General features: G+C 47.5%; 1 protein-coding gene and 1 non-coding gene across 2 annotated transcripts; one reads left to right on the top strand and one right to left on the bottom strand.

The window, feature by feature from the left end:
• Positions 1–29,832: 29,832 nt before the first annotated feature.
• LOC119432059 (U11 spliceosomal RNA) lies at positions 29,833–29,959 on the bottom strand. The gene has a single exon (XR_005188130.1). It is a non-coding gene; the product is annotated as a U11 spliceosomal RNA (small nuclear RNA).
• A 692-nt stretch (positions 29,960–30,651) lies between these two features.
• LOC119431152 (uncharacterized) lies at positions 30,652–82,656 on the top strand. Its single transcript, XM_049657426.1, has 9 exons — positions 30,652–30,774; positions 39,918–40,122; positions 40,701–40,806; positions 56,824–57,033; positions 57,400–57,558; positions 60,445–60,580; positions 68,562–68,676; positions 70,702–70,984; positions 80,182–82,656. Exons 2-9 carry the CDS (start codon positions 39,959–39,961, stop codon positions 80,962–80,964), a joined length of 1,956 nt encoding a protein of 651 aa, XP_049513383.1. The 5' UTR covers positions 30,652–30,774; positions 39,918–39,958; the 3' UTR covers positions 80,965–82,656.
• The last annotated feature ends 46,950 nt before the right edge of the window (positions 82,657–129,606 follow it).

Here is a 129,606-nt window from a genome sequence, read left to right as displayed (position 1 = left end):
CCACCTTGCGAATTCCACGACTAGAATTTGTAAATTGCAAAATCGCATTGTAAAAAATCACCAATTAGGTTTTTAACATATTAACTTATGGCCCATAAGTTAATATGTTAAAAACCTAATTGGTGATTTTTAATTAGTCTATTATGCATTTCAATTTATTTGTGCAAGTAATGTCCACCTCTTCGAGTAGACCAGCTCATGAACTAGAATTGTGCTATCTACCACAGGCAACCTTTAAACTTTTTTTGGAAAGTGTTTGCTGAAACACCCCGTATTTATGGCCTCTGCATGCAAGATGCGACGTTTCCATCAGTAATGCGTAAATAATTAGAAGAGCTTCTTTTTTCTTTTATTTTGTAGCCAGTCATTAGCATTGCCTACTGGAAAGAGAATCAATATTGGGACACATATCACTCACGTGCTTTTCACGCGCCGTTGACAGAAGACTCTGCCGAAGGGGTCACTGAAGTCTGCAGGTTTTTTTTTTTTTAGGGTCAAAAAAGCATGCAAAGTAATTTGAAGTGAGGTGAACATACATCGACATATTCATTCTCTAGGTATAGACTATCCATTTAGTTGGATAAACTTTGTCCTTTGTATATATTTAAATATATTGTGTCTGTGCGTGGTGTTCTCAGCGGAAATTTCAAAAAATGGTAAAGTGAGGAAACACGGATGAAGTAGCCGCCGCTGGTGCTTCTAATGCGCTTGTCCTCCTACGGTCAGGATTTGCCGAAGCGAAAGTATAATTAAAAGCCGTGCACGTCCGCGCCAACGATGGTGCCGTAAGCTTTTAGCCACAACAAAAGTGAAAATGTGGAGGCAACGCAAGAGAATCCCCAAATTATGTGGGTAACAGAACTCCAAGTGATGACATTTTAGTGGCGGGGTAGGCTACGAATATTCGGGGGGGGGGGGGGGGGGGGGGGAGGCTCAGCTCCTCGGGAAAATTCCGGAGGGCTCTCGAGCCCCGAAGCCCCCCCCCCCCCCCCCCCCCCCCCCCCCCCCCTTGTAGTCGGCGCTCCTGGATGCAGGCTACTTTCCTGTCTAAACACGATGGCGACTGAGCAGGGCGCTTAGAAACTCGACGGGAAGGTTGTCTGCGCACACTAAAACGTAGACACGCTTTTTGATACCCTTAATGTAAGTCACATCATGCTTTTCATAGGTTCGCCGGCGAAAATACTTAAAATACAGAACTAATGTGTGCTTTTCTCAACTTTGTTTATGTCACCGCGAGGTGGCGTCACGTCGCAGAAGCGTCTTCCAGACGGCTCGAAACGCTTTCCATTACTTGTCCTCGAAGCTGTCTTGGCTGTCTTCGTAGACGTCAAAGTAGACTGCCTACGATGATGGAAAGAATTGGAACACAGCCAGAGATGCGCATTGCATTCCTTCTACATTAACTGCGTGATACCACTGAAGCCAGGGATATTGCATCGGTCTTGTTGTTGCTTGCATGGCTCCTAGTAGTAGTAGTAGTGATTTTATTGAAGAAGAAAATGACGCTTATTTCTTTTTTTTTCTGCTTCAATAATATCACTACTACTACTACTAGGAGCCACGCAACAACAACAACAGAGATGCGGTTCTTATAGAAATGGTACACGTGCGCCGTCTGCTGTATGTGCGAGTGAAAGCGCGCAAAGGACGCGCACTTTTACGGGAAGCGAACGCATGGCGGAGAGCAAACGCGACTTCTTCCGTCGCGCTAAAGGCCGTGGGGGGACGGGACGGAGGGAGGGGAGGCGACGTTTAGCTGCGGCACCAAATGCGTATTTATATAAAAATGTCGCAGTTTCACCCGAAAGGCGAAGCATCAATTGCGATAGCAAATTAGTAGAGAGCTATATACGGAGTAAGGATAGTATTTTTATCAGCTGTATAAACTTGGACATGCAGCAGCACCAGCAGCGCGCAGAACTGTTGTCGACGCCGTCGGCGTTTTGCCCGCGTTCGCACCGAACGCGCGCGGCGTTGGTGACTGTTGCCGGTGCCTCTGGGGGCGGCTCGGAGGTTTTCGACGAGATTATAACGGGACACTCGTCGAGCAGTGTCGGAAGTCTTTACCACCTTCTCGCTTCCCAACGTTTTATTGCGACAGCAATTATAGCAACGCGGGCAAAACGCCGACGGCGTCGACAACAGTTCTACGCGTTGCTGGTGCATGCTGCTGCATGACCACGTTTATACAGCTGATAAAACTACTATCGTTACTCTGTATAGCTCTCTACTAATTTGCTATCGCAATTGATGCTTCGCCTTTCGGGTGAAACTGCGACATTTTTTTTTTTCAGCAGGGAGAAATCTGCTGTGCAGCATATGATTCTAGAAGCGACGGCGACAGGATAATGGCAGCACAATTGTTTTCAAGTGCCTTCATTATATGCTTTCAGTTCTGTTTTGAAGACGTAGCGTAGCTTTCAAACGCAGCGGAATACAGGACGCCCTCTGGTCCAGGACTGGCGTATGCGACTTGGCGAAGCACGTCAAACCGTGAACCTTGCTGGCGAGGCTTTTGCGCTAATCAGCCGCTGACACCTATAGCTTCTAGGCTGCTGCATGCATATGCTTTCGCCATCCACCATTTGTGTATGAAACTGGTCTTTGTTTAAAGTGTTCATAACAAGCTTCGCAACAGATTTACAAGTAAACATGTTCCACAACTCGTCTAGGTACGATCAAATTTGAATGTGGAAGCAGCTGCGATCGATTCTAATGCGAGCGTGTTCAGCGAGAGTGACTCGCACAATGAGTGACCTTTTTCTCAGTTATCAGATTATGAATTTTTCGTAAAAGAGGACAAGGCGTTTATTCCATTGTCATAGCGTTACGTGCTCAATTATTGCACGTATTTAAGGATAATTATTTCTTATTGCTGAAATAACAAATATAGGCTTTTTTTAAGAGTTTCAATTTTGATGAAAATTTCCAAAATTTCACGAAAATAAAAACAGCAAACTAATTTTTCTTTTTTCCTCTCCCGCTCGAAATTTCCGCAAATCTTGCGTCCCTATGCTCGACTATGGGGGATTGGCCAAGAAATGGGTGAATTCTTCCAAGAGATCTCCTCTGACTGTGTTCACCCAAAGCCACCTAAAGACTCACGGTGCTTTCTTTTTTGTTGTTGTTGTTGCTCTGTGCAAGTTCAAATGAAAGCGAGTCCCTTGCTAAACTTCTTTCTTTTTTTTTTCCTGCTCTAATCAAACAAACAACGTTTGCTGCCCATTATTCTTTGTGGGCAGAATATCCGTATTCTCAACCAAACCTCAGCAAGAAAAAAAAAATATTTTGTTGTCGACTCAAAAATGGTGGACAGTCTTTGAGCCGACCTCCTTCCTTCTGCCGTCCTTGTAGATCCACTTCCTGGGAACTTTACTATTTGATTTGAGTAAAAGTTTCAACAACAACTCACATCACGTCACGGGAGCTGGTGCGGAAAGTTCAAGGCGGCGATGCGACCTGCTTTTTGTTATCGAGTCTTCTTTTGTTGCTTAACAACCTCGGTTTATCAATGCGACCTCTATCGGTTTTGCAGAAATGCAATTCACCAATATGGCTTTCAAATATTTTGCTTTAGTGACCCTTAACACGCCGCTCGAACCCCCTGCGTAGCACCATTTTACCGTTTTGATGCTTTCAAGTGCACCGCTATGTCGTCTGTATTGGTCGTTACAGTTAGCTAATTGCCTAGTACTACATCTTGCGGTGGCAACGTACAACTACTTCGTTTCTCTGTTCACGAAGTCAAAGTAGAGGGAGAAAGTTCTTGCGATAGCGACAGACGTACATACTTTGCATTTTATGCATTCGAATACTTTTTTTTTCTGTATTTCAGCGCATTTCGAAAACTCTTGCGCACTGCTTTATCTATTCAGATACTGAAGAGCAAAATGCCATGAATTTACTTTTCGTTTTAAAAGACTCCGTAAAGATATCTCCAAGTACCGGACGTACTTCTAAAAGTGGTTCTAACTATTGGTGGAACACAGAGTGCTCACATGATTACAATGTAAAATAACTCGCACCCTTACACCTTTTTATGTTTTGGCTGCAACAGTGCGAGTTATAAATCAGTTTACACTGTAATTCGCCTTTTAAGTTTGCGGCTGCGACGTTTCAAAGAACAGTTGCAAATGCGAAGGACAGCTATGGTTGCCAGCACTTGGATATTCTTTCTGAGGTCACCAACAGGTCATCCTAAGGTCACCAACAGAAACACTAAAAATATACAATTCCGGCACTAATAAACGTCGTATCTGTGGTTCCAACACCCTGAGAATTGGCTGAATTACTGGAAGATATTGCAAAAGGCCTATACGTTCAGTCTATTTTGCCCTATCACTTGGTGAAGACTTTGAAGGGCTCACAGTTTCGGAGCTGGCACAAGTACAGTAAGCCAACTCAACGCCAGGTTTTGGCGGCCTTCCTATATGCGAATAGTAAATAAATTAAATATATCGCACCACACCCTGTTTACCATCGTAGAGCATTCTATCGAAAATCGTGGATTAAATGGGGACTCGATCGCAACAGCATATAAAATAATTGCACTATTAAAGAAGCAAGGGGCTGGCGAGGCCTTACACAACGTTATATCTATTACATCTAACCTATAGTAAACTTGTCGGAAGAGTCGCGGGATCGAATCCCAGCCACGGCGGCCGCATTTCGATGGGGGTGAAATGCGAAAACACCCGTGTACTTAGGTTTAGGTGCTCGTTAAAGAACCCCAGGTTGTAGGAATTATTCCGGAGTCCCCCACTACGGCGTGCCTCATAATCACATCGTGGTTTTGGCACGTAAAGCCCCATTATTTTTTAAAAACTACTCGTCGAAAGAATCTAACACGGCTGCATAGATATAATTGGTTTATAGACAACATGATTTTGAGCCCATCCCAAATTGGACGTTTGGGATTTGGTGCGCCCATGTTGACCTAGAAAGTTGACCTAGAAGCGCTTCTGCCTTCTCATTTCATGCGGTTTCATACCTTAACCGTAAAAAACTTTCCTAAACATATATGCATCCCCATAGATGAGGTCAAAATATGTTTTCATTATTGAGTTGGCCTCATTTTTTAACCACGAGTGGTCTCGCTTACGTTGCCCTCAAGTCGTGTTCATATAAAATCTCTTGGATCCATTAAAAGTTCACCTACGCGAGATAGTCTTATTAAGCAACTTCGTTCCAGTCGCTAAAATTGAATTTGATGACATCTTTCCAGAAAATGCTAAACATTTGCTTTATAAATGCCTAAATGGTATTTTGGAAGTCCACTTTGCACACCTAGAAACAAAGACGTGGTAGCAACTGATGCTTTTGTGTGTGAAAAGAAGACAGGTGCGGCCATTTTATCGTATTTTCTGAATTGGACTTCTTCCATTCGACTCACGCCTATCTTTTAGGCTGAAATACTGGCAATTATTTTAGCTTTAAATAAATTACCATCAGCTCTGTCATCAGTCGTAATTTTAACCGATTGTCTGTTTGTCTTTTTTTCGCTAACCACTCCTAATTTGTCAAATGCCTTAGGAGTATAGTTCTCGTCCCAAGGCACTTAAGCGCCATTCGTTTAGTGTGAGCGTCAGGCCACAGAAGCTTAGCCCTCGCATCTCGATGATCCTGTAATTTCTATTTTACTAACGTCGGCGATCGTCACTGTCGCGCGATTAAGAAAATTTGCTAGTACAAATAACATATCGCAACTCTCCATTGTCCACATTTGATTTCCCGCAGCTCAATTTTCCCTAGAAGAAGAAATGGTGCTCCATTAGAAAACTTGTATCGATTACGAGGCTACGTTGCTGAGTCTCCCCACCGAAATTTTACCGACTCAGGTCTGCTCTGGCTCTTTCACCTTTGTGTCCTGTGGGCAATGGCAGTAAATATCTTCAACATTTCTTTTTACCATGTTGCCGGTTAAATTTCAAAATTATTTTTTTAGAAGAAACCTTCAGAGAACTTGGCTTGAACTTGACATTTCCGGTAATTCTTTTCTTTTGTGCTACCGTACTGGGTTATATAAAGCCACAGGAACATTTGTGATATCCTCCGGAATTTTGTGCACGAGAGAAAGAGGATTGCATGCTAAGATTGTTTTTGCTTCCTTTTTATGCTTACATACTTACTTACTGCAATATGTAGTTACTTTAGCCTTCATATCTGTATCAGCTGAAATTTCATTTCACAATTAGAAGGTACTAATCTAATTTCAACTTATTTTCATGCAAGAAAAATTATAATAATCCTTGTACCGCCCGATTCATGGCCGATCTTCCAGAATGGCTGCACCATTTCACTAAGTGTAACACCACCACCACCATCACCACCACCAACAACAACAACAACGACGACGACGACGACGACAACAACAAAATTCTTTGTTGTATTTTCAAATGCACAATCACGTAAGAATTCTCTATAGCGCAACCTGACGTCTCGCCGTCGTGCATGGTAAAGACCATATGTGATTACAGTGAAACAATGTCTTTACTTTGACGACGGTGTTTTACTGAAATGACATCATCTTCCTCTCGTACAGGCCTGACGGCGATGCGGTAGCGACCACGTACGCGCGGCCACCCGGCACGCGAGGAGCAGCGGGGGCCAGCCTCGAATTAGACAAGTGCCACCGCGTCCGTATTTGGTTGCCGTGGATGGTACTGGCGGTGGTCCGTAATCGGAGACGCCCTGGTCCCGTGTGCTTGCACCCCCCGCAGTGCGCACGCGCGTTCCAACACCCCCCGCAGCGGGAACAGCCGACCGTGCGAGACCCCCTGCGAGGGAGGACGGAGCACCATGTTGTAAATACACCTCTGTAGCGATACGCAACTATACATAAGAACAAGGCTTAAGTTATGGTACGCATAAGCACATTCGTAAATTGTTTACGCTGGAAGTCTAAAATGAATATGCATGGGCAGGTGACGGCAACGACTTCAGAGGGAAGACCGTTCCACTAACGTGGCTGCTGTATAAAAGAAGGTTAATTAAGGCAAAAATGTGCAAATAAAAATCGGCAGATGTCACGCATATGTCGGCTGAAGAGCTCTCGAAACTTATCTAATATTTTGTTCCTTTGGAACGCGATGTTGTCCTTCTCCAAAGATAGACAGTTTACCACGCTGGAGCTATCTGAGTGCACTTCGATCGGGGCAGCCTCGCCACCCGTCTTTTGTCTTTGCTGACGTATAGGCCTCCACTCAAGGTACAAGAGTGACCTGTCGGTCAGCATATGCTGACTCATACTGGCTCCGCAATCATTTCAGATGCATGATGTGCGTGGCTTTCACCCGCCGCTACGCACACCTCGTCGCCCAGTCGAACAGCCCTGATTGCGAACACTGTCAGCCGCATGAAACGCTGGAACACATATTGTGCGATTGCCCAGCATACACGATGGAGAGAAGGACATTGGATAATTCCCTAGCCAGCGTTGGCAGGTAACCATTGTCGGAGGAAGCTATTCTCGGCCCATGGCCTGACATTGCAACTTCAATGCCGACAACTCAAGCGCTGTTGAAGTTTCCGCAGGACAGGAAACTAGATGAGCGGCAATAGTAGGGCCGCTCATCTAGTAAGCCCGCAGAACATATGCACCCCCACACAAGTCACTACTTAGAGAGCAGGAGCGATTCCTCCGAGCTCTACAGGTTAATACATTCCCCCACCCAACCAGAAATCACCTCATAGCCCCTACACAATTCTCTCCGCAATGCCGCTTCCGCGCAGAGCCCGGGTCCCTCAGGCACATAGTAGGGGGTTGCAGAGAGGCACCACTCAATCCTCCGAACCCTTACCAGTGCACCAACGAGATTTGGGAGAGAGCCTTGGCCAGCTCCGACTTCGAAGATCAGCAATCGCTGATTGCGAGGGCCCAGGACGCGGCCCGAGCTCAAGGCATTCTGGAATGAGGACGCATCTCCAAAGCTGCATTTACATAATAAAGATGTTTATTCTCTCTCTCTCTCTAGTAGGGCCACCGTCTAATGTACATAAGCACTCACCACTCTTTTCCTCATCATCATCATTATCCATCTCAGTACTTTCACTCCCCTTCCCTCTTCCCCAGTGCAGAGTGGCAGACTAGAGCGCACTAGCTCAGGTCGACCTCTCCGTCTCTGATACTATCTATCTATCTATCTATCTATCTATCTATCTATCTATCTATCTATCTATCTATCTATCTATCTATCTATCTATCTATCTATCTATCTATCTATCTATCTATCTATCTATCTATCTATCTATCTATCTATCTATCTATCTATCTATCTATCTATCTATCTATCTATCTATCTATCTATCTATCTATCTATCTATCTATCTATCTATTATCTATCTATCTATCTATCTATCTATCTATCTATCTATCTGTACATATATCAGATGCATGATATATTGGTTGATGTATGGGATTTAATGGCGCAAGAGTCAAAGAGTACCAGAAATGTTTTCAAGAGGAAGAGCCCAATTATGTTACGAACATAACATTTTGCGATGGTGACATGTAAATATTAAGGGCCGCACGCCTGTAAAGTGGCTTAAAATTATTGGCTACATTAACGCCCAAAACACATATTCTGTTAAAAATATGGACATTGACGAACTGTTACATTAAATGAGCTCTCCAAACGTCGTCCTTACTAAAAAGGGGATGTAGGCGAGCACTACTGTAATGTGTAAGCCGTATAGCTGCAGTCTCCTGAGGAGGTGGTGCTACGAATAATTTGAACATATCAGTTGCAGGGTGCCGTCTTCAATTGGAAAACCTAGGACTGCTCTGATGTCCAATAACATGCAGATACACCGCACATGTTGGAAAGCGAAGCTTTAGTAAAGCGGCTAACTAAATGCTTTACAACTAACGGATATGCGTCCAATTTCGTCTACTTTCATCCTATGCAACGTGTGATCTCATAGAATGGTTTGCTTATCCATCGCAAAAATCGCAACTTTATTGTACTGCTATGTTTATGTTTATGCACAGCATCGCTCACAGGCGATGCCGAAATGCAAACTCCAAATGAGGTGGATGCAGTGTGCGACGCGGACGCAGCAATGTCGCAAGGGCGAAGGCGATGTACTACCGAAGTCAACACAACTCCCGAGGGTCAAAGCAGCTACCAAAGCTTAAGTCGCCCACCAGGTCGAGAGAAATCAATGGAAACTGTAAATGTAGTCACGCAACCTCACATACAGTCGATTTTGTGGTGCAACATATGTCATCTCCAGACATCGCCAGCGCAGTCCTGAGAACGTGGTTTGCGCGTTCTAGAGAACTGTGTTGGCCTCTGTACGAGGCTTGTCGAGGGAAGAGTATTCAGTGGTACGCACTAGAGCACTGCATGGGCCTGATTTTTGGCCCGGGCCCGCTTTATGAAGCCCGAGCCCAGCCCAGGCCCGGGTCCGCGTGTGCATGATCAGGCCCGGCCCGATCACGCTGGAGGAAACTAGTTGACGATGATTATTATTATTGGTGCCTTGCCCTTTGTAGCGATGGGTTATGCTTTATTATGATAACGTGAGCTAATAACGTGAGTGGACCGTCGCCCTGACCACTGACCAAGCGCGAAAAGCGCGAAAAGGCATTAGCATTGGAAAGGCATCGCTCCAAAATACCGGCCCAGACGTGCGTACGTGCAATGAAATGTTGCTTTACCCGCGGTAGTAGCTTATTAGCGGTTAAGCTATGGCGCTGCTTAGCTCTAGGACGCGGGTTTGATTCCCGGCCACGGCCGCCGCATTTCGAAGTGAGCGAAATGGATGTGTGCTTAGATTTAGGTGCACGTTAAAGAACTCCAGGTGGTCGAAATGAATCCGGTCCCCACTACGGCAAGCCTCGTAATCATAGCGTGGTTTTTGCACGTAATACCCCGGAATATAAACGAAATATCGCTTACGCGGTACACGAAAAGTCATTACAATAAAAGTATAGTGACAATAAAAAAATGTGTGTTTTCTCTTTAAACAAAGTGTACAACTAACATAAAAAAGGAGATAGAAGCAAAGCCAGGGCATTCTCTTTAATGCTCTTGTCTACACTTAACGTTGGAAACATTAATGATTAAGAGGTTCTTGATTAATTATTTGTGTTGGCATGATAAAAATGCTTAAGGTTATATATGGTGAACAGCAAGCAAAAGCAGATGAAATGTAAATCGTTCAAATCCCAACTTCGACACGAAAAAGCAATCACGACGTACAACGTACATTATATAATCAAGAGGTGGTCCAAATTATCTTGGAGTTCCCCAATACGGCGTGCCTCATAATCAGGTCGTGGTTCTGGCACGTAAAACCACATAATTTAAATTATATAACCAAGCTGTCACACACCATGCTTCCGGCTATCCCAGATAGAAGGTTCCTCCCTTTTTTTTAATGAAATAAGGATAGAAATTAGGACGGGAACAAGCAGCGCTTGGATCGGAGTGCGTAGACCTTGTGCTATACCTAGGTGGTGTTGGCTGAACTAAGAACCGCTGGTTTATTGCGGGGATTGCAATATATACAATACACAAGTTCAGTGCAGAAGACCAACAAAAACGCGGTATATACGCCGGGATAGGAATGAAATCATCACATCACGTGCGTTGTCATAGCAGGCTGGGGGACAAGCTTTTTTACCAATAAATAATCTCACAGCTATGCAGGGAAACATGGTACACTGACGCAGGAGTTTCCGTGTGATTGGATACAAAACGCTTCGCAAGTCTCACGTGCTCTTTGCTCTTTATATCGACCTAATATTGTGCATTTATCAAAGATAGGCTGGCAGCCGCAGTCTTTGCAGTGCTGGGCTAAACGACTGGGTACAGTTGCCTTCACTGAGTACATGTGCACATGCTCTCTCTGCCAGTCCTTCAACCATCGGCCTGTTTGGCCAAAAAACAGCGTTCGCACGTGAACGGAATCGTATAAACAACGGTGTAGGCGCATTCAACAAAAAAGTTTTCTCTGCTTTTTCTCTCAGATTACTTTTCCGGGGCCTTCCTTGTTAATTTTGCGGCACCACGCCGAGAGCCTGTCCCTTTCGCTGAACAAAACGCGTACGCCTATTTTACCTGGGACATTTTTTTTTTCTTTTTAAGTTTGTGCGAGACCTCATGGACCTAGGGTATGACGGCTGTGCTCAAATGAGGCCCTTTATCCTGTGCATCGCGTGCTGCCCTCCCCCTAGCTGCAGGTTCACCAAAAAACCTTTCTGGAACAGCCGTCAGCAGACTGAGTGAGCCGGTGCACTTGGTGCTTGAAGCTATATACTAGCCACCCGGTGGTGGCACGAGCGGGTCAGAGCAGCTCTGAGACAGCAATGCTCCTTTTAACTGTTTTTGAGTGCGTAGACGTGAAGGGGAGAATACTTTTTTTTCGAGCGGGGATTGTATGTCCGACATACTTGATCAATTTCAGACGATATCTCGAGCTCTAAAAACCTTATCTTATTGTCTGAGGGATGCTCGATCGTTAGTACCAAAGGTTTCATTACCGATTGAAAGATGTCAAAAATTTCTTTTGCACGCGGAAGATAGCCTCTTTTGTGTTCTGTGAAGCACAAGGAAATCATCTACAAAGCGGAAAACTTTAGTAACGCTGGTCGGAAGGAGGCTACGCATGAGGCTTCTTTTTGTTAAAACGTGCTAGTAAAAGGTTGCTAAGAACGGGAGCGATACAGGAACCGATGCACACGCTATCCCCCTGCATGAAAATGGCATCATTTTAGCTTATGAAGGTCGATTGGAGGTGAATACTAAGGAGCTCTAAAAACTTGTCAACGTGTATTCCACATGCATTCTGAAACTTAGTGGTCCCATAGCTATCAATGCAATGACTAACTCAACCACACACGAGGTCGTGGGGCGAAGAATAAAATAAGTCTTTCACGTCAACCGAGGAGGCACCTACTTGCTCCGGGGCACTCAGTCTGAACGTATTCATAAACACTGTTCGGGCTCATGATGATGCACGGATCATCGATGGGGAGGACATCTAGGGACGACTGCAGATAAGAAGCCACGCACCGTTGCCAAGTACTGTGGCACGGAAGACAACCCTTTCCGAGTCCTTTGACAGGCGTCGGCGGAGAAACTTGACGTGGGCTTAGCTCGCAGGTTGCGTTTCCCAGCTGTATCTTGGCTACACTGAGCAACTTGTCCACCCGTTCTTCGAGGGCCGTGCTAGCAATGACGAGATTTTGAATCCATTGCCGTCTGCATTATGACGCGCGCATAAAATTCCGCGATAGAGATTCCGCTCGCATTCGCAATGCTCTGAGTGATGACTTTGCTGGTACACTTAGATGTTTATTCCCGTTCGTGGTCTGAATACGACTTTATATTCGTCTTCTGGTAGCAGTTTCTTCATCGGCAGTCTGCTGCCGCGTGCGCCGACGCGTTTCTCGCGTTGCTGCCTTCCTGTCGGTTCCGTTTGCGCATTTTCGTGGTCACTGTTAATATTGTTGCCTGGCTTCTCGTTTCCTTTTATTTGGTTCTCGTTTGTTGTTTTCTTGTGGGGTTTCTTCTTGGTTTCTTGCTTCCACGGGTATTCTGGGGTCAGCGTCTTGCCGCTGTATTCGTCCAAGTCCATGCTCGGTCCGTTCGGCGCGCCCTCCACACTCATTCCGCTCGCTCCCCGACTAATTTCCATATCGCTTTGCTGAGCGTTCGCTTTTCCATTCGCGTTCCTTCGGGAGTTCTTGGTTAGGCCTAACCTGACCGAAAGCCCGTCGGACGATTACGGCCATATAGGCGACGGTCCGTATTCGTCGGTAGGCTTAGCTCTCCGCACGCTGGCAGCAACCACCGAGCGTCCACTCAACAGTTCAAGAAAAAGAACGCTAATAAGCAGGTTCGTGTGCATGCCGTTGACGACTCGTAGCACAGCACAACAAAGTCCAGCTCAGAAGTTACTGTGGCGACCTCAAGCCTCTGACTGGTAAGGTGACTGTGTCAGCGAAGTACAACAATCACGTTCGAGTGCTTCCACTGCTTATTGCTGAAGGTGATGCCCCATCACTTCTAGGAAGGAATTGTATTGAGGCACTGAACATACCCGTTTTCAATGTCGCTGATGTCTCTGCTTTGAGTGATGTCCAGCAAGCAGTGGCGCACCGACGGGGGGGGGGATTCGGGGGTTGTAACCCCCCCCCCCCCCTGAGGCCGACTTAACCCCCCCTTTTGTTTAACCCCTTTTCTTTCCTTACGCGTTTGAGTACTGTAATTAAAATGTAAGACACGCAATCGTCTGCACACTCGCAAAAAGCGCATTTTTGGACAATTTCCCGTGAAGAAATCGAAATTAGTGCTGTTTAGATGGTATTGGCAAACTGTCAACCCCCCCCCCCCCCCCCCCCCCTGGCAGAGATCCTGGGTGCGCTACTGCCAGCAAGTAATTAACCAACACTCCATGTCGTTTTCCGATGTCCAGGAACATTTCAGGGCATGTCAGTTAAGCTGTCAGTCCAAGAGGGAGCAAAGCCACGCTTCTTCAAGGCTCGTACAGTTCCTTTTGCACTAGTAGACAAGGTGTTTGAAGAGCTGTTGAGACTCCAGCGAGAAGACATACTGGAGGCAGTTGCCTCATCTGAATGAGCGGCACCAATTGCGCCAGTGTTCCAATCCCTAAAGTAGAAGAGCTGTGGGCTAGGCTCTCGGGTGGAGTCAAGTTCACCAAACTTGATCTCAAGGATGCTTACCAGCAATTAGTTTTGGAGCCCACTTCAAGGAAGCTCACTACCATCAACACACCAAAGGGGCTGTTCCAATACAAGAGGCTACCTTTCGAAGTCTCAACAGCGTCATCCATTTTTCAACGAGAGATTGAGACTCTCATGCAGGGCCTATACATTACGTCGTGGTATATTTTGATGATTGCCTGGTGACTGGCACAGATGAAAAAGATCACCTCAACAACTTTGGCAAGGTTTTCCAAAAATGGAAGAAAGAAGACTCAAGCTGAAATACAACAAGTGTAAGTTTATGACGGATTGTGTGGAGTACCTCGGTCATATCATTGACGCTGATGGACTACACACGGCACCACACAAGGTTGAAGCAGTCATTAATGCTCCTGTGCCAAGAAATGTAAAGGAGCTACGAAGTTTCCTAGGGCTGGTAAACTATTACAGGAGGTTTATGCCCAACCTTTCTGCTGTATTTCATCCATTGCATCAGCTGCTGTCAGCTGCAACCTCGTGGTGCTGGAAGAACAAGAGGACGCAGTAGCTGAAGTCAAACGGCTTCTCACGTCAGCCCCAGTCCTAGCGCATTATAATCCCAAGCAAAAACTTGTACTCGCATGCGATGCTTCCCCTTTTGGGCTCGGAGCTGTGCTGTCCCAGCATGATGCTCATGGTACGGAGAGTCCCATTGCGTTTGGATCCAGGAGCCTACAGCCAGTCGAAAAAAACTAGTGTCAACTGAACAGAGAAGCACTGGCACTCATCTTTGGTGTCACAAGGTTCCGGCAGTACCTTTGGGGAAGACATTTTTAAGCTGTCACTGACCATAAGCCGTTACTCGGACTGTTCGGCCATGACAAGGTTATTCCAGATCGCAGCTCCCCGATAATTATACGGTGGACCTTCATGTTGTCTCCCTATGACTACACCTTGGTCTATCACCCAGGACAGACCATAGGTCATGCGGACGGACTGAGCCGGTTGCCCTTGGAAACTAAGAACTTTCCCGTGGAAGCTCCTGCGGATGTATTTATGTTGGAAGGCAAATATCCACGCGTTTTGTCGTCCACAGCCATTGCCCAGGCATCAAGCAAAGATCCCTTTGTCACGGATTCCTGATAATTTGCTGTATGGTGGCCAGCTGCACCATGAGCCGGAATGGAGTCATTACAAGACTCGTGAAAATGAGCTCAGCCTGCAGGACGGTTCCCTACTTTGGGGAATGAGAGTGGTCATTCCCCCTTCACTTAGACGAGAAGTACTAGAATTTCTTCATGAGGGTCACCCAGGCATCGAAAAAATGAAAGCTCTTGCTGGAAGCCATGTGTGGTGGCCTGGTGTCGACGATGACATCACACACAAAGTGAAATCCTGTGTGGTGTGCCAGGAATATCATCATGTGCGCCGACCAGTGCAGTCGACACCCTGGCCGTTTCCTGAAAGACCATGGTCACGTCTACATGTCGATTTCGGAGGCCCATTCAAGGGACGTTACTTTTTAGTCATTGTAGACGCCTACCCAAAATGGGTTGAGGTAATTCCAGTGACATCACCATCTTCTGATGCCACAATCAGTTAGTTGTCTACGAGCAGTTTTTGACACTCATGGCATCCGTGACATTATTGTGTCAGACAATGGCACAGCGTTCACTAGTGTCAAATTCCAGCACTTTTTACAGAGAAACCAAATCAGAGGAATCAGAGCGCCGCCTTACCATCCTGCATCAAACGGTGCTGACGAGCGTGTTGTTCAATTGGTCAAGCACAAGCTGCACGAAGAAGTCGGCATCTCGCGACTTCCAGACCCAGATTTACTAAATGCTATTTCAGTACAGGACACCACCTCACAGCCTCACTGGCAAAACCCCAGCAGAACTACTTATGGGCAGGACACTAAGAACACCACTCAAACCCTTGTACCCATGATCATCGAGGTGGTGTCATGTTGAAGCAGCTGAAGCAGAAATTACATCAGGACAAAGGAGCACGTCACGCTCAGTTGCCACAGCCTGGTTCGCACGTCCTCGTCAAGAATTTCAGACCAGGCCCTTCATGGTAGCCAGCCACTGTTATTAGGCCAACAAGTTCGTCTTCCGTTCAGGTGGAACACGCAGACGGGTCAAGCAGCAATCGGCATGGTGATCACCTCCGACCGGATGACCGTTCTCATTCACCTTACTCTAGCCCACCAAGCAGTATGCTACCAACGCAGCTATCGCCTGATACACAGACTGAACAAGTGAGCAATGAGGGATCACCAACGGATCTTGAAGCGGCGCTGGCACCCAATGCACAAAGTTCACCCGAGACCCCTGAAACCACTGCTTATTCGCCATTGCTACGCAGATCCCAACTTGTGAGGAAGCCAGGGTCTCGTTACTCGCCCTAGAGACTGTCTGAGGTAGGGAAGTGTTACATATATGACGCCGATTAGTGGCGCCCCCATAGCGCGAGCCTTGTGCACGCAATAAAGACATATAGGGCTGAGGCGGCCCTCAGAGCTTCACCGCCAGCAAGTATGGTCGTGCGTCTCAATTCTGCATCTTGAGATTGCAACACTTGGATGGCGAGAGAGTAAAAAAATCCACCTACCGGTGAGAGCATGGCATCCTTGTGTTTCCGCTTGTCTTTCTGAGTTCAACATCACTCTCGTGAAGATGAGACGTAATTATCCGTACTAAATTGCGAAAGATGCAGGAGCCCATGCAAGGCACATCCGTACCCCTTGGCCCCCTAGTGGCGAGTCTCCCTTGGGGGTACTCCTAATTTAGTAAATGAAATGACATAAAACACTGGGAAACAGCAGATGAAGGCCGCAAAACGTTTTCGAGCACTTGCTAAGGAATCTTTAGCAAAAGCTGTTGTTAGGCGATCCTCTTGAAACTTTGCCCCCGCATATCAGATTCCCTTTATTCTCTCAAAATGACAAATTGGCAAGATGAGTTTTTAGAACATTATGCAAACTTCCTTAGATGTTCTTAATATTAGGCTTGTAAAAATAACACAGGTAATCTTGTATAAGTAAATTTCTAGAAATGCTGCATTTAATCTACACCGTACACGTCACCCATAACATGGTCCACCACCTCTGGAAATATAGAACTGTCGTCGGTTCTCTCGCGGCAGCAGGCAAAATTCGTGAGGGTTTCATGCCGTGCCTTTAAATAGGCGGGAAATGAGGGTTTAATAATTTTCATTCAGCCCTTAATTAGCTCATGTAGTTTCTTATCCCCCCTAATTCCCTCTAAATATAAACTCCGTGAATTTTGTATAGTTTTCCCAGGACACCGTGACAATACGCATATGACGTTTGCGAGCGCTCCTACAGTCGCACTCGCACCTTCGCTGTGAAAGAAAACGACGACGGGCCGGAGCGTCGCCGCGTGCTCTCGTGCTCTCGTGCATTCATCGCCGCGGTTAGGACTGCGACCCGTGCGTTCCATTTGCACCGGCCATACTTGTGCTACGAACAGGTCAGTCTCGACGCAGCAAGATCATGAGCGAGCAGCCTACCAACCCCCCTGCGGGCGGCAGCTCGGCGTCATCTGGCCTTGGGCGATGCGCGGACCTTCCGCTGGACCTCGGCGTCGCCCAGCCCGTCGTCGGGATGGGTCGAGGAAACCCCGAGGCTGGGGTGCGCTTGCTGCTGCTGCTGCGCCGCCGCGAGCAACGCAGCCTTCCCGGTGCTCCTCCTCCGCGTCCCATCGCCCACCTGTGCGGCCGTCCAAAAGCAGCGAGGCCAGGCGCCGACAGTGCGACCTTGCAAGGCCAGCAGCCACGGGTTGAGCGGCCGAACTCCCCAGGTACCGCGCCGAAACATGACGACTGCACGCCTCAGGGCCTGCAGCCACCGGTCCCAGGTCGATGCCCAGGCCGCGGCCTGGACCGTGGCCCCGATCGAGGCTATGGCTTGGGCCGTGGGCTGCAGTGTGAACCGGTCATCGGGATGGGCCGAGGAAACCCCGCGGCCGGCCTGCGCCTGCTGCGGTTTCTTCGCCGCGAGCAGCGTGGCTTCGGCTAGACAGCCCGCACCATCACCGCCGCCGCCGCCGTAGTCCTGCCGTTCTCGTTTGCCGTCCGCGCGGATATCGTCGCGGCTTTTCCAGCAACCGCTGCCTCACGCGCCCCTGCGCCAACGCGGGTGCGTGCACTTCTGGCACCTCCAACACCGGATGCCTCACGATACAGACTCCGTGACGTGTTTTTCGAGAACGTGTTTTTGAAGCATTAAATGTTTGCTAGCGGCGTGTCAACGCTTGTGTCTCTCTCTCATGTATGTGTACGCGGTTGAGCAGTTACTGCGACTGTGGGGTTAGCTATATAGGCGTGTATAGCGTTGCAGTCCTGTAGGTACGTCACCAGGCAGCGCTTAGGAGAGAACGTCCAGCTGCGCGGGAAGAGTACCCAGAAGGCCGACATGATCCACGTTATGCAGACAATGCTCACTGGCCTCGAATGAGTTGCTTTTGAAGGACGAATGTCTTTCGGCACACAAAGAAACATGGGTCGGAAGACATCAGCGATCCCTCGTTTGTTGTGATAGCAGCAGGGTCTCGTAGCTGGCACCGTTATGTCCTGAATTTGTTGCCGCCTCAACACAGATGTAGAACCTAGATGTTAGTGGCACATGCCCCCTCTATGTGATTGGCCATGAACAGGGTAGTTCAATATAACAATAGAGACAGAGAGAAGTTAACTTTATTGTTAGACCAGGCTTCCTCGACTTGAGCCCAAAGGTGGGTGGCCTCCTCAGTCCAGGTAGCCATGGCTCGCTGCCGCCGCCCGAGCCCTGTTCACCAACTGTAGCTGGTTTTCAGGGTCTTGCGTCACCAGCAGAACCTCCCACTGGTCTTCCGATTTTTCCTCTGGTTCCTCTTCTTTCTGCTTGTTACCGCCTGGTGGTGGTGATGACGGCGGTACGTCTGGGTTATTCCTGCACCCCAGCGCCATGTGGCGCAAGGTGTTGGGCGTGTCCGGCGGGCAGAACTTGCACTCCCGCCCATAGGTCCCCGGATACATGGCGTGCAACAGTGTTCCATGCGGGTAGGTTCCAGCCTGGAGTCTTTTTCGGGTCACCGCTTGTTCCCTACTCATCATCTTATGTGCGGGTGGGTAGCGACTCCTCTGCTTGTTGTAGTGCGCCAAGATCTCCGAGTACTTCTTGGATATCCGTTCATACTCTTCGTGACAGCCGTTGGTCCGTGTCCTCTGTATGTCGGAGCTAGATGGCTCGGCGTGCATGATCTCGAGCCGGGGCGTGCGCCGCCTGGCTCCCCGCGAGAGACTCATGTCCGGCGTCCAGAGGATGCTTGCTTCTTCTATCTCGGTGTTTCTCAAGAGCTGAAGTGCTGCATTTCCGATCCTTCCATTCACATGCCTTCTGCATGCTTCGTGCGAGTCCGTCACCACGGCAACCAGGGTCTTCTTGCATGTTGCGATGGCCAGTGCAATGCCTATCTCTACCGCTGTACTCGCGTCCTTGGCACGTATGGACGTGGCTGTATGTTCTCCGCCCTTCTTGTCGACCACGCTGATTGCAAATCGGTTGTTTGTTCAGTTGGTGTTGTTGTTGACCTGAGTGGTTGTGGCGCATACCCACCGTGGGGGATTGGCCATGAATGGGGTGGTTATATTCGGTTATAAAAACAAGGGAATTAACGATTAGAACGCTGGCGCTTAGATTGTTCTGTATGCTTACTTGCTTGCTTGCTTGCTTGCTTGCCTTTAAAAGTGGCTCGTACCCACTATGGGGGATTGGCCAAGAATCGGGTGATTGAAGGAAAACAATTATCGGAGTCTAATCAGGATCACTTTTGAAAACTTTTGAATGACGAAAGGAAATTATTCATATAAAATTTAAGAATTTAGCAAGGAAATTGTCCTGATTTAATTATGTACCCCACAGCAGCTGCACCAACATCCCTATGACAGTGTCCGAGAGAAGAGGCACCAAAAGATAGAATATTGGGTATGTTCTGTATGCCGCTGCGTCCGTGTATCTCCAGTTTTCTTCTTTGTTGTTGGTGTGTTCGAATATTTGCTTAAGAATAAGAAAAAAAGAATTATAAAATAATGTAAACAAATTTGTCAATAGGTATATAACAATTAATAGATAGATTATATAGCTTATGATTTTAATAGAATGAAGGAATAAATGAAAACAAAAATAAAGCTAACCTCATAGGCGCCGACTACGGGGGGCACCGGTGGGGGGGGGGGGGGGGGGGAAGGCCCACCTCCCCTCCCCGACGATGCCGAAGCCTACCCTCCCCACCCCCCTAAGGTGTCAATACCAGAGTTCTGTTACCCCCATCATTGGATGTTTCTTTTGAGTTGCTTCCTAGAAGCTTACTGCATTATTGTTTGCGCGGACGTGCACGGCTTTTAATTCACACTTTTCTGCAAATCCTGATACTAGGAGGACAAGCGCATTAGAAGCACCAGCGGCGGCTACTTCATCCATATTTTTTCACTTCAACATTTTTTAAATTTCCGCTATGAAAACTATGCACAGACACAATCAATTTAAATATATACACAGAACAACGTTTATTATATTTTTTAAATGAGCAAGGTAGCCAAATAACAATTATTTCTAACGGTATCGATAGCCTATGCCTAGAGAATGAATATGTTGCTGTATGTTTACCTCTCTTCACATTGCTTTGCGCTCTTTTTGACCTTGAAAAAGGCCTGCAGACGTCAGTGATCCCTTCGGCAGAATCTTTTATCAACGGCGTGTGAAATGCACGTCAATGATATGTGTGGTGGTGGTGGTGGTGGTGAATTGTAGCAACAGGCGGGTTTAGCCTGGCGATCAAGGCCGGCAATTGCTCCGCCTGAGCGTCTCTTACAATATCGCTGAATGGGTTCACCATATGTCCATCAAACCAGTCTCTCTTAAGAATTCCATAAGGAGACGTGAAGTTTCTGTGCGGGCTATAACTTATCCCTCGGGAAATACAAGGTGTTGCAGGCACGCATGCGGAAGGTCCTTTTTTTGTAGATTCTCCAGGAGAGCGTCCCTTTCAACTTGGAATTGCTGGCACGACCACAGAAAGTGTTCAATATCTCCTGTCTCGTCACATGCCGTACAGTTCGGAGAATTGATTCGTCCCGTCTTAAATAACCAGGCCGGTGTACTAGCAGATCCTGTCCTGATTCGATATAAAAGTGATGCTTCCTCTCGATGAAATCTCTTGGTTACGCAGGGCATATGTGGTGGAACCCAAAGCGACCCAAAGTGATTTCGAATGTCCGATTTTTTCACTTGATTACTCTTTGGAGCCTTGATTTTGGGAGGATGATAGAGCGCTGCGTATGCACGCGCATCAGCTTTTTCGTTGCCAGTAATACCAATGTGGGAGGGAATCCACTGAAACTTTACCGTGAAGCCTTTGTTCTTGAGTTCTTTCACAAGGGCTAGTGATTTGCGTGGGAACTTGGTGGATGGCAGACCGCGGTATAGTTGTTGTAACGCGGCCTTTGAGTCCGTAAGGACAACCACATTCTGAGGAGGCAGAGTCTTTAGTTTGCGCAGAGCAGAAGCTATTGCTGCGCCTTCCACAACTGTCGACGAGGCCATACAGTCCAGACGGCCAGACCATGTATATCTCAGAGAAGGAATACAGAATGCAGCTGCACAGCGGTCTTCGTCTACTTTGACAGAGCCATCTGTGTATACTTGTAGGTGGTTCTGGTAAGTCGTCTGCAAATGTTACAGGACTAATGACTTGGCTTCTGCAGATGGAATGCAGCTCTTTGACTGCAATTGCGGTATACTTAAGTCGCATGTGATGTCCTCGAATGTCCAGGGTGGTTTTATCTTTTCCCTCTGTCTCGAGCAGCGCAATCCTAAGACGCGAAGCGTGTTCAGTGCTGCATAAAAATGTGACCGCGGCCTGTTACTTTTACGTCTTAACAGGGCTTTGCCGGGCGTAGACTCACGTAGTAACTGGATCATGAGACTCTGGGAAGCCTGAAGTCGCAGAGGGCGTGACTCAGCTTCGTAGAGCACTTTCTTGTTCGACACTGACTGAGGGACTCCAAGGCAAAGTCGAATACCTTTTCTGTGGATGGCTTCTAAGCGCTCGTATTGGCTATCTGAGGGTGACATCAGGGGTAGCTGGTATAGGATCCGACTGGTAACCAACGCTGTATGTAGCCGTAGCATCGACGTCGGGTGGTTGCCCCAGCATATGCCAGCGACTCGCTTGAGCACATGTAGCCTCTGTGACGATGACGCCACAACGTGGTCAACAGCGCGGCGCCAGAGTAGCCTGTGGTCCAAGGTAACCTCCAAGAAATCAGACGTTGGTGACTTGTCGAATGTGGTATCCGTCCATATTTAGCTTCAAGCGTGTAGATTTTCTTTTAACTCCAGGAAATAGTACGAATGATGATTTCTCTGCTGATAGTGATAGTCCAAGCGTTGCCAAATGGCCCTGAATGGCATATACTGCTCCCTGGGCTCAGTATATGATATGTGGGCTCAGTAATGATATGTGTCTCAGTATTGCTCCTCTTTCCAGTAGGCAATGCTAACCACTCCTGAAAAAACAATTCTAGTAATTTAAAACATTTTCTTAGGAATGGAAACATCGGCACTTGCGTGCAGAGGTCATATCCATATATATATATATATATATATATATATATATATATATATATATATATATATATATATATATAGCACCATATACGCTGCTTGCGCCGTTTGGACATAGCTTAATCAGCTCCGAAAGCGCTTTTGCATGTTCTCTGAAGCTGGGATCAAAGCTCCGTGTCGTCCACCTATAGTCACCGTCTACGATATCTCCGAAAACAGAGGTTTTCTAAGCCGCGCCGGCGTCATACATATCCATTGTAAACAAGGAGGCAACGGAGGCAGTTGAGGCAAGCAATGGACGCGTCACCACGTGATCAAACATGGCAGCGCCCACGGGATCGCCGCGAAAAGGGTCAATACCTTGCGCGTGCTGCGTTCTCGTCGCTCAGTTTGCGTAGAAGAGGCAGCGCGAAGGTCACTTCGCTCGCTGGTGCGGCCGTGCTTCCTCACGCCAGCGTTCTGACAGTGTGTTCGCGCGCATCGCGTGTGATGTGTTCATGGTTGTCTGTGCGCGCTGATACTATGCTTGTTAATTTAGTTTGTAAGCGACCGTTTGCAAGTATATACGGCCGATAAAACTATATCATCACTTTGCATAGATTTCTATTAATTTGTTATCGCAATCGATGCTTCGCCTTTCGGGCGAAACGGCGACATTTTTTTGTAGAATTCACTTCGTCCGTAGAAGATGATTGTGTAAACGGCTCTCGCTTAGTATTATGCCGCTTCCGTTCTACGACAGAGTATTATGGATAACATTACGGAGTTTGCGAGATCGCTTCTCGTTTCAAACACGTCCAAGCCCAACGGGAGACATTGATGGATGAGGCTGAACCCCTTAAATCGGGCGGCGGCACGCGCCACCTAGCCGTGACTATACATATTTTGTACTTTGTGGAGGGTGAAATTTCACCGGTAATTTAAAACCTGGCCTTGATCTTAGCCGCCAATCAGATAACCTCCGTTCGGTTATTTCTACCCGCTTAAAGTCTATTTTGCCTCCACGGTCCCTAAACCCCAATGCTTTGAGACATGATGATGATGGTTGTGGCCTTTCCCTTTGTATCGGGTGGGGACATCATGGTGCCCTCACCGAAACGATAAAGAAAAAGAAAAGCTGCATCAGTTCTATGAACAATGCGCATGCGCCTTGTTCACACCACTTCAGAAGCCTGGCCTTCGTGATGGAAGTCGCCGACAGGAGGTGCACGTTTGTGTTGTGGCCATTTCGCGCTTCCACAAAACCAAGTGCCTCGGGAAGTGTTGTGCCTTCTGGTTGACGAGGGCACAAGCGACCACATCGGAGTACAATGTGTTGAATGTTCTCCTCGTCATCCCCGCATGCCCTGCACTGCACAGTACTGTCGTCCACCGACTGTTCGAAGCGGCGTCTATACACCTTAGTGCGCAGTACTCCCGCACGGGTCTCGAATAAAATTTGAGGGAGCCTAATAAAATAAATATGCTCCCTACGGGAGCAAAGTTGGGGATAAATACGCCATCTTGCAATCCAAATTTGTGCAGTGAAGCCACCTCTCGTTCGCGCAGGGGCTGCGTTCAGGAGCGAACGCGGAGCCGGATTGAAAGACGCGACCCGCGAACAGCGGAGGCCAATGAGAGCACTCGCTTCAGTGACGTGCGCGCGGGAATGCGGACCCGCCCGACCGCTCGATGCGTACTCGTATGTGGTGTCAGCCGGAACACTAGTTTCGTTCTGTCGTCTGCCTCTCACTCGCTCTTTTTTGGTCTCCTTCGCGCTTGTTTCGGTTGTCGTGGTACAGTGCCTAGAATGTACTTACTCTAGGCACTGTAGTCATGGTTCGATTGCGGCGTTGCACCGCAAACAACGCAATAAAATGCAGAGCTGCTGCGAACGTTTTCTTAACACAGTAAAGTCGTAGGCGCGAAATGCACACTAGCAGGTCGCTTGCGTTATTTTACGCGTTTTTACCAGTACCTTTAAAAAAAAATGGAGGATGCTTATGCTTCGCCTTTAAGAGTAGAACGCGATAGCGTTATCGGGACCCGTTCGCATCGCAACGCGTGGCTGTAGGTCTGGTAGAAATGCTGGAAAAGGGGGTTTGTGTTTGAGTTTCCTCGTAGCAAAGTTAGGTTTTCTCGTATATTCAAATTACAATCGTATATTACAATTACAATTTGAATTACAATATTCAAATTACAAATACAATTGGTAAACAGTCCGATGGCGAATCTGACGCCGAATGGCAAAGTCGTACTTTACCATTTTCCTGACGGATTTCACTGCGAGAAATTAAATTTTTGTTCACCAAAACCTTGCATCACGTGGAGGGCCTGCGCGGTCGGGGTGGCTGGGGATGATTTTCTCCGCCTCCCGCATCGCACGCCGGTTGCCGACGCCGGATTTTCTGCGACACGGGGCCCTTGACACTGTCGCGTTATTAGAACCAAATGGCATACTCCAACAACCAGAAATAAAGTCGCTATTCTTCTGGCGTAAGCTAACCTCGCAAATTCTTGGATTTCTGGAAGCTGGCTTGCCGCGTCCCAATCCCACTGCAGTCGGCGTCGGATGGCTGACCGGGCACACTGTATGTAAAAAAAAAAAAAAAAAAAAAAAGAAAGAAAAAAAAAACACCTTTCCAGACTCACTGCTGGGTGCACTGCAACCTGTCATGCCGATAACGCGAGTGACGGGCACAGAACAGGCACTCGCGCGAAAGCTGCCGCGTCCGTCAGACAAAATCAAACGCGCCGCGCAGGTGGCGCTGGAATTCACGAGGCCACACCCTACGAGGCCAAAAGGAGGAACGGCGTTGCTGTAGGTCGGCTTCTCTGCAGCAATTCGGAGTTCCACGTGACCGCGCTTGGCGAATGCCATATATAGCAACACTAAAATTTAAAGTCCTTTACTAAAATTTAGGGAGCCTACATGCAAGCCCTGTTTGCATGTAGGCTCCCTACTAAAATTCACATGCCAACACCACCTATCGGTGGAGTAAGGAGGTGAACTCTGACAGCGGCGGGTTTGCCGACGCCGGCCACGCCAAATGCGCTAGCCTCTGCCAGCTACGTGTGACAGGTGGGATCTAGAGTGGCCAGGGCGATGGCCACTTCTTCAGCCGTTTCGGCAGAAACCTTATATTCCCTGAAGTTTACAATACCCCCAACTGCCGGTGCTGTGGCACTCACCCGGCTACGCTTCCGCATATGCTGTGGGAGTGCCCAGCACAGTACACACACATTAACACCACAACCCTCTCGTCGAGGTTGCGTGAGGCTCTGCGGAGCTCCGCCCTCGACGACCAAACCTGGGCGACCCAGCGACCCAGCACGCCCGTGAGGCGGCGGCGAGGCAAGCCCTCGACGTCCCCTCATGGGAGGCTTAGGCCCGGCCATCTTAAAGTGCTGGTTCCGCAATAAATGTTTATTCCTCCTCCTCCTGCCAGCTACAGCTGATCGCGACCGATCAAGCGGCAACGCGGTTCTTTCTGTGGCAATGAAGGGAAAGCTACGGGCGCGTGGCTGCTGCACATGTGTTACCGCGCCAAGTAGTCCGGCAGCGTTTGACAGTGCTTTTGGTTGCTCGGAGCAGACGCTGAACCGACGCAGCTTCCACGTGCGACGGTTTCGCGTTTGCCCAGAAGCGGAAGGGAAAAGCTGCAAAATAAGTAAATTTTTACACTCGGTGGTGCATTCTGTCATGTTTAACTGTTGCCAATAAGGTGTTTATGTTTTCTCTTCCCCAGCCTAAACTAACGTGGATTAAAATGCGGGACTCTTTTCAGAAGCGCTCTCACTTGGGCGCGCTTTGGCTCTGTGGCTTTCCCTTCATTGCCACAGAAAGTTGTACTTTGGTGACAGTACGGCTTTGGTGATATCCGAGACGACTGGTGAACAGTGAACCGGACCAACCAGACGGCCTCAAAGACTGTGACGAACTGTGTTTGATTTTTGTTTTTTCTCTCTTTGCTTTATACGCCTCACTTTCTTTCCTTTCTTGTTCTTTACATCTCCTGTGGCGTTGACAAACACCTGCCCTGCGTCAAAAGGGATCAGCAGGACCACTCACTCACTCACTTACTTACTTACTTACTTACTTACTTACTTACTTAATTACTTACTAGGTAGACGGCATATGGCCTCTGAGATCAGTAAATTTCGAAACCCTGTCAGGCCTCGGAAACTCCGCTGGTTTTTTTTTTTTTTTTTTTTTTTTTTTTGTCCACGAGAATTGCAGCGCCATCCATGAGATGGATGCGAAGCCAAAATCGCTTTTCCTTTTTTTTTTCTTGTCAACCCTCTGTCAACTTTGTCGTTTCTCCCTCGCCTTCAACTATCGGCGGCGTGGCTGGCGCGGCCCGCGCTCGTCGTCGGCCGTGCTGATAACGCCCAAAACGGCAGCAATTTTTTTTTCTGGCATTATATATTATCAGTTTTGCGGTTTTCACCTTCCATGCTAGCAGTGTGCACGTGGTCCGTGTGGTACCCAACCGTTGCATGTTTGTCGGCTTTTCCCCGCAATGGCTCGTAGCTGTTGCTGTTCGTGTGTGGTTCAATGGTGTGCGAACACATCAAAACGAAGTGAGCCATGCGACGTGAAATTCTACCGCATCCCTAAAGACAACAGGTGAGCACTGTGCAATTTACTTCCCGGTTTTTATTTGTGATAGTAATTGTGCGCAGTCGTACATGGCTGTCCGGTGGTGAGGCAGCAGCTAGCTGATTTGAAAACACCACAACGATGCAGTAAATCGTTATGTCAACAAGCAGCGAACATAAAGATCCTTATAAATATAGCACCACCTGTGCGTATCGCAAGGCACACGTGTGTAGGCGTGCACTTTGCACTTATTTCTAGCTAATTGGTCGCCTTCGTTTAAAAATGCGTTTCTGACAATTAAGGTTGACATATCACAACTAGTACTCTGCCGTGACGCGAAACGAGCTCAGTTTTGTATGTTCCAACTGCGATGTTATAATTTATGGTCTTCACTGTTCTTCGGGATGGAAGCGTTTTTAACGTACGCTGGAAGGATGGACCTAATGGGTTTGCCCAGAGACAAGGTCAACAACCGCAGAATATGCTCGGCGCACTTCACGGAGGTGGATTTTATGGACAGAGGGAGAAGCAGGCCGTGAGAAGCTATTCTGCGTATTGGCCATAGAGCAATTACAATAAATGTTTTTTTACATGTGCGTACATGAAACACCATCCGCGTTGGGTTTTCGCAAACGAACACAATAAAGTGAGTCCAAAGAACTGTTGTGTTGTATGCGGAATTATTTTTAATACAATTTTGGCGCATGCTTGCTTGATATTTAATAATGAACGGGACTGCGTGCATGAAAACGCAAAAAAAATCCACTGTGCACAAGCACGAATGGCACGGCCGGGCAGGAGAGGAGCGCGGAGCGCGCGCTTCGGTCCGGCGCTGCGTCTAACGCTCGCGACAAAAAAAAAAAAAAAAAAAAAGAGAGAGAGAGAGAGCGCCGCGGACAGTAGTTAAAGAAAAGAGAGAGAGAGAGAGCATTGCGCGAGGCATGAGGGGAGGGTGAGTCGAGGCATGCGAGAGGGATGGCAAAGTCGAGATTTCTCGACGCTAGCGCCAAGGCGCACTTCAGTTAGGCCCTAGCGGATGGATGATGGTACTACGTACGGTGGCGAAAGAAAGTAAAAAATAAAGAAAAGCGGCGAAATTTTGTTTACCCTCCCCCTTTCGCTATAGCACTTTTTTCTTCCTTTTTTTGTGATAACGTTGTTCCGCTCGTTTCTCCAAAGAGATGATGATGATGATGATAAGTGGTTCTTGAGGGAAAGGGAAAGGTTGGCGCTATCTTCTCAAGGGCTGCAGAAGATAGCACCAACCTTTCCCTTTCCCTCAAGAACCACTTATCATCATCATCATCTCTTTGGAGAAACGAGCGGAACAACGTTATCACAAAAAAGGAAGAAAAAAGTGCTATAGCGAAAGGGGGAGGGTAAACAAAATTTCGCCGCTTTTCTTTATTTTTTACTTTCTTTCGCCACCGTACGTAGTACCATCATCCATCCGCTAGGGCCTAACTGAAGTGCGCCTTGGCGCTAGCGTCGACTGAACGTCTGCTATAGGAGAACCAAGGGGAGGTATAGGAAGGTTCACCCCCCTGACCCTGCTGCGGAGGTTTATGCTACGGTAGACAGCTTGTAATGTTTCACCGCAGATCGGCGGACACGGAAAGTACACACACAACGCGCGCCTAGCTTCCATTACGCCGCCTCTTCCACTTTCCGGAGGCACATACAGACAGAATCACTCAGGTACGCTATGTATGCGAAATTCCCAGCGCAATAGAATAGCGTCCCGTGCGTAAACTACACTGTATACTAAAACTCGCTTACTGCAAAGTTTGTTTGCGGTAGTAGTAGTAGTAGTAGTAGTAGTAGAAGTAGAAAACTTTATTTGGTGTTTTGTAACAAAGTCCCAGAGGGTGGAGCCCTCAGTCCAGGGCCCCTAGGGAGCCTACATGCAAGCGCTACATGCAAGCCTACAAATAGCGCTTGCATGTAGGCTCCCTAAGGGCCCCCATTTGCTGCTGCTGCTATCCGGCTGGCCTGGTCGATCAGATATCGCTGGTCGTCGAAGGCTGTGCTGGAAAGAGCGGCTTCCCACTGCGATGGGGAGGCGTTGGGTATTCTAGGTAGGCCGGGTGGTTTGGAGCATTCCTACGTAGAATGGTAGAGATTTGGGTGTCCACCACAGAAAACACATTTGTCGGGGTACTGGCTAGGGTAAAAAGTGTGGCGGAGAGCAAGGCTGGGGAACGTATTAGTAATTGGAGCTGGCGCCAAGCGGCTGCATCTGCACGGTTTAGTTTCACGTGTGGTGGAGGGAATGTTATACGGGATAGTCTGTGGTGTTGTAGTATATGCGTGTATGTAAGCGGTATCGTTTCCACCTTGTCTGGGTTGGACTAGCCTTCCACCGGCGCCTGGAGGGTGAGGCCTCGGGCTGTCGCATGAACGCGCTCATTGCCAGGGAGGGACGCATGCCCAGGTGTCCAGACTAGGTACGGTAACACTATTTCCTTAACCCCGCTATTACGCTAACGTTAAACTAAAGCTCTCTAAATCACGCGCTACCTGCGATCGAGCCTGGTGGCACGCGTAAGATCCCGATATCTTGGCAGCTGAACACTTCGTGGTGGTTGAATCCGTTCAAACAGCGACTGAGAACCAAATAAGCGCGTTCCTTGCCCGCGCAAGCTCTCGCCTGCGTTCTTAACAGAGAAGTTGCGTCGTCATCCCGCCGATATAAGGTATCCCCGCTTAAAATTAATTAAGCGCGTTAACGTTAAACTGTCTTCATCACGCGCTACCAGCGCTCGAGCCTGGTGGCACGTGTAAGAAGATCCCAATATCTTGGCAGAACACTTGATCGAGAAGCAAATAGCGTTATCCGCGCAAACTCTTGCCTGCGTTATAACCGGAGTCGTCGCGCCAGTATGAGTTAATCGCGGACTTTCAATCTGTTCAACGCACACACACTACCAGACACATTCCTGTTTTTAGATTATGCATTATCGGGGCGCCGGTGCGGACGGCAACCAACAGCCCCTTTCCTAAAAATTATGCATTCAGAATCTCTTGATGGCGATTCTGTACACCACGCATAGCGCGGCGCACGGCATTTACGCCGAATGCCCTTTTTAAACTTGAAGCTACCGGACGCCAGACCATAAATAAAGCGACCTTCAATGTTGTACTGGCGGGACGACTTTGTTTAATCGCTTATAAATGAGTATTACTGTCGTGTGCTAGCTTGCATTTGAGGGACCATATTTACAAAAAACAACAAAACGAACTGTTAATTTAAAACACAAACGTATCATTTTAGTCAAATGAACAAGCTAATGTATGCCACTAAGTTTGCACAGTACTTCTTTCCTCTCGTGTGTGTTGATATCGTGGTTCAGACGGGGGCAAACGCTGGTCGATCCTCCATATTTCTCTATGGATCCTCGGTAAGGTTACGGCACCCGAGTGTTTAAAAGAGGGGCACATTCCACATCAACTCATGTTGTTACTTGAGTCGCCAGGTGTGCGAAATGCTGAAATGAGAGCGAATACCTGCGAAAATCGCCAACACCGGCTTTACGGCAATCATTGACGTAGTGGAAAGTGCTGCCATCTGCCGTGGCAAGAGAGATTTTTGTCGCCAATTTTTTGTGGCTCGGAGCATATCAGAGATCAGAGGCATGCTCGGAGGTGATGGAGATGTCGCATATCGACAAGTTTACCCTGTGCTAGAGCCTAAGAGAACAAATATTATATATATATATATATATATATATATATATATATTACCAAGGTAAATGAACGCGTAAATATGCTGCAATGCTGCGATGAAGTGAATGGGTGTTGGAGGCACAACCTGCCGGTAGCCGCCGGTTCTCAGCTGATCGCGTATCTCACAAAGTTGGTCCTTAGATAGCCGCCTGCGACGCTGGCACCTACTATACGAAGGTAAGGGTCGGTATGTACTGTATAATGCTGTGATAAATCGATAAGTGAGGATTTTGCGGGCTGCACATGGTTCCGGATTGAACTTCGGTGAGCACTCTTCGCATTCATTCAAATGGGTCGGTGACGCGAGCGAGAGCGATACAGCTCAGGAAAGCCCAGTCTCTACTACGGCCCCTACTGCTCACTCGGGAAAAAACAGCGATGTTGAAGGTAGAGCGCCGCAAGGCACGAGAAAGGTATAATCCGGCATGACTGACTCGGCACGAGCGCCGAAGGCGCGATAAAGTTTGTCCAACGTACACCCGGCAAAGAAAAAAAGCGCCCCGCAACACCAGTCAGAACTTTGCCCACACGCACACGTTCGTTCGTTTGTCTGCGAATTCGCAGCTGCGGAAAATAGGCCGCTGGACCCTGCGTGCGTTTTTTCGATGTTCGGCGTGCTGAACTTCTCTGCGAAAAACGCAGATGCGGTTACAGGCCGTTTTACAGTTATTAACGAGTCCCATGTCTCGTGGAAGCAGACTGAATTTATACGAACACGTCATTCACGCGAGTTCCGATAAAAAGCGCGAACTGAAACACAATTTGCATAGATCGCAAGAAAATTATTCACCCGTAGGCACTCGTGCAACTTTGGTATGAAGATTGAGTACAATATTTCATATCGATGCGCCAGCCAATTGCTTCGCTTAGTACCCTGACGTGAAGCGGTTTGGCGTGTTTAGAAAGGCTATATGAACGTCTGGGCAAATTTTATGGGTGATCCTTACATCATTGCCTAGCCAAAAATAATATTTCTGCTTGGAACAACAAGGTGTTATTTTCCAATTAGCTAGCATTTACATTAGGAGATCAATTAAGTCATTAAGCCGTGAGCAGACTCCTGTTGGCTCGGCTCTCACTCGGAGGTGAAGTGCACGTGCGTTGCGTTTTTGTGGGTGGAGCTTGTATTTAATTCGAAAGTTGTCACCCGACTATTGCTTATTCAGCAAAAAATGCATCATAATGAAGTAAAAAAAAAAGCTTGATACAGTGAGATGATTTCGTGAGTGTACGCAATGTAATGTAGAACAGGAAAAGCTAATATAAAAGGAATCTTATGAAACAGGGACGAAAAAATTGACATCCACCTGAATTTTAGCAGGAAGCTACAAAGGAAACCCCTACGTGTCTTTGTTTCTGAGAAAACTGTGTGGGTTTCCTTTGTAGCTTCGTGCTACAATTCGGGTGGACGTCAATTTTTCCCTTCCATTTACTTTCCTGCACCTTGCGGGCTTCCGCAGAACTGATTTGCCATATTAAGACGAATGTTAGTGGATTAACTTACAACGTTCTATATGCGTAGTCACTGCCTATAGAGACTCCACTGATGGCTACCTAGCAGGGGCTTTGAAAAGTACGCTTGGGATGCAGTAGGAGACAACGCTTTCTAAATGCCATCTGTCTTCAGCCATCCAAAGCAAGGATGGCCGCTATTTCCCCTTCGTTCGGATGCCAGACCGCTACTTCAGTGATGGCAGATGCAGAGAAGTTGTGGGCCTATGTGAGAGCGCACATGTACACAATGTTACTCTACTATGGGATAACCCAGTCGGCATACGTGCCAGGTGTGTCCCGCAGATGAGCGCAACGAAGTCCAATTATCCTAAGTAGAGCTCGTGTTAAGTAGCTGCTTCGTTTTGTTGGCTAATGCAATGTCTCGATCATATTTAAAAAAATTCTATCCTTGCCGTAATACTGTTTCTGAACGTCAATAATTGGCACACATCATTGGTGAAGACTACCGTATACACTCGTGTAAGGGCCGCACATTTTTTCTGCGATTTTGGTGGGATGCGGCCCTTCCACGGAAGTGTGAAATGTTTGTTCAATTTTCGATCCACGTATGGGAAAACCTATTTAATCGTGCCATATATACCTAACGATGGGATATGTGGCGTCTAACTGTGGACATCCTCGCTAGATGTCTTCATCAGTATCGCTGCTCGGGCTCGGCTCGTCGTAGCTGCTCGGGTCAACCGCACGTTCATGTATCCAATCGTCCTCAGTGCCGTCCATGGCATTGGAAATCTTGGTGACCTTAAAACTCTTTACAATTATGTCCGTGGACACCGCACGCCATGCATTTAAATAAATCCAAGAGCAGACCAGCTGAAGTGATGCCCTCCTTAGTCGTCCGGTCGGCATTTTCTCGTGGTGGCCCGCTGCCATCCATTCAGAGTACTGGTGTCTGAATTCTCCCTTAAACGGCCTATTAATATACACATCCAGTGGTTGCAGCATGCTTGTTAAACCGCCGGGGATGACCGCCAGATGCGTACGAACTTCTGCAAGACGAGCCTTCACGCGCTCTGTGAGGCTCGTCAGATGAAAACGGCACACGAGTGTGCCGTTTGCTGGCGAGATTTTGTTTTTTTTAGAAATTTGGACTGCCAAGTTGGGGAAGTGGCCTTACACGAGCGCGGCCCTTAGTCGAGTGTATACGGTATCTAAAAGGACTCGTCAAGGCACGATGCCTGCACTCATTGCAGTGTTCTTGCTACTGATGAGTACACGTGACATCGTCAAATAAGTGCCGTCAAAGTCACTTCAAGAAGATTCATTGCAAATTGGTAATGCGCACGCTAGTTAAGGAAGTCGTCAAATGCACGGGTAAATAAAAGTGCGAGTTAACGCTGCACCGCTGATACAGTTCCGCTGCGTGTGTTGATGAGCTGCCCTTCCTGCTGCCGATTTCACAATTCAGAATTCCGTTAGTGTCCTGCTTGGAAATGTACAAAGCTATAGAGTCTTTCCAACTTTCGAGTATTTTTTTAAAATGTTACAGAAGAGAGAAACCACACAATATTTTTAAACGCAGAGCAATGCGAGCCGAAGTTAATGAGCACTGGGGGCAAGACCGGGTTTGCTTCTTTGCAGCGTGGGAATTGCACTTCTACGTCGCAAAATATAAGAAAGAATTCAATTGAGTACAAAATGCACACGCAAAAAGGCACTCAACTGTGAAGCAAACAATCTGCGGGGTAAGTCTGCTCAGACAGCATCAAGGTGTAAAAACTTCACTAACATGGCGTGAATTTTTCAGCGAAAATCGAACAGCAGCCATATGCAGCAGCTAACAGCAAATCTTCCCTAGTGGTGGTGGTGGTGGTGGTGGTGGTGGTGGTGGTGGTGGTGATGATGATGATGATGATGTTGCAGCAGGCGGGGTTAGCCTGGCATACATAGCTGGCAATTGTTCTGCCCGAGCCTCCTATGAGTTGAGATCAGGGGTGTGTCAGCAGGTGTCGATGAGCTACGTCTTTTCTAACACATTTCCCGAGCAACCACAATATCGAAGACGTCCTCGGGTGAAAGGTATTAAGCTGTTAATGAATCACTTGCCTGTAATCATTGCGATAAAACACAGTGTGATTTAAGTCCCTTACATACATTGCGAGATGAAAACCTCAGTTCTGCATGATCAAAAAAACAACAGTTCTGCATGAAGCAACTAAGAGCAGTTCAACAAGCATAGAGGCATGCATAAAATAGAACCAAAAACACGATCTGCATGACAGTTGGTGCAACAATTTAACAGGCCGCGTAAAACAGACGAAATCAACCTTGCAAGTCTGCACAGCTTTAACACGCAACACGATGTACTCGAACAGTCGTGCACATTAGCTAGAGCAATACGGTAAAGAACCGGCTAACGGCATTCAGAACCTAAGCGAAATGCCTTTAACCCGCATGCTGCACTGTGGATAAACCGAACCAAAACGTGGGTAGGCCACGATAAACTTCCTCGCTTCGCTGTGTAAACATGATCGAGTGCAACAAACACTGAGAAGACGCAAAATACCGTGAGAACAAGAAATACCTCGCCCAATGGTGGCGATCCATTGCTGCTGTTGCTGCCGTTCATGCGGCCTCGCGTTGAATGATTAGAACCGTGTCACCAGCAAGTATTTCTAACTATTTCAGCCTTCCACAGCGCAACAATTCTTCTTCGACATGCTTTTAAGATTTGGCCACACATACACGTGAAAGGTATTGCTTATTTTGCTCCGGAAACATGAATCGAACAGAGCAGCACGAGCAATGACTCGGACAACTACATCGGGTGGCTGCCTCCTTTCCTGAGTGCACTTAGCTGGGCAGCCACTTGTGGCACATCCATCAGCGCGTACTACGCATATAGGGAGCATCCAACGAGACGGGGGCACAGCCCTGGTGGCGCACTATGAAAGTTACTCACGTGCTAGCTGCAGCTGATTACGGCAAGCGACAGCAGCGTGCACGCTGTAAACAAGGCTCCCTTTGTAAGTTCTTGCACAAAATATGCAAATGACTTGCTCAGTTGCGTCCTAAAATCACAACGGTGACTCAAAAACGACTGATTGTTGGCGCTGTGCTTTATTTTAAGTGTGATGCATCTCTGCCGTGTCCAATTGCTTGCTACCTAATGTTTTATTGGAATGATTAAAGATGGGTCTAGACATAGCAATTTGGCATAGGCTAATTAACATTTAAAACACTTTGTTGTAAACATAAACAAAAAAATTGGTATCTCAATTATATTTTTCTGCACCCACGTGCTAAGGATAGAAACATATAAAGCTGCAGTATTCAGATTAAGGACGGAAATATTCATTACTTGAACTGTCCCGAAGATCTTTGAGAAAGTCCAGAACACAAAGGTGGTGAATAAATAAGCTTAGAATTTGACCTTCCTCATACTTTACGTTGTCTGCTGCAGCTGTCGCAGACGACGGGTACCTCGACTAGAGAATATTACAGCGCCATCATTGACGGTCATTAGATATTCTTTGAAAAAATTTGGCATCGTAAGTTATCGTTCATATTGCACAGGTATTGCACTCGCATGTCGTCGTCTGCCACAGCTCCATCTTTGCAGTATACTATCATATATGGCTAGATGATTCCATTATATACTGGGGTATTTGGTCTGCACGCAGACAAAATGCTAGTTATAGTTTACAGTAAGATTGGAAACATTGCAATAGAGGTTTACTCATTCATGTGTTGTGTGGTACGGTCCATGTAGCCAAGCAGGCGCGCAATAAGCGATCACAGGGGGGTAAAACTGCAGTGGCAGCACCAACACTCATTAATTTACTTATTTAGTAGCTACGGCTGCATTAACGTCGGTGCTATGTACTGTCCGTCCCACAAGCATTGAAATGTGCTCACTTGATTTCTAAGTCTCTTTCAGTGTTGCCCCATTTTGAACTGGTATAGCTTTGCACCAGCCGAAATTTAGTGTTCATGTGTTGAATATATACCAGCTCTGATTTGCCTAAGACTGCCAATGTTTCTATATAATCACAACCTTTTACTGCCTTCTTTAAAAAACAGGCATTAAAGGGACCCTGAAACACTTTTTGAACATGTTAACAAAATGTTGCTGATCTGTCTGAGAGGCTGCTGTGAACATGTGAGCTAAATAATACTGCGCTGCATGCAGCAGAGAATTTACAATTTACTATCAAATACAGCGAAAATGCAATGCTTCCACAATGCAGTCATGCAGTGGGATCAAAAGCAGCTGGCCCAACAGTGCTGCTGGCTGATTTTGTGATCGCGAGAGCATTCTCAGTAATACATAATTGATAATTTCGGGGCTGCAGTTGCATCTCTGCTATGAAACAGTTATTTTCTATTGTGCACATAAGCAAAAAACCACATCCACAGGAAATAAAGAGATGTAAGTACAGTGGCTATGTGCTTCTGTGGTGTGCAGGTAATGGTGGGCATCTTTACGTTTTCTTGCTAGATTTAATCCTAGCGCCAAAGAATTTATTTCAGAGTACCAAATAAACGAATACCACTGTCACTCATTTCAACCCAAGCACTACTTACTGCTATCCCATGCCAGTTGATTTAATCACACACAGCATCTGAACACAGCATACCTCAAAAGCCATGAAAATTATACCAAAGTCAATTTTCATGAAAATATCAAGGGGCTGATACCTTTTCTTTAAAAGGGTAAGATTTATTTATTTGTGAATACTCTAGGCCTATGCAGGAAAAGGAGCGTGCACAAGATACAGAGGATTTCTAGCAAGGCAAAAAAAAAAAAAAAACGCCACCGTGCAAAGTGGTCAAGGCAACAGAGAATGAAAAAGAGTCGGGAACTGTACATTCACACATATCAATTTGAAAATATTTAAACACAGTAAGTAAAAAGTTTAAATAAATATACGAATAGAGTAACAGAGGAATTTGCACATTGATGAGACTGAACACATCAAGTACCACAGTGCCGTCATGTGCACAATGTGCAGAAAGCACAATGACAAAAATAACCTATCTCTAAATAGATTAAATGAGCAGCAATAAAAAAACAAGGAATTTGTGTTGAAACAGAAGAGTGTGTACGTGCATGATGCAACTGTTTCTTTTTCTTTACACACCAAACACCTTACAGCATTAGTAGCCTAGTCACCCAGTAACTCAAAATAGAATTCTAGAAGTAACAAAAATGAATAGGCTGATTTAGGCACTGACCATGTCATTTAGAAGGCAATTTCACGTTTCGATGACTTACTTAAACATGTTATAGTGTGGAAGGGGTGAATGCATTTTCCACGATTAGTTGTACTAGAGTGCTGGGGCAAAGGTTTCAGGCATTCGTCCTTACTCATATTTATGAAGTTATAGAAAGAAGAAAAAGAAACTTTAGCCAGTTACCTTTAGCTGGCTAGCCAGAGTTGCCGTACATTCGCTTGCATAGGGGGTGCTGTAACAATGTCCTGCCTGGTATGCATTGAATACACATATTTGAGTGCTCTATTTCAAAATTTTTTCTTAAGTATTGGCCATGTCCTTTTGTGTGGGTTCCAAGCTCTTGCTGCTTACTTTGAGACGGGCTGAATTAGTGTTTTGTACGCTGTTAATCTCACCCGAGGAGGAAGCAATAGCAAACTTTCTCCTTAACAAACCAAGTTACTTGAATACAGTTGTGTACAAATTTGATTAATCTGGACATACCACTTTTAAAAGCTGTGTCAGTGTGACCTCCCAGATATTTTACTGTGTTCACATGTTTGATGTGGGTACCAAATAGCTTACACTTAAAATGAAGTGGTGTCTTTCTATGAGCTATCGTAATTCACATTGTCTTATCAGTATTAATTTACATGCTATATTTATTACACCAGTTGACACTATTCTTTTGGGATTTGTTAAGCTTCTAGATTTTATACAGTTCTAAATTTTCTACACAGTTCTAGACTTCTAGATTTTACACAGTTGACCTTTCATAAACTCTGACAGAGTGTTTGAGAGAAAGTTCTCTCTTGCAGTCTTTAGTTGTGATTTTTACTGACGTGAAAGCTTGGAAGTGCAGATTTCTTTTTATTTTTGCATATTTTTTTTTCACTTTTCTTCTAAAGGCAACTCCAGCGTTTTTTAACCATGTTAGGATATTGCCATTTTCAAATGGCCTTGACAGTCCTTTCACCGGTACGATAGTTACATTTGTTTAGAAACTCAATAACATTAAATAACCAATAAATGAGGAACTGAATCCGAAACAGGTGGCTGCTTCGTGTGACGGTCTACAATGAGTCGATGACGTCAGATCCTACACTACCGTAATGTAAACCACACAGAATGTGTGCTAAACACGCAGTACACGTGGTGCTAACTGCAAGAAAGCGAAGCTGACGATCTGACGACACGAAGAGCCTTTCCAGCTCTGTCGAACTAGAAAGTGGCGATATTAGTGGCGATTTCAGTGACGAGTTCAGCCACTACATGAGCGGTGAAGGATCGCTGTTCGCTTTTGACCAGCGGCCTCGTGAGGCAGCTGACATGCCCCAAGCTCAACGCATTGTGCTGCGGCAAGATGAAGAGAAGCACCGATTATGGCGTCTGGCAAAACGATGATTGTCGTCTCATAGAAAAAGGGGCCAGCTTCGTCATTTCTGGGCGAAGTGGCGGTGTAGACTTTGACGTCGCAAACACAAAGTGGCCAGTAAAAAGTCGTAAATTCGTGGGCATGATTCAGGAACATGCAACCAATCTTTAAAGTTCATTTTCAGGAAAACTAAACGACTTGCAGTCATATCGTTTGGCGCACATAAAAAGAGAACATATTTTCACATTTTTATCAAGGGCAGTGGACATAGAAAAATCGCCGGAGTTGTCCTTTAAGGTCACTACTGCTTCTCATAATCTATGGCATTTTTCAATATTTTTATTGCCTTTTTATTTCGTGGGAATTTAGTTTTGCTCACTATGTTCGATTCTATTTTTCAACCTTTGTTGCATTAAAGAAGTTATCCTGCAGTATTTCAAGGAAATCTATTACACTCTCTTCGTTTGTCTTGCTGTAATTTTTAACTGCTGTGTCAGTCCCAGTGCCACCATGCAATATGTGGCTGCCTAGGCCATAGAACTCTAAACGTAGAAGCTTGTGATCAGATATCCTGTCTTCTATGCTGATTTCGGGAGCTTAAAAGCTAGACTTGAAGGCAAGGTCCTGTTACTGTTGAGGGCCTCTCCTGTTGCTTTATATCCTTTTGTATTCTTTTCTCTTTTCCAGTAAGTTAACTGGAAATTTCTTAATGATACCCTCTATTCAAACACCACTAATATAGAAAATGTTGGTGTGTAAACATGCCATCTTCCTGCTTCTTAATGTTACGCACTTAAATTTTTATTCTGTTACCCACTGTACGGTCTCGTGAATCTTTTTTTTTTTTTTCTTACCTCCTAATCTCTGCATTATACCGGTGTCACACTGTCACTTTTGATCGTGGTCGAGCTCAATCCGGATATAAATTCTCAACCATAATTGGCTCTCTCCTGCAGCTTGCGCAAAGAAGCCAACCGCAACCAAGAAAGTCAGTCCCGATTGATCGAGATTTAATGTGCGATGTGTGACACCGGTATTATAGATTAATGCCCTCATGAAGCACTACAGGAGATTAGTCAGCCTCTTGAAACCGTGAAGTACGTTTGTTGAGACCAAGTATGCACAGGGAACTTGGATTGTGAGAAGGAAATTTTTCGCAAGTAAAAGTTGGTTGGTGTGCTTGAGGTGTAGTAAGCAGTAAAACTCCCTGAAAGCCCTGCCTGTCTGTATGATGCCATGCTGTTGGTTTAAAGCGTGTACACATTCACTGCAGTTTCATCTGTGGCCCTGTGGTTGCTGCACTGAACGCAAGCCATGGTAACAGACGGGAAACCGGAACGCTACCTGGACCTTGTGCACAAGGCTTTGTCCAAGGACAGTGACATCACGGAGAGGAACAAGTCAATCCTTAAAGATCTGTTGGAGGGCCTCTGTAAAGAGATGACCAACGACCGCTTATTTGCTCTGATATTTAATAGGTAGTGCAAGGGTACACTTTATTTCCTGTGTGAAACTGTTGAACTGTGAGCATTAGTGCTTAATTTATGCAAGGGAAAATTGGCATCCGTCTGAATGAAACATGGGAGTAGAAGGACATATGCATACAGGATTTTAAGAAATAAAGCTTTACATTTGAAAAGAATTATTTCTGGTCTGGGGATCGAATTTGGCACCAGTGCCTTTCTGGAACAGTTTCTCTGCCAGCTGAGCTAACCATGAGGCTAGCGTGAAAGTGAATTGACTTCTGGAAGGGTGCAGGAACATAGAACATTGAATGAGCAATTAAGGTCTTGAGAGGTTCACTAGGTGGAGGAAGTGTAACGCAAAGAAAAGTTCAAATTTATTTGCAGATAACATGGTGTTGCAAATTAGCTTCATGCTACAGTTAGGTGAATGCCAGCTTTCCCTTTGCTGAACCAGCTTTCCCTTGCTTTGTATTAGGGTTTGCTCACATTATTACATGTCTTACATTGTTGCTGGCCAAAAAATTATGCAGAATTTGAAAACAGCGGCACAAGTGTGCACCATTTGTGTTTGTGAATGTTCAACATTTCAGACTGTACTACACTGGAAGCAGCTACGAAGGGCTGCGCATCCGGCAAGCTGATGAGTTCGACATCAATCTTGTCATGAAACTGCCTGTTCAGGAAGACGATTTTAAGGTAACAGACATTTGCTCTCTTTTGCCACCAGCTAGCTTTTGTGGAGATGGGTTTGCACAAGGCTTACCCTACGAGCGACGGTCAGGAAAGGGCACGACGCTCCTCCACTCCGCAACGCACAAAGGCGCTACGGCAGGGTTCGTCGACTCTCCGACACGGCGCAGAGAAGGCTCCGGAGTCAGATCGCCAACAAACACGGGTTTATTCACCCAAGGTACAGCTCAGTGCTACAGTCACGGCGCTTACGGGCCAAGGCTCGCCGCAAGACCGATCGAGTACGCGCGCCCGCTGCGCTAGGGCTAACCGGGTAGCGGTCCGCCAAGCGCGATAACGAGGAGTCGCGAGAACAAAGGTCTCATGCAACCACCTCGTTGCGAGCCTGTGAGCCTCTGCCACGGCGAGGAAGCGCTCAGCGGACGAGAGCTCGGGTGGAGAGGGTGCCCGGGGGCCGCCGCGCGGGAGGCCAATCAGGGCGCGTCCCGGTGACGTGCCTCGCGGGGCAAGTCCAATCCCGGGGGGGGAGAAGCACGGTTTGCGCGGGAAAGTAAGTCCGGCGCGCTCGCCATGTCCGCCATGTTGCCGTTACGGCGGCGGTTCCCGGGGATCGAGCTAAGCGCCACGCGCGAGCTGGGGGACGAGGCGCGGGAAGGCACCTCGATCCCCACATTCCCCCCTCCTAAAGACCGAGGCCAGCCTCCAAAGTGGCTGACCGAGGCCAAGTGGCAAGGTTGACTCAGCCAAAGAGGGCTAAGCCAACGGGGCAAAGTCCAAGAGGGTGTCGTCGTCTTCCTCAGGACCAGGACAGGGAGAAGGGGCCACAGCAGTCCAAAAAGGTGAAGACGTCGCTTCTCTCGACACAGAGCCAGGGGTTTGCCTTGACCACCAAAGTTCCGCACACTGGAAGGACCCCCTGCCAGGTAGAAGAGTCGGCAGCCCAGGAAGGACGGGGCAGGGCAGCACCATGGTTCAGCCAGCAACACTGGAGGTCCGCCGGACTGGAGCAGCCAGGAACGCGCGAGGCATGACTGCCATTTTGGCGCAGCAGCCACCACAGAAGTCACTGGGCTCCCCGGATTGCGCAGGAACAGCAGGCCGGGATAACCGGCAGCCAGGTCAGCAGCGGCAGCCGGAGTGACCCTCCTCGGCCAGGGGTCAGCGCCTGATTGGGGACCAGCCACAATTAGCGGCAGCCTAGGCAGCAGGAGGCAAGGCTGGCACGGGTTCGTGGCCCCCAGAGGCAGGAGTCATTCATGGCGGAAGGACCAGGAGCAGCAGGCCTTGAGGTCAGCAACAGGCTGGCATGGTAAGACCAGGGACAGCCGGCTTCGTGGTCAGCAAGACTGGTGGCACAGTGGAGCCAGGCGCAGGGAGCAGACTGGACGACGCAAGGTGAAGGACAGGAACGCCCCCCGGCATAGCCGGCGTGCCAAGGAAGTTGCCCGCTTGGCTGACAGCCCAAAAAGGGACGTTTGCCAGGCTGAGGCTTGGGCAACACATAAGAGGGTATATTAGGCCACATGGGCCTGTCACCGCTTCGATGTGCGCCCTTGCACCGTAGCTACATTTCTCCATTCACCGGCATGGTAGGGAATGAAGTCCAGCTACCTGCTAGTGGGAGAAAGCTGACTAGGCGCTTCAGAAGGCGGGTGAGCACGAGAGGGTATATTAGGCCAAAAGGGCCTGTCACCACTTCAACGTGCGCCTTCGCACCGTAGCTGTGTCTCTCCGTTCATCGGCATGGTAGGGAATAAAGTCCGGCTACCAGCTGGTGGGAGAAAACCTGCCTAGGTGCGTTTTCGTAGGTTGTACCGGTGGCGTGGCCTGGGGCCAGCCGTATCACGGTTTGCCTGCGGTTCGTTGACCACCTCCCCCTCTCCCCAGTCGTTGCTACGGGCAACGAAAGGTTTGAGGTCCGAGACGTGAACTGGACCGCCGACTGGTCTCCCTTGGGAGTCAGCCAGCTTGTATACCAGAGGGGACATTTTGGTCTCCACTCGGTACGGGCCCAACCATTTGGCCGACAGGGAGGCAGAGATGCATTTGGCGGCGTCACTCAAGACATGGTTGCGTCTGAGGACGAGATCGCCAACACCATAGTGCACGTCCCTATGTGACCGGTCGTACTGGGCTTTTTGTCCAGCTCGCGCTTTTGCCAGGTTGGAACGGGCCAGGTCAAGGGCCGCGTCCATCCGTGAGCGCAGTTCCGCCGCGTAGCCGGAAAGGCCGGCTTTCGTGGCGCACGCCCCGCTGCCGGTCCGCAGAACGCGGTCCATGGGGTTTGGCAGCTCTCTCCCGAAGTTGAGGAAAGCGGGCGTGTACCCAGTCGAACGGTCCACCGTGGACCGCAAGGAGAAGCCTATCTCGTTAAGACAGACATCCCAATCCCTATGTTGCTGGGCAAAGGCCGCGAGCAAGGGCTTGAGGTTCCGGTTAATCCGTTCTGTCGGGTTGGCCTGTGGGTGATACGTGGTTGTCTTGCGGTGCTTAATGCCAAAGGCAGCACACGCATCCACGAACATCTTGGCCGTGAAGTAGGACGCGTTGTCCGTTATCAGCTCCGCCGGAAAGCCAAAGCGGGTAAAGACCTCGGTCAACTTGTCCCAGATTGCGCGTGCCGTTAACTTCCGAAGGGGAAAAAGTTCAACCCATTTCGTGAAGTGATCTGTGACAGCCAGGAGAAAAACGTAGCCTCGCCGGCTTCTGGGAAAGGGTCCCATAATGTCACAGGCCGCGACTTGCCAGGGTAGCTGGCTGTCGATTGGCTGCATGAGCCCGGGGGGTTTGCCCGCGCGAGGCTTCATACATTGGCACACGCGGCATGAGCGGGCGTAGTGAAGAGCGTCACGCTTCATGCCTGGCCAGGTATAGCGGAGCGGCACAACTTTTGGAAAGTCTTAAGGCCACTCGCATGTCCGGCCACCCGCGAGTCGTGGAAATAGCTCAGGGTGGCTTTCCTTAGACTGCGGGGTATCACCACCTTGAAAAACTCCTGAGGAGCCTCTTCAGATGGGATATAGCGCAGGAGAGCTTTATCGGCGTCAAGCAGATACGTATCCAACGTGCCCGCAGCAATACTAGCTGTCCGGGTACGCCCGGCGGCTTTGCCGCCCCACTCCTCTTGGGAGCTCGGCTCTTGGAGCCTGTCAACGATTTCTATTTACAAAACGGGTCGTTCTGCTTAAGCAGATACGGATCCCACGTGCCCGCAACAATACAAGCTGCGTGGCACTCGGCGCCAACAGCAATACCAGCTGTCCGGGTGCGCCCGGCGGCTTTGCCGCCCCGCTCCTCTTGGGAGCTCGGCTCTTGGAGCCCGTCAACGATTGCTATTTACAACATGGATCGCTCTGCTGAGCCTTTAGCAGCTCTTGCCTGCTGAAGACAATACCCGATGAGGTAACGGGATCCACCAGGTAAACGTCCTCTCCCGGGGCTGGCAATCCGAGGATCGCTTCGCCGTCGGGGGTCGCGCCTTTCGAGCCATTGGAGACCAGGCTCCGGTCTCTACTAAGTGCATGAGGTTCGCGCCTTTTGAGCCATTGGAGACTGAGGCTCCGGCTTCTACTTGGTGCGAATGCTCACGGGAGTGGCGGACCAAAGGATCAAACGCCGAAACGGGGGCTCGCGACAAGGCGTCCGCCACCACGTTTGAACTCCCTTTCCGGTAGCGCAGAACAAGGTACCACTGCCATGTCAACGCCCAGCGCGCGAGGCGGCCCGATGGCTCGCACAAGCGCTTAAGCCGGATTGTACGTCTCCACGGCAAACGGCACGTACGCTAACGCCAACTTCCGGAGAGCAAAAAGGACCAACGGACAGGTGGTCCGCTCAATGCACGACCGACCGAATGGGGCCAGTAAACGGCAAAGAGAAGAGCTGGGCTGCCGCTCCGACAGGCGCATGAGGCCTCACATGACCGGCAGACGGATCGACAGCGGAGCGGGGTGACTCACGCACGTCGAAAATGTCGCTCGGATGCGCGTGAGACAAGCGGTAGGCGGAAAACGCGGCGACTTTGTCGGCTGAGCGGGGTGGCTCGCGCTCGACATTGCTTCCCAGCTGCGCTCGGGACAAGGAGAGGCCAGCGAGCAATTTGCACCAACAGCGAGGCAGGGAGGCTCAGCTGCGGCGCACGGGACACCGAACTGCGCTCGGGACTAAGGCAAGCCAGCGAGCGAGCTCGCGCCTACGGCGTAGCGGGAAGGCTGCACCGCGGCGTATCCGTCCGAGAAATGCGCTCGGGACAAAGGTGGGCCAGCGAGCGTATGCGTGCGCGTATCTAAGCAGGGTGGCTCCGATGCGGCACATGGCGCAGTGAACGACGCTCGGGACAAAGGGAGGCCGGCGAGCGTATTCGTGCGAGCATCTAAGCAGGGTGGCTCCGATGCAGCACATGGCGCAGCGAACGACTCTCGGGACAAAGGGAGGCCGGCGAGCGTATTCGTGCGAGCATCTAAGCAGGGTGGCTCCGATGCGGCACATGGTGCGACGAACGACGCTCGGGACAAAGGGAGGCCGGCGAGCGTATTCGTGCCAGCATCTAAGCGGGGTGGCTCCGATGCGGCACATGGCGCAGTGAACGACGCTCGGGACAAAGGGAGGCCGGCGAGCGTATTCGTACCGGCATCTAAGCAGGGTGGCTCCGATGCGGCGCATGGTGCGACGAACGACGCTCGGGACAAAGGGAGGCCGGCGAGCGTATTCGTGCGAGCATCTAAGCGGGGTGGCTCCGATGCGGCACGTACTGGGCACAACTGAGCTCGGGACAAAGGCCAGCGAGCGGAGACAGCACGCCGGAGGGGCTAGTAGGCACCTGCTCCCCGCGCGTCTCAAACAGTTGATAAAACCCGTAACTGGCGTGGCTATATAGGACTAGCGTACACATCCGAGCTGTCGACATCACCTAGGGCGCTCCAAGGAAGGGATCGCTCCCGGTGGCCGAAAGCATAGGGTCGCGAAGGCGAACCTACCTCGTGCTATCGGTGTCGTTCGCTCCGAAGGACGATAAGTCCGCAGCCAGGGGGTGAGGCAGGAACGAGGGCCGTGAAGGGGCCTGCTCTGATGCCATGCCGAAACCACGTTGGGCGCCAGTTATGTGGAGATGGGTTTGCACAAGGCTTACCCTACGAGCGACGGTCAGGAAAGGGCACGACGCTCCTCCACTCCGCAACGCACAAAGGCGCTACGGCAGGGTTCGTCGACTCTCCGACACGGCGCAGAGAAGGCTCCGGAGTCAGATCGCCAACAAACACGGGTTTATTCACCCAAGGTACAGCTCAGTGCTACAGTCACGGCGCTTACGGGCCAAGGCTCGCCGCAAGACCGATCGAGTACGCGCGCCCGCTGCGCTAGGGCTAACCGGGTAGCGGTCCGCCAAGCGCGATAACGAGGAGTCGCGAGAACAAAGGTCTCATGCAACCACCTCGTTGCGAGCCTGTGAGCCTCTGCCACGGCGAGGAAGCGCTCAGCGGACGAGAGCTCGGGTGGAGAGGGTGCCCGGGGGCCGCCGCGCGGGAGGCCAATCAGGGCGCGTCCCGGTGACGTGCCTCGCGGGGCAAGTCCAATCCCGGGGGGGGAGAAGCACGGTTTGCGCGGGAAAGTAAGTCCGGCGCGCTCGCCATGTCCGCCATGTTGCCGTTACGGCGGCGGTTCCCGGGGATCGAGCTAAGCGCCACGCGCGAGCTGGGGGACGAGGCGCGGGAAGGCACCTCGATCCCCACACTTTACAGTCCATAGCTTATTATTTTAACTTAATATACTGCAAAAGAATTTTGGCAGAATTTTGTAAAGTCCGCTTTTTACTTATCACATATAGGCCAACTTCACTAACGTCAATATGTTGCAACATAATTGAACACATTTTATATAGTAACATATGTGCATTCCTTGACTCAAACTCTTTCTTTACACCTTCCCAGCATGGATTCTAAAAAGGTTATTCCTGCAACACACAACTAATAGAATTTCAGCATTTCATATCCAAAGCCATTGACAACAGTAGTCAGGTAGACACGGTTTTTATTGATTTTCAAAAAACTTTTGACACTGTGTTCTTAGGGTGTAAAGATTGCTGCATTAAATGTAAACGAAAACGTTCAAAATTGGATACGAAACTACCTAAATGAAAGAACCCAGTCTGTCGTTCTAAACAATGCCGCATCCTCACCAATAACTGTGTCTTCGGGCATACCTCAGGGAAGCGTACTGGGGCCCTTGTTATTTTTAATCTACATAAACGACATTGTCGAAATAATTACATCACCCATTAAACTATTTGTTGACAGCTGTGTGATTTACGGAGAAATTACTACTGAAAATAACATAGATACTTTGCAAACAGATTTAGATAAGGTAGAAAACTGGTGTAAAAAATGAGACATGAATTTAAATATTAAAAAGTGTGTTAGCGTAAGTTTTTCCAAAAGATTATCCAAATTACAGCACCTAAACATCAATGGCACGCTTATCGGCATACAGTCAGAATACAAGTATCTAGGAGTCTATTTGACCGAATTACTCACTTTGCATAAACAGATTGACACTGTCATAGCAAAGCAAAAGCTAGTAAGATGCTTCATTTTATTCGCAGAAATTTTAGACAGGCAACGCACGAAGTTAAAGAAACTTTATACTTCTTACATGCCAAGACAATACTTGCTTATGCCTGTGTAATATGGGATCCCTATCAAGATTACCTCAGTAATAGACTGGAAAAACTACAGAACCAAGGAGTAAGGTTTGTTTATAATAATTACAGCCCGTACTCTAACGTTTCAGAAATTAAGGCCACTTTAGGATGGGATCTGCTACATGGTCGTAGGCAGAAGCTAAGGCTTGAACTAATGCACTGAATATAGCAGTCAGACAGGTATCAATTGCTACAGCCATCTTCTGGAACCAGATTACATATCGACTCGCTATGAGAACAACAAAAAAATCTCAGCCTATAACTGTAAAACAAACACTTCTTACTACTCTTTTATTTTCCCAAATCAATTAGACAACAGAACAGCTTGTCAGATGATATAGTAAATGTGTCAAATAACGAACTATGCTGTGATATCACTCTTGTAAAACAACTGTATGTGTTCTATATCCTGAAACCTGTTTGTTTCACCTTACTTGTATGTCTTTCTCTAAATGCTATTGTAGTGCCTTTGTTTGAGAGTATATCCGTGCAAAAGCTTTTCATTTTAGTGGTCATGTTTTGTTCCCCCCTATGTAACACCTTCATTGCGATGTAGGTGCTCTGTAAATAAATAAATAAATGTCCTCCTTTATCATCGTGTTATTTAAGTCCACTGCAGGATGAAGGCCACTACCGGTTATTTCTAGCTGGCTGTGTCCTGCACCAGCAAACTTCATCCTGTGCCTTTTTAATCCCATCACTGCACATCTATGCAATTCTTTAATGCATTTATCATTTTTAAAGCAATAGCTTTCTGTAGCTTTTTTGTGGGATTTTGTGGCATTTCTTTTTTTGTCTTCGAACCGATCAGTTGTACTAGCCTTACAAATTTGCTGATGACTGGCTTTGTTGTCTATAGAATTACACAATGAAACAAGAAATGGTACCTAAATATTTTCACTCCACCAAATAGACACCTTCATACGCATAACTTCTTTATTAAAGCAAAGCTTTCTTTCTCTTCGTCTCTGTGCTTTGGTGCATCTGCTGAGTCAATTTCTTGTTGAGCAAAATGCCGATCCTGGAAACAGTGTAATCTTCAATCGCATGGGTTGCATGGTGCGGTCCCCGGAGAGCACTTTGCCATCTTACTAGGCAGGCATGTATTTGCTGTGCTGCAAAATGTGCAGAATACAGTTACATGCATGTTACTGCTAAGTTAAATGACACAAAGTGTCTGCGACGGGAGAAGAACGTGAACGGCTCCATGTGCGTACTTGAAAGTAAAATAACACTGCGTATATCACGTGTCTCTTTGCATAGCATTAAAGGGCCTGCCTCTCACGCTTGCCTCAGTGCTCGTGATTGTGGCACTGACTTATACGGCTAATCAGGTGTTTTTCTGCAGCGAGTGCGAAATTGTCCTCTGGGCGAAATGAGCCAAACGCAGCAGCTCGCACGCGAGACCGTCACCGGAAGTCGCCACTCAGCAAAAATGTGAGAGAGAGAAAAAATACGAAGATGGGGCCCGTGACATATTTGTCACGCGATGCTCCAGCTCCGGTATGGGTGAACGCAGGGAAGGAACTTCGCTTGCTGAGGCTAGATGGGACAAGTGGAAAGAGCGTCTATGTTGGCGGTGACGCTCGCCTCTTGAAATCATGGGTTCGTGGCACTTCAAATATCTTTATCTCTGCTATTAATGAACCAATTTGAAAAATTCTTGCAGTAGAACATTCCCTATAGGGCATGTAACAACTTTCAGCGTATCACCAAAATTTGCTATGGGGCCTGGTGAGGGGCCCTTTAAAGGAGGCCTGAACCACTTTTTATCAAAGTCGAGAAATGCATTTGACATTATAACAGACTATTTCAGAAATACTCTGCAGCAAGAAGTTCAGCAGAAGCAAAGTTATTGGCAATCAAAGATCGCCTGTGATCCCCTTTGGGGTGCTCCTGCTCCTTCAATGCCTTGCACTGTAAAGGCTACAGCAGAGCGGCATGGTGCCCACAACGCTCTGCCTACTGAACGTCACCATGGCGTGCAGTTCAAATTTGATTTTGGATGTTCGCATAGATGCCACTTCCAATTTCGGGGCCTACGACACACCAAACTCTGAGGCTATTCCTCAGATTACGGCTGAGTTGATGTCTCATCTTTTTGCTATGCTACCGTGTACCAGATAGCAACGCGTAGCTATTCTCGTACTGAGTGACATCAGTAGCACATTTCCTTTTTCACTTATCTCTACGACAATCCCACAATTTCTGAGGGTTGAACAAATGTCATCTTCATGTTCGCTCGTGTGAGTATGTCGACAGCGCACACATTGGCTAAGCGATGGATGCCGAACTCCGTACTCACATTGAAAGGATTCCAAGTATAACGAGCTTCGACCGTGATGACGACACACTTTGAGGATGTGCTACTTGGGAAGCAGACGACCTGTTCGACGGATGTTTGCGCACGGGCCTCGGGTCACGTCACCCACATATACCAATCAGTACATGCTGTTGTCCTCAACGAGATGCAGCGATCTCAACGAGCGCACTCGTTGCAGCCGCTGTACTTATGCTACGCTGCAGACATGCAACTGTAGTGGATAACTATGTGCACAGCAGGGTTGAAGTGTGCGCTTGTGCCTCACAGAACATTTATGCCATAGCAGCATAGATGTCATGTGCTAGTAGTAAAGTTTATATAGCTGGGGCCGGGGAACATTTAGTAGTTAAATTAAGTGTTGAATCTTTGCTAATGTCATACTAGAACACTGAAAAACATGACCGCTAATCACACAAACAGGTACCGACTCCATATTCTGCCACATTTTTGGTTTTCATTCAGAGTGATGAACAGTGACAAATTTACATTATGACGCAAAATGTGCAAAATGAAAAAAAAAAATTGTGTTCAAATTGTGCACGGCAATCAGCAATTACATCAAAGCTTGTATTTCAAAACAAGCGCTACGCATCCTAAACCAAGCCCCTCACTCACTTGAAAAGCAAATCACTCTCGTCTGGTTCCCAGCGCACGCTGGCGACGTACATCCGCACCTCACCAACCTCAACGAGGTCGCTCACTCCGTAGCACGAGGCCTTGTCAACCGTGCCGGAGACAGCGCAGGTGCACCCGCAGAACGCGATCGCCTCACCAGCTACAACGACCTTACGAAATCATTCTATCTCAACAGAAGAACCTTCCCCATCCCTCATCACAAGCTAAACAGAGCACAGGCAACCGCCCTTCGCCTGTTACAGACAAACACGTACCCCTCACTAAACGTTACCACAGAATCTACCTGGACACCTACCCTAGTAACATTTGCAAGATCTGTAAGACTCACGCAGCATCGCTTCCCCACATGCTATGGGAATGTAAAGAGCAATATCCGACAAATAATACCATGACTCTTTCGTCGAGATGGCACGCCGCCCTGCGCAGCTCCCACCTCGACGACCAACTCTGGGCTACCCAGCAAGCCTGCGAGGCGGCGAAGAGGCAAGACCTCGATGTCCCCACGTGGGAGGCCTAGGCCCAGCCAACTAAACTGCTGGTTTAAATAAAAGTTTGTTCCTCCTCCTCTTCACATGTACAACATGATTATTCAGAGCCATTTCTGATGTAGCTGTGGTGATTTGCATCCTTCTTCACCATTACATTTTCCCGGCTGTTATGCGGTCCCATGAAAAACGTATCAACAGGGTTCTACTGTGTAATTGCATTGCTTTCCATCATCATTGAATGTGACTACTTTTGCGCAAGGTATACACTAACATGGCCAATGATGTCACTCGGGAGCACCATTAGGGCATGCTAAAAGGTGGCAGCAGTAACAAGATATCATGCAAAATTAGAAGTTGATGACAGCCACAAAGGAGTCGCAGCTAAATTCATTCAAAATGCTTGGTGTGCTTCGACCGATATGAGAATATGAAAGCCTTTGCAAATATTCCTTCCATGCCTCGCAAACGTTAATTCAACTACATTTCATCTGTTGCTGAAGATAGACAAGCACTCGAAGAATCAAAGTGCAGCAGGGTTTCGTTGAAAAAAAAAAGTGTGCATCTATAGAGCCACCGTGCAACTGACTTTAGAAAGAAAACATGATTGTGTTTAGGTCGACTATTGCGCGGTTATGATTTCCTCAACCATAATTGTGGGGTTGGAGGTATTGTGCTAATTGAATGTTAATTGCCTGGAATCCTACTCCAACCCCTTTGGTTCCCATGTGCAACTGAGCACCTAAAAGAGAACACATTGGAGGGTGCTCGTGAGTGTTTATCAAGATATGGGTCAAAGCATCCCATAAAATGAGGAAATGAAGAAAAATTTAAAACTGTCCTGTTGGGAAAAGTGTTTGTTATAAAGATGTAACGAATATTTCAAGAACCCGGCATTGAGAGAAGTGGGCTACTATTTTGTTACAAAACTTCACTTGCCAAGTTCAGAGCTCCTGTTGTGTCTGCTGGGACTGTGGTCGCAGTAGGCGCCCATTATATGTGCGCCTTAGCATTGTCTTCTGGATGCACAAACTTATGCTACCTGCAGTCGTGTCACTGCTAACTGCAGCAGTCGCACAGAATATCTCAAACATCTGTGTGTGTCGCAAGCATCTTATGTCTTCAGCGCAACTCAAATGCAACGTGCTCAACCTGCCCAGCTAATGGAGAAATGAACCGTGTCACAAGTGATGTGCTCACGTGACCCCTGCATGTCACCTTTCCGATCCTCCTCACCACATCATGTTCCTCCTAGCTCTCTTTCATGCTCATAGGATCAGATAAAAAGGTTTTGACACCGCAGAGATATAACACTTAACCCTTTCAGGTGTGAAATAATTCTTTTGACTTAAAACTTAATTTCACCTCATTCCTTACATCTTCACAATCATAAAAATAGTACAGCTGCAGATCATATTAATAATTTTCAATTCTTTAGTGAGTTCTGTCAAGTTTACAGAATGTGGACTCCATGTGAAAACTCGCTACAGGAACATCAGATACGAGAACATTAACTATTTCATGTCTGGCAGGCTTGAAAAGCACCTATCCAGCCACATGAAAATTATGCCTGATGCAACACATTGTAAAAAACAATGAAATAAGTGAACCTGCTGCATATAATGACATACTCACACTGAGCAAAAATACCCAACCTAACATTACCACTTGTTTTATAAAAAAATATTGCACATTTTATTCAAGCTTGCAGCACAATTCCAATCAAAAGTGTTTCAAGATGTATGCAACACATTTTAAATATCATTACTTTCATCAATGCTATTGCTGTTGATGCACAATCTACTCGATTGTGTACACAAGGCCTTAAAGGGTTAAGGGTTACACAGTCTCAAACCTGTATATTCGGGCCGTAACCTCCTTGCACCGCCTAGACACCTTTACGCTCTCAATAAGAATGAAAACATCAGAACATCAAGGTTTGTCACTTACGAAGCACAAATTATTTGGCGCTAATTGTAGCAGTGTGAAGCATCGGGAGTGTAGCTACTGCACTCCCAGGTTTCCTGCGTCCTTGTGTGTTTTGTGCCACAACCGCGAAATAAAATGTCGAACTGTCATCTATTTTAAAATAATGTTTTGCTGTGACAAAACAATTTATTTATTATTTTAACAGCGGAGCTGTTTAAGCCGGCCGTAATGTGTGCCGCCTGCCACTGTGTTGCCTAGCAACCACCTCGTGGAGCGTCGCGCGCTATGCTCCGGAGAGAGAAAGAGAAAATGAGAGCGCTATGCTCGGAAGAGAAAAAATGAGAGTGCGTGCGTTGCATGCTATGCTCGAGAGAGAGAAAATTGGAGAGAAAAACAAATTGTAGGACGCCATCCGCGCCAAACGCTCGCGGTGTCCGTGACTGCAACAGGTGCCTCTGTCGGCAGCTCGGCCATTTTCCCACCAGCTGCGCGCTACTGCGCATTTGCCGTGACGTCATCCCGGCATGTCGTCTGCTGTACGTCGCCTGTACACTGTGCATAGCTTTCACCCCACTTCCCCTACGTGTGCTCGGACTGCAAGTACTTTGCCAGGAGTTCCCCAATGCCACGGAGCACGAGTTACACTTCGTATAACTTAGCATCACTAAGCCAGGACCAGCTAGGAATGGATCAGCTCTGCTGTGTCTAGCCTTGTGCCACTCGTGCAAGCTACCCCGGTTTTTTATCAATGGCAAAGTTCGCAGATATGATGGCGAGATAGCACCACAAATTTAGACACTCACTCGTGCTTATAAATATTTACTTTAGGATCTCGGCTAATGTCCTGCCCCATTCACTGAAACGCACTGACGCTCTCAGTCAAGTACTATTAAATAAAAATGCACTCGTTAGAGAGTACGCTGTCCAATGAGCGGTTTACATATGTTATGTAAGAATGTTTTAAGCTGCACGTTTTGTCATGAGCTATAACGTAAATGAGTCATAAACGATAATACGTATTATCTGTAAGCTACTATAAGACTTCAAAACATGGATGTTTTAAGCTCAGAGTGCAGCATAAAAAAATGTAGCACTATCGAAACATTCACGTGTGATCATGTAGAAAACATGATGTAATGACATTGCATCAAAAAACTATAGTGAACCAAAAACATCACAGTCTGATCCTTCCAAGCCATTGGCTCTAAATAAAAAGAAAAAAAAATTAGTGAATCACAGTAATTCTGAGTTAATACAGCGGCTGAAGGTATGCACCACTGTGTCTTGGAAAACAATTCTTATTCCCGTGCCATATGGCAATGCTCACACCATTTGGACAAGGCATAATGAGCTCAGAAGGCTGAATATGCGCCATTTACATGACCTCTAAAGCGTTGGCCAAAGTTTCGTACTGTTCACGCAGACATTGCCGGCAACAAATGGCAAAGCTGCGGCTTGCTGTGCTGTACTGTCATCGTACACTGCCATTCTAAACAGAGGCAGTGGAAGCCAGCTATGCGAGATGGTGTAGTTTGGGACTCTGCATTAATTTCAGCCACCGGGGTTTCTTTAAATATGCAACTAATTCTTGGTATTGATAAATAATAAAAAAGGAAAGTTGCATGTCTGATGGTTGATTTGAAAACAATTTCCCCGAGCACAGTAGCGCAATGCTCTGCCCATTAAGCCATGCACGCATGCCTAGAATAACTTCAAATGACCCTTGCCAGCTTTCCTTGTGCAAGCCAGCGTTTTGACACACTTGGTGCATGATTCATGTCGCATAGCAACAATTATAAAAGTGAGAGCGTGCAGTCTTCTAGCTAACAATGCAAAGAGGTTCTATGCCTGAGAAAAGACGTTGCAGCTGTGCAATAATTCATTTGAAGCCAGATATGCTGCTGAAACCAAATACTAATGTTTCAGAAAGACAAAACTGAGTGATTGGGAGGTCATGTGTAGTGAAAAGCGTTCTTTTTGATGTGGGAGCGGCCCGCTACGTGCTGATGCGTGTTCCGAGGGACTGTAATAAAGTTTTATTATACCATACCATCTAAAGGTTTAGATGCTGTGGTCTGTCGAGGTGCTGTGGCAAGTTACTACATTGTGCCTTGTGTTTCAACTCATTATAATGTTGAATAAAACATTATTTCTCTACATGATCTGCCACCGCAGCCGAGGACCGTTATGGGACACGTTCGTTGCCTAAATTCGCTTCATGTCTCTCTGAAATTCGCTGCATGCCTTGCCGACTTGGCAAAGCTTCACTTACAATGATTCTCGCAGTGTGTGTGATCTGCGTGGTTTTTTTGGCAGCCTTTCTGTTGCGTTGTTGGACCTCTGCATTACATTACGGGCCCAGCTTCACTTCTTCCTCTCAAATGCAATATAATCTATGAATGTTTTCTCTCGGATCCCTACTACCGTGTTCATTTCTCTTGTCGTCAAGCCTAGCTTCCTTCACTACGTGGTCCTTAGCTTCCTTTCAAGACACCCACAAGATGCCCTGCAAGTTTCAGCTTCATAGGTTAACTGACAGCCAGTGAATTTGTTAGTGATTTGTTTGTAATGCATTCACATATTTATTCATTATACCTCAAAGGTTTGTAGAAATGGGACATTATGTGAGGACACCATTACATTTTATTTTGTGATAGTGTGCCTCACCATTTTGTGTCCGCAAATTGTTCCAGAGCTCCAAATCCAAATGATTTTTTTCCGGAGCTTCTGCAATGTTTCTTTCTGCATTTATTTTCTTTATTTTGCCTGTGGGCTTATGCTACCTATCTTAAGTGCGCTAGTTACTTTTTGCTTCCAAGACAAGCTTCAGATTGTAATTGTGGAAGTCATCACATTTTGGAAGGCAGTCACTAAATTGGCATTAAGAGTGAAAATATATCCAGAAAGAAGTAAAAGACGAATACTGTTTCCCCATTATGCGCAGCCTAAAGCACTTCTTACAGTGAACTTTATTCTGGCTTAATGCCTTGCCCACAGGAAAATCCAGATGTATTACATTTGTGTTGTCTTTCTGTAGGCTTCTCATTACAGAAGATACTTTCTGCTAGAACATTGTTGACATGTACAGAAGTTCATTGCTGCTTCGCACTATTGTGTGATAATAATTCACATATGCTGATTGCCAAGTGGATCTTTAGGCACCCTGCCGCAGTACTGACTTGCAGTGCCTTCAATAACCTTCTAATCGCCTCTGACTATAGATTGCTTTTGTTAATTCCTGTGAATGCCTTCGATAACTATCTAGTAATGCCCAACTGTCTTCACATCTTTGATAATCTCCAGATCGCTTTTGATATGTCACAGTTGACTTTTATACTTTTGACAGCCTTCATACTTGACTGTTGCCTTACATATGTTCATTCCACCTGTCATGTATTCAATAATCACAATTTGTTACATAACTGGCCCACAGCTTGATGTGATATCATGAGCACTCGACATGTGCCTTGCACCTGCACACTTCATTGTGAGACATTAGGTCTCCTTGCTGCAAACTCAGCGCTTCAATGGTGCAATCGATTCAACACGATGTTTCTAAATTATAGTGCCCATGTTCAGTCTAGGCTGATGTGTCTTACTTATTATTTATCTTTTATGCTTATTATTGCCATGGACAACCTACAACATGACCACTTGACCACATAAATACTTTCTGTATAATAGCTACATCACCTGTAAAGAATAAACTTGGCAGGCTTGAGGATGCTTAGACAGTTTTGGGCCTCACCTTGTTGAAAACGTGCTTTTATTAGTTTAATGCTGTGGAAGGATGTCTACACTGCAAGTCAGTAAACCTCGCCCTTGCATATATGATACGCAAGATCTTCAGTTTGGGGCTTCTCATTACATTTAGGAACAGTGTGCAAAATTTGGGACTGTAGGTGACCCTGTCTGAAGTATGAGCTATATATCCTTGGTTTGCTGTGGTTTTCCAGCTAGTTGCCGAAAGACCTGGTCATGTGAGCTACACTCTGACCACGGTTTGCAAGGAACGCCTACAGGAGACCATGAAAGGGCCAGAAATGCAGTCTTTGTTTGGCCTATTCAGCAAAGATTGCAAGTTTCACCCCTTATTGTGGCAGAAGTGGTTGCAGTCCGTCATGGACAAGGCCCTGGGAGCCTATACTCCACCAAACGGAGTGGAGGTGAGTTACTGTTATTGCACAAATATAACATGAGCTATTTTAAGAAATTTATGGCTTCAGTACGCACCTCATGTTGTATTCAGGTTCGTCACACGAATATAATGCATAAAAAAACATTTGTTTTCACCTGCTCACTGTCTTCTCCATGCCCGTTTCTGATTCCAAATATCTGATTTCTAAAGATGGTGTATGCCTCAAAGGAAGTGTGTGACCAAGAACCATGTTGACATCACATGAAGTAGCAAAAGTGAAAAATAAATGTCATTTTTGTTTGTACTTAATTCATCCACGATTGGCACCACATTTAGGGTGACTTCCAGGACAGTGCACACCAGTCTTACTGGTCTGTGCTTGCATCTTTTTCAGCTGAAGGTGCGGCAGAGTGGTCCTGCCAGGACGTTGCTGGTGCACCTTTCCGACGGGGGCCGCATAGACATAGACTTGGTGCCTGTCTTGGAGCACAACTTCAAATGTCTTCCTGCGAATGTACCTCGTCACAAGTGGTTTGAGGAAGTTCTCAATGAGGTGCCCATTTTGTATTGTACTTACATGCGTGGAATTTATTGGCACTACGTGTACTCCATCATTTCTAGTACGGCACATATTTTAATACGCGGGGGGAATATACCGTAAAAAACCGCGGAAGTGCCCAGTTTCACACAAGCGCCCAGTATTAACTTTAAACACTTCGTAATTCTGAAAGTTATATGCTAAGCGCCCACCCCCTCTGAAGCGCCAGCATCAGCCGAAATATTCACCCCACTGTGGTCGCTGCAAGATGGCTAGGGGTGATGACGGGGATATACGCTTCCTTGCGGTGGTAAGGGAAAGAACGATGGGGGGGAAGATAATGCAGAGTGACAATGAACAGTCCTTGAAAGAAAACCCAGTGGTCGCAAGGCTTTTGTGAGACACATCTTGATAAAGCGTGCACGCAGCTGCTGTTCCCACACTTCTCGCTGTTCCCATACAAACAAAAAATGCCTGGAGTGGTTGAGCCGCACATGGGGTCCCAACATAGACGACGTTCGCTGCTTACTCATCATCGACCAAGCCCCCATCCACAAAATGAAAGCCATTGTCGATGCAGTAGAAGCTGCCAGTAGCAACATTGTGTACATTCCAGGACGGTGTACAGGAATCTTGCAGCCTGCGGACGTCTACTGGAATAAGTCGTTGAAGGACTCCGGATGTAATGGGCTGAATTCATGAGGAAGGGAGAAAATACGCCTAAAGGGAACCTCCGGAAGCCTTCGTGCCAAGACGTGCTGAACTTGTGTTGCTGGCTTGGGCTGTCGTGTCTGAAGAGATGGTCGCGCGATCCTTGAAGGGGTGTGGGATCAGTGCCGCATTGGATGGCAGCGAGGACGGGCACTTGCATAACCGACTTGCAAGCCAGGAGAGCCCATGGTCTGTTCAAGTGACGCGAGTGTCAGTGACGAGTGCATTGACCTCCTATTCTGCACCGACTTGGAAGAGTCGTTCGCTGGGTTCAAGTGACGATGGGTAGGCGCTAGTGTACCCCATCATTTACCATTTGAAAATAAACAAGCTTTCTTTGATTCCGTAGCCACCGTAGTCCTGCCTCGAAGTTTTCGTTGGTTGCCATCTTGGTTTTAGCTGCTTCGACCGGACAAGCGCCTATATCTAGATTAATCCAATTTTCAATGAAAGTGGGGTGGGCGCTTCCGCGGTTTTTTCATGTAATGCTACAACGATCACAGCAAACTTAAGCTGATGTACAGTTAAACCTGCTTATAACGAACCTCCATATAATGAATTCCTGGATATAACGAAGTTTTTCTATTCCCCGCTGTTACTTCATAGAAGCACATGTATTTGAGACCTCTACGTAACGAAGGGGCAGCGGGAGACCCCCTCGATATAACGAATTTCCTCCTCCGACAACCTAGAGATTTCGCCCCAAATTTTGTCATTTTTGCGCGAGCAGCAACCAGAAGCACCTTCTCCGTCGCGACGGAATGCGAAGTGAGCGCACGTGTGTGTGCGTGCGTGCGTGTGCGATGCGGGCCTGCATCCCTCGACCCGGCGATCTTGCCGCCGCGGGCGTGACCTTTCCCCCTCCCTTCATTCAAACCTGATCCTGCCGCTTGCTGCAGCTGGCCTAGCCCGCCAAGCTGGCACTCTCCCCTTTTCCAGTTGATGTTGCCGACACGCTGGTACAAGCTGTGACACATCACACTCGATGAGCGCGGACACGCGCTGTCAAACGCTGGTGGCGTGTGGAAGCGCCGCTGGAGAAGGGAGCAAAGTCACCTTCGTGCTGTTGTCTATCGCTTCAACGCAAACTGAGCGCCGAGAACACACAGCACACACAAAGCTACGAGCCGCCGACGCACCTACTGCTAGACTCTGCTCCAACACAGATCGCTTTTAAGATACGGCCCGCGCGACCATGCGCCGCCGCGCAGTACGCAGTTGATGCCAGAGTACAGTACAACGCCGCCCCGCTATCCCCCCCCCTCGCCGGTGCCTCGAGCGCAACGGAAGAAGGCGCGCTTCCTCCCTGCTTTTCTTGTGCACTTGAGATTTAGACGCGGTCGTCGGCTCCCCTCGCACGTTTTCACTCGCGCATGCAGCATACGCCAAGCGGCGACTGCGTTATCGCCCTTGGACTTTATACGGAATATCTATGAGCCAAAACCAATTTTAGGGCCACAACGCGTCATAGACACCATCTTTATATAGCAAATACGGATCTCAAGGGCCATACTTTTGCTGGCGGAAACCGAAAATACATCATAGTTGTCGCCCCCGGCACTTTGGGCGGTGAATGCAATCGTCAAGCCACCAAGCCAAGCGATATGAAAAGTCAAAATGGCCGCTCGGGCCGGCGCGGGGTGGCAGTTCGCAACGTATGATGTGGGAACGGTCCCACAGTTTCGACGCAACAGCAGGGTTACCAATGCATTGGATTATATATGGTAGCTGTGCCGGGACCGGCCGAAAACGACGTAACAGCCAGGAAAATGCAGCCCCTGGGAATGTAACAGTGGGGTTCTACTGTAACACGATACGACGCTACGACGCCATCGTGACGCTTGCTCTTAATTTCCGATGCCTCGTGCTTGTGCGAAACGACATGCATCCACGCATCCGGTACCTGGTGTGACATTCCAAGGATGAGTGCTTCGACGAAAACGGTAAACGGGTGCACGTTACAATTGAGGGCACGTTAGAATCGAGTAAATACAGTAAGCGTTTTATTTTTGAATTTTCGTGCCGAACCTGCATCTAACAAAATCCTCTTTATAATGAAATTTTTCGGGAATTTATCAATTTCGTTATATCCAGGTTTAACTGTAGTACTATTCTTGTATAATTTCTCTGACAGACGTGGCACTCGTAAATGTGCACATTCTTGTGGTTCCTTGCCCTCTGTCGCAACAGGATGACAAAAAGTGGTTCATGGTTCCGAAGCCGCCCAAAGATGATGACACCCTCTGGCGAATTCACTTCCCAGATGCCGAGAAGAAGTTGATAAAGGACTTGGGATGTATCAAGCCGACAATCAGGCTGATAAAGGGTGAGTCCGACAGGACATTCCATATTTGTCCATCTTGTCGTTCCATCAGCACTAATTGTATTTTACGTGGTAAAAGGTGAGCCTGATGTCTGGATCTTCCCGTCTTCTGCAGAAGGTACATTGTACTGATCCAATAGCAATGTTCTCATTCCATTATGTTAGTGTACATGTGTGTATCAGGTGTGACAGTGGGACAATTTGAGTCCTGCATACATAACGGATGCTGCATAAAGCCTTGGTGTAATGCTTCTGTGGTGCTTTTGACACTTAAAAGCTGAGAGGGTGGGTGGGGGGCTGGCGACAAGAGTTCTTGTTGCAACCATGCTTTGTATGTTGTGGATGTAATGAAAGCTGCACCACATAGTAGGCTCTACTTACTTGCACATTGGCCTGAGTACTTGGCATATGAGGCTACTTGCCTGCCTGTGTAGCACATTAGGATGGTGGCTGTCACACTGAAGTAGGGATGGTAATATCGATGAACGATTAATCGATTAATCAACGAAAAGTGCGCCGCAAAACGATTAATCGTCATCGATGTCTACCTTTAATTTAATCGGTTTAATCGATGAAAGCAGTTCGATTAATCGTTTTCCAGACAGTGACTAAAGTGGCGTGAAAATTTTGAAATCGTACTATAGAATGCGGAGCACGAGCAACGACAGCGCGGCTGCGAAGACCGAGAACGACTGTCAGCTGTTTTCCCCGAGTCCTGCCGAGATTGCCAAGCGTTTCCCCGCTTTAAGCACACGTCACACAGGCTGCCTGGGGCCGGAAAGAGGCCGCCCCCCGTGGAGGAAGAAACGAACTAGAAGAGATCATTACGTGAGGCAGCAAGTCTTGGAAAGCGAACTCATTCGACAAGCCATTTCCTTCGTTGTTTACCTCGCAGTATAGGGTCAGCACGTGACCCTGAGAGACAACGTATTGGCCGATAATGTTTGGTTCGCAGTAGTTTCAAATCGGTGCGCACCCGTTCAGCTGCGCTGCTGCCTTGCACCCGGCAGCATTAAACCTTCCGCGCGCTCTGATGTGGCGATCACGTGTTGGGCCGTTACTTCTTGATGTCAGTCGTGCTGCAATGCTCTCTTCTAATTTCTCCTTCCTCCACGCCCACCCTCCTCAGTAAGTGCCATTTTTAACATTCAGGGTGTTCCTTTTTAAGTTTTATGGAATTTTTAGAAATCGCCTGTGGCAGGTAGCATAATTGTTATCATGAGAAATTGAAACACATATTCGACTAATTAATAAATATTACTAATTAACTTCATAGTTAATTAATTTACGACGTATATTGAAATTTACCCATTGCAGCCGGTGAAGTTATTTATTTATTTATTTCACGTACTTTCCAGGCCCGAACGCGTTACAGAAAGGAGTGGAGTCAAAAAAGTTGTCGCAGTTTCACCCGAAAGGCGAAGCATCAATTGCGATAGCAACTTAGTAGAGAGCTATACGGAGTAAGGATAGTAGTTTTATCCGCTGTACAAACTTGGACATGCAGCAGCACCGGCAACACACAGCACTGTTGTCGACGCCGTCGGCGTTTTGCCCGCGTTCGCACAAAATGCGTGCGGCGTTGGTGACTGTTGCCGGTGCCTCTGATATAAATAGGCACTTGGTGCCGCAGCTAAACGTCGCCACCCTTCCCTGCCCCCCCCCCCCCCCCCACGGCCTTTTGTGCGTCGGAAGAAGGCACGTTTGCTCTACATATATGGTGATTGTAAAGGAGGAAAGAGACGCCTACTTCTGCAGCCCTTAAGGGAGCACGGCACAGAACGCGCGTTTGTTCTCCGCCGTGCGTTCACTCCCCGTGAAAGCGCGCGTCCCTCGCCCCCTTTCACTCGCACATACAGCGTTCGGCGGCGCGCGGCGACGATTTCATCTCCATTGACGTCATACGGAACCTCACGGCGACGGCGACGCCGACGGCAGAAATCTGCTTTGGAGTGTCCATATAATTGCTATCGCAATAAAACAAAAAATAATGCAGCAAAAATACAAACCAAAAATAATAGCAATATGCATTCGAACAGTGGTCTTGAAGTTGGTAGAGTCGGTGATGAGTGCGACTTATGCGGTAACGCGATTCCAGTCCGTGCTTGTCCTAGGGATGAATGAGTCACTGTACCGGTTTGTGCGGCACAATGTCACCCCGATTTTAAGGCTGTGGTCAGTGTGGGACGAAATATAAGTAGAGTAGCTGTCTGGGTCAGTTGGTACATACTGAATAGTAAAAACCAGTCAAAAGACGAAGGACAGAGAATAGACGTGGCACACACGACGACTGGAAAACCAGTCGTCGTGTGTGCCACGTCTCTTCTCTGTCCTTCGTCTTTTGACTGGTTTTTACTATTCAGTACGAAATATAAGACGGAGGGGCAAGAAGGGTTTCTTTTTGAAGGGGGTTCAAATGAAAAACTTTGTGAAAAAAGTTGTCGCAGTTTCACCTGAAAGGCGAAGCATCAATTGCGATAGCAAACTTGAAGAGAGCTATACGGAGTAATGATAGCAGCTTTATCAGCTGTATAAACTTGGACATGCAGCAGCACCGGCAACACGCAGAACTGTTGTCGACGCCGCCGGCGTTTTGCCCGCGTTCGCTCAAAATGCGTGCGGCGTTGGTGACTGTTGCCGGAGCCTCTGATATAAATTATTGGAGTTGGGGATGTCGTGGTCTATCCGAGTTCGACGTCAAACTGCGGGTCTTGCCTACGCAGCCGCTGCTACCAGTTGTTGGGGTTGAGGACGGACTTGAAGGCAGGAACATGTTCTCATTGAGAACGAAGAGTACAGGGTTTATTTACATTATTTACATCACGAGTATGAGAACGAGACGGTACGTCTCATCAGTCTAGCTTGACTGGGTCGGAGCACCCCACATCGAAGCACTGGCTACATCTCAGGGCAGATGGGAGAGCACTCTGCAGATCGGAGAGCACTCGGCAGATGGGAGAGCACTCTCGATGGCCCCCAAAGTCTCCCTTAAAACCCCTCTGTCCAAGCTGCGGCCCCACCATCCTCCAATCGGAGCGTCGAAAGTCACCGATGGTCTGCGTAGAGGGCGAGGGTGCGCATAATCCCCCGGCGCCTTCGTTGCCCGACCACATTCGGAGAAGTCACCTCGGGCACACTACTGCTCACTTCCCCACATAAAGGAGGGGACACTCGTGGACAGGTGGTTTCGCACCTGACTTGAACTGACGCCTCTGTTCCTGGAATGGGCCAGCTGGTCTGTCGAGCGGCCGTGAGAACGCGTCTACTTTTCCAAGAGTCTCCTCTTCCTATAGTGTCGAGACACGTACTCTTTGTAAGGTGTAGAGACATGGTGGCGCCGCTGATCTTTTCCAGGCGGGACAGCTTTTCAGCCTCCCGCTGGTCGCCGAACGTAACAAAATAGGCACTTGGTGCTGCAGCTAAACGTCGCCTCCCATCCCTGCCCCTCCCCCCCCTCCCCCACAGCCTTTCCCGCGTCGGAAGAAGGTACGTTTACTCTACATATATGGTGATTGTAGAGGAGGAAAGAGACGCCTACTTCTGCAGCCCTTAAGGGAGCACAGCGCAGAACGCGCGTTTGTTCTCTGCCGTGCGTTCACTCCCCGTGAAAGCACGCGTCCCTCGTGCCCTTTCACTCGCACATACAGTGTTCGGCGGCGCGTGGCGACGATTTCATCTCCATTGACGTCATACGGAACCTCACGGCGACGGCGACGCCGACGGCAGAAATCTGCTTTTGAGTGTCCATATAATTGATCGCAATAAAAGGGAAACACGGGAACATTTGCGGTGTGACGAAAGATCAGGTAACTTAAGAGTTCATTTCATTGATGAGATACTTGCATAGCGAGAATAATTAGATAAGACAAAGCGTGCACCGCGGTTTTGAATACTTTCTAGAGTAGAAACTAATGAAGACTGAGTCGGATCCCAAATGGCTGAAGCATACTCCAATTTGCACCGAACTAAAGTTTTGTAAAGAGTTAGCTTCAGGGACGAAGGGGCAGAGCTAAAATTACGGCGCGAGTAACCAACCATACGGTTAGCGTTATTAGCAACATAGCCAATATGCGAATGCTAAGAAAGGTTATTTGATATGTGAAGGCTGAGATGCTTGTAAGAAGTAACTGACGTCACAGGTGCACCATTAATAAAGTACGTGTGCATGACAGTGTTACGAGATATTCGCATGACCTTGCATTTATGTTAATTTGTTTGCATGCACCAATTAGAACACCACTCAGTTACGCGGTTAAGGTCGTCCTGCAGTTCTTGGGAATCGGAAGAATTGGGAATTTTACGGTAGAGAACACAGTCACCTGCGAATAGCTTTATGGAAGAACAAAGAACGCAGTTCGGAAGATCGTTAATATAGATTAAAAAACATCGCCCAAGCACTCGGTACAGATGGTTAACCAGCGAAGCTGAAACGTGTGGCCCCGATGTTTAGCAGTGGGTTAATGCCGACGATGTATTGAAGCGTTTCACAAATATTGGCTGCATGTTTGTGTTTCTAGTGGAACGCAAGCGCCAATGGCGGGCGGACGCTGCTAACCACGACGCCGAGCTAACTCGAGATATCGAACGCATGCGACAACGGCGAGCCGAGGAGGCGGCGTTGCGGCCAGAGCAGCGTCAACGTGGCAATGGCGGGAACACGTTCGTCGGGGCAACGCCCGCTTTCGGCGGGAGTTTCTCGGGCGGCATTTTAGCTTCGGCTGCGACGAAACGTCCACGTTGAAATCACGAGGTGGAACGCAAGCGCCAATGGCGGGCGGATGCTACGCCGAGCTAACTCGAGATATCGAACGCATGCGACAACGACGAGCCGAGGAGGAGGCGTTTCGGGCAGAGCAGCGTCAACGTGGCAATGGCGGGAACGCGTTCGCTAACGATGTAACTAACGGCGCTAGCTGCCAATGGCGCGCGCGCTTGGGTGCGACGTAGAGAACGACGTAATGACGGCGCAGCCAATGGAGACGTTTATCGAAACATGGGACGAATGGTTTTTCGTTTCGCCTAGCCATATACAGCTTTCGCTGTAAAAGAGAAGTGGACCGAGGACTGAGGCTTGATGAACACCTGCTGGTACATTAGAAAACAGGCGTATCCACTTGTCAGGCGTATCCACTAGGAATTAATTTCCAGATTTTGGAACTGAGGTTTGAACAGCGAAAAAAAAAACAAGGACACGAAGAAACAAATACCACAAACAAGCGCTTGTTTGTGGTATTTGTTTCTTCGTGTCCTTGTTTTCTTCGCGCTGTTCAAACCTCATTTCCAAATTATGAACCAACTAGCCCTCATCAAGAACTTACTGAATTTCCAGAATGACACCAGTTCGGAGATATGCACCATCAAACTCGCCGTAAAGAGACGCTGTTGTTCCACTTACATTTTTACCAAAATGCCTTGAAGTACAAAAGTAACTGGAATGCCCATGTATTTCGTCCCACACTTTGAGAAATAATATCTCGAAACTGGTGTCATCCTGTAAATTCCTTTCAAGTGGGTCTTGCGAACTCATCGGCTACAATTCATAAATTGTAATATGTTTCGTAAAGTAATTAACTAAGAAGTTCATTACTCAATGTTTGTTAATTAGTCAAATATGTATTTCAATTTTTCGTGCTACTAATGTCCGCCTCTTCGAATAACCCAGCTCAACGATAAGAATTATGCTACCTGCCACAGGCAATTCTGAACAATTCCGTAAAACTTAAATATGAACACCCTGTATATTGTTTATTCCTTCACTAGTCCCTAGTGGCAATTATAGTTGGCCTTCAAGAAGTCAAACATTATTCTTTATCAAAGGTTATACCCTTGTATTTCTTATCCTGGTTCCACCTTTCAATCGTTATAATGGGTACTTACGTGAGTAGGTAACTGTGTTTCAGCCTTTTTAAAGCGCCGGAAAAAAAGTCGATTAATCGATTAATCGACGAAAAGCCCCGCATCGAAAGCGATTAATCGATTATAGGCTAAACCGACGAACGATTAATCGTTAATCGATTAAAATATTTAATCGACCATCTCTACACTGAAGTTGTTGCAGACCTATTAATCCTTTCACAGGTCAAAGAAAAACTTCTTTGAGTACTATTTTTTATGAGAAGCACCCACAGGAAAATTGATGTTAAAATGTGGTTGCGGAAGCTAAATTTATGTGGGATTTTTACTTGCCAGAACTGTGTTTAGATGTTTTATGATGTGTATTAGCAGCCTGGGGTCATTGAGTTCAGTGATAAAATCTGGATCACGGCTGCTGGTGTCAGATTTGAGCCACTCGAGCATCTCTGCTTCTTTCAGTTTTATCTGTTTAGATGAGGACTTGGGGGGAATACAGTATAATAGAGGTAGGTTGCTGCATATACGTCATGAGATGTCTTGCTTGTACCTTTCATGGATCATGCTCATTGGTTGTATATCCCAGTACTATCTCCACAAACTCTTGCAAGCTATTTTGAGGGCCTTGAATGGTCTGTGAAAACTGGTTAAACTATATTTTTTGTCTTCAGTCATTAATTCTGGCACTTGTTCTTCAAGAGTTAAAAGCTTCAATGCGTGCAAAGACATTAGGGACACTACACTGGCGAGTGTGCTATGTGGAAAGAAGAGAAAAAGAAACACAGATATTTAAAAAACTTGACAAGAAGCACTACAGGCATAGAGATGTCACAAACGTAAAGCAAGACATCCACTGACGTAAAAACTGACATTGAAAGCACCAAACTTGGAGCATGCGCACACTGCAATAACCACTGCAATTTTTTGCCACATTAAACCAACTCTTCATAGACAGTTCACGGCAGTCCACAAATGCTTAGCAGGACAAGTGCAAGTGAAAGCACCATAATGAACATCACTTGTGACATGATGTTGATGATAGAATTGAGGCAATGGTCTGGTGGCTGTTTAGCAGTGGCTTTTGGGGGATTCAGATGCTGACTCTTGTCATACTAGTGATGTAGCATCGCGCTTTGGAGTATGGGAACCTTCAAACCACACACACACATTTGCTGACATTGCCCTGTGGGCCTATTGGGACACACCTGGATCAGCAGTGTCTCAGACACATTTTTTTTTTTTTTGGTTACCGTAATGGCTCACTTGGGCATTACATAGGGGGAGAGACAAGAATTGATATTGTCACGTTGTAGTGATGGTCAAGAACACAGTAGCAAACCTTTGAATGACAGTACTAACTTTTTATTGGGGGAACTTGTGCCCCTAAAGGCAAGTGACATTCAAAGCACAGCGATAGCGGTGAACACAGTCAGCGATCGTCGAAAATTTGATCTGCAGGTCAAGCGTGTCGGCTTTTATACATGACTCGTCGAAGATTCCAGAGTAATCGCATGTGCCCGCGTGCCTTCCAGAAAGTACTACACAATTCGTGTTGTACACACAGTCTGATTACACAAGGTTCGGCGAGAACATACACAACAGATAGAATCAATGATAACATTCGAGTAAGTTCCAAATAATGCCAACACTGTCTTGCACTGAGCGATAACATTAGGCCGTTAGCGGGTGAAATGAAGTCCCCAGAAAATGGATGAATAAGTACATGTGTTGATGCCCCCCTCTTGAAAAGCTTCCTCCTGATGCACAAACACAAGAACAAAAACTAATGCACACGTAGCAAAAAAAAAAAAAAAAACACAAAGAAACAAAGTCCCAGTTTTCGTCATGGCTGGTAGAAGGGCTTAATACGCACAACATGGACTACAGTACCTTAGTTCACAAGCGTCGCCACTGTGATTGCGTAATGCCGTCTGGCCTGACTTCATAATTCAATGTGCTGATACGTCGGATGATCTTGTAGGGTCTGAAATAGCATCGCAAAAGTTTCTCGCTAAGTCCTCACCGGTATATTGGGGTCTGAACCCAAACACTGTCACCGGGCTGGTATTCCACATAGCGTCATCGAAGATTGTAGTGTCGGCTGTGTGTCCTTTGCTGGTTCTTGATGCGCAAGTGGGCAAGCTGTTCGGGCTTCTTCTGCGCACTGGAGATAGGCGGCTGACATCCAGGTTGTCTTCGTTGGTGACGTGCGGCAGCATGGTGTCCAGCATTGTCGCTGGGTTTTTTCCGTAAGTCAGCTTGAATGGGGCCATCTGGGTTCTCTTTTGCACTGCCGCGTTGGAAGTAAATGTCACGTACGGAAGGATGGACTCCCACGTCTTGTGTTCGACGACGACGTACATTGCTAACATGTCGGTGAGCGTGTTGTTCAAGTGTTCCGTTAGACCATTTATCTGCGGGTGCTAGGTGGTTGTCCTCTGGTGTCTAGTCTGGCTATATTGCAGGATAGCCTGAGTAAGCTCAGTTGTAAAAGCTGTTCCTCTGTCAGTGATGGGGACTTAAAGTGCACCATAGTGCAGCAGGATGTTCTCAACGAAGAATTTCGCTACTTCCACCGCACTACCTTTGGGTAGGGCTTTCTTTCATTTGGGCGTAGCGGGTAAGGTAGTCGGTGGCTACGATGATCCACCTGCTTCCGGATGTTGATGTCGGAAAAGGTCCCAACAAGTCCATCCCGATCTTCTGAAATGGTCGGCGAGGAGGCTCGATCGGCTGTAGCGATCCCGCTGGCCTAGTCAGGTGTCTTGCATCGCTGGCATTTTGGCATGTCTTGACGTAATGGCTGATGTTTGCGTTTAGGTGTGGCCAATAATACTTCTCCCAAATCCTTGCGGGCACATGGGGAAACCGAGGTGGCCTGCCATTGGGTCATCATGAAGGGCGTGTAGAACCTCTGACTGCAGTACTGAAGGTGCAATCAGAAGGTAGTTGGTGCGGATTGGTGGAAAGGTTTATTGTGATAGTAATGATATGGGCACTACAAGCGCATTTCTGTCGTCGTCGTCGACGACGTGAGGTTCCGTATAAACTCCAAAGGCAATATAATTGTCGCCGCGTGCCGTACGCTGTGTGTGCGAGTGAAACTGTACGAGGGTGAGCCAGCAATCACCGCTCAATGTAGCGCGTGCAAGGGAGGAAGGCAGGCCAGAAATGCGCAGTGTTCTTTCGCGCGCGAGGCACGGGGACGACGGAGAGATAGAGAGAGGAAGGGGTGCGTTCTGCTCCGTCGGCTGCTGCTCACAGCGTGGCCGCACGGGCACCGTATCTTGAAAGCGATCAGCGATGTGGGCGAAGTGCGTGCCGCCCGCACATGCGCCGGGACAAAGTGCATGCGCCGAGTGCCCATAGCTTCGTATGCGCTGTACTATCGGCATTTAGTTCATGTTTAAGCAAGACGAGAGACAGCCCGAAGGTCAACTTGCCCACTGCTACTGGCGCGCTTTCTTACTCCGACGTTCTCACAGGGAGTTTCCGCAGTCATCGAGCGAGATTACAGGAAATTTCCTTTACTTCAAATGCAGTTACAAGTGCACGAGTGGTGAATGAGCTGCCACGTTGACCCCACTAAACTCATGACGAAGGATTTTTTCTCGTGTAGATTTACGGCCTACAAAAGACATTGCATATGCGGTTAAGGTGGTAACCATAGTTGTGTACTGCATGTTCGAGACAAGCAAGTTTGATTTTGTAGAAACAAAAAATAAAGTAAACTTCAACCAACTTTATTTTGTTTGTAAGGTAATTAGGAGCCAGTTTTTATTTTTCTCAATTTCTTTAGCTTTGCACAGAATGCCTTGGATTTATGCAAAACACCTGTGTCTGCTTGAAGGACCAACCTGGGCCCATCAATGAATGGGTCTGGACTGGGCCCGATAGCATCAGGCCTGAGCACGACCTGAGCCTGGCAAAAAACGGGCTTTCGTGTACATTTGTGCCCTTGCAGTGGTCTACTTTGTAGTTGGTCGTAGCCAGGAGGTGCATAATTAAGAATCGCGTGATCCAGGCAGCCGATGCAAGCGCTGTCCACAGCGATCAGATAAAACGACTCCGTCAATGCACCTAGGTACAGTGACGCTTTGACTATAAATTCAGTCACGGTATGAAGATCATGGCACGAGCCACAGGTATCATGCTGGTCTTACTTCTGCCATAGTGCCTTGCCTGTGTCCAATTGTTTATTGTTCTCCTCAATTTATTTTCCAGCAACGCACGTGCTTGTTACTTTAGCATTAATATTTATGTTGCCTGGTCAGCTGCTCTGTTGTTTGCTGTTTGTATTTCTCCGAGGAGTGGCTGTTCCGCTTGCAACAATGTGCTTTTGTAAACGGTAGTATCGGATCAAGATGGGACATTCAGTGTGCCATATTGAGTATGCAGAATGATGTAAGCACATGTATTTCATTGCAGGCTCTGAGGGACAAGCACAAGTGGCCGCTGTCTTCTTACTCTATTAAGACCGTGGTGATGCACCACAGACTGGAGAAACGAGACAAAGTGTACTGGCAGAATGAGCACCAGTGGACAGTGTTGCTTCAAGTAAGTGCACCACACAGGGAATCTGGTTCATACCTGTGCATTTTTAACTAAAAATATTCAACTATAGCCAACCCTCATAACAAAGTTATTGGGACAGGAGATAGACTTCGTTCTAAGCAGTATTTTATTAAAGGCAGATGTAAGGTAAACAACTTTGAATTAAGGGATTTTGTTATAACCAGGGTTTACCGTAAAAATGGAATTTAAGTTTGAATAGTAGCGAAGCAGTTCTGCTAGGCATAGCTGAATTCTGGATTGTGCTGTTCATATGCCTTATTGCACTGTTCTCTGCATTTCTGAGCCCCAAAATTCAGAAATTTTATAATTAGCCAAACACTAACCATTAGCCGAGGTAACAGGCCAGAAAAGTACCCAAGGATCTAGCTCAGCTGTAACCAGAGGAACTCTCACATTCCAGGCTGTATTCTATGTATATACAAGAGACTTGATTCAGTCGTCTTCCATAAATTTTATATTGACAGAACCCCCCAAAATTAATTGAATGATCTGTCAGGCCGAATTAAAGAAAAAAAATGCAATAAAAATGTACGAATGGTGCTGAAATACTGCTTCCTTGGCAGTATATCCCCAATTCTTATGCACCCTCAGAATCAAATGTGCACTCAGTAGTTATGGGTTCATAACAGAAAATACTGACACCAAAATCTGACTTGCTCTGGATTTTATAACGACAAACAAGCATGCCTCTGATTCTAGCAATTATACTAATAAAATTAAAGCTGTAGACTTTACTTTCACAGAATGGACATTTACTTTCCATAATGTCCATCATTGTCAATCCCATACAGCTTTTTATTACTGTATATGGACTACAACATGTCATCCTCAGCGGGTCCACTGTTTCATATTACACATATCATCATAACTCCGCAACCATCACGAACAGGACGGTGGCTTATCTCTAGACTAACTATACTTAAATGATTGCAGCATGCTACTGTGAAATAAAATGTAAGGATGCGGATGACACGGGACAAAGGCGAGCTAACAACTACTTATTCCACACGATCACTGAGTATATTATACAGGGTGTTTCATTTTAGCTGCACCAAATTTTAAAAAATTGCCTGTGGCAGATAGCACAGTTCTAATCCTTGATCAAAACTACTCGATGAGGCGGCCATTACTTCTATGAGAAACCAAATGCCTAATTTAATACTTGACATAATTGTGCTAATGAACTTTTTAATGGATTATTTTTTGGTGCTTATCATAATCTACAAACTGTAGCTAGTGAGTTTCTAGAGAATTCAAAATGGAGAACGGCAACTTGTATTTTTGGTTTTTGTATACATTCACGGGGACTGACTTTAAGCAAAAGAAAACCTGCAAAACAAAGAGCGTAGTTATTCGGTTTTTTTTGGTATGCATATTAATTATTTACCTTTGCTGCCTTCAGTGTCTTGAAACGAATGCTTAAACACAGGAGAAAAAAAAAATTGGCTACAAGATGGTGCCACAGTAGCGTGCGTCGTCTGGGTGGTCTGTCAGCGGCGACTGCTGTGAACCACGCCCACGCGTCACCCACGCTCTGGCTCTCACGATCTCCAGATTAGCGAGGCAGTCACGCTACACTTCGCTCTGTTTGCAACGTGCCACACAAGACATTGTCCGCGCCAGCCAATATTGGGGACGAGCTCCACCACTGGAGAAGCTGGCGCCGCCGTCGGCGTGACGTGGATGAGGGATCATGTGTACACAGCGGCTGCGTCAGCTGCTTAGGAAGCGCCGAAGCGGGCTGAAAACGAAAGTTCAAAGTTCCATCTACGCCCCAGTTCTGCTTAAGTGGGGAGGTTTTCCCTCTTCGGCTGTCTGCTTGACAACACTTGAAAGCACTATAATAGGTCATGGCTGCCTTTGAAGGCGTCCAACATGGTAGGCTACTGCTCGGTGCCGCAGTGTCGTACGTACACAACGGAGCCCGGTGCTTTGTCTATGAACTTGTTGATGTTTTTATACTGGCAATGTCAGTGGAATGGAAAGAGAATGGTAAGATGCACATTAAAGAAATGTTGCAGTTTCACCCGAAAGGCGAAGCATCAATTGCGATAGCAAATTAGTAGAAAGCTATACAGAGTAAGGATAGTAGTTTTTTCAGCTGTATAAACTTGGACATGCAGCAACACCAGCAACGCGCAGAACTGTTGTCGACGCCGTCGGCATTGTGCCCGCATTCGCACTGAACGCGCGCGGCGTTGGTGACTGTTGCCGGTGCCTCGGCTCGGAGGTTTTCGACGAGATTAGAACGGGACACTCGTCGAGCAGCGTCGAAAGTCTTTACCACCTTCTCGCCTCGCAACGTTTTTATATAAATACGCATTTGGTGCCGCAGCTAAATGTCGCCTCCCCTCCCTCCCGTCCCCCCACGGCCTTTCGCGCGACGGAAGAAGTCGCGTTTGCTCTCCGCCGTGCCTTCGCTCCCCGTGAAAGCATGCATCCCTCGCGCGCTTTCACTCACACATAGAGCATAGGGCGCGCAGCGACGATTTCATCGCCGTTGGACTTTATACGGAACCTCAAGGCGACGCCGATGCCAGAAATCTGCTTGGAGTGTCCATATAATTGCTATCGCAATAAGAAGTGAAAAGGAAGATTCCTCTATTGTGTGTGCTACTGTAATCGCGACACCTACAAGGTCGGCTGAATAGGAGCTTCACGAAGGAATTTTGGGGCACCATAGGCTCCACCCTCCTTCGGCCATGCAGGCGGCTTTTCTCATGCTTGGCTGGCACGTGCTTTCACCATGGCTGCTATGCACGTACTAGCCTAACAAAAGTAGGGAACAACAGCGTGTCTCGTGGCCTTGGCCATGCCTCTGGGAGTGGTCCCTCTGACTATTCACAATGATTGATAGGCATTATGGGGGAGCCCAGGAATTCTTCGGCAGAAAAGTCTAAAGCGTGCGTTAATGAGGTAAAATGTTTTAGCCTGCCACATTCGGAGAAACTGTGAACTTCCCGGTTTAGCACTTTTGTTGCAGTCGTGTAGATGGCGCTAGGTGAAAATTTTACATATAAGTGAAAAAATAGTACAGTAAAACCTCGATAATTCGAACTCGGTTATTTCGAAGAATTTGAGCGGTCTCGTCATTCTCAATGCAAATTCTACCGGATAATTTGAATGGCCCGCGCGGCTCTATTCGGATAATTCGAAGTTTCCGGCTAGTAGCAATGTGCGGCGGTTAGGTTAGGGCACTCCGTACAGTCGCCAACCGATTTTCCGAGCTCGTGGGGACTGAAAAATAGTCCGGAAAACTCGTTCGGCCGAAAAAAAAGTTATTAGTGCGGCTTAAAAAAAATCTCTAATAATGCCCTGCCTCATACTACGCTTGGAGGGGATCGACTTGCTTGGATTTGTGCAGCAATGACGTCGTCTCCGTGTACAGTCGACACGAACGTCACCGCGTTGGCGATCTCCGCCAACGGAGTTCGTCATGGAGATCCAAGAAACGAGCTTCGCACCGCTTAGCTCTCGCGAAGGTACAGGAAGTAGCGCCGATCACTGAGACATGGGTCTCCGAGACACCTGCTCAGTGTACACGCCACGTTCAAAATAGCAACCGAAACTTGAGAAGAAAAAAAAACTCACTGAATTAACAAGCGTGGTGTCAGCGCGCACGAACGAGTGCGGCCGCCACAGCGAGCGAAGGTTCGTGCGGTCTATCGCTTCAACGGAAACTGAGCGGCGAGAGCACAGCGCATACAAAAGGTCAGAGCCGTCTGGAGATCGCTTTCAAGATACGGTGCGCGCGAGAAACCGCTCCGGCGCTAAGTATGCAGTTAGAAGAGTAGAAGTCGCCCCCCCCCTCCCTCCAATGCCCCCACGGCCTTTCGCACGAGGGAGGAAGTCGCGTTTACGCTCCGCCGCGCGTTCGCTCTCCATGAAAGCGCGCGTTCCCCGCGCGCTGTTACTCGCACATACGGCGGGCGCGCGGCGATGATTTTATCGCCCTTGGACTTTGTATGGAACCTCAGGGCGGCGACGCCGACGGTGAAAATCCGCTTGAAGTGTCCATATAATTGCTGTCGCAATAAAAAAACATCCCACAATAAATGGTTACAACGATAGTGCTGAGCGCATATACTAAGAAAAAAGAAAAAGAGCAGTACTCTGGAGCGTTTTGTCAGCCAAGGAAGAGCGGGCATGGCCTCCGAGACTGGAGGATTGCACGAGCTCTCTATTGATAGCGCGCGTTCCAATCTTGGAGGCTATACAGCGAGCCACTGGAATCCAAGCCAGTGCAAAATCCAACATGGCGGTCTCCAAGATTGGGTAGCACTATAGTGATCTAGATAGGGGTAGTGGGACGAGGGCGATCCGGGAGCCGAGGTCGTTTGCACGGAAACCGGCAGGCGGCGCTACTGCGCCTTTCACCTGAACCGCCCCGCAGTGCGCGCTTATTCGCCGCGCACTCATCGGAAGAGTAAGATAGATCTGAAGCTCATGCTTGACTCCTGAATGTTTACATTGCTCACAATGTGAGCAAACGGAGAATAAATATATTTCTATAGTGTTGTCTATAGTGAATAAACAGTAAAAAACGATGTACAGCGCGAAGGACAAGGGCTGAGAGACGACACACACACAGCGCAGTGCGCTTCGTCTCTCTCTGAGTTCCTGCCTTCGCGCTGGATATCGTTTTTTACCATGGATACCAACTAGGCCAAGCAACCACCTTTGTGTAAATAAATATTTGTGTCTGAAAAGCTCCCAGCCTCGGGATTTTAGGTACAAATCCGCCTATGATAAAGTTCGCGGAGCCAGGGGACCGCCGGGGCCGTGATTGCAAAAAAAAAAAGAGAAAAAAGAGAGAGAGAGAGAGAGAAAGCGCTGAAGGAAGCTACGAAACCATTTTATTCAGGACAAACGCTCAGATCACAAAAGCGGCGTCAAGTAAAACAAAACCAGCCCCTAGATCGTCCTGCTCAGCTTAAGATGCTTAGCTCTCTGTGGCTTTGCGCTTCTTGAGCTGTTAATACCTTTGACTAAGAAGTGGAGTCGCGTGAGGACATAGAAAGAAGCAATTCTCATGCTTACTTATTCCTTGTGAGCGTCGCATCCAACACCACTGGAGCAGAGGAAATTACTCTTTACAAAAGCCACAACATCGCAGATGCTGTTCGTGTGCAGCTCTAAAATGCTTAAGCATTCTGTGAATATGTTCTCAAGAGCTTCAATAAATGAGTCGAAATTTTTCGACGGATACAAAAGTCCTCCCCAGTCACACTGCTCAGTGTACTCTGAGGGTAACAGGTGTGGCTTCTGTTCGCCTGACGAGGAGGATGTGCTCACATAAACAACAGTCAAGTTTTAGGACACACTTTCTTGCTATGTAGCCTGCTACGTAATATATTAGCCGCTATTGACTCCTCGCCATTACTAATTATGAGTGGCTAGCACGAGGAGCTTCTACTATGGCTAGAGACTCTTCAGCTTCTTCTAACCTCACTTGGGCGAGCAGATCATCAACACTGTTTGAAGAAATGTTGGGAGTTTTGTCGACCACGCTGAGAAGTGTATCTATGATATCATCATCATCATAATCATCAGCCTGTATTTTATGTCCACTGCAGGACGAAGGCCTCTCCCTGCGATCTCCAATTACCCCTGTCTTGCGCCAGCGTATTCCAACTTGCGCCTGCAAATTTCCTAACTTCATCATCCCATCTGGTTTTCTGCCGACCTCGACTGAGCTTCCCTTCTCGTGGTATCCATTCTGTAACCCTAATGGTCCACCGCTTATCCATCCTACGCATTACATGGCCTGCCCAGCTCCATTTCTTCCGCTTAATGTCAACTAGAATATTGGCTATCAGTCATAAGTCATACCTCCCTTATGACTTATGATATCAGGGGTGCCATTTTCACCGTCCACACTCCTTGCCATGTTGTAAAATGATAAACAGTTCACTGTGATAAGAAACTGATCTGGCGAGGGGTGGGCATTACAGCAGCTGAACTGGCGGATAATGGCAAACATGTGCTCTACGGAGTCGGTGCTGAGACGAGCAGTCATCAAGTACTTGAAGCCTACATTCTCTGCCAAGTACTTCAGGAGAGACAATGTACTGGCAATAGTGACTCTCAGCCCTGTCGCCGTGGAGTTCCAACCTGCCTGCTCCCTTGCAATGAATGTGCTACCTCCAGCACCTGCTTTGCCTCGTCCATCGTCCGTGACACACTCTCACATACGAACGTCTTTCGTATGTACAGTACGTGCGGAAAATTACTGCACTGGGGCTCTCGCCGTAGTTCATCAGCACAGTCTTCTCAACGCCGACAGTCTTTTTTCTCACTGTCCAACGAAGCCAAAACAAACCCAACACCATCATAGTTCGGAAACATGAGCAGTGCCCAATGCTCAATGGGTTAGGGAATTTCACTTAGCACAAAGGCGCGATTTTCAGCGCCGTCAACTATGTCCACAGTTTCACTGGTCTGCAGGTCGTCCTCTTGCAGGCACCGCCTTTTTGCCTGGTCGGCATGGAGTTGTAAGGCAGCCCTTTTCCTTGTGGGCCGTTCGCGTGATGGATTTTTTGAAAGTACTTACATGGGGTGATTAGGCAGAATTGTGGGCACGGCTTCTGTCGAGAGAGAGGGCTTTCCGCGTGGTGTACGTACCTCTTTGCCTTCGATCATGTGTACGTAATCTCTCAGTACATACTTTCCTTCAAAATGAAGCTCGCATACGGCGTCAGTGGCATCCAGCGGCTTGTCCTTGCGGTGTAGATTCCACTCCCATGTCAGGCGCATTTCTTCATCCTCGGGGACACTGAACAGAGACAACTTCGGGGCACCTTTCACTCTGCTGAACCCAGTCTTACAACCAGGCGCAAAGGAATAGTTCTTTCGCCGAGGTATCCCTATCTCATAATTCAGTATTTCAGCCAACTCAATGCGCACACGCCACCAACAAAAACCGCGCACGTGTAACTACAATCACATGTCGGGGCCTGTCCGAACGCGTGCGGCGGGGATGCGGCTTCGGGTGAAAGGCGCAGTGGCGCCACCACACGGCGCGCGAATATTTCCGTGTGTTTCGCCTCGCCGGCGCTGCCCCTACCCGCTCTCCCTCGACCCACTACCCCTATCTAGTTCACTATAGTAGCGCGGCTCGGAAAGAGCGATTTAGTACGCAAAATCGAACTTTGGGGTTTCAATTCGTCCGAAAAATTGGGTGCGAAAATGCATGAACTCAATGGGAACCCTGACGGTGCATTTTTGAAGTCCGGAATATCCAGCAAGTCCAAATTTTTGGAGTCAAGCACCACCACGCCCACTTTCGCGGCAGTTATCGATTCCGTGAACATCGTCCGCAACTTTGTTGAGTGCAGTGCGGGTGATATTTGTATGCTACGTCTTTTGAGCCAGCTGGAGAGCATGGCACTAGCGGCGAACCAGCGCGCCAAGTTATCCTGCATCGGTGATTACATTGAGTAATTTTTCTCGGACATGGAAAATAAAGGTGATTTCTTTTTGCGGCAAGTTCTTGCTTGTTTTCTTTTTTTTATTATTATTATTCATTTCGGTTAATTCGAAAATCTGCTTAATTCGAAGAATTTTCGCGGTCCGGCGACCTTCGAATTATCGAGGTTTTACTGTATACATTTCTTTCTTTCTTTGCAGTTTGTCACTGCGATTATAGTATATTACAATAACAAATGACCATAGGTGCTAATGTTTGAGCTATGTGTCCTTAGATTATGGTATGGTTTAAAGATTACGTCGACTTTATCGATGTTACCCGTGTAAAAAGATGGAAAAATTCACACGTCCCGTGTAGCGTTTCTTTTTGCTGTATTGGAAAAGCATGCGTTGAAATTTTGAATTCAGACTTCTAATTGTCTCATCTAAAACCGCAGCTTCGTAGCTTTAGTATTGCAAAAATGGGCACAAGTAGGACCATAATTCTGAATATTGCTTAATTTCGGTCGCATTATTAGGAAAACTAATAAAGGTACATCAATGAAATTTTGCGCCCTAAATGAAAATTCCTTGAACTCTTAATTTCTCCAAAATTTAGCTTCTTTTAGCATATAGTTGCTGGGCTGTTTACAACAGAAGTTGCTATATTTGGCAATCTTCAAAAGCAAGTCAGCCAAAAAGTAAAAATTCAACATTATTTTGCTACGTCTAGGAAATAGATAAATATGTCCTAAAGCTACAGAGCAAGCCGCAAGGCGGTAAATGCGGTAGTTTCTTCTAAATATGGTCACAACTGAGACACAGTTCGCAAAAACCATGTATCTCATGCTTGTTCTTGGACATTTATTTCTAAATTATATAAATCAGTTTGTTTATAATATACATTGTTAGAATCTACTAGAATTAAGCTTTTTCATTGTATATATGACAACTTTATATCCTAAGTAGAAGAGCCACCACGGTTGCTCCAAAAGTGCTGAAAACGGAGAGCTCGTGCGTCCGGAGTGGGACCACTACCTTAAGTGTATATAAATTGCCATTCTGTTGAAGGTAAATACTCTTCAAGTTTAGTATTCTTTAAGGCCAAAACCAAAGACACGCTACATTCTTGTATTTTTTAAACAATTTTTTGTAAGATCAGGTGCATGTTAGATTTAGGTGTGCATACATTGTTTTCTCCTTTGAACTCATAAAAACTGGGTGTGTGCTGGAGGAAAATAAGTTTCACTGCCAAATCAAGCAACAGTGTGTTAGGAAGTTATTTCTGTGTCTGCTCTTAATTTTACACATCGTATAACTTGGTTAATCCCATGTTTCCCGTCAAGATCAAAGTAACACTAGTCAGGTGTATAAAGCAAAGTTTAGGGCAGGCATACTGTTGGAGGCATAGTGCTGTACTTATTTACTTTTGCCTTTTTTGCCAGGTGTTTGAGTATATGTATATTTGAGTGATCTTACTAAATACCTCATTTGTTAGTCAAAACTGTGTCTGTGTTCCTTTCCTTCGTATGAACTTTTTTTGCGCTGCTTGCTTCAAGAAAAAATCCCAGAAGTATAGCTGCTTTGAAGCAAAGACGGCATACCTAGCAATCCTCCTAAATATGAATTCCAGCAATGCAGCCATTGGCATGGCACACAATACTCATCAGCTGCTTGCAGGATTGTGGTGTTGTGGCAAGAATTGTAACTTGTATATTTTGCAAACTGCTTCTTAATGAATGCCTTTTTTTTTGCCTGCTCTTCATGCACAGGTCCTTGAGAAGCTCCGTGCAGTGTTGGATCCTTCTGGGCCAGGTATTTGTTCTCTCTTGGACAAGAATGTGAGTCTAATTCCAGACATGACAGAAGCCACGAGAACAAACATAGCCCAACGCCTCCAGAGAATTGGGAACAGTCTGACCAACAATCCCGAGAAAGTTCTTGAGTTTTTCCTGGAGACATCCGCAGTCACCAGTGGAAACTCTTCAACCATGGAGGAAAATCTGAGTCGCTCATTGTTGAGCCTCTCTTTGACAGCCAATGACGCCTCAACTTCTGATATGTCTTCAGACACTGGGGTGTGCAGCAGGGACTCATCTTTTGACGACGGCTTCATTGATAAAAGAACCAGCAGTAGCTCTCCAGTCCGCATATCAGCCTGCATGAATGATGTAAACATTGTTATCATACAGAAAGTGGTTAGAAGGGACACGAACCATCAGAATGCAGGTAACGATGTTCAAGTCACATTGTCTGTTCTAATTGATGAGGATCATTTACTTGCGGAGACCCGCTGCAGCATGCATGGCTCTCAGGACCAGAAAATAGACGTTCCTGTGGAAAACTCGACGGCACCGTCTTCGTTGGTTGTGAAGCAGTGCTTTGAGCTGACTGCCAAGCCAGCACTGCCTATACCTGTGGAATTGGAACTCTCGGTAATGATTGCAGGCAGGCAACTTTTGAAGTCGGGCATGTGCCTGGAATTACAGCGCTCTGTTGAAGTGTGCCAAGTGCGTCTGCCGTTTCCTCGAATGAAGCAATGTGCCAAGTTATAGCGCTTTGAAGTGTTCCTAAGGAATCTTGGTCAACATTTTGGTTCTTATACACATTTCCACTGTTTACGCCTCTTGTGTTTTGGTGATGAGTGTAAGCATGTGTTTGTTTGTGATGGCTTGACTTCAGCAGATATTGTGGCAGTGCTAGGGAAGCTCCCATTGAAAATGTTTATGCTGCATGACTCATTTAAAAGTGCTGCTGAAGCGATGTTGTTCTATTGTCACAACAGTGGCTTTATTTGTTTAATTCTCCATCTCCCCACCTTCTAGGTATACACCACACCTATTAAGCATCACTCCTCTAAGAATGGGCTGCAAGTCTACGGGCAGTGCCTTATTTTATATAGAAACGTTGCAAGGCGAGAAGGTGGCAAAGACTTCCGACACTGCTTGACGAGTGTCCAGTTCTGATCTGGTCGAAAACGTCCGAGCCGCCGCCAGAGGCTCCGGCAACAGTCACGGACACTGCACGCGTTCGGTGCGAACGTGGGGAAAACGCGGACGGCGTCAACAACAGTTCTGTGCGTTGCTGGTGCTGCTACATGGGCCCCCAGTTAGTGAAGAGGCCCAGGGAAGGTCGGGAGTCTGAACGATACAGAACAATGCTTGCTGGTTGTAGCCGTGGAAGGGGTCAGCGGATGCAACGAAGTAGCGGCGACGGGGTTGAGAAGGGAGGTAAGTCTTTGCCGCCTTCTTGCCTCGCAACGTTTCTATATAAACAAGTTTCTGTTTGTAGATGTGTGCTTACTCGTGCTTAAGCAACTTCTTCACATGCAACACATGCACGCTACATCTACAATATTGGTGACCCGGACGTGATAACTCCGCTCAGTCTCTTGACAGATGCGTCAGATGTGGCAGTTGAAGCACACATCTACAAAAAGAAACTTATGTATATAGAAACGTTGCGAGGCGAGAAGGTGGCAAAGACTCCCGATGCTGCTCGACGAATGTCCAGTTCTGATCTGGTTGAAAACCTCCGGGCCACCGCCAGAGGCACCGGCGAACGCCACGTGCGTTCGGTGCGAACGCGGGGAAAATGCGGACGGCTTCGACAAGTTCTTTGCGTTGGTGCTGCTACAGTGTGATTAAATTGCCTGCTGGAGAAGGTGACCGCTAGTGGAGCCTGAACCACGACGTGAACCAGTGCATGTGTGTATGCTTCATGTGTGCGTCTAGAGGTGAATGCCGATCCGGGGACGATAAATGAACGTTATAAAAATGAGCCGATCCGACACTTCACCAGTCTGCTCCGGGAATGATAAATGAACACCGAGCAAGTCCCGGGCAAATCAGCCGCCATCATCACATCCCAACACCGAACACCGCCAGCCACTTTGGAAGCCAGCCCCCAACGTTGAGGTGCTGACTTCGAGGAGCCACATCGGTGTGTACAGACTGTCGACGTGCCTGGTTTACTGTACATTATTTTTGGTTCTGTGGACTGCTGGCTCCAAATATTTGCTGTCCCGATTACTGTTTAGAAGTTTGGCTTTTACCGATAGACATATATACTAGTTCATTTGTTCGTGTTACGATTGCACTTCGCATTTGTTCTCTATTGTTACACCTGTTCTTTGCAATTGTTGCTCTCCTACCTTTTCTGTCCAACATATTCACAGCTACTACTTTATTACGCCAGTTTGCTTTGTTTTTGAGAAATCAAATTAAATTACTGCTCTTTGCTTGTTTGATTGGGCCTTTGTCTCATTCACGATGGCAATTGGCAAAAGCCAGGCACCAGACTCCACCCCCTTATGCCTCTGCTCAGGAGGAGCTAGCGCATCGATTCTGACTCGTGAGAATATGTATCTGGCGTCTGTGACAGGACGTCTGGTGCAAGGTGGCAGCCTTGCACGGGCGGGGAGAGCCTTAGCGAATAATCCCCTTTATTCGGAGGGAAATTTCTATTGAAAGAAAGAAAAAAGAAGTGTCATCATTCATCATTTATTGGACCCCTAAGGGCCCCTTGAGGGGCATTACATAAGGGGGGGGGGGGGTACAGCAGTTAAAAAGCAGCAAAAAGCATGATCAACGTGAAGCGAAATGACAATTTGCATGGGAGTGGTATCACAGAAAACAATATGTACACAGAACACTCGAAAGGTAACATACTTATTACCTAAATGCTTAAGTAACAATAATAATAAACATGAACGTCGCATACACACATATAAAAGGGCGCAGATGTGTGGGCGAAGTATTAACGTGATTCTGAGCAAAAATAGTTTGTTATTAGTTGTTTGAGTTTTAGTGAGTCATGCTCTGCAACGATCGATTCATGTAAGTTGTTCCATTCCTCAATGGCTACAGGAAGAAATGGATTTGTTAAGTGCGGTGGTTGTACCAAAAGTTGTTGGATGTTCATAGAGTTGAATAAGCAGCGTGAATAGCGGACGGGAGGTATGAGGAGCCGTGCAAGTTCGGGAAGCAGTAATACAATTTATGAAATAAGCAGAGCCGAGATAGTTTACGTTTGACGTCTAGAGATTGCAGTTTGAGCGACTCCCTAATACTATTGATGCTCGAATGGTGGTTGTAGTTGGACGTTGTGAAGCGAGCAGCATGATTTTGCACGGTTTCCAGTAGCTTAATTAAGTAGCTTTGATGAGGACTCCAAATGGATGCCGCATATTCAAGTTTAGTGCAAACGAAAGTTACATATGCTATTTGGTGGACTGAGGGTGGGCACAGAGACAACGTTCCTCTAATACATAATCAAGTTTCTTTGATGCATTTGTCACAAGTTGAGTAATGTGTTCAGACCACGTTAAGTTGCTACTGATGACCACCTTAAGTTGCCACTGTTAAGTAGCGCCGCTACTTTCCAACATCAAGAGGTTTTAAAATGCGTGGAGGCGAGTGCCATCTGAATGATTATGTTGCAAGGAACCGAGCGGGGTGTCCCTCTCTATGAATGGCAGAAACGCTGGAAAGGGGGTTTGTGTTTGAATTTATGCGTAACAGAATTATGTTTTCTTGTATATTCAAGTTACAATCCGACGCTGTGTCTGTAGGTAGTGGTTAAGTCGTACTTTACGATTTTTCCGACGCATTTTACTTTGAGAAATTAATTTAGTTGACTAACACCTCTGCGCCATGCAGAGGGCCTGCGTGGTTCGGTATGCGTGGTCCGGAATAATTTTTTCGCTCACAAGACGGTCGGCGCTGCACGCCGACCCCGGATTTTTTGCGAGATGGGGCCCTTAACGCAATCGCGTTAAAACTAAAATAGGCTGTTAGGATCATGTGTGATACCAGTTTCTAGACGCCAAACATCATAACACCGTGTTTAAAAGCGGTACTGTAATTTTATTTAGCTCTTCAGTGTGTATGTTAGCTGGACGGAGAACAGTGGCCATTATTAGCTGAAATAAACCAACCTAATAATTTTAGTCCCACAAATAATAACAATCTTTACACGTAATCATGCAAGGGCAGCTTCGTGCTTAAATTTGGCGTTTTAGTGTGATTAGCATTCATTGCCTACTTCAGCCGTTTTGAACCTATCTAGGCAGTTAGGTTGTGGGGGTCTCACACGTGCTCTTGGGACAAAGGAACGACAACACAGTACATAATGCAAACAGTCAAAAGGGCATTTATTGCACCTTTCATACACTAATGCATGCTAGCCAAATTACTACCCATATAACATTGACATGGACGTGCGACAAATAAAGGAAGTCCGACTCACCGCAAGCGGATAGCGAGCGAATATGTTCGCCCCATGCTATGACACCATCGCCTAGTCGTTCCCGTGTGCGTTCACGCGAACGGTGGCGCGTTTGAACGATTCGTGTTCCTCCATACCGGTGTCCTGCTCCTAGCTAGTGGTCCTAGCCTCACGAGACGGTCCCGCAAAGTGGCCCGGAGCACGCGCGATGCGCTCATGCGTGTTGGTTGGTCGTCAATCCCGATGGATGGATGGATGGATGGATGGATGAGGCTGAACCCTTTAAATCGGATGGTGGCATACGCAACCTAGCCGTGACTATTAACATATTTTGTACTTTGTGGTGGGTGAAATTTCACCCCTGCCTTGCTTTTAGCCACCAATCAGATAACCTCTGTTTGGTTATTTCTACCCGCTTAAAGTCTATTTTGCCTTCCCTGTCCCTAAACCCCAATGCTGTGAAAAAATCAGCCCCGTTGCTTTGCACTGTAGGGTTAAGCCCTTTACAGAAAAGTATGAGGTGTTCAGCCGTTTCCTCTTCTTCTCCACACGCACAGCACAACGTGTCTATACCTCGGTACTTGACTCGGTACATCTTAGTCCGCAATACTCCCGTCCTGGCTTCAAACAACAAAGAGCTTCCCCTAGAATTATCATAGATATTTTCTTTGGCAATTTCGTGCTTGAAAGTTCTGTATGTTCCCAGTGCTGATTTCGTCTGCATCCCTGTTTTCCATAGACCGCTCTCTGTTTCTTTAACCTTTTTCTCAACCGCTGTTCCCTGCTTTGCACCCCTCCTGCAGTCCAAATGTTTGATTGACAATTTTCTGGTCCGTTTCCTCCATTTTGTATCAACATTCCTCATGTACAAATAACTGAAAACTCTCCTTGCCCACCGCTTTTCTGCCATTTCTCTCAATCGCTCCTCAACTTCTATCTTGCTGCTGGCTTCCCTGCCCTCGAATGACGTCCATCTCATGTCACCCTGTACCCCTTGATTTGGTGTATTTGCGTGTGCTCCCAAAGCAAGCCTACCTACCCCTCACTGCTTAACTTCCAACCTTGCTCGAACCTCTGATCTCATGCACAGGACAGCATTTCCGAAAGTCAAACTAGGGACCATCACCCCTTTCCAAATCCCTCTCACCACTTCATACCTATTGTAATTCCACAGTGCCCTATTTTTCATCACAGCTGCATTCCTGTTACCTTTAGTCATTACATATTTTTCATGTTCCGTTAGGTACTCAGCCCCATTGTTTATCCACATTCCCAAGATATTTGTACTTATCCACTACCTCCAGTGTTATCTCCTGTATATTATGCTCACTGCCCTCATTGTCATTAAAATCATGACTGCCGATTTTTCTTTATAAACTTCAAACCTAAGCTATCTCCCTCTTTACCACAGATGTCCATTAATCCCTGCAAGTTTTCCTTGCTGTTAGCCATAAGTACAATGTCATCCGCGTACATCAGTCCTGGTAATGACTGTTTAATCCATTCCCCTTGCTTGAAATAGGAAAAGTTGAAGCCAAGTCCGCTCCTCTCTAATTTTTTCTGTAATCCTTGTAAATACAGCATGAACAACAAAGGTGACAGAGGGCACCCCTGCCTAAGCCCCTGCTGTATCTCTATAGGCTCAGATACCTTGTTTTCCCATTTTATAAGCACCTTGTTACTTTTACAGATATATTTTAAAAGATTACTTACTCTATCTTCCACATCTAGAGAGCCCAGTATGTCCCACAAATACTTTTGGATTACACTGTCATAGGCTCCCTTGATATCCAGAAATGCGAGCCATAGGGGCCTGTGTTCCTTTTCTGCTATTTCAATACACTGCGTCAATGAGAACAGATTATCTTGTAACCTTCTGTGTTTCCGGGACCCATTTTGTAGTTCCCCTAGCACCTCCTCGCCCTCCACCCATGCCTGCAGTCTGTCCTTTATAATCTGCATCACCACCCTGTAAACCACTGACGTCACTGTTATGGGACGGTAGTTGTTTATGTCGGCTTTGTCTCCCTTTCCCTTGTATATCATGCTCATCCTGCTCAGTCTCCACCCGTCGGGGGCTTTACCTTCCGTTATCGTTTTGCTCACTGCCTCTTTTAAAGCTTTCTTAGATTTTGGGCCCCATGTATTTATTAACATAATTGCGATGCCATCAGGTCCTGTCGACGTGCTACTAGGAACCCTATTCTCTGCCCTTTCCCACTCGCTTTGTTCAAGTAGAGCCACTGCACTAACCAGTCTATCCTCACCAGATTGAGCACATGCTATGTTTCTTTCTTTAAATTTTTCTGTGATCATTGTTCTTATATGTTCCATTGCCTCATCTCCTTCTACCCGAACACCTTGAGCTGTAACTATAAACCTCTGCTCTAGGCTAGTCAATTCATTGCTGAAGGAGTTGAAATCTTTCCAAAATTTCTTCGCTGCTTTTCTATCCTTTTTGTTTGCTTCTGTAAACCATTGGGTCCCCTTTCTTCTAATCTTCGCATTGATCAAATGGGATGCTTCCCTTCTACAGTTTAAGAAGTTATCCCATTTTCTGTCTACATCAGTCTCCGGTTCACCCTTCTGCTTTGAATATCTGTGTTCCCTGGATGCTTTCTGACGTTTCTCTATGGCCTTCTTAACCTCCTCATCCCACCGGCTCTTGGGTTTATGTCTTCTGTTCCCTTTGGGCGTGACTCGTACCTTAGCAAGCTCTAGCTCAAATAGCCCTGTTAAATTTGCATATGTCCATTCTGTTTTATTATCCTCTAAAATCCTCATTTCCAGCTGCTTTTCCGAGTAAAATATCCCACCTGGTTGTTCATTTTGCCTCCTACCTACTTTCATTTCTCTTCCAAAACTCACCTTAATTCGTTTGTGATCACTACCTAGACCTTTAGCCTATCATGCATCTTATGTGACATTAGTGCATAATCTATCGTCGACTGTAGGCTCCCTACCTCCCATGTTATGTGCCCTTCACACTTCTCAGTACTGTTGCATACAACTAAGTCATGCACTTCACACATATCCAGCATCATGTTGCCTGTTGAGTCTGTGTACCCGTCCATGTCTTCTATGTGTGCGTTCATTTCTCCTAGTATAATAATCTCGCACCCTTCGCCTAGCTCATTAATGTCACTTGATATGCATTCCAGCATTTTTTTGTTTTCCTCTTTGGCATTTGCTCCTGTCCACAGGTATACAAAGCCAAGGAGTGTCTGCTCTCCTGCCAGTTTCCCTTTTAGCCATAAATACTCCTTGCATTCCTCTTTGACCCTTTGCCAGTTCATACTTTTATGAATGAATGCCCCAATTCCACCCCCTTTTCTGCTGCCCTCTGTTCTATTGCAATATTCCCATGCATAGTCAGGATTACAGGGTGGTTGCTCTATGTCCCAAGATGTGTCTCCACAAACCCGTATACCATCAGCTTTTCCTGCCTTCGTTGCTCGTCTATCTCCTCCCACTTCAGCCTATTCCTGCCACCTTGCATGTTAATATACCCTATGTCCGAATAACCATGCCACTGGTGTTTACGTCTATTTCTTCTCCTACAGACTTTACGTTTCTTGAATCTTGGGGCCTCTCCGGGTCCGTCTTCATCTACACTGGTGGCATCAGGGCTCTGGGTCCCCCCAAAAAAAGCCGTAGCTTGGCGCCCTATCCTACTACCTACCCTCCTGCCCGTGGCACCACTGTAGTGAATGCCATCCTGTGCAAAAGGGTGGGAGCCAGGCTCATGCACGTCCCGGTTTACGTCTATTACACCATACCCAAGTGGTCGGCTCAGACCCCTAATGACCCAGTTAGCCTCAACCACACTCCGTTCCATCCCGTTAGCCTGGCCCTGGACCTCTGAGATTGTGCATATGGTCACATGCACATTCGCAGAGGCTTCTATGAGTTTACACAATCCAACCTCTAACTGTCTCTTAGGTTCTGGCTCCTTCCCTTCAGCACATCGTTGAGTCCAGCATGGATAACAACCATAACAACCAGATTTTCGTGCTCCATGTTGTCCCATACCACCTTCTGAGCTTTTGCCATTGCGTCAACCGTGCACTTCCCTGACTGGGCCTCCACCCTCATCCGCCCGCCTGCCTTCACTTTCGTAAGGACGCCCTGCTCAACCCTCGCTACGTTGGAGTCCCCCACCACCAGGACCCTTCGCTCTACACGTTCGCCTCTCGCCTGCGATTTCTGTCCTCCAGTTCGCGGTAGCTGGTTCTCCACTCGCCGTGCGCCACTGACACGCGGCGACAGGCTCCCTGCTGCTCGTCCCGTCCCACCCGAAGCCTGCCGCGTTACATCTCTGTAGCGTCGTCGAGCCCCCGTGTTTCCGCCTGCTTTCGCCCGCTGTTATACGGCCCCTAGGTGTCCCTCTCTGCTCTCATAGCACGCCTCTGCCTGAGACTCCGCGCTGTCCCCGCCGTCAGCCTGTGCCATTAGCGCCTCCACCCGCTCTTCCAGCACGGCCCGTTTTCCCCGCTCTTGTAGCTCGCCAGCTATTCGCTCTACCAGGCTGGTCTTGGCCCCCTGCCTGTCAAGCAGCTCGCCGATCCGAGTTTCGAACTCTATCCTCCACTCTAGCTGCCCATGCGCCTTCCCAAGCCAAAGACACAGCGCCGCCTTCGACCTTTTGCTCCCAAGTCACCCCGCCGTTCGGTGGCGTTAGCATCGCGACACTCGCGCCATCTCTCGCAATGCGTCGCAACCACTACGACCGCCGCCGGCGCTTAGCCACGCGGAGAAGCCGGATTATAGGAGACGCGAGCTATGCGGGGAAAACAACATCAGGGGACGCGGGAGAGTTGCGCATCCCCACAAGGTCGACCCAGTGGTCCAAGTTATCTAAAATAGCTTATGAGGAATTCCGCTGGTCGATCTAGAGCAAGTTTGCGTTTTCCACTGGTCGATTGGGATCAACCCGCTCCGCGACGGTAGGGTGGCAACGGAGCGCTCCTCGTTGATCCGCCGAGCAGAGACGGGGTTCACCGGAACTCCGACGAGGGTTGGCGTCACTACCGGATTGGTTGGGTGGCTTGGCTGTTTTCAGCTCTTTTTATTGCGATAGCAATTATATGGACACTTCAACCGGATTTCTGCCGTCGCCGTCGCCGTGAGGTTCCGTATAGATAAAATCTTCGCCGCGCGCCGTATGCCCCAGAGGCAGCGTGCGGGGACGCGCGCTATCACGGAGAGCGAACGCACTCAATCTCCCACGCGCAAGCAAGGAAGCCGAAAGCTAGCGCCGGAGGGAGCAGGGGGGGGGGGGGGCACTTCTCTGCCAACAACCGCGCTCGTCGCTCGTTCGACCGCACCGTCTCTTATCTCCACACGGCTCTGACCTTTATGCGCCGTGCATTCGCCGCTCAGTTTCCGTTGAAGCGATAGACCGCACGTACCTTCGCCTGCTGCTGCGGCGTATATATGCGCTTGCTGCCAGCGTTTTGACAGTCCTTGTCTGCAGTCATTCAGTGTGATCTATTCATGTTTGTTTGTGCGCTAACACCACGCTTGTTCAATCAGTTAGTAATAGTCGGGCCACATTTTCCAACGCACGCTACACATGCAATGCTGCCCGGGTCGGCAGTGCAGCGCTACAGGTGTGTCCCTTCGCACGCGCTGCCCACGGGAAGCGCTTCTCATCAACACCACCGTTTCACACGCGCCTTCTCGTGGTCATCGAGTCTCTCTTCATGTCGGTCTACTTGCGCCGCACCACACCTGCTTACTTAATCAGCTCATGTTTACTACAATTCATATTGCTACCAAAGCCGCTCACCTTACTTCGTATGACATTGCTGTGTTGCTATCGCATTCATCGCTTCGCCCTTAGGGCGAAACTGTGACATTTTTTTTATTATTGCGATATCAATTATATGGACACTCAAAAGCAGATTTCTGCCGTCGGCGTCGCCGTCGCCGTGAGGTTCCGTATGACGTCAATGGAGATTAAATCGTCGCCGCGCGCCGAACGCTGTATGTGCGAGTGAAAGGGCGCGAGGGGCGCGCGCTTTCACGGGGAGTGAACGCACGGCGGAGAACAAACGCGCGTTCTGCGCTGTGCTCCCTTAAGGGCTGCAGAAGTAGGCGTCTCTTTCCTCCTTTACAATCACCATATATGTAGAGCAAACGCGCCTTCTTCCGATGCGCGAGAGGCCGTGGGGGAGGGGTAGGGAAGGGAGGCGACGTGTAGCTGCGGCACCAAGTGCCTATTTATATCAGAGGCTCCGGCAACAGTCACCAACGCCGCACGCATTTTGAGCGAACGCGGGCAAAATGCCGACGGCGTCGACAACAGTTCTGCGTGTTGCCGGTGCTGCTGCATGTCCAAGTTTATACAGTTGATAAAACTACTATCCTTACTCCGTATAGCTGTCTAATAATTTGCTATCGCAATTGATGCTTCGCCTTTCAGGTGAAACTGCGACAACTTTTTTTTTTATGCGTCCATCATAAATACGTAAATACCACGCTGCTAGAGTGTACTAGATAGGGGGAGTGGGTCCAGCGCGGGCTTCCCGCTGAGGCTTTTTTTTTTATTGAGAAGTTGGGTGCGCCACCGTCGCCTTCACCTGAATGAGTGGCCTCGTGTGCCGGCCGGACGCTTGTCGCGTCGGAGGCCCTACCCAGACAACACAAACCAGTGGCGCACCGACGGGGGGGGGGGGGATTCGGGGGTTGTAACCCCCCCCCCCCCCTGAGGCCGACTTAACCCCCCCTTTTGTTTAACCCCTTTTCTTTCCTTACGCATTTGAGTACTGCAACTAAGATGTAAGACGCGCAATCGTTTGCACACTTGCAAAAAGTGCATTTTTTGACAATTTCCCGTGAAGAAATTGAAATTAGTGCTGTTTAGATGGTATTGGCAAACTGTCAACCCCCCCCCCCTGGCAGAGATCCTGGGTGCGCTACTGACACAAACATCCCGTGGATGCTCCGGAAAGATCCTAGCTTTTTATGGGACGTACTGAGGATGTCCATATAGCACCATGCCTACGATGAACTTTAAACACATCTACTGCTGGACTTATTGGGAACCTAATATGCGAGCAACATCCACAGCAGGATAGGCTGAGGACGTTGCTTCCAGGTGTGTTTAATTGGGAACTTCATGTTTGCCCGAACGAAACTGAGTAAAAAAAGAAGAAAGAAATACAAATGGAATACTGCAAAAAAAAAAAAAAAAAAACTGTCAGCCCTTCCACTGGGGTGGAGATGGAAGACCAGCGAAGCTGTACTATGGTGGGAATTATCTATTTGCAATTATGACTATTAAGAAGTGATGGTGTAATTGGTTATTTGAACTATTCAAGAATGAGAAATATATATGATCTGGTGGTTTTCATTTATTTAGTGACTACAGTGACCATGGCCTTATGGTCGCTACGGTACACCGCCGTAGTGTGTAGGGCAAAGGTTGGCACGTTCTTCATAAACACGTCACCAACGCCGCGCGCGTTCGGTGTGAACGCGGGCAGAACGCCGCCGCCGTCGACAACAGTTCTGCGAGTTGTTTGTGTGACCGCACATAACCGCTGTCAAAACGCTGGCGTGAGCAAGCGCGCCAGCAGCAGCGAGCGAAGGTTCATGGGGTCTATCGCTTCAAAGGTAACTGAGCGGCGAAAGCACAGCGCATACAAAGGTAGGAGCCGTGTTGCATATCGCTTTCAAGATATGGTGCGCGCAAAGTACAAGTTGCTCGCAGAGCAGAAACCGCAACCCCGCCCTCCCGCGCTGCCTTTCCGCTGTCCTCCTTTCGCGTGGGAGATTGAGTCGCCAGTTCCCCTTGCGCCCGGTCGCAAGATACGCATTTGGTGCCGCAGCTAAACGTCTCCTCCCCTCCCTACCTCTAGTCCCCCCACGGCCTTTTGGGTGATGGAAGAAGTCGCGTTTGCTCTCCGCCGTGCGTTCGCTCCCCGTGAAAACGCGCGTACCTCGCGCGCTTTCGCTCGCACATACAGCGCATACGGCGCGCGACGACGATTTCATCGCCATTGGACTCTATACGGAAACTCACGGTGACGACGCCGACGGCAGAAATCCGCTTGGAATGTCCATATAATTGCTATTGCAATAAAAAGGCATGGCATATGCTCATGTTTGTGCTAGCACCAAAGAATGAATTTACTGGATTAAGAAAAAGTAGCAGCGGGAAATTGCTCGCTGAGGAGACCGATGAACATACAGTGCGACGCAACTTGAGAAATAAGGATATTGAAACCTCCAAGAATCTAGAAAAAAAAAATTGAATCGTTGCGACGGGGCACATCCCAAGTCGCCGTAGGCGTCGAAGTCCCAGTTATAACGAAATTATTTTTGAACAGCTCTGATAGCGTCCACGCAAGAATGGTCGCTTGTGTACCGTCAAATGCTCATATTCTGCGGCCTAAAGCTCACGGCAAGGTGCTGAAACGCGCTCGCAGCGAAAGCAAAGCACTGTGCGCAGACATCATGCAGATGCGCAGTCGGTTGCTGCGAGCCCGTGCGATCGCTGCATTGAAGCTACATTCTGTTATGCTCCATTTTGTGATACAGACAGCCTACCATAAAAACACATTTCACATAGTTTACTCTCGGCGATTGCCTGCTTTTCACGCTAGAAGCCGTTGCGGGGAACTCCATCGCGGCGACCGCGCGCAGTGGGTGTTCACTATACGTATTTGGTAAGAAGAGATGGTGTCTGTAAACCATTCTGTGGTTTCTGTTTGCCCAAGATTATTATTTTGACAGTAAAAAAAAAAAAAAAAAAAAAAGAAAACGTGGGCAGCTTGCACTAGTGGTGCAAGGCTGGAGTAAACAGCAGAGCTGGTGATCGACCTAGCTTTTCTTCGCGGTTTTACTAGGCTTGGCTAAGTTTCGCTAGGAAATGCTAAGTGCTGCTAGGCGCCGCCGACGCGCATATTCTCGCTTGGCCGCGCGACGCGCTTCAAGATGAGCGGCGGCTTCTTCGGGTGTCCGGATCTTTGGTCGTCCCATGTCAAGGGTACATGTACTCTGCACAGAGTCAACGAGAGTTCTGCCGCTGTCGCGGCGGTTCCGAGCTTAATTATCTCCCCGGTGACGTCACGGCCAAGCTGCGCCTCCACACTTGCCGGGGTGTGGCTGGTCGAAACCTGCAGAGCCGATGCCAGAGGTGCCTTCTGCAGTCACGGACACCGCGCGGGTTCGGCGCGAACACGGGGACACGGGGAAACGTGGGCGGCCGTCGGCAGCACGTGGAATGAAGAACCAACTTTAGAGAAGGGAAACTGTACCTTCCTACCAACGTTACTAGATTACCAGAGGGTAATCTAGTAACGCTGCTTCCTACAGTGGTGCGAAAATAAGAAGCGGCAGCGCATGGAACTTACGTAGGCATAAGACAGATGGCGCTGCTCAAACAGAAGGTAAAATTTGTTACATTAACATGCAGGGTGGTCGTAAGCAGGAAAAATGGCTGGAAATTCAAACGCAACTGAATGATGAAGCGATTAGCGTGTACGCCTTGACCGAAACGCATCTACGAGATTTGGAGCAGCCGCCTGTTATCGACAACTTTGTATGGGAAGGGTGCAACAGAATGACCGGGTCAAGGAAAGGCGGAGGCGTAGGCGTACTAATTAGGCGAGGTCTGAAGTGGCGAAGGGTAAACGAGACATGTAAAGAGCATTTATGGATTAGTGGTACATGGCAAGGTAAAAAGACGTGGCTGGGAGTAGCTTACCTATGGACAGGTAGTGATAGCAGGGAAAAAAATAAGGAATTGGTCGATTGCATTAGAAGCGATATTAATGAGTTCAGTAACTCGGGCCAGGTGATATTAGTGGGAGATATGAACGCGCACATGGACGATTTAGACGGATATACTGATTACAACGGCTCTCTAGTGCTGGATTTGTGTGATGAACAGAACCTTATAGTAGTTAACAGGGAAAATAAGTGTCATGGACAGGTAACGTGGCAATGCGGAAACAGGCAGTCATGTATCGACTACGCCTTAGTCTCAGAAATGGTCTACGAACAACTGGAACAAATGATAATAGACGAAAATGGAAAAAATAGCCTGGGAAGCGATCATAGACGTTTAGCATTAAAGTTTGGGAGAGATACCAGCGCAGAACATGAACCAATAGCCTCAGAGTTTTTAAAAATGAATGACGAGCAAATAACAGAGATCGCAAACAACATAGAGAAGAAAATTGAGGCTTTTCCTACAGCAGTCTGGGAATATAAGGAACTGGTGGAGGTTATGCAGCATGAAATAAGGCGGACACGGCAATACAATTGTTGGATTGGAAAGAGGAAACCACGTAAGTGGTGGAACAAGGAAATTAAACAAGCTATAGAAGAGCGTAAAGAGGCATCTAGGGTTCATCGAGAAGCCAAAAAGTTGGGATTACAAGAAGAAGAGGTGCTCCTTAGATGGAATACATACAGAGAAAAGAAAAGGGTTGCGAGTGAGCTCGTGCAAGAGAAAATTAAATGCGCAAGTGAACGTTGGGTGCATAACATTCACAAAAGAGACAAAGGCGCCCCAAAAAGATTCTGGAACCATATAAAAGCACTCGGAGCTCCAACTAGAAACTCGCAAACGGCTATAAGGGATGAAGACGGTAACATCTATGAAGGCGATGATGCGCTGCGGTACATCACAGACGTTATCAGGCATAACTTCGGTACGAGAAAAAGTGTAGTTCAGACAACAGATCCAGCAACAACAGAGAGGCTTGAGAGATCAAAATTCAGCATAGAAAGCTTCTATTGGAAAAAGGCAGCAGAAAATGTCCCTAACAACACGGCAGCAGGACCCGATGAAATCCCAATACAGCTAATCAAAAACCTCGGTCCAAAAAGCAAGGCACTGCTGACTAATGCCATAGAGCAAGTGATTAGAACAAAGAATATTCCCGTTGGATGGCGTGAAAGCAAGATGAATCTCATCTACAAAGGCAAAGGAGATAAGGATAAGACGAGCTCGTACAGGCCAGTTACAGTAACGTCGGTGATATATAGAATGGCAATGCAAGCCATAAAATTAGAACTGTCGAAGTGGGTGGAGGAAAACGGTGTATTGGGGGAACTACAGAATGGGTTCAGGCCAGGCAGACGCTTAGAAGACAATATGTATGTACTAACTCAGTGCATAGAGATTTCAGTAGCTCAGAAAAGACCTTTATGGGTAGCATTTCTAGATATTAAAGGAGCTTATGACAACGTAGACAGGGAATTGTTGTGGGATATTCTTCAATACGAAGGCATAGATGACGATTTCGTGGAGCTGCTGAGGGAGATATATCGAGACAACCAAGTACAAGTGGCATGGGAAGGTCGAAAAGGAAATGAAATGGTGGGAATTCACCAAGGATTGAAGCAAGGATGCCCTCTGTCACCATTGTTGTTCACGCTTTACGTCAAGGGCATAGAAAGACGACTGGAAAACAGCGAATTAGGTTTTGATTTATCCTACATGCGTAATGGACAAATGGTGCAACAAAAGGTCCCTGGATTGATGTACGCAGACGACATTGTGCTACTAGCGGACAATAAAAAAGATTTACAGATACTTGCGAATATCTGTGGGAACGCAGCGACAAATCTAGGCCTTAAGTTTAGCACAGAGAAATCAGGGATTATGATCTTTAATGAACACACGAGTAACTTCGTGGTGTCAATTCAACAGCAAGTAATACCCATAGTGAAGCAATATAAGTACCTCGGCGTACACATAAACGAAGGAAAGAATTACTCAAGCAACCACCAAGATAATCTGAAAATAAAGGGGAAGCGGAATGCAGCATTAATGAAACACAGAGCACTGTGGGGCCACAATAAGTATGAGGTGGTGCGTGGAATCTGGAAAGGAGTAATGGTGCCAGCGCTAACATTCGCAAATGCCATTATATGCTTAAAATCGGATATATTGGCGGGTTTAGAAGTTAACCAAAGATCAGTAGGCCGGTTGGCTTTGGGAGCACACGGTAATACGACAAATGAGGCAGTGCATGGAGACATGGGTTGGGCCTCTTTTGAAGTCAGAGAAGCACAAAGCAAAATTAGTTTTGAAGAAAGGCTCAGGAACATGGATGAAAATAAATGGGCGGCTAAAGTGCACAAGTATCTCTACATGAAAAGCGTGGACACAGAATGGAGGAAGAGGTCAAGGAAGTTGGCAACCAAGTACAGGATAATCGAAAATGTAAATAGACAACCAGGGGTCATCAGAAAGAAAGTGAGAGAAATAGAGACCGTGAATTGGATGCAAAGAATGGAAACGAAAAGGACAATGGAGATTTACAAGAATGAGAAGAAAGAAATTAGAAGGGAAATCTGTACGATAACACAAAGGGCAGTGCCTTGCTATTTGAGGCTCGAGCCGGTTGCCTAAGGACGAAAACATATCGGAACAAATATTCGGAACTAGATGAGACATGTGTATGCTGCAGTAAAGATCCAGAGACCACTCAGCACATCCTAATGGAATGCGACGGGATCCACCCAGCGAGAACCGTAGGTAACGTGCAACTCCCAGAAGCGCTTGGGTTTAAAGTGGAAGGAAACATAAACAGATCAGCCGTAGAGATCAGCAAGAGACGATTAGAGTACTGGTGGAAAAAAAGCAGGGAAAAGATCGATACGACCTGATCTCTTAAAATCATAGGCAGCGGTACAAGCTAAATTTTTGAAAAAGGTATACAAAAATGCGAGATAAAGAACATGTGTAGTATACCTGATTAAATCAAGCAGGCTAGGTGACTATTTGTCGCCACCCCGTTTCAAAGGGGATGCCAATAAATCATCATCATCATCATCACGTGGCTAGCCCAAGACGGTATTCATTACCGGGCATGCACAACGCGCCATGTTGCGACCCAGCTATCCCAGGTGACACGCCTTTTTTAGGACTGCAGGAGCCTCGGAGGACCAGAGGCAAGCCCAGTCACACACCACGGCGGCCCGAATGTCTCCTTGCCCGCCCTGGAGAAGCAATCCTCGCCCCCGGATCCTCCTGGGACAGCAAACGTGAGCCACAATGCACACCAGAGGGAAACCAGGAGCATAGGCGTATCTATCGGGGGGGGGGGGGGGGGGGGGGGGGAAGCTAGGGAGCCTACATGCAACGCCGTTTTAGGGTGGTGACAGCCTTTGTAAGGCTACTTGCCGTCGCCATAGCTAAATTGGTGGGTTAAATCTGGGGCACAAAATGGCGAAAGACCAGCCGACAGACCACATTTCCCGCAAACCTTGGTGACGTGAAATTAATTATCTTACTTCTTTTAATAAACTTTGGCCTCAGCAGCCAGAGACAAATGGCGTCTGAGTGCCGTACACGGCACGTCTACGTTTTAGTTAAACAGACTAGTAAGGACAGTCTTTATTACAGCACACTTCGAAAAGCACCCTTTATATATTATGTACAACTGCAAGGCAACGACATTGCTTAATGCAGTTCACATTCTTGGCGTGAGATGATCCTACCACGAGCACGTCATCGTGCCTTATAACTTGTTGCTTTATATGTGTCGCACGACGTGCGATAGAAAAGTAAGTTTGATGTGTTAAAATAAAAGCAAAAGGCAACTAGTATATTAAAGATTTATGCAGGTTTCTTGTACGCATTGGCGTAAAACTAAAAGAAATTTAGTAGATCACGTGCCAACATGAGTACATCAGAGTGTGACAAAAAAAAAAAAAGGCAGAAAGACTGGGGACCAAAATGGCTAACCACCAAATTTGGCGGTAAATAGCGGTCAAAATGTTGGTGTTGTCACCACCCTAAAACGGCGTTGCATGTAGGCTCCCTAGGCGAAGCATGTTAGTTGCCCCCCCCCCCCCCCTCCACTATAGAAAGCGGACACTTTTCAACAAAACACAGCTCAAGTAAATTTTTTTTTCTCTTCGGTGATAGAAGCCGATTTCTAATCAATACTGTGTTTTAACGCGATAGCGTTTAGGGCCCCGTGTCGCAGAAAATTTGGCGTTGGCAACCAGCGTGTGATCGCCGGTGGCGGAGAAAATCTTCCAACCACATCGACCGCGCAGGCCCCGCACGTGGTGCAAGGTTGTGGTGAACAAAAATTGAATTTCTCACAGTGAAATCCGTCAGAAAAATGGTAAAGCACGACTTTACCGTTAGGCGTCGGATTCGCCGTCGGACTGTAATTTGAATGTACGAGAAAACTTAATTCTGCTGTGAGGAAACTTAAAAACAAACTCCTTTTCCAGCATTTCTACCAGACCTGCGCGCGTGGGGGCAATAGCACACAATTAATAAAATATCAAAAAAAAAGGGTGCTAGGGGCTTCACATTTTAATATAAGACCACTTATATTGCCCCTGGAAAAACGTCTTTCCAGCAATGTATTTCAGTTTAAAAATGAAGCCGACTTTAAGGGGATCGGTGTAAGCTTGGGCTTTGTAAGCTGGCTTTCCCACGTTCAGTTTTGCAGTGAATGAAGCCTACTTGCCGTATGCGAACGATGCGATGTGAACGGGTCCCGATAACACTATCGCGTTCTACTCTTAAAGGCGAAGCTTAAGCGTCCTCCAATTTGTTTCGTGATGCTCCGCCAGTGCGTTTGACATCGTGTACCCTTTGGCTACATCATTGCGGTGCTGTTATAGTCTTCTTAAGTTACCAGTTCCGCCTCATAGCATGCCTGGTAGTCTTGGCACGAATTTTTGTAGAACGATGCCAGGGTATTTTTGTTTTCGATGCGGTATTTGACTCTGACAAGTTGCTGCGTTAGTTTGCTTGTGGTAGAGTTGCATTGGCAGATGTGGCAGATTTGCATTTCGTAACCTTTGTACATCCTTGAAATGACTCGCTCCCCCCTAGTGCCTAAGGAAGCGAAGCCCTCTTCCTTTTTGTCCTTGCTCTGGCATGAGGGTTAGCAGCATGCCTTTTTTTTTCGTCATTATAGGCTGGTCGGGATAGCCATTGTCGAGTGAGTCTTTCTTCACTCTCTTCAGCTCAAGTTTTCATGCGACAGCAGTATAGCATAAGCTGAATGCGAAATATATAGGCGAAACTGGGAACTTGAAAGGAAGGCTGCAATAGCGCCGCAATGATGTAGCCAAGTGGCACACTGTGTCAAAGACACTTTCAGAGCATCACGAAGAAACAGGACGTGGTATTGATTGGAAATCGGCTTTCGTCATCGAAAATGAGAAGAAATTATATTCCCGCTTGTTCCTTGAATCCTTTTACTTATAATCTACGGCACACACGATTGACCGGACACGGGGACTCACCCTGAGCTATACGCAAACGTGCCATTATGTCATTTGGCATGTATATAATAAAGACCGTCATGCACCTCGTTCATTGTGAACAAGCCACCCGTATTGGGTGCAAAAATGCCAAAAAAATCCTAGTTTTTCTTTTTGTTTTTCGGTTGGCGAGTGCTCGTTTTCTTCAACCATCTCGCAATTTTTATGCGTTATACACGGCATTTAGGTGTTCTTTTTTTCCGGTATCCTCGGCAAACTATGCGAGGAAATTTGCTTATATTTCTTCGAAGTATTAGGCAATGTTCTGAGTGAAGAGCGATAAATGTTTATTCTTTGTAGTTTCATTACAGCCCAGTAGCGCACCCAGGATCTCTGCCAGGGGTGGGGTTGACAGTTTGCCAATACCATCTAAACAGCACTAATTTCGATTTCTGCACGGGAAATTGTCAAAAAAAAATGCGCTTTTTGCGAGTGTGCAGACGATTGCGCGTCTTAGATCTTAGTTGCAGTACTAAAATGCGTAAGGATAGAAAAGGGGTTAAACAAAAGGGGGGGTTAAGTCGGTCTCAGGGGGAGGTTCCAACCCCCGAATCCCCCCCCCCCCCCCCCCCCCGTCGGTGCGCCACTGTTGCAGCCTTTGTAGAAAGTTACTCATTCAAGCATTCCAGGGTACCATACTGCCACAAATCGAAATGTTTTCCAGACTTATAAAACAACTGCACCTTATACGAACTTGAAATTTTGTCAGAATATGCAGAATTTTGAGTGAGATGCGTTGCTAAACATTAACGTTCCTGCTTTAAATGGAATTACTGCAGGTAATTACAAAACCCTTATTTTTCCATGTGTTTCTTGTACGTCATATGAGATTCGTAATTTGTTTCTCCGGTGTCCTCGGTGAGCTAAACAAGGCATCTTGTTTATATCTGGGCAAAGCTAGGGGCATGGTATGGGTAATGTGTAGGGGATGTTTCAAATGAGTAGGTTAAGTGCGCCTTTTCCAGTAAATTACGTATGCAAGTGGTCCATGGCGTTATTAGTGTGTTTTACGAGCGGTGTTAAACTTATACTGCTGCACTGGCATAATTACACCAACTGAGGTCTAATTTTGCGAACACAAGGGGAACAATATGCCAAGTTTATGTACGATGGTAAATGCGTGTTGATCAAACACAGTTTTAAAACATCGCAACCAAGCATTTGAAAATGTCACACTACTGTTATTAGAGCGATAGCTCAACTACTCCAGATATCAACCCAGAAAACGGCCGGTTCCGTAAATTTGACCTTCAAGCTCAGCAAAGGTCAAACTGGGACTACTACTACCGGCGGCTGCTGCGTACGCCGCGTGGGCACCCATATCTTGAAAGCGATCTGCGATGCAGACAAAGTGCGCCAAGTGCTGGTTTGTTTATTTATCACAATACCCACAGTAGGGAGCCTACATGCAACGCCGTTTTTAAAACGGCGTTGCATGTAGGCTCCCTAACCCACAGTGCCCGTATGCGCTGTGCTTTCGACGCTTAGTTCGCGTTGAAGCGAGACGCAGCATGAAGGTCAATTCGCTCGCTGCTGCTGCCGCGCCGAGCAGCGTCTCTTTGTTGTCTTGTGGTGCAATTGCAGATGCGGTAGTTGCTGACGGCGCTGAGCAGCGTCTGCGCCCTTTCGCAAAGTAAGCAAAACCGTGCTATCGCTCGACAAACTTGGTTTAACCGCGTTGAACCACGACAAATTTTTAGCCAGGTTTCTCAATGTCCCAAGAGAACTCTGCGTTTCAGAAATTTTATACTTTGAAGGAATAAGCAGCATTTTAATTGCAATGGGTCGCGAAGTTCTAACGTTAGTGGCTTGTTTAGAAGCGTTACGAATAATTCTTGAACTCTCTCTCTCTTTTTTTTCATGCGTGATATATTAGGTTCGCCTGGTGTTCTCACTTAACTAAAAAAGGCAGCTTCTTTGTATGGTGACTGTAAGGAACAGGTAATGGGTGATGTGTAGGGTAATTCGGGCTTTCGCAATAAATTCACTATGCAAGCGCCCTAAAGCGTTATGAGCGTGTCTAACGAGCGGGGCAGAATTGATACCGCTACCTTGGCACACTTTGGCAAATGTTCTGGCGAAGTTACATGTGTTGATGAATTACTGGCTTTTTAAAAAATTCGCCCAACACGAAGAGCTCCAAACCACTACATGTGGGCATGGTTTCAAATGGAACAGTCAAATACGGGCAACGTTTTCAAGCATGCGATATAATTACGGGAAACTGAAACTTTTATTGCAACTGCTCGAAAGAAACAGCTTCGCTGGAAATGGGGTCTTAATTCTCCAAGGTCGCACACATCTGCTGTCTTTGTTTCCTGTGAATATTGCAAGTAATTAACTTGTATTGTATTTTGTTGCGTATGGCCTCAACAATACTATTACGTTAACTAGCGATACATTCGTGTTGCAGACTTAAACACTAAGTACACTTTTTGTCTCATTATTAAAATTCTTAAGCAACCTCCGCGTAATGCGGAGGTTGCGGGTTCGGCTCCCGCCGGCGACAAGTTATCTTTTCGTCCACTTTCATTTCCCTTTTCTTCATTATTTTCTACATTACAATTTCAACTACACTTAATTTCCCCGATGATTTCCTTGGCTTCGTTGTCTGTTGGCTTTCTGTGGTTATGACTAATAAAATCGAGCCCCTCGGTTCCCATTCTTCTTTCGTATTAAAATTGTTTGTACCATATGTGCTTTTTCTATGCGCGCCGTACTGCTGCTACCGGGCGAGATCAGGGACCTCTGTGAGGCACTCATTGCCTTAGTACCTGCATCGTCTTAAAATTTTGTATAGTTCCAAGAAATAAATTCAAATTAAAATAATTTTTCGGGTCCTCATGGTTCACCATGTGTGATTGGTAAACAGGCCATATAAAAATAACAGTCGCCTTTTCGCATAATATAATAGTAATTCGCAATGATACATATATATATATATATATATATATATATATATATAGAGAGAGAGAGAGAGAGAGGTCAGGTGGTTTGTCCCCCCCCATGCTCGAGAAATAGTTGGTGCGCCACTGACCAGGAGCGAGGTCCAGGCCCCTCTCCGGCGAACCCTCTACGAGCGCTCCCAGCTGCCCTACATGATGAACGAACCACATCTGCTGACCCTGGGCACTCCGCCGTGACCACCGAGGGCGAGTTCGGTTCCGATGACATGGGTAGTTCCTGGGCACCACCCATCTTGCAAGGACCCAATGGCAACCACTCAGCTCCAGTGCAGGCCCCGACCTCTTCCAAATGGTTGGAGACATATTCCGCCAGCAGGTGTCTGCAGTGGCCGATGCTAACTACAGAGGCGACCCGAACGCCCACGTAGAGCGTAGGCGCGGCCCCGCAGACGCCGAAATCGACATCGTCATCCCAACTGCACGCACAAAACCACGCAAAATGTCGGTTTCTTCAACTTGCACGGAGCGCGTCAATCCGGGAAGTGGGCAGAAGTGTACCAGTTAGTGGACGACGAAGGTATGACGGTATACGCTGTCTCCGAGACGCACCTCCTTGGCAATGAAGAGCCTCCAATCCACCCTCAATGGCACTGGGCGGGTAACAACCGCGGCTTAAGCGGCCGCAAAGACGGCAGTATCGGAGTCTTGTGGAGGGCTGGTGCCTCCTGGACCAGACTTGAGTGCACGTGCAGCGAACACATGTGGGCAAGCGGCGACATTCTGGACATCCCTGTCCTGCTTAGGGTTGTCTACCTTGCAGTCGACCGCGGACACAACGTGGGCAACATGCACATCATGCGCTGCATCAGGGAGGATGTAAGTCACTGGGCGACAGGTAAAGAGGTACTGCTGCTAGGTGACTTCAACGACCACAGAGCCCCTGGATGGCTTCCAAGATCCCAACGGTGAGCTCCTACTACAGACAGCCCAGGATCTGTCACTGGAGGTGCTTAATCTCCTACCAGACTGCGAGGGGGAATTCACATGGTGTGCTAGGACCAGCCGCAGCTGCTTTGATTACGTGCTAGCGTCCCACAAGTTGGCGCAACGGGTTCAGCGCGTCCACATTGACGAAGCGGGGCAGTTTAGCGCCAGCAGTGACCACAATCGCATCAAGGTCACCTTCACCGCCTCTATTTGGCGAGATCGACACAGGGAGCAGCGTGAACCATCCCAACGATATCTTCCTGCCTCAGCGTACAGGGCCGTTGCACGGGAGTGTGAGATACGTCTCCAGGCTGCGCCGCCAAAGACCTATGAACAATACGTTGGGGACTGCGGCGCATCATGCATGCCCACGAGATCCGCTCCAACTCGAGAGGTGGTGTGCGGCGCAATGGTTGGTGAAGGCGGGGAGGTGAAGGCGGCACTGGACGCACATAAAGTGGCCAACCGTCAGCACCGTGCCACGGTGACAGCGGCACTCCCCACCAACGGGTGCCAAGATCTGTGGGACCAGTACTTGGCCTGCAAGCGCACTATGCAGCAGGTGGTGCAGCGCAAAATCGCGACACACTACCACGCCCAGCTGAGGTCCATGACAACTGGGCGCCAAGGAGGCCGAAAGTTCTTGGAGTACGTGTCCACACTCGACCGGAAACCCGCCCCACCGGAGCTCCGAGAGGAGATAACAGGCGAGGCCGTCAGTAGCATCCCAGAACATCTCACCCGACACATGGCGCAGTTGTACGATTCCGCGCTGCCCACTGCAACCGAAGAGCACTATGCAGTGTCCGCTCCAGAAAGTGGTAACTCGGTCATATACGAGTGCGAATGGCAGATGTCCCGACTCGCGCTGGACCGCGCGCTTGCTCGGATAGAGTCGCGCACCGCCCAGGGACTGGACGCGATACCGGCGGGCTTGGTGAAAAACCTGGGGGACATAGCACGCGACACCTTGGCTCACATGTTCACCGAGATTCTAAGCGGGAAGCCAGTTCCGGCTGACTGGCAGTGCGGTCGTGTGTGTCTTGTCCACAAGAAAGGTGTGGACGCGGGCCTCATACAAGACTACCGACCCATCACGGTGACCAGTGTGCTATACCGGCTCTTCACTACTGTGGTAAAGAGCTGGCTGAGGGCCTGTGAGGAGCGCTCCGGTGCCCTGACAGAGCTACAGAACGGCTTCAGATCATATCGTCGCCTGGAAGACAATTTCTTCACCCTGAGCCGGACCATTGATCTGGCTCGGAAGGAATCGCGGGGTCTGGTCGCATGCTTCCTCGACGTAGCAAAGGCGTATGACAGCGTCCCTCACGAGCCGATGCTGAGCCAAATGTCGGCCCTGAATATGCCACCACTCTGGTAGACATGCTACGAAGACTATACGAAAACACAGTTGTTGCCTGTCTGGGCGGCGCCCAATCGCTACCAGTGCCGGTGCGCCGAGTCCTCAAGCAAGGCTGCCCGCTCTCCCCGCTGGTACATGTTATATTGAATTGAATTTATTCCGCAACCAGAAAAAGTTACGAGGAGGACAGGTAAAAGCTGTAAGAACAGCTTGAGGAGCCCTGACCCCCTAGCACACGGGGAAGCATAAAAGCGTGCGGCTAAGGAACTACAACCTACTAAGAGGAAACACTTACAGGAGATATAAAACGTCACTTGAAAAGGGGTTTACAAAGCAGCCATGAAGAAAAAGGAAATGACCGTATCACACCATTATACAAACATTAAACGCAATTGTTTTGGTGATGTACTAGATATGTCACTGTTATTTTCTTTTATTATGTGGTTTAGAAGTGTAGGCTATTGAAATGTTTCGGGGTTGGGGCGAAGCCTGATCGACTCGAGGCTGGGCTTCTCGTTCCGCTTTCTCAGTGAGGGGCTACCCGACACCTAGGTGCTGCCTGGACTGGCCTTCGCCGACGATCTGGTGCTCCTAGTGGAAGCTGTCGTTGACCTCCAGCGAATCGTCACCCTGAGCGCCACCCATCTCGCCCGCCTCGGCCTCTCCTTCAACCTAAAGAAATCCGCAGTTATACAGTTATCTGACAGACCAGAAGTGAACGTGGTGTTCTTACCGAACAATGACACTATCCCATGGGCCACTGAATATCGCTATCTTGGTGTCACCCTCTCTGCATCACCGGATCTCCTGGGGGCACACGAAGAACACCTGCGACAAGCATGCCGGAGAGCCAGTGCCGTGCTGCGGTCACTGTGGGGGTGCAACCGCTATAAAGTCGTTCGCGAACTATGGGAGGCTGTCCACGTCCCAGTGCCAACGCGGTGGTGTGCATTTCGGCCGGCACCCGAGCGTGGCTGGAGCGCGGGCAGCGCGAAGTGGGACGCGTGGCCATTGAGGCCATTCAGGGCGACTTGGGGTGGTCGTCATTCGAGGCGCAAGCAGCAAGGTGGCATTTGAGGATAGACTTCACCAAATGGAAGACCAGAGATGGGCGCGCCGTGTTTTCCGATACATGGATTCCAGGGGCACCCATACTGCGTGGGCCACTCGAGTGCGCACGCTGAGCCGCAAGTTCGGCTTCCTTGCCCAGCCGCTACAGGCGCCAGGCGCTCAGAGGCGAAGCCATGCGGCGCGGCAACGCGTACGCGAGGTCGAAACGGAGCAGTGGCGCTCTTCCATGCTTGGCAAATCGACCCTTGAGCTCTACCGCTCGCACAAGTCCACCCCAACTACGGAGAACTACAACGACACGGGGAGTGCACTGCTCTTTGAAGCGCGCGCGGGAGCACTCCGGACCCTTCTATACCGGCAGCGCTTCGACACATCCCCAAAAGGGAACCCATACAGAAACTCTAATCCCCAATAGGGAACCTACATGTCGCCTGGGGGCGCGGGGCATGTAGGCTCCCTAATCCCCAATGGTGCAAAGTGCCATCTGCCGGGCATTTGGGGAGGCTCAAGAGTGCGCGATGCATGTCTTTGTCCAGTGTGTTGGGGTGTCGCCAACCCACCTAGAGGGTACCACTCTTTCACAAGCGTTGGGCTTTGAGGCCCACGACGTCGCGCCGTCCCCGGTGGTGGCGACAACCAAAGAGAGACTTCGACAGTGGTGGTGGCTGACCCGGCAGCCCGGCCTCGGAGACGCTAGAGACAAGACTGCGGCCGACAGTGTCACTGACTCACAGGGCGCCCAGTGATCCGCGCTTAGTGTTGCCCCCTGTCATTTAAAAAATTTTTGCTGTGACGTAACGGCTAATGTGAAAGACTTGCAACCCCCCCTCCCCCTCGCCGATACAAAGGGGGAAAGCCACATCATCATCATCATCAGTGGAAATGTAGGTTTTTCTTTTTGAGCAAAATTCAATATGACCGCTTTTTACCGGTCGCGTACGCTGGTACGCGCCGCGCTCGCCCGGTTGGCGTTGCGGCACGCCTCATTGCCTTGGCTGCCGTGTAGTTTTTGCGTTTTAATTGCCAGGAGACCAAAGAGCCTCTACTGACGCCCATAAAAACAAGCCACAAGTGAGTGAACGGAACGTGCGACTTTATTGACAGAAGACAAGCAGTGCACCTTCCCTTACAAGAGCAGAAATAAAAATTGCATGTCGAGATACGCAGAAATCATTAACGCGAGCTCGTAAACGGCTCACTTTCGTCGTCGCACATGGCGGTCTGGTAACGAGCGACAACTAGCAGTGCAAGCAGATTGGACAGTGTCCCACATGTTTGCACCGACAGTCGGCCGTTGAAGATGAGCAACTTTCATTGCGAAGCACTCGGGTGACGCAGGCATCTGCTGCCGCAGCCAACACAGCGACATGGATCACCCGGCAATTTAGCGTTACCTCCGTTCCAACCTGCATGTTTCTTTTTTGTTATTTTGGGGGTCGCGAATGTGTAGCTCACACTTGGTGCCCCTCTATCTTTCAATATGGACATGGTCGGTTTCGTGGACATCACCTTCAGCAGCCACTTTTGCGGGCCTTTCAACTTCACACACGTCGGACCATGTAAGCATGTATGCTGGTCTAGGATTTGGGAAGTTACCGCAAAAAAAAAAAAAAAAAAACACACGAGACGAAGAAAGAGACAACAGGAAGCGCTACTGACAACTGTTTACTTAATGAACCGAACGCCGAACTTATATAGATCAGACACACATGTGCACCCGAAAAGCAACGAGGAATCCAATAAAAACACAGAGCGACCTTCAACAGGGGTGCGATACAAATGCTAAGATAAACGTTTGTAGACTACTGAGGCACCTAACACGTGTGTATCACGTGGAAAAAAAAACAAGTTCCTTCTGCTACCACCTTGTAGTAGCCGCCAAAGTCCATACAATGGCCTTGTTGTAGCAGGAAGTAGCTTGTCTTTAGTGCGTGGAGTGTGTTGCTTTACACTGGTGCCATCCTCTTTACTGCACATCTGGATCAGAAATTTCGACTGCATCAGCACAATTCTGCAATATGAAATGCAAGAAGGTGTGACATATATATTGTAATGGTTTTAGACTGCAGAACACATGCAAATGTACACTGTTTATTCTAGGGCGCTTAAGCAACATGTTAATTAAATGAATATTGCTACTGTCCATGAAATTAGTGCCTGCCTAACTACAATGCGTGTCAACAGCTTAAGTATTATTAGGATCACAAATGAGATCATTTGTGCGCTCATTTATACAATAGAAGTTATCACGCTGCCGGTTCCACAAGCAAATGCATGGCAGACATGAAGCTATTAGAACTGCTGCATTCTTTTAACGGATACATTCTTTTTCTGCACGAACGTGATGCACCGCTTCATTACTGCAAAAATAAATGCCTCAAGGTGAATCAAACTGAACAGCAAGAGCCCTTGGAACCAACAAGTACGAAATATGGATGAATGATCATGCGTGCAACTGTTTAATACATTAAATTCAGTACTTTCGCTTCAATTTACCAAAGGGCTACCCGGTTTTGTGGACGAAAGAAGTTGCCGGCGGAATCGAATAAGATATGTATATATTGATAAGGCTACTCAATCACCTACGGCATAGTCCCTTAATAGGGACTATGCCTACGGCAACGGCTACAAAGAGATGGAAAATGTGACGTGCGTTCCGATATCGCTCTCTCTCTCTCTTTGTTTTTTTTTTTCGTGATTGTGTTTGCATGACGACGGCCTCGCAACTAAAGATTTATTTCGAAAACAGTAACGGAGGGCCCTGACTGCCCATATGTAATGCAGGATCTAGTTCGTTAACTTGTATCCGCCTGTAGGTTAACGAGACGAATATTACATAACGATTCTAGAAGCAGCGATGTTAAACGACTTACCGGTATTGCCGTCCTCAGTCGCAGCAGAATCCGGCTCCCGTTTTGATGCAGACTTGTTCCGTATGGCTCACGACCAAAACCTAGCCTTCGGGCTTACATCTCTGCTCGCAAGCACGTCACTTCACCCCAAGTTAAATAACGCGAGGTGTCGAAGCGCGATAAACAGGTTTTAGCACAAAACAAGCAACCAGCATAAGTGTACAAACCAATTAATGCGTGCTTGCCGTGTACGAGAAAGTACCGGTAAACATTTTAAATCCAGGCCAACCCTGATCCCTATAGGTGCATTCGAGACAAGTTCGAAGTGGCCCCCGTGCCTCGAAACGTCCATCCCGTCCACAACGAGGGCAGACGCAAGGCGAGAGCAGTAGCAATTCTCAAACAGATTATGGCGAGCCGTCAGCGTCTCGACGACGACGACGATGTTGCGCCTCGGCTGCTCCGCACGTTCGAGCCATGTTTTGAAACAACAACAACAACAACAACAACAACAACAACAACAACAACAACAACAACAACAACAACAACAACAACAACAACAACAACAACAACAACAACAACAACAACAACAACAACAACAACGTTCGAGCTGAGCGCGAGAGTAGAACGGCGACAAGACGGCAAGAACGGCGGCAAGAGCAACAGCGTCTGTGACAGCGCATAAATAAATGTGGGCAACCAAACGCCATCACGTTTTCCCACAAGTGGTGACCCTGGACTTCCGACGGCAACGCGCCACCTGCTCGTTCCTTCGCCAACGCGCCGAGTGTCCACGGTAAACACCTTCATCCTCGTTCATTCCAGCTGATCATGGACACCACACCTAACAGCGGCGTCACACCGAATCCCACGGTACCAGAACCTGTCGTCGCTACTCTCAAGCTACCGAAGTTTTGGCAATCGGACTCAGAACTCTGGTTTCTGAGCGTCGAGCCTCTCTTCCGACGACATCGAGTAACATCGCAAACAGCAAGGTACGACTACGTCATCGGAGCTTTACCACCTGCTGTCATCGCCATCGTAAGGGACATTTTGCGCTCTCCGCCTCCTGACACACCCTACGACACTCTTAAAACATAGCTTATACGCCGGACAACCGAGTCGGAACAGCGTAGGCTGCAGCAGCTACTCACTGCGGAGGAGTTCGGTGACCGAAAGCCCACGGAGCTTCTGCGTCGCATGCGGCATCTCATTGGGGACCAGTGCGCTGCATTGGACGCATCCATTCTACGGGATCTCTTCCTACAGCGACTGCCACAGCAGGTGCGGATGATCTTGAGCGTGTCCTCCACAGAAACCCTCGACTCACTGGCACAAATGGCCGACAAAATTGTGGATGTCGGCACCCCGGCCATACCTGGAATCGAGAGACAACGTGACTCTTCCCTCTTTGCGCCGGTCCGCGACGACCGCTTGGACCGTCTTCTTCAAGCTAACGAGGAGCTCAACCGCAAAGTGGACCAGCTGGCCGCTGAACTCAGCTCGCTCAAAGCAGACCACTGAGGCAGTGCGTCACGACAGCGACACCAAAGCCGCGACAGATCACCAAGTCTGCCTCGCAGGGTCTGCTGGTACCTCCGTCGATACGGAGCATGCGCTCGTCAGTGCAATAAGCCATGCCAGTTTGCGGGAAACGCACGGGCCACGTATACTGACGGCGGCCAGTGTTTCAGGCCCGCCATACAGCCGCCTCGGGAATGCCATGAGAGACGTGTCTCCTATTCTGCCGCGTCAACACTCACGCCCATCTTTCACCAGTCGTGCTCTCCGCGATTGTACACACGAAAGGCCATCCATAAACACCAGAAGAACGCGCTTCGCAACAGCAGAACCTACCAGCTGCTCATAGAGATCGCTCCTTCGCACACTGGCTACCTTGCTAGAGGGGGGGAGGGGGGCTATGGCGAGCCGTCAGCGTCTCGATGACGACGACGATGTTGCGCCTCGGCTGCTCCGCACGTTCGAGCTGAGCGCGAGAGTAGAACGGCAACAAGACGGCAAGAACGGCGGCAAGAGCAACAGCGTCTGTGATAGTGCATAAATAAATGTGGGCAACCAAACGCCATCACGTCTTCCCACAAGATCAAGCAACAAGGCACCAGCGCACGCTTCGTCGACGCCGCGGAGTACAGCGATGGAAAGACCTTTGCCGTCGTCGTAGTCGACTCCAGCGGCAAGCTTTCCAATAGCGCTTCAATTCGCACTTCAGACCCCGAAGTTTCCGAGCAAGCCGCCATCGCCCTCGCCCTGCTAGACGGTCGTGGGTCTGAGATCTACAGCGATTCCAAAACGGCAGTTAGGGCTTTTCAGAAGGGTCGCATCGCCGAGCAAGCTGCTCGTCTTCTTAGCGTCTCCAATCCGGATGCTCTCACGCATCATTCGATTCACTGGTTTCCCGCTCACGTTGGGTCGGTCGAGGGTGCTCCCCCGAGCCTCTATGAGTCTGCTCAGGAGGCTGCGCGCGACCTCACCGACCGCGCTTCCTCTGTAAGGAGAGCCGTGACACCCCTCCCCCTACGGCCACAGGGATGCTCCCGCTACTCACAACGAGGTTACAAAATTCTTCTACATGTCTAGAAGGGTCTTTCCACCCCCTCACCCCAAATTGAATAGGGCGCAAGCTGTTTCGCTTAGACTTTTACAGACCGACACGTATACCCGTGTCTGGCCGTTCTGCACGAAGTTTACCCTGACGTATATCGCGACGACGCCTGCCCGTCCTGCGGGAAGACCTCCACTCTAGCACACATGCTCTGGGAGGGCAGGTCGAGATACCCCAAGCTCAGCAAGGATGAGTGGGACTCGCTTCTGCGTAGCCCCGCTCTAGACAAGCAAATCCTGGCTGTCCGGTGTGCCCGCGACCGGGCCGGTGGGCTAGACTTGCCGGTCCCGACGTGGGACTAGCCGGGTGCGCGACGAGTTCGCGTTTTCGCCGGACCTCTAATAAAAGTTATTTCACTCACTCACTCACAGGTCACGTGAGACATCAATGATGACGAACATTATTTTCCGTTTATTATGGAAAAAAAGAACAGAGTTAGTATTCAGTAGTAAAATCGCTAATTAGTAATAATTTTGTACTCTTTGTCATGTAATAAAAACGCTTCGATAAGCGCGGGAGAAAGCTTGTATAGGTTAAAATTGCGCTTATTACGGAGCCTCTAGCGGGAGCTATACTGCACTCACGCAGGCATATTTTCGAGGGGATGTACTATGCTTGTTTTATTACCAGCGATTTTTTCGCCCTCTGTGACCATTTGGTGAAATCGCGAGTGTGCGGGGCCTGGGCAGCAGCTTTGCGCGTTGCCTCGTTGGTGCCGCTACAATTTCTTTCTCTCTCTCTCGCTCTCATTTTTCCTTTCCCTCTCCCGAGCATTGTGCGCGCCGCGCGCATGCTCTCCTTCCCTCTCCTTAACATTCCATGTCAAGGCAACATGTGCACGGCACGGAGAGGAGGCGAAGCACACGCCGCTCCGTGAGGTGGTTGCTAGGCAACCCAGGTGATTCATCGCTCAACGATGTTTTGCGGCTCGCGGCACAACTTACGGCCGGCTTAAACAGCTCCGTTATTTAAGCTATTTGAGGGACGTCAGGGATCACGCTTCAATCCTAAAAAATATAACGAAACAGAACCGAGAACTACTACGCTCAACAAAAGAGTGGGCGGCGGCGAACAACTTCCGTTTTGTCTGGCATGCGAACGGCAAAATTCTTATGCGGAAGGCCACGGGGGATCGAGCGACCGTTGTCAAGAAAGACACGCGGTTGCAATTGTTGACTTAGTAGCATTGCTTGTGTGATCATCCGATATGGTTGTCTTACCCCACCAGTTTTCTGAAAAAGTAAAAGCACAAAATTCTTCTTTGTCTTTTCTTGCTCTCAATTGTCGGTCTGCAAAATCAAAAATAGATGACTTGGAACTTTTTTTTCATCGCGTAAGCTTCCCCTTCTCCGTGATCATATTAACAGAAACCTGGTATGAAAAGGACTCGTAAATTTATGCGCCACCACCGTATGCTCACTTCTTCGTGACGCGAAACAACAAAAAAGGGGGCGGTGTATCTATCCTTATGCGAAAATGCATCGATTGCCACCTTGAAAAAGATTACACATGTGTAACTGATGACTATGAAGCTGTAGCGGTCCGTGCAAATGACAACATGTTTGTTGGCTTGTATAGGCCGCCCACTGGCAGTTCTGGCAATTTCTTTAGTTTTTTTGAACGCTTATTAAGTTTTTCAACTGAGCAGAATCTCAAACTTGTTGTCGGAGGTGATTTTAATATTAATTTACTTCAACGCGATTCCAAGCAAATGACTTTGTTATCGACTGTTAGTATGTATGGCTTTGATATTGTTCCGACAAGCGCAACGAGAATAACGGACACATCAGATACTTTGTTAGATTTATTCATAACGAATACCTTGCTCGAAAAAACTACCGCTGGCATCATAGCTTGTGATATCAGTAATCATTTACCTGTTTTTCAAGTTTTAGACACAGTTTGCCGAAAAAAAGCAAAACGACAACGCATTTATCAAGATATTTCGGATGCAAACTTGACGCGATTTAAAGAAGTCCTGCAGGATGTTACATGGGAGTGCATATATAACATCAACGATTCAGATAAGGCATATGACGAATTTCTAAATGTAGTGAAAAATACTTATCACGCAAGCTTTCCCACAAATATGGCTAAGCGGACACACAAAATACGGAAACCTTGGGTAAGCAAAGATATATACGATGAAATTAAAACCAAAGAACAGCTTTACGCTACCTTCCTAAAAACCAAGGACCTAAATGTATTTGCTGAATTTAAGCGGCTTAGAAACAACGTTGTGAAGTTGCTCCGGAAAGCGAGGTCGGCGTATTACTCTCATCTATTTTCACATGATATTAAGCGTACCGACCTCATCTGGAAAAAAATAAACACTGTGCTCGGGCGTAACCAAGAATCCAATGAAATTGAATCAATATATTACGGTAACGATTATGTTTCTGGTTCTGCTTTAGCCAATCTGTTTAACAATTTTTTCATTAACCAATTTACAAGTAACTCAACACAACAACACAAAAGAATACAAGGACCTTGCACAAGCCCAAACACCATATTCTTTTACCCAACAGACGCTCAAGAGGTGGTTTCCGCAATGATAAACCTTAAGAACAGTAGCGTTTGTGACGTAAATAACCTACAATTAGGACCACTAAAGTACGTAGTACATGAGATAGTGCGTCCACTAACGCACATTTTTAATCTTATCCTCTCCACTGGTGTATTTCCAAAAAAACATGCAGATTGCAAAAGTAACTTTAATTTTTAAGGGCGGTGACAGAAATGTATTGAAGAACTATAGACCCATATCGATTTTACCCGTTTTTTTTCCAAAGCGATAGAAAAGCTCTTGTTTATAACATTGACTAACTATTTTTCTAAGCAATCATTACTACACAATTTTCAGCATGGATTTCGTCAACATTGTTCGACGGAAACCGCGCTGCTAAAGCAAAAGGAAATCATCTTAAAAAACTTTTCAGACCGTAATTTAACACTAGCAGTATATGTAGATTTATCGAAAGCCTTTGATTCATTACAGCATGAAATACTACTTGATAAATTGCAGTCATACGGTGTACACGGCATTGCATATGACTTCCTAGCTTCTTAAGGCATCGTAAGCAATACGTATCTGTAGGAACATCTTCTTCAGATATTAAATGCATAAAGATGGGAGTACCTCAGGGCAGCATATTGGGGCCACTTTTATTTTGTGTTTACGTTAACGACCTACACTCTTTTACCTTAAATCCACATGTAACATCAATTTGCTATGCTGATGACACTACATTATTAATCACCGGCAAAACATCTGATGATATACAAAAGATATCTGATTAAACAATGCCGCTGTTACTAGAATGGACAAAGTGCAATTCCTTACTTATTAATACCGCAAAAACAAAAGCAATACTTTTCAGACCAAAAAATAAGGTTGTAAACTTGCCGTTGATTACACTTGGTCACAATGTGATTGAAACAGTAGAATTCATGAAAGTGCTTGGCGTATATTTTTCAAGTACTTTACCTTGGGATGATCATATCCGCGAAACTCATAAAAAATTGTGCAAGACTGCGGGTATGCTAAACAAATGTAGACATATCATTCCTCAACGTATAAAACTACTACTATATAACTCGCTAGCCCTTTCTCAGTTAACCTACGCCCACCTAGTATGGGGCACAACTACGAAAACGAATCTAAACCGACTGTTCCTAATTCAAAAGAAGTTTATGAGAATAATTGCAAACGTCCCATATTATTCTCACACGCAGCAACTCTTTAAACAGTTTAAGGTTATAAATGTCCATGATTTTTATAATTATCGTTTACTCCAGACATACTGTTCGGCCACAAAAAAGAACAACTCTTTTTACAGCGATATTTCAGAATTTAGAGAAAATATTGCCGTATACACTACACGTCACCACAATATTTGGTACATACCTACTCCTCAAAACAACTATGCGAAACAATCAATCGCTTTTACTCTTCCAGCTCTGCTCAATAATTTTGCCAACAAATCTGTAGATGTGTCACAGTTGTCAAAAAAAAAAAAAAACAATGCAAGATCAGTTTCTGTGAACTATGTTGTATTTATTTATCTATTCTCTTGTATTTGCTCATTAATCTGAAGCTTGCCTTTGTCTTTTGCAAAATGCTTATGTTATCTTGTGCAATCATTGTCTGTACATATGAGCAAAAGCAGTCATTGTATGAAAATTGTTTAATGGCTGCTGCTGTGTAAAGGGGCAGCCACCTCGTCAAGCTACTAATCTCAGCAGCTTTTTGTGGCTACTCCTTCCTTGTGTATTTGTTCTTTATTCTTTATTTTTTATTCTTTATTCAGATATACCCCGCTTTGCACAAAGGCGTGTAAGCAGGGGGGTTACAACTTGGAAAAAAACAAATCTTCATTAACACAGCACACTTGGTCACAAGACAATTGATTCCACTCTGTTACTGTTCGAGCAAAAAAGGAATTAGCATAGAGGTTCGTTCTAGTCCGGTATTCTCGAATTTTAAGGTCATGATCAGTTCTTTTAGATATATAATGCGGTGTTTTAAGATAAGTGTCTCTATTAATTCCGGTCTTGTTATTATATATTTGGAATAACAATTTCAAACGCAGTTTTCTTCGGTTCAAGGAGAATAAAATTGAATTCAATTCAATTCAATTCAAAACTTCCTTCGTTTCGAGTGTACTTACAGAAATGCCCAGGAGCGCTCCCTCGTGGTGTTTTTATTGAGCGCCACAGGCAAACCTATGAGGAGCGCGCCGCGTTATCCCTCACACTACGCAAGCGAGGCGCTTACGATAGATGGCGACTCCGTATGACCTAGCCCCCAATATCAGGAAATGAAAACACGTATAGAGCTGCGCTCAAATTTCGCATTAGGGAGTATCGTAATCGTCGGTGAATTTTTTAATGGTGGCAAGAAACAAACACAAAGTTTCTGAAATTTCAGAGCACACGAAAGCGCACAACTATCAAAACGGGGCTCTGCAATAAGGGTTCTCAAGCAAGCTGCGTCATGCATATGTTAACCGAATTTGTAAATAATGAATTGCCCTCTAATTACAGTGTCAAACACCAGTGCCTAGGAAACCGTCTTGACATCATCCTGAAATGGTCCTCCAATTATGTACGTGGTATGTTCTCAGTATCTGCTTGGGACGGACAAATGGACCTGATCAGCAGCTTTTTAGGATAAGTGAACGATTTACTTAAGGTGTACTAATGTCCTCAAGCCGACATACCAGATACTTACTGAGGATGTCTTTGCGTTGTTTGGGTACCGCAGTTGCATGGAGCTTTGACAGGAGTTTGACTCTGCTGCATCTAGTTTTGATACTCGGTGACGGAAACAGTGATGTTACTCCCCACCTACACGTGGTCAATAAAATGGATCAAGAGCGACGGCAACGATGCAAGCGGCGCAACAACGACGGTGCGTCGAGCAGACGACAGCTACTCATCCCTGAGCTCGCCTCAGCCAATGGGCACTGCCGAAACAGCCGGAGCTTCAGGATAAGGCGATGGCAGTGCGCGCATTGATGAACAAGGTAGTTTTTCTATGCGTGCGAGACAACAGCACGTGAGCGTTAACATACACTTACCTCACAGTTTCTTTGACCTTCCTTTGCTCAAGCTTGTCCGTTCTTGCCTTTTGGATAGGCTCGGATAGCTTCAGGATAAGGCGATGGTAGTGCGCGCATTGATGAACAAGGTAGTTTTTCTATGCGTGCGAGACAACACAACGTGAGCGTTAACATAGACTTACCTCACAGTTTCTTTGACCTTCCTTTGCTCAAGCTCGTCCGTTCTTGCCTTTTGGATAGGCTCGGATAGCTTCAGGATAAGGCGATGGCAGTGCCGCCGCAATATCAGCGCTTTTTGCATCACCCTCGCCGCTTGCCAAGGCGTCCGTTGGATCCACTCCCCCATTCTAGTACACTCTACTCTTTCCTAACTTTTTCCTTCTTCCGTGCTATATCCATGCTCCTCGGCCCTGTCCTCTGCCATTCATCCCCAGCATGCTCTGCGTATGCCGCCTTTTACGTCATAACACGATGTGACCAGTAGATGAGCCTGAGGAGTAGGCAATGCAGGTTTACGAGGAAATTAACGAATTTCATTTGTAAAAAATCTGCGCAACTCTCAAGCGTGATGTTTTAAATAAAGTCCCTAGATTTCCTGTTATATCTAGGGACTTTATTTTTCAAGAAATAACTGAAATTTGCAGAAGAACGCACTTAGCAAATTTCATTGAGTTCCGCTAACCTAAAGAAGTCGCCGGAGTTGCCCTTTAACCAGATCGCTTTGCTATCTGCAGCAAACACAGGCCTCTCCGATGAGTCAGCCAGCGAAATCGTTTCCTCGACAAACGCCTCGTATTAATCTACATGGGATGACGGTGCAGTCCTCCAAGGGTTGATCACACGGCACAAAACAGTCATTAGTGAGGCATTACGTACGTGAGCAATCGCATAAGTTTGCCGCTTTTGTGCGAGAAGCGAAGCGCGGCTGCCATGCTTCCTCAAGCCTTGCCCGGGCTACTAAATGCCGCCAATCCACACACAGAACGGGAATGCTTAATTTCTGCTCTATAAGCCCGAAACAACTGGAAGAGAGAAATAACTAATCTAAATGACGCGCCCGGATTGTTCCAATCCTTCTGCGCAAAGAACACACGTGTACCTTGCAGAATGCTGCAATCATCGGCAGAGAAGAAAACAGAAAGCTGACAGAAAACAAGGCTAGGAGGCGTGCGTGAAAGAATGAGAAATGGGAGGGAACCACTGTTTTCTCTGCAAAAATTACGTTCACGTGCGTACGACGCGTGTGCGCCTTTAGAGATAAGGAAGGCGGTGCCATAGAGAGCCGGTTTCCCGCTGCGCTGAGTCAGAAGGGTTTCCGGAACCGGTGTGACGCTCTCCTCCGCTGACGCACATTAATTGTCTGATGCGCATGACCGACACGGCTTGCGCCCGGCAGCTTATTCCGTCGTTTCCAAAAACGATAGAATATCTAAAAAAAAAAAAAAAAAAAACAAGGCACTGTGACCGCCATCATGGACAAGCCGTTGTTATGAGCGCAATAGCTTCGTTTCTTTCGACGCAAACTACGCTAATTAGGATGAAAAGAAACGGGGAAGTGACCGTTGCAATATAGACTATATAGGAAGCTATGGATGGTTTCAAACAGGAGAACACAAGTCACTTATCCCGAAGAGATTGGGGACAACGATCAGAGGAGCGCGCTGCGCTTGTTTTCTCTTCGTCCATCTCTCGGCTACACCTCACTATGTAGCCTGTATTCTCAGCTGTTTGGCAGCCCGCGAGCCGCTATCATGCGGCAGCAAGATGACGCAGATATACTTGCGCCGCCATCTTGTCACAGACGATTACACATCAACGAATAGAAGAACGGAAAGTGAAGTACGTTTGTCGGTGACGTAATCAGAATTCTGTGCATAAAGCTGATTCCAGCCCCTGGATACACTGTCAATCTTTTTGAAATTCTTTTTTTGCCATTTCCAGTTGGTGACTAGAAATGAAAGGCTGTTCCATTATGTTTCCCTCCATTGTCTTTAAATAAACTATAGGGACGGCTGGTCTGAAACAGACAATCGGCACTTCGATCCTCTCGGATGTGAATTTTTCGTGCCAACGTCTATTCTACGCGCCATCTGACGCAGGGACATGTAAAGTACGAAATACAGTCGCTTCACTATATATAGATCCACGCTTCTCAAAGAAAGAAAGAAAGTAACTATGGGCATTGCTGTATTTTCTCTAATATAAGCAGCCAGGGAATAACGCGCATTCACTGGACGAAAAATGCCGAAAAGAATGGTACTATTGTAAGCACTTCGTAATGAACCGTACACAGTCCCTGTTGTCGAGATTTTAAATAGAGGGAACAGAGCAACAGTGTGTGCTGGGATACCGGTATAGAGACAAGCGCATCAATTCAGACCCCGCACAAGCACTGCGCGTGTCATATGATCTATGTGAGGGAATGTTAAGAAACGCGGTGTTGGCGAGCAGAAATTTAACCAGCTTACCGTCGCGTGCTAAGTGGCTCTATATCGCTTAATTCTAAGTTAAACAAAATGTGTTTTTGCTCAACTTTTGTAATATTGCCCTATATATAATTTGTTGCAATCTAAGCACTTGTTTTCAATATCATCACCTTAATTACGCCTCCTCCCTCAAAAACAAAGAAAAGAGTAAGCAGATTTGAGCGACTTCTGTGACTCAATGACTGCGACAGACTTGAGAACAGCTTCTTTGCACTACGGCGACCTCGACCGTTGCAGTCCGAAATACATGCACAGCAGACAGCACTCGCTTAGTCTGTCCGGGGCTCTCGCGCAAGTTGCCAGCGGCGCGCCCGCCCCGCTGCTGTGTATAGGTGCGCATCGCCGCAAGTGCACGAGTTCGAATCGCTGTGGCGGGTAAAGTTTCGTTAAGCGTTTGCGAGCGCATTCGGCTGCATGTTCCATCGTTCGTATGCAACAGCGAATGCGTTTAGAGTATCGAACCGTTGAGTTACCACGCACCTGGGTTGTCCGCAGCGCGAGCAGTAAAGTGCTGTGTCATCCTTGTCATCTATGCGACAGGATGATGGCAGCCGCCGTTGGCGCCACGGGCGTGCGCAGCGAGTCCAGTTTCGAGCTTTCAACTGCTGTCGAAGTAAAGTAATTCAAATGTGAATATACGGCAGGTAGTTACAGAGTGCAACAGCGCAGGAAGCGGGCCCAAAATGTGTGCATGCAAAGTATAGAAGACGAACGAAACACGATACCGCTTGTCGTTTCTCTGTCTTCTCTTCCAACTAAGCCATGCACCTTGAGTCATTAGACTCGAGAAAATACGGTATCCTTGTTCCCTCCCACGTTTGCAGCGCATTGCAGCGGAGTCACACTAGACAGGCAAGGCAGTCGCGGGGTGCCGTCCCTCTCGCCGCCAGAATTTGCAGTGACTGCCGGCCTGGTCGCACGCGGCAGTGGCCGGAAGTGGTCGACCGGCAGTGACCCGGTGACCTCCCAAGAGGTCACGGCCTCGTCGACCTCTAACGGCCGCGCCGTCTCGAGTGACGGCCATTCGCGTACTGCGGCCGGTCCAGCAGCTGCGGTCGGCTGGTCGCTGCCGCAAACTGACCACCGCCGCGCTTCAACGAGCTTCGCCGGTGACCCCGACACATGGCGCGTTTCGTCAGTGTTAAGCGACAGCTAGAGTTTCTGTGCAGTAAATCCATAGTGATGATTATTTAATGGCGTCCCCTTTGAAACGGGGCAGCGACAAATAGTCACCTAGCCTGCTTGATTTGATCAGGTGTGCTATGCACGCTTTTTTTCCTAGCATTTTTGTATACACATCCTCAATTTTTCCCCCTTCAAAATCTACCTTGTACCGCTACCTGTGACTGTAACAGATCCGGTCTTATCAATCTCTTCTCCGCTTTTTTCCACCAATACTCTAAACGTCGCTTGCTTATCTCGACTGCTGAACCCCGGTTTGTGCTTCCGTCCACTTTAAATCCAAGCGCTTCTGGAAGGTGTACGTTACCTGCTCATAGTGAAATATTTAGCGCGCACAATTGACAAGGACACAGTGAAGGGGGACACACGAGCGCTTGTGTGTCTCGTGTGCCCCCCTTCACTGTGTCCTTGTCAATTGTGCGCGCTAAATATTTCACTATGAATTCGTACCAACTCGCTCAACTATCAGTTCTGCTGCACGTTACCTGCTGTTCCAGTAGCGCGCCCAGGATCTCTGCAAGGGGGGGGGGGGGGGGGCAGCAAGCACTTTGCATAATATGCAATTTCCTTGCTTTAGCCAGAGGAATCCAACACCAAATAAAATGCCTAAGACTTATAATAATATAATGACACCAACGATGATGACGTTGTTTATTTCTTCAGCGTTGTACTCAAAGTAATTTAACAGTGAATGGATAAATACAAGACAGTGATAGAGTGTTTTTGTTAATGAGGAAAATTAGACCTCAAGCCACCTCCTAAATTGTAATGGCAATGTGAAGAGAGCACTGAATCTTCACGTTGGACTTGTGGGGCTGGACGCGTGGGGCGGGGGAGGTGTTCACTTGGCCTCAGGGGGAGGTTACAACATCGCCTTTGGTGCTCCACTGTGCTGTTCTCACTGGGAGAAACCCTTCACATTCCATTAGGATGTGCCGAGTGGTCTCCGGATCTTTGCAGCAGCATACACATGCCTCATCTAGTTCCGAATATTTGCTCCGGTATGTTTTGGTCCTTCGGCAACCGGCTAGCTCGAGCCTCAAATAGCAAGGCACTGCCCTTTGTGTTATTGTACAGATTTTCCCTTCTAATTTCTTTCTTCTGATTCTTGTAAATATCCATTGTCCTTTTTGTTTCCATTCTTTGCATCCAATTGACTGTCTCTATTTCTCTCTCTTTCTTTCTGATGGCTCCTGGTTGTCTATTTACAGTTTCGATTGTTGTTGTTGCCTCAAAACATGGTGATATCCTGTACTTAGTTGCCAACTTCCTTGACCTCTTCCTCCATTCTGTGTCCACGCTTTCTAGGTACAGATACTCGTGCACTTTTGCCGCCCATTTATTTTCATCCATGTTCCTGAGCCTTTCTTCAAAACTTAATTTTGCTCTGTGCTTCTCTGACTTCAAAAGAGGCCCAACCCATGTCACCCTGCACTACCTCATTTGTGGTTTTACCGTGGGCTCCCAAAGCCAACCGGCTATATACTGATCTTTGGTTAACTTCCAACCCCGACAAGATATCAGATTTTAAGCATAGAATGGCATTTGCGAACGTTAGCGCTGGCACCATTACTCATTTCCAGATTACACGCACCACCTCACACTCCGGCAAACTCTATGTCTACAAGTGATTTGTCTTTACACTGACGACACGGCGCTTTTCCGGAGCGAACAAGAATTTTCACCTCACCTCTTTCTCCGAAAGGGTCAGAGCATCGCCGCACCAGCTGCCCCGGTGTATCAGCAAATGTTGTATTTGGCATTCTGTTGCTGACCGGGAGAGGAGTGAGTTTCAACTCGTGTTATGGCTGCTGTGCAGCAACGGCAACCTCTGCACGGAGATGCTGCGTAATTGTAATGGGAATGTCGTTAATTGCAAAACTAATATGGAAACTGTCCTGCAGCGCAATATTTATAATGTGATTAACTTTCACGGTGCCATGAAACATAATGTAGATAAAGAAACACAGTGCATTTAGGAAGTTAGCTTAGGACCAACTTGTACTTTCTATTCCCCTGTATCCCCCACTCCAGTATAGGGTAGCAAACCGAAACTCGCCTCTGGTAAACCTTCCTGCCTTTCCTCTCTCTCTCTATTGTATATTCAAATTAATGTGTAATCTCATTAGACAACTGCTCAACCGATTTGAATGAAATTTGTTGCGCATAAGCCTCATTATATCGACTCTACGCACGCACGCACGCACGCACACAAGAAGACATGCTATCTCTGTTTTGTAACGAGCATCTGTTAGAGCATTTGAGGTGGAGCAATGTGTGATTCGAGACTAGGTGAAATAGTTTCAATATATGAGGGTTTAGCAAGAGTTCTGCTCACAAATCAGTGGTGTGTTTCATAGCGGTGTATTTATTATTACATTAATTTTGTCACTTTGTGTCTCAACAAGTGCAGATCAGAACTTTGTAAAAAAATAAGCAAAATGAAATTGATGAATTATAGGGAGGAGCTAGGGTAGGGGGCCACATTCAAAGACAGAGGGAAGGCACTGGTGCTTAATTCACGGCCCTTACTCGAGGCGTAACGGGCTGCTTTGCATGTGTTGAGCAACACTGTGAGGCGTCGTAGCACGCGTATACGCACAGAACGGCGATGCTGTGTCGGGCAATTACTGTATAAGAAAAGAAGACACGCTCAAAGCGACCGTCCGCGATGACTAGTGTCAGGAGTCACGCGATCCAAATGTCGTCGCTCGACGCTGTCATTATGTAATCTTTGTACCACGGCGGTCATGCTGGCAGACGCCGTGAAACAGCGACGTGTTGTGGGCGGCTTATGCTGCACCACCACTAGGGGGGCGTGCTGAGAAAAGGCACGTAGGTTAACCAGTCAACTCATCTGGTTAGGTGCCCTACGCGAACCAAGAACATGCGGAAAATGCATTAGAGAAAGAGGAGGGAAGTTGCGACCGCCATGCGCTCCAAGAACAAAATCTGGGCGAGTAGGTCGCAGGGCTTTGACGGCGCAAGAGATAAACGAGTCGAAGTGGACAGACTCAATGACAGGTAAAACTGACGTCATGGTAAACGTCAAGGTAAACACGAGCCCCTTCTATCAGCCCCTCAGATGGACATTGAGCCCTGCAGTAATTAAATTCGTCAGCTTGTCTAGTGAGAATTGAAGATAATATAGGAAAGAGAATGCGCTGGTGGGGAAGGAGCGGCTTTCCGAGCGCGTGCGCAGAGAGCCTTGCCGGATGAAGAACACGCGGTTATATCTAACCACCTTAACACGGTCTGCCAGACATGTGCCGCCATTTGCCGCATGTAAGCGGCGACAGATGGCGCGCTCAACTCAACGGATGTAGTGTCCCTGTGAGCATATACAGGAACGCTAAACGGATGACGTGCGCCCACACGGAGCCCACATACTCAGCCGGTGAAGGTTCTCGGAGCAATGCCCGGTGGTCGGGACGAGAGACGAGACGCATTGTACGCGAATGGCGTACACAGTTGAGCGCCTCTACAACGAATAAACGTGTATAACGAAGGAATAATATGTGGTTTTCCAATGTTGCGGGAACTCGTGTCGCTGTTGAAGGACAATGAGCCGATTCGTTTCACTAGTTTCAAAGACAGGTGCATCGTAGCCAATGCGGCTATATGAGAGCTCTTGATCAGCTGTCGTATTTATACGCGTGCACGCTCTGAAAAATCTCTGCTTTTCAATGAAACATTCAATAAAATTTATGAATTTACCGGAATGCAGGAGTTTTTGCTGACATGCTGTACACTGAATAGGGAAATCGTAATAATCTGGTGAGGGTCTAAAAATGAAGGGGAAAAAATACACGATTGGCGGAATTGTTAAGATATATAAAGTTGAGACATTGGCGAAAAAATTTAGTTGTTTCTGTGACGTGAGGGCGAAACTTCGGCTATAGCTCTGTTATGAATCAATTTCATATAAGCCGGACAACAAGACATCTAAAGCCTGCCGCTGTATTGAAGGGCAAGGCATGAAGCCTATTTAAGACGCCACGTCGCGTCAGCGGAGCATGAGAAACCACGTCCATTTGACTCTCAGAATAAGATTTTAACAACGAAGCTGTTTAAGCCAGCCGTAATTTGTGGTTCGTATCCAGAAACTATCATCCTCAGCAATGAAGATAGACATAAAAGAAAATAAACTTTCTTGCCGAGGCGGGATTCGAACCCGCGTAACCGTGGTACCAAGGCGAGCGTCGTAAACACTAGACTATAGAGCCACTTTTTCTTTCTTTTTTTTTTGTTAGACTATACAGCTACGCTTGCAGAACGTGCATTTATGCGAACCATATGATTGCGTTCGAGCGTTGTCGTCTTCGTCCACAGCTGGCGCGTTCGCACGCGCTCCTGCCAATGCCCTGCGAGGTGAAGAAGTGGTTTTGCGCGCTATGCTCGGGAGAGAGATAAAGAAAATGAGAGCGAGAGAGAGACGCATTCACGGAGTAGGGATGGTCGATTAATTGTTTTATTCGATTAACGATTAATCATTCATCATCTTAGCCTTTAATCGAATAATCGATTTCGATGCAGGGTTTTTCATCGATTAATCGATTATTCGAAATTTTTGCCGGGCACTTTAAAAAGGTTGAAACACAGTTATTCACTATTCTAGGACCCTATTTTAATGTTTGAGATGTGGAACCAAGTTAGAAATAAAAGTGTATAAAGTTTAATCTTTCATCTGTTAAAGACTAAATAGAGTTGGCACTAGTGGCCATTGAAAAAATAAACATTATATGATAAAAATGGCGCTTAGAGCGCCATTTATAACATATATTGTTATATTTTAATACAGAGCACTATTAAACAAGTTAAATGGCAGTTGTGAATCCCTGTACAATACAGTTAAACCAGAAAGAAGAAAAATGGCAGAAGTGAAAGGTGAAATCCAACTAAAATATGCAAGGAATTGCAATTTGCACAGGGGAACGAAAATTACTGAAGTCAGGTGGACATCAACACGTCTCACGTTGCATGTCAGAGGCCATCCAATTCGTTGTGAAACTATAGTGTTCGTTTCCTGGGCGTCGCCATAGACAGCAAGCTACTGTGGCGACTCGTGGTTGAAAGTGTTGTGGCTGCATCAGTGCAAAGAGTCAGCGCGCTTCGTCGCTTGGCATGTGTACGTTGGGAAAACAATCCAATGTCCATGCTTACACTGAACGCTTCACTGATAACAAGCCGCATTCTGTATCAACTGCAGCTCATACCACCTTCACCGAGTCAATTCGAGCGCTTGGAGGGAGTATATAGAAAGGGACTTCGCTTGGCGATGAGAGTTGCTCGGACAGCTTCGAACAAGAAGGTTACTGGTGTAGCAGTCTCTCCCACTGCGCCTTTTGATATCTCAGGCCTTGTTCACGCAGCTATTAAGGCTGGGCGAGTCCTCCCAGGCACGACGCTTCTCCGGTGGCTAAGAACAAACTCACTCTTATTTCCATGTGGCGCTGCACACCGCCCGATGTTTAGGATTGGAATGGCCTAAACGGAGTCGCCTCGAGCCGCCATGGTCATTTTTGGACATTACCTGCCACCTCAATGTACCCCGGCTACCGGCAAAACGCACCACGCCAACTGCCGAAGCTAAGTTCCTTGTGCTGGACCACTTGAGCACAGCGTACCAAAGCCACCTGCACGCGTACACAGACAGGTCGGTGAGTGCACAAACAGATAGTTGCGCAGCAGCATTCTGCATGCCCTCCCTTGATGTATTGTGGTCTGGCCGCCTAGATCGCGTAGGTTCGTCTACAACAGTACAAAGTGCCGCAACAATACCGTGGCCTTGCGAAAACTACGGGCCTATTCTGCACGAGATATCATCGTGCTGACGGACTCAAAGTCAGCATTACAACCATTATATCTTGGCCTACCTTGAGAGAATTTTACAAGGCAATCTTTAGCACTGATACAATATCTAATGAGCAAGGAATTTAACATAAATTTTTAATGGATCCCATCCCACGTAGGAATTGAAGAAAACGAAAAAGCTGACTCTCTTGCATGCTTAGCACTAATATGTGTCCCAAAAGTGAGAGCTCCACACATCTTTCAGAACTCTGAGGATGGAATACGTTATCCCTTTAGGGCGATCCACAAGACTGCACACCAAACCTGTGTGATCCATAGGCTTATTCGCGAGGAAGCGAAGCTGTTGTACCACATCAGAACCGACTCCGCGTACACCCCGGCTAGGTCATTCATGACTGGACGATGCGCTTCCCCGCTCTGTGCCTTCTGTGGTGATATCGGCGACATTGAACCTTTCATTTGGCTATGCCCACAGTTCGACACAGAAACAGGACAATTGTAGACGTAGTTTTCCCCGGAGAGCCCGCGGCAATCGGGAAGAGAGTGCAACGAGTGCTGATTGCCTTCCCGTGAGACACGGGGCTCATCGACACCTGGTAACACACCCCTTATATCTTAACTCATAGGAGGCTCGGCTGTGTATGCCAGACTAACGCGGCCTGCTGCAACACCACCATGCACCACCACCCCCAAAACCATGGTTTAGGATTTTAAACCACGTGATCTTTTCTGCAGAGCGAAGTAATATCAATTGCATGGCTGGGATGTTCGGGTGAAACCGACACCTTCTTTGAATGGCCACACAACCAGCATGCGAGTATAGGACGCTCGCAAGCTACACATTTGCAAGAATCGACATTAGACAGCTTTAGTTTAACGTTAGCGTAATAGCGGGGTTAAGGGAAATAGCGTTACCGTTCCGCAAACGGACTTTGCAGAAAGAGAGGTTTAGTATAGCGTGATAGCGTAGTTTACGTGCGATACGCTATTCCATTACGCTTTGAATTTCGCATACATAGGGCACCTACGTCTATGTGTTTGTGCGTCCGGAAAGTGCGAGAGGCAGCGCAATGGAAGCCAGGAGCGCGTTGTACTTTTACTTCCCATGTCCACCGATCGGCAGCGAAACAGACAAGCAGTACAAGCTGTGTACCATAGCCTCCGAAATGTTCCCATCTCAGAGGCCATATGCCGTCGTCGCGCCTATCTCCCAATTTTACCGACAGGTGGCGCTCTTATCTCGGAGAAAATTTCTCTCGTTAGGCTTAGGCGCGTTCGAAACGACATGCGATCTCGAAAATTCCTCAAGATTATCCATAACACTCTCTCGGCAAAGCGGCATGAGACTAAGCAAAAGCCGTTTACGCAGTCATTTGCTACGGACGAAGTGAATTCTACAAAACAACGCAGAATTCAGTTCGAAGCGGGCGACCGGGACCGCCGCCATGTTTTACGTAAACTACGTAAACCACGCTAACACGGTAACGTTAACTTTGAGAAAAAGCGTGCGCACGGTAAACGGCATGGGTCGTTTAGCGTTCTGCGCATGCGCATTTCGATCCCGCTATTCCTGTACGCCCGCTATTCCGGTAACCTCGCTAAACTAAGACTGTCTATTAACTTCAACCTTATGTCAAATACGTGCTCCAAACCCGCGCGCACGCCGTGCCGCGTCTTTAGTGGACTAGGAGTGACCCGGCGATCAACGACTGGGTTGCTATATGATACCGTGAATTGCGACGGCATTTCAAGCCTGCGGCTTCGGGCAGCGTGGTGGCGTGTGCGGTGTGGGTGAAGAGAGGAGAAGCATTCAGCTCGGTATCACTCGGGACTCGGAAAAACAGTCGACAGTCGCTCTACCATCGCCGCACAGTCACTGCTCGTGCTCCGTCATTCTATAGTACGATTTCAACATTTTCGCGCAACTCCTGTCAAACTCTCGAAAACGATTAATCGAGCATCTCTAATCGATTAAGTCGATTAAATGAAAGGTGGACATCGATGAAGATTAAACGTTCTGCGGGATACTTTTAATCGAATAATCGTTCATCGATATTACCAACGCTATCACGGAGCGGGTCTGCTGGAACGCGTAGTCGGCATTACAACGCGGTGGAATGCGGTGGAACGCGGTGTCGGTGTTGCAAGCTACGCTGTGCAACGCGCAGTGACGGCCGTAAGTCCGAGAGAGAGAGAGAGACACGCATTCACGGAGCGGGTCTGCTGGAACACGTTGTCGGCATTGCAACGTGGTGAAACGCGGTGCCGGCATTGGAACGCGGTGTCGGTGTTGCAAGCTGCGCTAAGCAACGCGCAGTGACGGCCGTAAGTCCAAGACGCGCGAAAAGACATTATCATCATCATGAGTAATAAGATATGAGAAGTACACGCGCACTTCCGGTAAAATGCTGGGCTACGATCGCCCAGCTTCGCTGTTTCACGCCTTGCGTGGCCGAGTGCAAGGTTAAGCGCTTTTTTTTTTAAACAGCGGAGCTGTTGTAGCGCGTTAACAGAAAAAAAAAAAGTGGGATGTGGGCCGATCCTGGCCGATCCTGGCGGTCGTTCAGAAAGGGTCCAAGCGCAATGGCACATACCCCTGTAAACTAGCAAAGCTGAGGCTGGCTAAGTCTAGATAAGCATGGTTGGGGCAACTTAAGCTGAGTCAGTCATTGCTAGCCAATCGATAGCCAATCAATAGCTAATTGATAATCGAGAAACAATCTATAAATTCCGGGAAGTGCTGCGGATGACTTGACAGTGCTTAGCCTAGCCCAAATACGTGGCCAATACCTTGCGATAGCCAATCAATAGCTAATCGATAATCGATCAATAATAAATCAATTTCAGAAATTGCTTTGGA

This window comes from Dermacentor silvarum, chromosome 10, assembly GCF_013339745.2.
Source record: "Dermacentor silvarum isolate Dsil-2018 chromosome 10, BIME_Dsil_1.4, whole genome shotgun sequence".
NCBI classification, from domain to species: Eukaryota; Metazoa; Arthropoda; class Arachnida; order Ixodida; family Ixodidae; genus Dermacentor; species Dermacentor silvarum.
This window is presented reverse-complemented; position numbering and strand designations above follow the sequence as displayed.

Bases quoted from the DNA above. Each gene is read 5' to 3' on its own strand.
- LOC119431152 (XM_049657426.1), top strand. From the start codon at position 39,959: ATGGTAACAGACGGGAAACCGGAACGCTACCTGGACCTTGTGCACAAG. The intron at 57,559-60,444 runs GTGCCCATTTTG...CTGTCGCAACAG, and splicing joins TTGAGGAAGTTCTCAATGAG to GATGACAAAAAGTGGTTCAT. The intron at 60,581-68,561 runs GTGAGTCCGACA...TTGATGCGCAAG, and splicing joins GACAATCAGGCTGATAAAGG to TGGGCAAGCTGTTCGGGCTT.